The following is a 106,966-nucleotide window of genomic DNA, read 5'->3' as shown; positions in this document are numbered from 1 at the left end:
GCTAAAAAGCATGGACTGCTCCCTTAGGCTCACAAAGCAATGAAAGCAGGGAGGGAGCCTGGAATCCCTGCCTTTGCTCGCGCCTGCTTGTCGCCTGCTTGTCGCACTGGTCTCTAGAAGTGTCTAACCTATAGGGTTGCCCTCAAGACATAGAGATAAATCACTGTCTGAAACCTGCAGTCACCTGGGACTCTAGGAACAGCAAAACCTCGAGAGACAATCATCCCCCCAACGAGGACAACTGTCTGTGATGTGGGGGCTGCACCTGGGGCAGAAGTAAACTAGGCAGATCCCCAACAAGGGAGGACTTCTTCATACCACCTTACAGGACAGGACTGAGACACTAACCAACCAGCCCACCCCCTGACCAGGACTTAACCAACCAGCCCACCCCCTAACCAGGACTTTTTTTTTTTTTTTTTTTTTGGTTCTTTTTTTCGGAGCTGGGGATCGAACCCAGGGCCTTGTGCTTCCTAGGCAAGCGCTCTACCACTGAGCTAAATCCCCAACCCCCCCTAACCAGGACTTAACCAACCAGACCAAACCCTGACCAGGACTTAACCAACCAGCCCACACACTGACCAGGACTGTTTCATTGTGCAGACAGACCTCTTGCTCCTGTGGTAATTCTTCCTCTGTTTACCCCACAGTCACTGGGTCCCCTTATCCCTTCCTCTCCCCAGCTTGGCTCCACTAAGCAGGACAGGGGAAGTTGGAGTCTTGTCTGCCAGGCTGTCAGAGCTCAGGCTTTTGCCCTAAAAACTTCTGGTAGCACTAAGATGTGACCTAGTAGTTTAGACATTTCAAGAAATGGGAAATTCATCATTTTACATTTTAAAGCAGTTCCTTGAAGCTTTTTTAAAATGCGCATGGTGACTACTCCTGCCTTCCTTTAAGTGAAAAAAAGTCAGATAAAAGGACTTCAGTTTGCTTTCTTTTAACTCTTGACTCCAGGGCCTGCCTTTCGTGCTGCAGTGACGCTGACTGCTCCAGCCTCCCCTTGGGCCGGACCCCGGACCCCCGGCAGGGCTCTGAGCATCACCACCCTCTCTCTGCTCTGTGCCCTGTGCCACAGCAGCCCCTCAGCCCTACTCACTCCCTTATCCCGGGACAGCCTCCCACCCGCACTCCAAATGGTCCATTTGCATAATCCCAGTTGCTTTCCTCCGGCTGTAAACTCCTAGAGGGTACTTTTTAGTTTGATTAAGAAACAAGAGGCCTGGCTCAGAGCCACTCTCTCCCAGTCTCTCCCCTTGGCCCAATATGGGTAAATCAGTCTTTCTGATGCCGGTTTCCTTTGGCTTCTAGAAATAGAAGCTTAAAACACACCCAGGGGTTTCCAGCCCAGAGAGGGCCACAGAAACTTCTGGTTTCACTGGTTGGTGGCTTCCTGTCTGAGTCACGAAGAACCAGGCTCAGCAGTGGCTCATTAGTACCATGACACCCTTGCCATTGGTACCGTCATGGCTGCTGCTGCCCTAGGTGTAGTTGGAGCCTCCCAGACAGGCAGCAGGGACCACAGGACACAATGGGTTGACCTTGAGGACAGGAGACCAAACCAGTAGCCATGAGTTTCAGAGGAACCTCTTCTGGACAGACATTCCCCCAAGCAGCCTTGAGTCTTTGTCTGAAACACTCATACAGGCAAAAGGGCTGCGCATGCCCTAGGATGTGGATGTGATGAACTCGTTTGGGAAAATGTTCATCCTTTGGCAGACAGGAGAGGGTGGGGTGCTAAGGCACAGCCCCAAACACCACCAGGCCAGAGAGAAACAGCTACCTTCTTGCCTAGGCCCAAGCATGGCAGCAAGGTCAGTGGAGAATTCCTTTCTACCTTGCTATGAGGTTACCTTAGAGATGTCTTCTCATTCAAGATGTAGCCCTTGCAAACAGCAGGAGATGACAGCAGGGTCCCCAGAATATCCCAGGCATGAAAAAGAACACTGACAAGCCTCCTTGCAACCCCAGTGCTTCAGGGAATGGAAGACGCTTTGAGAGCATGAGTGTGTGTGTGTGTGTGTGTGTGTGTGTGTGTGTGTGTGTGTGTGTGTCTGTGGGTGTGTGTCTGTGGGTGTGTGTATTTGTGTTTGTGTGTGTGTATGTATGTATGTGTGTATGTGTGTGTGTCTGTGTCTGTGTGTGTGTTTGTGTGTGTATGTGTGTTTGTGTGTGTGTCTGTGTGTATATGTGTGTTTGTGTGTATGTGTGTTTGTATGTATGTATGTGTGTATGTGTATGTGTGTGTCTGTGTGTGTCTGTGTGTGTCTGTGTGTGTCTGTCTGTGTGTGTGTGTGTGTCTGTCTGTGTGTGTGTGTGTGTGTTGACACAGACATAGCCTGCTAAGGACTCCAAGACCAAATGGTAAAGCTGTTGTCCACAGGGACCAGGCTCAAGAGAAATGCCAACTTTTTCTTGGCTGTCTGTATCAGTTAGGGTTCTCTAGAGGGACAGAGACAATAGAAAAAGAATGTACTAGAGTAGATCCCAGGCTGTGGACCAGCTAGTCCACCAGTGGCTGCCCACCAACACACAATCCAAGAAGCCAGTAGTTGTTCAGTCCACGAGGCTGGATGCCTCAGCTGGTCTACAGTATATGCTGGAATCCCAAAGAAGTGGGCTCTAAGGCAAGTAAGCGAAGGAATGGATGTGCTAACACAAGTGAGAGTGCACAGGCAAAGAGCAAGTGCTCCCTTCTTCCCTTATATAGGCTGTCACCGTGAAGTACAGCCTTGATTTAAGGTATATCATCCTACTTCAAAAGATCTGGGTTAGCCAGACAGTGGTGCTGCACACCTTTTGTCCCAGCACTTGGGAAGCAGAGGCAGGTGAATTTCTGTGAGTTCAAGGCTAGCCTGCTCTACAAAGCTAGTTCCAGGACAGTCAAGGCTACATAGAGACACCCTAACTCAAAAAAACAAACAAAACAAAACAAAAAATGAGATTAAAGGTAAGTCTTCCCTCTTTAAATAATTCAATTAACAAAAATCCCTCACAGGTGTACCCAACTGCTTCGGTTTTAGTTAAAACCTGACTGCAACTAAAGTCGAGTTGACAACTGAAAGTAGCATTATGAATGATTGATCATATTGATCAATATGAATGAATGATATATTGATATGCTGACTGGCACCTGCAGCTTCCTCTTCTGAGAGACTAGCCGTCCCCACACTGTCCCTCCCAGGTTGTGGAGGTAGCTGGAGTGTTCGAGAACCACACCTTACTCAAGCTGCACTGTACAAGCGTGTGTCCTTTCTTCATGCCCTCAGCACCCCTAGGCAGGGCTCCAGAAGCCAAGCCCTGCAGGACGTGGTGACACATGTTCTCTAATATCCTAGTGAGTACAGCTCCTGATGCTGCACGCAGGACCCACCGGGAGTAATTGCTAGACTTTAAAGTTTAAGAATTATTCTCATGACTTGAAATGCACCACTGTGAAGAAGCTATAGTGGATTCATGTACATTCCTCAGAGAGAAACTCTGTGCCCAAAAGAAGTCTTTCCGTTCCCCCCACGAATCTATTTGCTCTTTCTGAGGATTGTTTTAAGATCCATCCATGCCGTGGCATGTCACGGTGCTTCACTCCTCTTCATGGCTGGACAGTATTCCAGTCTGCGGCTACCCTATGTTTTATCTGCCATCTGTCAATGCTCACCTGAGTTACTGTCACCTTTAGTTTCTGTCAACACTGCTATGAACAGGTTCATATTTTTGTGTAGGTGTCTGTTTTCTTGGGATCTCTTTGGTTTTTACATGCTTGGAATACGGGCGACTCTGTATAACAACGAAAGTGTTATCTGCTGTGGTAGGGCACTCATTACAGTGTGTTTGGATCAGGCCTGTTCTAGGCGAGACTTGGTGGTCGATCCCTCACCACAGAACCCTCTTCCGAGGGTACTGCAGCCCAGCATACTGAGTCATCTACATCCACATGTCCTGAGTGCTCTTCGAGGGAAGGACTGCCACTGATATGATGCACCTCCAAACCCCTACTCTGGCAGCTAGATTCCCCAGTGCAGAAATGTCAAGATGTGGGCAAACCATTAAGGGGCACAATCCTTGTGGAAGGTTGTTATGTGACTTTCCCTGATGACTCTATTTCTAGTCACCCTGGAAATGACAATGACAGACTAAAGAAATTATCCCTCCGAGTCTAGCTCGGTGAACCAATGAGTTTATAGGGATTACTCGAAACACACAGATGACTTACAGTCAGGTACCCCACCAAAGAAGAGCCTCCCTCCCTGCAGCGACACAGTTAGCTAGAGCTAGACCCTCAGCGAGGGAGAGGTCCTGTGCAGCTTGTTAACGTCATCCACCATCAGCCCTTTCCGCTTCCGTTCAGGAGTGTCAGGCCCTGTCTTACAGGGGTCTCCTGTGAGTGGTCAGAGATGTGGCAATGGCCACGCGATGGCATTCAACCTGGGAGAAACCGCCACACAAGAGGTGGGTGTGTTATTGAAGATGTCACCCTCTGAAGAGATTAATATAGTTTTTCTGGGACCTTAACTTAAGAGAAAGTAATTTTTTAAGGTGGTGAGCCCAAAACAATAAGAAATGGAGCAAAGTCAGCAAACTTAGCCAAGGCCTCCTCACACTGTGCTCACGGTTCTTCCAGGGTGTGATGGAGCCAAAAAGGCCTCCCTAGAGCCAAGCGGACGGAGGTGCGTGCTCCTGGATTTCAGCCTCTCAGTCTGAGATTTGAGCAAAACCCTTATCATTACAAAATGCCCATTTTCAAGTGTTCTGTCATAGTAACATATGAGTTAAGGGGCCCATCTATGTTTATGCTGAGCCCCTCCTTACATGTTACCACATACTTGTGTGCACCTCTCTTCTGTGCTCTCGATGTATGACTGTGTGACCACAGCACATAGATTGACATCTTCAGGGCAATAATATTCCATGAGCAAGTGAATGTTTTTCTCTGTCCAGAAAGGAAGCAAGTCAGGTTTGAATTAAACACACAGGCATATCCCATTGATCCTGTAGTTAAAAAAAAAAAATCCAAGTATGTAAAGTTCAAGGTTAATCCCAGTACCCTTTTCTCTGCCACAGGAAGGATGCTGCTTGGATTAAGAGGGGATTGGGGCTCAGGATTAGGCCTCTAGGGAGAGAGAGTCCCAAGTCCTTATCTGAGGCAAACTTGGTGAGTCTGATACAAGCTTGGAAAAGGAAGAGACACCCAGCCATCAGCACCACCTAGCATGTGTAACAAGTCTCCATGACAAGAGCGTACGTGTGTACGTTAAGTGTGAGTAAGCCTGAGTGTGTGTCTGAACTCTGGGTGCTGAGAAGGAGCACGTGTGGGGCTTACGTGGGTCCCCAACATGGAGGGTACAGATAAGCAGAAGCTACAGAAGAAATCCAGCTACTTCCTAGCATCGATTTTGCTTCAGATCTTCAGTGACCCCCAAAGACACACGTGGTGAGTGCTTGGTTCCCAGTTGATAGCCCTGTTGGGTGGTAGTGAAACTTCTGGGAGGTAGGGTCTCATAGGAAGAAGCTATGTCACTGGGGGAACGTACTCTTCAAAGTGGGACTGGTTCCTCACACACACTCTGGAATGGATGGATGGGTAAATGGGACTGGAAAAAGCAAACAAGTAAATAAAGAACATATTAAAATCTTTTTTTTTTACATATATACAAATATGCATAAACATTTATTATAAAAGCCTTTTGGGACATAAATTCCAAACTCAATCCCTTTTACTTTCTTTCATAGGATTCTCTTTTTTTTTTTTTAATTTTTTTTTTTAATTAACTTGAGTATTTCTTATATACATTTCGAGTGTTATTCCCTTTCCCGGTTTCCGGGCAAACATCCCCCTCCCCCCTCCCCTTCCTTATGGGTGTTCCCCTCCCAACCCTCCCCCCATTGCCGCCCTCCCCCCATAGACTAGTTCACTGGGGGTTCAGTCTTAGAAGGACCCAGGGCTTCCCCTTCCACTGGTGCTCTTACTAGGATATTCATTGCTACCTATGGGGTCAGAGTCCAGGGTCAGTCCATGTATAGTCTTTAGGTAGTGGCTTAGTCCCTGGAAGCTCTGGTTGCTTGGCATTGTTGTTCATATGGGGTCTCGAGCCCCTTCAAGCTCTTCCAGTTCTTTCTCTGATTCCTTCCCGACAAGCAGCTTTACCCTAGCACAGGCTCCTTGCCATGATATTCAGCCGTCCACAGGCCAACGAGACAGGGTGGTAACCTTTCTTCCCTGTAAGCCCTTTGTCTTAGGTGATTTATCACAGCCACAGGAAGCCAATGTGATCTCTCTAAAATCCTGGAGAGAGTCACTGTTGTAACAGTGCAGAAGGTGCATCAGAATGAGCTCAGCACAGAAAAGCTGCTGGGCACTCTGGTCAAACGTGCTCTTACCAGCCCCAGCCTTGGATCGCCTGTTCTTACAGTACCTGGAGAGTGGAGTTCAGCTTTGGTTAGGACAGAGAGTCCTCTAGTGTAAAAGAAAATAATCCAAGAGCCAAGAACAGGTGTGGGTCCTAAGGTTCAGAGACTTGAGAGGCTGAGGCAGGTGCCTCCCTTGAGCTCAGGAGTTCAAGACTAGCTTGGGCAACGTAATGAGATCTTATCTCTTAAAAAAAACAAGACAAGAGGCTCGAAAGGTGTCTCAGCCAGGAAAGACCTTTACCACTCAAGTATGAGGACCTGAGTTAGATCCGAGGAAGCAATGAGGGAAAGTCATAGCATGGAGGTGCTTAGCTTGTGAGCTCAGCACTGGGGAGGCAGAGGCAGGAAGACCTCTGGGACTTGATGCCAGCCAGTCTAGCTTAATCAGGGAACTCCAGGACAATGAAAGGCCAGATTCAAAAGACAAGGTGGATGGCAGCAGAGGGATACCACGAAGGTTGACCTGTGACCTCTACGCATCAATATGCAGACAGACAGAAACACACAGAAATACACACGCGCACACACACACACATACACGCACACACACACATGTACACACACGCACACACACGCACACATGAATCAAGTTGCTGCATCTTCTGTTCCCACCCCTCAGTACATTCAAGTTTATTATCTGTACGGTACTGCAGTGAGGCTGCTTCTGGGCAGAGACAAGCAGAGCAGGGCTGCAGGGCTACAGGGCCTTGGCCAGGCCTCCCTGGCCTGCAGGACAGAGGGATCTTCAGTCTCCTCCCTGTACCCTTGGCCTCCAACCCACACACCCAGCACTATTCCCTTCTCCACCGTGGAGCCACAAAGCATGTAAGATGGCAGGAATGAGAGGTATTTGAACAGATCCAATTTATGATCAAAGCAAATCACCCCCAAATCCAACACATTTACTATAACTAAGTCACGGTGAAGGTTTGCCTGCTGTCTGCCCACCTGACTGAGAAGTCACGGTCACGGCTTCCATGTGCCCTAGCCCATGCCCACACTACCACGCCCTGCTACCAAAGGGACGGCTGCCTTCCTTTTAGCCTCTTTGTGGTTCCAACTCACTTCACACAGTAGCTACCCGTGTTCCTGGAAAACTGTGCATTTGACATCTTGTCAGCCGCACCACGTTTGAAAGGCAAAAAACTGTCCAGTGAGCAAATATTGAAACGGGGGTGGGGGTGGGGGTGGGGGTGGGGGGCTGCGAGGACCATGAGCAACACGGAAAACGCTTATCACTTGGGGTGACGAGAAAGACATTCCCGTCGAGCCTCCTTGTGAATCATGATTAAAATTCTTAAACACCATGACGTACATATAATGAAATTCCAGAGTAGAATTCAATGAAATGGCAAGAGCTACACGGAGGGACGGAATGTCAGCGAGTTATTCCTCAGTTCACTTTCCACACTTCCTTACGTGAGTGGGGCAGGAGGATGGCTCAGCAGTTAGGAAAGCTACCGCTGTTGCAGAAAACCCAGGTTCAGTCTGCAGCACGAATCCAGGCAGCTCCCAACCACCCGGGACTCCAGAGAACCAAAGCCCTTCTCTGGTCTCCTCAGGCAACTGCACACACACACGGTGCACATAAATTCACGCAGGCACACTTACAGACATGATTTTATAGAAGGAAATCACAGTCTATAAATTAATATTTCAAGCTAAAATGTAAATTATAGCCCTGTGGTAAATTCTATTTTTAAAGTTGGACAATTATCAGTTTAGGTCCAGAGATAATAGTAACGTGACTACATCCAGAAAGGCACAGGCGAGAGACAGTTATTGGCGATATAATGGCTTGGAAATCTTTATATGTTCCACGAATAAAAACGTCTCAGGGTATTTATCACATAAACCGGTTGCATGTCTATTGTGTGTCCAATAAACTCTTTATTACCTACCACACCAAATCCATAAACGAAAGTCAGTTAAATAAGTTTCAATAAAATGATTCCTTAAACAAACAAAAACAAAAAAACCCTAAGGAGCCTGGTGTAGTGACGCACGTGTTTAAACTGCCATGGGGGAGCAGAAGCAGATGGCTCTCTACGAGTTCAAGGCCACACTGTCCTACAGGGCCAAAGATACAAAGAGAGCGCCTGTCTCAAACAAGCAAGAGTTAGGGAATGCTGGGGAGCTGGGTCAGCGGTTAAGAGCAGGTGTTGCTCTGTCAGAGAACCTGGTCCTTTGGGTCGGATTCCCAACACCCACATGGTGGCTCAGAACCATCCGTAACTCTAGTTTCAAGGGATATATATAGCACCCTCTTCTGACTTCCCTGGGTACCAGACATACCCATGATATACATATATACATGTAGGCAAAACACACACACACACACACACACACACACACACACACACACAGAGAGTAAAATAATTTTAAAAATTAAGGGCTGCAGAGGTAGCTCAATAATAGAGCGCTTGCTTCGCATGCCCCAGGCCTAGGTAAAATCCCGAGTCACGTCAAACATAAAAAATTTAGAAGTGGGAAGATTTTATTTCTAGGCTTAAAATAGCTTTGTCAACTGTTAACAAGCAAAACAAGATTTTAGGAGGTGATTAAAGGGCCTGGGGTCGGCACTCCAGAGGGGTCATTAAACTAAATCCCCATATTACGACAGGAAAGCCTGGGCCCACCCAGAGGCTGAGAAGGGGCCCCACACCATACCTGTTTGTGGTTCCACAGCAAAGTCAGACATACATAAATGGAGACCCTGGACTCGCATGCAGCCCCAAGTTAAAAATAGAGCAGCTATAAACATGTTCTACTCACACAGACAGAAGCACAAGTCTGTCTCTTAAAACCTGCCTTCCTGTTGTAAGCAGTCACCAGAGAGCCCAGATGCAGCCAGGCAAGACCACGCCCTCCTGGGTAAGGGCTTTCTCTTCTAATTGGGGGCCTCTGCCTCACCTGCTCTTTCTCAGATCTGGGTCTCCGAGGAACCACAAGCATCCTACTGAACCCTGCCTGTGCTCCTTGGGACTCAAGGGCCTGGCTGTCACCATTCTGACACTGCTGGTTATTGTATTGAAAATACCCAAAGCAATCAGTTTTACTGCCAATAGATGTCTGCTTTCCCTCCAGTTTGACTGAAGACTGTCAACTCGGAAAAGAAAAGCAACCTTATAAAGAAAGCCCAACAGGAGAAGCAGGAGAAGGCTTGGCAAGTGCATTGACAGCCACCTGGGCCACATCACACACACCTGACAATCTTAAGAGGCACCTGGGCAAGGACCCCCAACTCCTAGCAGACAGGTGATGTCTTGAAGGCAGACTGCTCAGCCCAAGGTTTATGAAACACAAGTGAACTTTCGACAGTTTAGAGAACAGATTTACACATGACTAATGTTTATGTCTCATTGGTTCATGGGGGAAAGTCCTTTTCTTTCTTTGTAATTATAAATGTAGCAGGCTACACTCGCACAAGCAGAAATGAAATATGCTTTGAAAGTCATCACCCCCAATACTCTTCCTTCAAGATATTAATTTTCTAGATTAATAGACTACCTACAAACTACCCAAAAGCAAAAGGATTTGTTTGGGGGAGGAAAAGGCTGTCTTATTGTATAGCCCAACCTGGAACTTTCCATGCAGCCTAGGCTCGCCTTGAACTTATCGCCTTCCTGCCTCTGCCTCCTAAATGCTGGGATTACAGGCACGCCCAGCAATTCTCCAAATGCTTTTATGTACTCAATTTTTTTCTTTTTCATAATCATATAAATACTTAGGCTTAATAGATATACATTCTTCTAATACTTCAGCTGGATTAACCAAATGTGTAACAATAACCAAGAAACAAACATTGCTTAATTGAATATAACAAGCCACTACTAAGGATCAAGGATTGAGTTTGCAGGCTTGGGGGGAACATCGCTCATGGTAATGACTGGCGAGTGGTTAACTGTCCCTGCCATAGAAGAAAAGGTGGTTTTCTGTAGTGCAGGGCAGTTTCTGTATAAATACCCCTTTGTGGCCAACGTCAACAGGGACAGCTGGCTATAGACCTGGGAAGAGAAAAACAGTCACAACACGAGAAGTTACCAGAAAGATACAGTTGTTGCAAAACAAACTCCAGGAGCAGAGGGGAAAGTAACTGCCGTAACCTCTAAGCGTAGGTGCTGGGGACTTACTCTCCTCATTTTCAATATAATGTAGTTCATGGTAATTAGCAGGTTCAATATTTAACAATGACCATGTTTAATAAACAGTTTATAAAATCAGTTCTTGTAAGACGAACCACACCACTCCCAGAGGTTGCTCTGAAGCCCATTAGTTTAACGTTTTGTTTACTTATTTGTGTATGAGAGAGACAGAGACAAAGTATGAGTCTCTCTCTCTCTCTCTCTCTCTCTCTCTCTCATTCTCTCTCTCTCATTCTCTCTCTCTCTCTCTCTCTCTCTCTCTCTCACACACACACACACACACACACACACACACACACACACGTATAAAGGTCAGAGTTCATTTGAAGTGTCTGAAAGCAGGAGCTAACACCAAGATGATGCAAGGCAGAATTTTATTTTTAAGTCAGGCTAACATTCTCCCTTGGCAGGAAATGAAGCAGCACAGACCGGAAGCACAAGGACCCTTTTGTATCAAGGGAGCAAGTGATTAAAGCACAAAACAAGATTTCAAAGCTATTTCCTTTTTTTTTCTTTTTCCTTTTTTCTTTTTTCTTTTTTTCGGAGCTGGGGACCCAACCCAGGGCCTTGCGCTTGCTAGGCCAGTGCTCTACCACTGAGCTAAATCCCCAACCCCTCAAAGCTATTTTCATGAGCACAAGAAAGGTACATGTTGTGGGTTTATGGTCAGACAGTTAACATATCATGAAACATTTTCTGGTCAGTCAATCCTCAGAAAAATGTGAACAATTTACAATGGGTAGTTCACAAGATTATTGAGGAAGTACAAAACAAAACAAACAAACAACAAAAACAAAACCAAGGTGACCTCTAGACAAGGACCTGATCAAAGTCTAACATCATTTAACTAAAAAGAGAAACGGAGTCATCTGTCCCTTAATAGGGGACAGCTCTCTCCTACCCGTAGGTTTATGGGAATCAAAGTAAAGCCATGAAGCTCTGTGGTAAGCACCTTACTGCTGAGCCATCTTACTGACCATTTTGTTGTTGTTGGTGGTGGTTTTATTTTATTTTGTTTTGTGAGACTACTCTCTGATGTAATGGATATTGGCTTTGTAGGTAGTAAAGAATTTCCTTAAGTTGGGCCTGGTAGTACTAATCTATGATCCCAGCACTTGGGAGGCGGAAGCAAGATCAGAAGTTCAAGGTCAGACTGAGCTATGTAAGACCCTGTCAAAAACAAACAAAAAATGCAATCCCCTAGCATGTCAGGAACGTGATAAACTTGAGGGTATCAGACAAACGGGGTCCTTATGGGTAACAGAGACAGAGACTCCTGAGTGTCTCTTCTGTTTCTCAGTACACGGCCCAAGGCATAAATGTACATTAAGACTAGAGAAGACTGTTGGCTCAGCCTCAGGCAGAGGCCCTGGTTTATAACAAGGACTTCTTTGTGTTCGTTTCTTCTATACAAGGTGTAAATGAAAACAGCCAGGTTAGTAAACAGGTTGTACTGGGTCAGAAAATCTCAAAGTATATGAAATCAAGTCTGCATGACAGAGGGACTGTGACTGTCACTGTACGGGAAACCACCATGGAAGGAAGGCGACTCACACCCTGCTGAGATGCAGGTCTGCCTTAGTGGGGATCAGGAGAGCATTTCACACCCAACGCCAAAAAAGAACACTTTTTTTTTCTTTAAAAAAACAAAACAAGGGGTTGGGGATTTAGCTCAGTGGTAGAGCGCTTGCCTAGCAACCGCAAGGCCCTGGGTTCGGTCCCCAGCTCCGGAAAAAAAAGAAAAGAAAAAAAAAAAAGAAAAAAACAAAACAAAACAAAACATTTGGGCTGGAGGACCGCTCAGCAGTTAAGAGCCCCAGCTGCTCTTGCAGAGGGCCCAGTGTTGATTCCAAGCGTTGACGTGGTGGTTCACAACAGGCTGTAACTCCAGTTCTGGGGGAACTGATGCCCTCTTCTGGCCTCCACAGGCACCAGACAAAACACTCATGCACATATAATACTACAGAAAAGTTGTCATTGAAAATTACCCAATGAGCATAGCAGTAAAACAGTTGGCGAGCTTGGATTAGTAAATCACTTACCTGAGCTGAGAAGCTTGCAAAGTAAGTGTGTGGGTTTTGCTTTGCTTTGCTTTTTTAATCAGCAATCCTGGCGCTGGGAAGATGCCTCCCTCCGTGGTGAGGAGCACTTGTTGCTTTTGTAGGAGACTGGCGTTCGACCCCTAGTATCCACAAGGTGGCTCACGGCTGATTGTAACTTCAGTTCTAGGTCTCTCAACACCCTCTGGGCACATAATTCACAGACTTACATGCAGGCAAACAAACATAAAATATAAACAACAAATCTTTAAAAATTAATACATAAAATTAACAATATTGGATAATTAAAAAAAACTAACACTGTTCAGGAACCTATTCAATCTTATCAAATTATTTTTAATTGTTGGGCGTGGTGGTGAGCAGTTAAGAGCACTGGCTGCTCTTCCAGAGGTCCTGAGTTCAATTCCCAGCAACCACATGGTGGCTCTCAACCATCTGTAATGGGATCTGGTGCCCTCTTCTGGTGTGTCTGAAGACAGCTACAGCATATTCACATATGTAAACTAAATAAAGTCTTTAAAAAAATAAAATACATGAGAAACTAAATAAAAAAAAAATAATGTCAAACTGAGTTCAGAGTTTTTAGGCCTGTCTCATAAATAGGCCAGTCACCATGGGTTCTTCCTAGAGACCTCCAAATGGACTGTGCCTTCAATCAGCGCAAATGGGGAGGCCTTTGCTTTACAACTTCACACAAGTATGTGCCCGCGTGTATGTGTGTGCATATGTGAGCGCCTATGTAAGTGTGAGTATGTGTATATGTGTGCATGTCTGTGTGTGCCTGTGTGTATGTGTCAGTGTGTGCTTCTGTGTGCCTGTGTGTGCCTCTATATGTGTGTGCCTATGTATATGTATGTGTATATGTGTGTATGTGTGCGTGCACGTGTGTGCCTCTGTGTGTGTGTGCCTGAGTGTGCGTGTGCTCCTGCATGCACAAGTACCCACATCTGTGCACTCAGTAGGTATACATGTGAAGACAAGAGGTTGATGTCGAGTGTCTTCCACTCTTGTTCTGCACTTTAGTTTGTATGCAGACAGGCTCGTTGAACTTGGGTTGACTGTCTCACCTGGACTGGCTGGCCCACAGGGCCCAAGGGACTGCCAGTCTCTACCCTCCCTGCTCCAGCACTGGAGTGACAGGAGCATCCCCACTGTACCTGGCTTCTCGATAGGCACCAGGGATTTGAACTTAGGTCCCAGTCCTGAGCTTCATTATTTTTGCTTGATGTTGTCTTTGCCTTTTAGACGGCTTTCAGACATTTAGCGCTGATAAACCAATTTTAGTAGGGTTTTTGTGTGTGTTTTAAAGCTGCATGTATGTGCACATGTGCCTCTTCTGTGTGACTATGGGTGTTTCTGCACCACAGCCTGCGTGTAGACGTCAGAGGCCGACCTCAGGGTCTGTTGTCACCATTCACCTTGTTTGAGGTCTTGTGTTGTTTACTGTTATAAAAAAAAAAATCTAATCTCAATCAGAGGCTTCTACCCCACCTTTGATTATTCAATTCCCAGAAAAAAGACACACCAGACCTTTAATTTATAATAAGCCTTTATCAGCACTAAAGCTGGGCAGATATCTACCGGCTACACTATTAGAACCTACTTTCCTACCGATGACCCCGTGTTATTACTTACAATGTTCTATCTGTGCTGCTCTTAACAACTGGCCAGCCCTCATGGCCATGATTTTAAGATTCTTATCCCATGGTGTCTTCTCCTCTCTTCACCTTCCTCCCTCTCCTCTTGGTTTCCTCAGATCCCAGACCCAGGAACACTCCCCGCAACCCCCACCCTACTCCTCCACCCCCCCCACCCTTTTCCACCACTCCCGCCAGTGTCTCTTCTGCCCTGCTACTGGCTGTCGGAATCTTTATTTAACCAATAGTTTTAAATTAAGGAGCAAGATCACACTGTAAGTGAGGCTTCTCTTGTTCCTGGAAGGGGAGGGCAGTATTTATCATAACAATACACATCATAACAATACATATCAAAAGATTAAACTTTAGTTTGCAGCTGTGTACACCATGCTAGCTGGTCCAAGAGCTTCTGGGGAGCCTCCTGTCTCTGCCTCCCATCTTGACTTAGGACACATGGGTTTTAGTTTTAGGGGTCTGAACTTAGGTCCGCAAGCTTAAGCAGCAAGCACTTTGCCCACTGAGATTTCATCCCTGTGTGTGACTGTGTATAAGGTGGAGTGGGGGTGGGGTGGAGGGAGAGAGAGAGAGAGAGAGAGAGAGAGAGAGAGAGAGACTCCCAATATTCCTTTTTCTGTGTGAACCTTGGAGTCATTCACTCAGTCAGTTTCTATAAGACTCCGTGGTCCAGAAAACACATCTGCCTACGAACTCCACCCAGCACCCTGACAGCGATGTGATAATCTGAAAGGCTCATTTGGTACAAATTCTCGGGTTCAGGCACAAGGATTGAGATTTGATGCCTGGACTATAAACTTTGCAAATCTCCTGAATGAACTTCTGGTTCTATCTGTTTCTGTTATAAAACAGAATTGAATCATAAAGAGCTATGATTACTAGGCATTCGATTTGGGTGTGTGCACAGGGCCTCAGAATCCAGGAAGTAGCATTTTATAAGCATGATTTTGATTCTGTCACAGCTCTTTAGTGGTTTCAGTCTCCCTGGTGCATCTGTAGCCAGCCCAGCCATGGGTGGCACTCTGCTGTCTGTCCATTGTCCGACAGCTCTGTGTCTCCAGAGTCCTCAGGCTGTGTCTCTAATCCTAACAGCCATCTGGAAGTGGGTGTTGCTCAGTTTGCAGGTAATGACACTGGATCTGAACCCAAGCAGCCACAATGACTACTCAGTGGTGGTGCCAGGATCTCTCAGCTGCTTCTCACTGTGCTGTGTAATCGCTAAGCATTACTGAGATCTAAAGGATGTGATTGATGATGATAGACAGACAGATGGATGACAGAGGATAGATAGATGATAGATAGATGACAGACATAGACAGATGATAGACAGATGACATAGATGATAGACAGATAGATGATAGACAGATAGATAATAGACATAGATAGATGATAGACATAGATAGATGGTTGATAGATACATGGTGGACAGATAGATGGTAGACATAGATGATATACAGGTAGATGATAGACAGAAGATGGATAATAGTTGACAGTTGATAAATTGATGACAGACAGATACATAGATGATAAATGATAGATGATAGATTGATGATAGATGCATAGATGGATGGTAGATGATATACAGGTAGATGGTAAATAGATAATAGATAGGTGATAAAGAGATGATACGTAGATGATAGGTGATAAATTGATAATGATAGATGATAAAGACAGATAATAGATACATGATAGACAGGTGATGGATGATAAACTGATAGATAAGGATAGGAGATAGATAGATAGATAGATAGATAGATAGATAGATAGATAGATAGATAGACAGACAGACAGACAGACAGATAAACAGATGACAGGTTTCTGTGTGTGTATCCTACAGGAACTGCAGAGAGCATAAACTTTACTGAGTGTTGTAATGAGCTCAGATCATCTCAACACTAAATAACACATACTAAAGGCTACAGGCTACAGGCTACACTTAAAGACCATACATAAAACATGAAGAGAAACTTTGAAAGCTTGTGGTGACTGCTGGAAGTCACTGGAGACTCTTACATTTTCATATTGAATGCATCTTAACATACATAATAAACTGCCTTGAAGGGATGGCAAGCCACACACGCCCAAGATGGAGAGGGTTATATGTTCCCTTCCATGTGATTCCTCTGCAGAAGAATTAGAAAAATGCGGTTTCACAAGTTCATAATTGCTGCTCGGTACAGAGGTGTGTTGTACCAGTCAGCTTTGTGCTGCTTAAATTTTTCCATAAGTAGAGTTGTAAAAGAAAGGGTGGAGGAGGAAGAAAGATGTATGGGAATCCACCTAAGATGGGAAAAGGGTGATACCTGAAAACAGAGAAGTCTGGAAGAATAATCAATCATTTCAAGGGCAGCCGACTCGGGGAGGAAAGAAAGCTCTCCCTTCCAGCAGAGTACAGAGTAGCTGGGCAGTGTAGGCCTGCAAACTCCACCATCCAGAGCCTGAGAACTGCCAGGGGAGGCCAGCCTGAGCTAGATGAGGCCAGCCTGAGCTACATAGAGGGACTCAGCCTCAAACCCAGCCTTCTCTAAAAGATTAATAAGTCCAGCAAGGCTTTTTTGTAGACATCATCAATCTTATTACAAAATTGATAGGGAAAGGTCATCTTTCCACCTAGAAAAATAACAATCTAGACTTTTAATAAATGTATAAATAACTGTGTGGGCACAGAGTAAAAACTTAAGGGCAACAAGGTTATAATATACAAGGGGTAACATTGTTTGGAGGCAGGCTGTGGTGAGGCCAGGAAAAGACTGCCTGCACTAAAAGAGCAAAAGGAGGCACCAGGGCCAGCAATCTGATACATAACATGGATACATAAAGTACTTCAAAAGGGGGCGGGAGAAAGAGGCTCTGCTCCATGCCTCCTGAATGCCCTCCGCAGAGGCTCTGACTGGGGGATGCTTTCCCGCATGCCTCTGTTGGCAGGTGATGGAAAAGGTGAGGCGTGGTGGGAGGCTTTGACATGACCGAGTATGCCCTGACAGGGGATGGGGCCTGGCCCCTTCACCTTCCTCTTTTTTATTTCTGGCCATGAGTGAGTTGGCTTTGTTCCATCACGTACCTGTACCGTGATGTGCTGTGTTGCTCAACATCAAGATCAACTGCCCCTGCCCCTGACTGGAGGCCCTAAATCTCAGGGAGGGTTTCTCCAGTTGGTTGTTCTTTTTATTTTAAAGCAAGGCCTCCCTGTGTGGTCCAGGCTGCCTTCACACTTCAGCTTGCAATTCTCCCCGTCTCTGCCTTCTAAGTGCTGGGATTAAAAGCCTGTGCCACCATTCCCGGGGGTCTGAGTTTCTGGACAGAAACTGACAAACTAATTTTAACATTTATATGATAATGCAAAGAATTTACAGAGCAGTCACAACAGCCTTGAAGAACACCACAGCCTACTTCCAGATTTATTCAAAAACTAAAGGAATCAAAAAAGTGCTTAGTGGTGGTGGGGGAAATACCCCATCAATTAATAAAATAGAATAGGGAAATGGGGTTGGGGCAAGTCTCAGTGAACTGGGCTTGCCTAGTGTGAGTGAGGTCCTGGATTCAGGCCCTCACCACCGTCCAGGAAGGCTGAAGGAGGGGCATCGGGATGGGGCAGCTGATAAAGAACCCCCCACCTGACCCGGCTTGTTTTCCCAAGAAATCACACAGTGGAAATTGAAAAAAAAAAAAAAGTCAACTCTCAGAAGTTGTCCTCTGACCTCCACATACACGTTGTGGCATATGCGTGTCCTACCTCCAATTAAAAACAAAAATTAAAAGAATAAAGCAAACCATCAAAATGCAAAACTACCATGCGTGGTAGTGCGTTCCACATCTGGGTGGCGAGGCAGAAGTTCTAGTTTAAGGCCAGCCTAGGCTACATAGCAAGAATCTGGAGAGAGAGAGAGAGAGAGAGAGAGAGAGAGAGAGAGAGAGAGAGAGAAGGTACTGCTGACATGACAGACAGGTTAGGAGAAATCTTCATGTATCAAATACTTGAGGAAGGATTTGTATGTGAAAATGGGCCAGGGATTTTCAAGAAAGTCCATTTCACCATCTCTTCAGATACTTCTGTTCATGTGGCAAGTAAGTGAAGTTAAACGGCATCACATGACCAACATAAACAGTCTTGCTACCCCCAATGTTAAGTAACACAGAGGAGGCTGCCTGCAGGCGGCCGAGCTCTAAGTAAGCTCAGAGTTAGCATGGAAAGGCCTGCGGCTGATCCCTAGTACCTCAAAAGGCAAGCGGGCAAATAAAACAGACTGTGGGGGAGCCAGGCACTCACACAGTCGGCCACTTTTGAATAACAGTTAAGAAGTTTCTTTAAAAGTTAAGCACAAGTCTGGTATGTTGGTACGACCTTTAATCCCAGCACTCAGGAAACTGAAGCAGACAGATTTCTGCGAGTTTGAGGCCAGCCAGTACCACACAGCCAGCTTCAGGCCAGAAGGACGGCATAATGAGACTTTGTCTCAAAAACAAACGAACAAATGCATTAAGCATAGGCACAATGGGTTTTCAGGGCAGCGAACTATTCTGCACGGTACTATAATGACCCGGAAAACATAACAAACACATCAGTAATATTAGATAGGCTGAGCAGGTTGCATTTGGGAATAAACACACGTATGCACACACACACACACACACACACACACACACACTCAGTCCGTAACTACAATTACAGAAAAAGAGACCATGATTTTGAAAGAGAGCAAAGTGGGGAGGGGGATATTGGAGGGTTTGGAGGGAAGAGAGGAAAGGGGAAATGATGTAATTGTAATCTCAAAACTTTAAAAAAGAAAACGTGCATTAATTCATAGTCATAGAGGGCAGCCAGCCCATTAGTTGCCAGGGGTAGGGTGATGGATTACAAGAGGCTTAAGTAAACTTTGGGGACTAGTGGTTATGAGCACTTTATTGGCTGTAGTGATATACCCCCATATACATAAGGAAAACTGTCAGATTATATACTTTAATTATTTATAGTTGGCTGCCCGTCAGTTATACCCCAATAAAGCTAATTTTAAAGGGTGGCTCCAGGATCAAGACCATATGATTCTAACTTCACCTCCTCTTGCCATCCGGGCTGTGCTAGGAAACTGAACCAAGGGCGTGGACCCACCCTGCTTCTCGGAGCTCCTCGATAGAGTTTTGCAGACTCCAAATGTGCTTTTCGAAAAGGCAGTCAGAGCAGCCTGTCTCCCCACTCTGAATCCTTACAGCCCTGCTCATCCTGTCCCCACTTTTAAACGGCTACTGAAAGTCCAGCTTCTACCCACCCCCATCCTAAGAAAGACTTCAGATCCAGTAAGTGTAAGGAAGCCAGCACACACAGATTTTACAGTGTGCACAGAGCTGGGCCACAGGGAAGTCCCCAGCAGAGACTTCAGTCATAAGTCAAGTTAGTTCTGTTCCTTTGCAAGTGTGGATGAGAACAGAAAAACACTCAGCTACGGAGTGGTCTGCCACAATCGGGTTCAGCTGCCTACGACAGGAAAAGAAATCTAGTTGTTTACATGCAAAGGTTTACTCTCTTCACTTTACTAGGACCAGGAGTAAACAGGCACTCATGTGGTTGGCTCTTTGAAGTTATCAGGGTCTCTGCCTTCTGTCTTCTCTGGCATGTGACTTCCATTTTTAAGGTCACATGACAGCTGCAGACGTTCTGTTCTGAGTGTCAGTGGGAAGCTAGGAGTAGGGTGACTAAGGGAGGTGCCTGGTCACCTAAGGAGACACAGGCCGGCTGCAAGTAAGGAGGGAGCAGAGACCTCTCCACCAGGCCTGCCGATTGGAGCTTGAGACAGGGCAGACTCAGAAACAGGTTGGATCTGAAACAGCACAGTTGCGGGATGAGGACCCCATCTTCGGATGCTAAGGCTTCTCGTTCCCCGAAGAGCTAGCTGCTGCAAAAACAGCATCTCTGCCGAGCTCTGGCCCAGCCTTTAGGACGGTGGTGAGAACTGGCCCTGGGAGCCTGGCACCAATGCTCAGCCTCAAATGCCTTCACCTACTCTGAGCATGCGCAGTGAGCAGGCTGTGCGCACACAAAGTCACTGTTTCTAGGCTATGGGCAGAAAACTAAAGAAGACTTCTTATCTATGACCATGTTCTTAAGATGTGTGTCCACACATCCATAGGTGGGACGCCCTGGAGGGTGGTGGTGGGACAGTAGGTGGGAGAATCTATCAAGAGTGAAGACTTTCTTGTTGTTGGCTCTCTGACCCCAGGACTCCCCGGAGCTCCTTTGTCCCGTTCTCTGCGATCCTCCCACTACTGTTAGTGAATGAGACCAGAGTGGATTCAGCCGTATTTCGTTCCCTTAAACACTCCAGAGGCTTCTGAGCACAAAACCTGGAGACCTGGAAGGAACAATCCTGGACTTTGGGACTGCCGGGAGTCAGCTATTGACTGTAATTACCTGCCTTTGTTTAAAATAGATGTCAGCTGGGGGTGGTGCACACTTTTAATCCCAACACTCAGGAGGCAGAGGCAGACAGTTCTCTGAATTTGAGACCAGCCTGGACTATATAGTGTCAGAATACCCAGAGTTATGGAGAGAGACTTTGTCTCAAAAAACTAAAAGTTGGGGGTGGGGCAAGAATGATGGTTCAGCAGTTAAGAGCCTTGGCTACTCTTGCAGCAGACCCAGGTGGATTCCCAGCACCCACCGTGTCGCCCACAACCACGTGTAACTCCAGTTCCAGGGGATCTCATGCTCTTTTCTGACTTCCATAGGCACTAGGTATCCATGTGGTACACGTGACTACATTCAGAGAACATGCCCACAAACATGAAATAATAAACCTAAAAGGAAAAAAAATATATATATACATATATATTTGGGGTTTTTTTGTTTTTGTTTTTGTTTTTTGTTTTTTTTTTTGGGTTTTTTTGAGACATGGATTCTCTGTGTAGCTCTGGCTGTCCTGGACTCACTTTGTAGACCAGGCTGGCCTTGAACTCAGAGATCTACCTGCCTCCACAGTGCTGGGATTAAAGGAATGTGCCACCATGCCCAGCACTAAGAGAAAATTTTCAAATACTGAAAAATAGGGTTGCGGATTTAGCTCAGTGGTAGAGCGCTTGCCTAGGAAGCGCAAGGCCCTGGGTTTGGTCCCCAGCTCCGAAAAAAAAAAAAAAAAAGAACCAAAAAAAAAAAAACCTGAAAAATAAGTAAAATACATTCTAGAGAGAAGCACATATATAAAGCAAAATAAGTCTTTCTCTGTCCCACAGCAGTGCTCCCTGGAGATCACAGAATTTCTGGTTTATCTTTCCAGAATCTTCTACAAAAGTATATTTTGTTGATTGCATTTGCAAGAGTTTTACTTATAAATAATTCATTTAGTAGCAGTAATGACTGCTAATGTATAAGGTCTATCTTATATTGAAATTTGGAAGCGAAAACTAAAACAGCTAAAAACAATAAAAATGGACAGTTCTTCTAGAGTGCAGTTTTTGAAATGGCCACCAGGTGTCAGAGCTGCCAGTCGGAATCCTGGCGTACTGGAAAGTTACAAGTTAGGGTCCGTAGACCTTGTGGATGACTCCTCCCCAGGCAGCTGCTTTGGCCCTTTGGCCCAGTGTCTCACCCGCTGGCTTAGAAGTGGTCTAGGAAAGGGATCCTCGGGAAAAACACTGGGGTGACAGACCAAGCACACACATTCAGCTAGCCTCCCTTGGGTCTCTAGAGAAGTTGTTAAAACTGTCAAATCTCCGTGAGAAGTACAAACGTGGTCAGCCCTCCTGTGACTGCAAGGCTGCTTTTTTTTTTTTTTTTTTTTTGGTTCTTTTTTTCGGAGTTGGGGATGAACCCAGGGCCTTGCGCTTCCTAGGCAAGCGCTCTGCCACTGAGCCAAATCCCCAACCCCGCAAGGCTGCTTTTTTAAGTCAAGACCTTTCCTGTTCAAAGTTGGGGAACAGGGGGGACTCAGCCATGCCATCGTGTTTCAGGAGGAACATCCAGCTCTGGGTACACAGAACTCTGTGTAAGCAGAACACCAGCTTTTGCCACTTCCTAGTTGACTCAGCACACACTTCCTGTCCAGGCCCAGGCTGCCATCTCCAGATGCTGGTAGAGAAGTGCCAACCCCTTCAGGGAGCATAGGAGCACCCTGTTCACAGCCCTCAGGCTGCTGTTCCAAGGGAGTTACACTGCTGCTCTTCCTTGCTCCTCCTGATTGGCCAGGGGTACCCGGCATTATGGAGCTGACACCTCATGAGATACAGAGGGACTCCTAGGAGCAAGCTTCTTCCTGCTCCTTCCTAGACTCCCAGCATCCAAAGAGGCCAGGACACAGAGAGGGTGCAGCGTGAGAGACCTCATCCTGGGAAGGCATAATGGGCCCTGGAGGGGAACAATAGAAATGTCTCAGAGGCAGGCAAATCATTCTGTGGTATCCCAGTGAGCATTTGTGTAGGGGGTTCCGTGGATCCTGTCCCACCTCTGGGCCAGGGATGATGGGAAGGTTCCCACAGAACTCAGACTCATTACATACTGCCGCTGGTCTTTTCTCTCCATATGCCTGTGGAAGGAGCAGGGGCTGGTGGGATGGGAGGGAGGTGTAAGAAGAGCCCTGCCCTTCTCAGGCAACGATGATCCCTGTCCGACTTGAGATGTGACTTCCATGCTTCCTGACAGGCAAGTTGAGGTGACCTTTTTATGGGAGTTGAGAGTCTGTGTCTGCTAAACTGGCATATCCTATATAGGCTGCGTGAAGCAACCGTCATTATTTTAGTCACTACACATTGTAAAAGCTATATGCATAATTTAAAGTGACACATCTGTGATGCCACACACATAGTAAAAAATGCCGGTTATTATTAAAACATAGGTTCTATTCACAGTCAAATACGATTACACAGGATGTTTGATGTCCCATTCATAATGTAGGAGCCAATGCTTCATGTAATCATAAGAAGGGGATAAAACGATGCTGCCTTTGGGATGGGTATTAACTTAATATGCAGGATAATGGCTGTTGCTTTGATGTGGCTTACAGAGGGATGGTGGCAAGGAGCCCCTCCCCCTTTATCCTATCACCTGTGACATACGAAGGTGAGAAGAAGAACCTCTTGTAATGACACCCCTACTCCAGCCCTGATGGTAGGTACTGAAAAATGTGCTCCAGGCTGAGCCAAACCAGCTGTCCCCCTTGTTGGCCACCATTTCAGCTGCTTAGTAACCCCTGGATGATACTGGGCCAGCTAGAGGCCTGGAAAACCGAACTGCACCCAGATCTCTGAAAAGCCTCGCTTCAGTCACAAGCACCACTTCACTGAACCATTCAAATGACAAGGGTTCCATGGGCCAAAAGGGACTTCCCAGATCCACCTGGACCTGAAACCTCCAGGCTTCCAGATACTTTGGAATGGGAGCAGTGAGTGCTGAGGGGAGAGGAGGGGATTCAGCCCCACCCTACTGAATCAAATACCTGCTTGCCCACCCTCTAAGTTACTCACGCTTCAGGCCTGTGAGTCATCCAAGAGGTGGGCGGTCATGTTGTTTTGTCACGTCACGTGTGGCATCGTAATGACAACAGCTCCATCCTCTGCTAATCCTTCCTTGAATGGCTCCGCCTCCAAGCCCCATGGTCAGCCAGGCAAAGGCCAGCTTTGCAACCTCCAAGGTTTCCTCTGCAGGGCCACGGGGTGTGTCCCTTCTAGCGAGTGAGTCAGGAAATTGCTGAGGTGAACATACAAACTGTACTTCCTGCATCAGACGCCAGCCTGGCACACAAGGAGGTCACGAGCATCCCTCCCACAGGAGCAGGTGGCCTTCCTCACCTACAGCCAAACAGCAGGGAGGTGGTGACACCTATTGCCATGCCTATCCCAGCAAACAGCAGAGAAGGGTGCATTCCTCAGCAGGTCTCTTGGCTTTCCTGACCTAACTGGCCAGGAGAAAAGCAAACCGACTCCACCAATGGAGACAGAGAGGGTGGCTTCCCTTGCTCCCCGCGTGGCACATTACATTTCAGTTCAGTTCCGTACAACAGAGCCTCCTGGCTTTTATAAAGAGATGTTAGTTGGAGGAGTTGAAGGACAGAGATAGAGGGGAGGAAGGGCGGGGGAGGGGGACGCTTACCCATAAAAACAGGCCCATAAACAGCAGTGCTCAGGTTTGGATGGGCGGAGCAAGGCGTCCTTTATTCCGGGAGCCGCGCTAGCAGGACGGTTCCGGTGCCCTTTGCTTCTCAGAGTACAGTGCATTCCTTCTGGCGTTTTCCTTGTGGTTTTGGCTGGATCACAATAGAACGGCTTCGGACCGTTCTCTGTAAATTCTGATGCTCTCTCTGCATCTTTTGGGTAGTCTTATCTGTCCAGGGTCTGAGTGACCTGACCTTAGGTCCTAACAGCCTGGGCTGAGAGGCCGAGGAGAAGGTCCCACTCGTTCCTCATTCTATCCCTTCCCCCGTGCTACGAAAACCGCTCTCAAAACCTGTCAAGGACCTCATGGTGAAGATAAGAACTCAGATTCTCTCTTCTGATCTTGGTGCCATGGGTTAACGACACTTGTAACCTCCAGTTCCTTCATAGCTGTACTCACGCGGGAATCCTAAATACCCTGTGTTCTTCTGGCCATCAAACACTGTGCTTTCTAAAATATCCATTTCTTCTTGAAATATAGCCCACACTTAATAGAGACACAGTGAAGAAACGGATCCTCTTTTTCTTACTCTGGCCATCGGAAATACAAAAGCTTAGCCATAAAGACCAGTTGACAGTCAATCTAAGGTCTGGGAGGCAACAGGGAGTAGTGGAGACTGAAGTAAAAAGAAGCATATATCGCCTGCTAAGGGCAGAAGCCTCTGTTTACATCAGTCATTGGCCTTGCAGAAATTTGTACTCAAGTCTTCGAAGAGAAAAACCAGAAATCCAAATTCTGTTTTTTTTTTTCCTTTTTTGACAGAAAGAGAAGGTCTCAAGTAACCCAAGTTGGCCTCAAATTTACTACACAGCCAAGAATAACCTTGAACTTTCTATCCTCCCTTATCCATCTCCCAAGTGTCGGGATTGTGAGTATGATTCCCCCCTACACACCACACACACACACACACACACACACACACACACACACACACACACACACACACACAGAGCCTGCCAAGGGTTCTTCTGCTCACTAGCTCAGTGTCTACATGTGGACTCCGGCTGTTTTCATCTGGTCTCTACTTTGCCATTTGTCTGCACAGGCTGGCAGCAGTCTGAGTGGAAACAGAAGCACCACCCTGGAAACTAAGAGCCCAAGACTGGTAGATCCAGCTCTGACACCAGCCCACGCTTCCCCTGAGCGAGGCTCATCATTGTTTTGTCCCTCACCTGCTTTGTCTGAAAAGTTTACAAGTCCAGACTTCCTTCCGATCCCTAATCACAGTTGAGTTTGACTGAACGACTCTTTTTTAGGACATCAGTTCCCATAAGTAAATCTAGGCCCATGGTAGAAGGAAAAACAAAACAACACCTGGACCATGCACCACAGCAGAGACATGGCCTGGGTGTGGCCAACACATGGTTAATAGGACCAAGGGACTAGACAAGCTTTCATCAGTCCAGATTGATGTAGGTATTAAGTACATGGCTCGGCCTGCACACAATGAATTGGACGGAGGAAGTGATACCCTATTTTACAAAGAACATAGGAAGGAAATAGAGATATTAAGATAGAAACTTCTCACTGTAGCAGATACAATAAGCAGAACAAAGGAAGGCGTTCGTTTTTCTCGTGGTTTTATTAATCACATGTCTTGGGCAAAATAAAGGCCCAAGGAATGATGGAAACTCGTGTGAATTATTATCAGGTACCTTCTTCACACGGGCCTTTCTGGCATGGTGACTTGGCTGCAAGTGACAGGAAGAAGAGGGTATGTGGAACTCTCATTCCCAAGAGCTTTTGTGCATCGGTTGGGAACAACGAGGCCTTTTTATTTTGCTATTTGTGGCTGCTAGCAAGAATGCAATGTTCTAAAGGACGATTACCTTTGGTCCTCAGACCAGCATCGGTCCACGTGTTCACTTCTCAACACCCTACGGGCATTTTCTCAGTCTGCTCTGCCCCTGCTCCAGTAACTGGGGTGCTTGTTCTAAAAGCTGGGTTCTGCCTTCTCTAAAGCCTCTATGTAGTCATCCCCACTCTGCCTGGCATGCTCTCTAACCGGATCTTGAGAGCAGCTGATGCAGACCTCAGTCAGCCTCCAGGATGCCCCTCAGGGAGGCCCCACCTAACCTTCCAACGCAAAGCATCTGCATCATGGGACCCAACTTAAGGCTTCAGCTTAGCACCACACACCATGTGATGTATTTCCTGTTTCTTTCTTCTTTATTTTGGGTCTTCCTTAGAAGACAGCATCTAAAATGAGCATTTACAGTGATATGAGCTTATAGAAATACAAGCTCCATAGGAACTAGGGGTCTGCCTTGCTCTCCACATATTTCCAGGGACTGGAATGGGGTCTTATATACGGCAAGGGCTTTAGACATTGCTTGGAGCTGGATGGAGAGTTGGGTGGACAGAAGAATCCATTTGACAAATGCCAGAAAGGTACCCTGGTGGACTGAGACTGCAGCAAGGCCTTCCTCAAAGGCAGACCTTGGTAGGGTAAGAGAACCACTTCTTCCTGGGACAATTTTGAGGACATTCTCCATGGAGATTGAGGAATTGTCATGTGAGGAAAAAGCACAAACTCTGAAGGCACAGAGCCCCAGGAGATCTGATGTAGCTGGTGTGAGGGACGGGGGCCATAAAAAGGAGGCCAACTTCTAAGTCTCTGGACATTGAGTTGTGGCTGATATGTATGGAGAGCCATCCAAATCGTTCCAAGTGACACTGTTTTGTTCCTTATCGTGATGATTTTGGTAGAGTAAAGGCAATTAGACAAAAGCACAAAGCATTTAGGAGGCTGCTGTCAAATCCAGATTAGAAAATGATGGCAGAGGAGAGCTGGACTGGGAGCTAAAGGAGGCAAGTGAACAGAGCTCAGTGATATGTGGCATGTGGGAGGGGACGAGAGGATAAGGTGAGAGAAACTTCCAGTCTCCGGTCGTGTCAGTGGGAGACCTTTGATGTCTTTGTCCAAATAAAAGGCTCTGACTCTCTCTGTCCCCTGGTGATACAGTGGGGCCGCACCCCAGGCTTCCGTGAGCGGGTGGATGCTGGCCTAAGTGGCCAACTATGTGCCTAGCACAAGCTCGATAATCTGCTTACTAAGCAAGTCTGTGCAGCAGTCCCTCTGGCGAGGCTGTGCCAGAGCTACAGTGCCGATGACTTCTCGGCTAAGGACACACATGCGGTTTCAGCTCACGGCCGTTTCTGGAGGCACACATTGGTCCATCACCACAGAAGCGTGACTGTTGCTCTAAATATAGACATGCTTGTAAGCTAGGAGAAACAAAAGACTAGAAGTCAGGACTCCAGTTAGTTCAAGGGAATCTTAAGGTGATAAAACTGATAAATCAATGGATGGTCTACTTCTCCTGTCAGTTTGATTATCCTTAGCTTAAGCTAGGATTACCTCAGCTGTGTTTCATGTCTCTTGACCTTAGTGTTACCATACAGTTGCTCTCAGACCTGTGTACAGCCTAAGCCCAATGCTAGGTGTAAGGTATTCCTGACAATCCTCATGAGACACCTCAAAACCACTAAGTTCAGAGCAAGCATAGCAGGCTGTTCGGGCAGACATACTGCAGGGGTCCCTGAATCCCCTCACTCTTCCTCCGGTGTCCATCTGCAGCCACCATGCAAGGTTGTTTGAGCAGCATGGGCTCTGGGACCTGCCACCTTGGTTTGAATACTTGTGTTGCCAGGTATGAGCTATGTGGTTTGGTCATGAGCCTTTCTAAGGTGCAGTTTCTGCCATCATTTTAAGAAGATGAAGAAGGGGGCTGGGGAGATGGCTCAGTGGTTAGGAGCACTGGCTGTTTGTCCAAAGAACCAGGGTGCAATTCCCAGCACCCACATGGCAGCTCACAACTGTCTGTAAGTCCAGCTCTAGGGATCCAACACCCTCACACAGACACGCATGCAGGCAAAACACCAATATACACAAAGTGAAAATAATTAAATGAAGAATATTGGGAGCTGGAGAGATGACTCAGTGGTTGAGAGTTCTTGCTGCTTTTGCAGAAGATCTGAGTTCAGTTCCCATGTCAGGACGCTCACAACTGCCGATAGCTTCAGCCCCAGGATAGATCCAGCACCTTATTCTGGGCACCACAAAGTATGTGGCATACTCTCACATGGATACATACACATAATTTATTTTCAAAGAACAGTGTTAACTGGCCTACCTTACGAGGGTAACTGTGATGATTAAAGTATTAATATTCATGAAGTAGATAAAAAACCACCCAGCGCATGGCACTTGATAAACATAAGCTGTTATGCTACTACCATGGTACCTGAAGGTCTCGGGATGCCTCTGGTGGGTCCTGCCACAAGGCGCCAAAGCTTTAAGACCTCATCATGAAGTTAAAGCTAACAGCTGACCTTCACCCGCACCCCCACCCCACCCCCACTCCTTCTCATGACACCCACTTCCAGAAGACCAAAGACAGAAGTCCGCATATCCCATGCTATAAGACAGACAGGGGTGACACACCACGACACATCCTCCCTTTCCTAAAGCTCTACCAGGGCCGGGTGGGTTTAACCTTAGCTCCCAGGATGCACCTGGCCCATCCCAGTCCTCCATCATCCTCCGCAGACTCCAGAGTCTCTCCTCTCAACCTCGTTACAGGGTGAGTTGAAGGCTGAGGCTTTGAGAAGAATCTCGCACCAGCTGTACGGAAGACTGGCAGTGGGAATCACACGCTGTTGAAATAGCTGAAGCCCAGGCCCGACACAGGCTTTAATGTATCCTGATGAGGACGTACCTGTCCGTAGCCTAGCACTAAGGCAGGGAAAAGAAAGTGAAAATCCAAATGGAATACCATTTAGTCAGGAAATGGGATTCCTGTATAGAAAAGCCACAAAGCACCCAGGAGAGGAGTGAGCGTGGGCTTGGTGGAATGGCTCAGCTGCTGATCTTTATTATTTTTTAAAATTTATTTATTTAATGTATGTGAGTACACTGTAGCTGTCTTCAGACACACCAGAAGAGGGCATCAGATCCCATTACAGATGCTTGTGAGCCACCATGTGGTTGCTGGGATTTGAACTCAGGACCTCTGGAAGAGCGGTCAGTGCTCTTAACAGCTGAGCCATCTCTCCAGCCCAAGCTGCTGATCTTTAAAGTCTGATGGCCTGAGTTTAATTCTTGCAACCCACAGAAAGGTGAAAGAGGAGAATCAGTACGCATACACTGTCCTCTGACCTCCACATGCACATCTTGGCATGTATATGTATGTATGTCCCTCTTCTATGCAAACAATAATAAATAAAAGAAAAAGGGAAGATTGTGTTTTAAAAAAAAAGATACAGAGCTGGACATAGGGCTACATACTTAAAATGCCGGCACCTGAGAACATGGCTGTATAGTAATATTTAGTCAAAAACTAAGACAAAAAAAATGAGGAAGACAAATAAAAGAAGGAAGAGAACAACAAAAGTAAAGAAATATTCCATATTCTTTTGGCATTGAGGTGGTGGTGATGGTGCTGGTGCTGGTGCTGGTGCTGGTGCTGGTGCTGGTGCTGGTGCTGGTGCTGGTGCTGGTGATGGTGGTGCCTGTGGTGCTGGTGGTGGTAGTGGTGGTGAGGTTTTGGAGACAGGGTTTCTCTGTGTAGTCCTGGCTGTCCTGGAACTTGCCTCATAGACCAGGCTGTCCTCAAACTCAGAGATCTGCCTGCTTCTGCCTCCTGAATGCTGGGATTAAAGGCGTGTGCCATGACACCCAGCCTTCCACATTCTTAAGTGAAGCTGCGACATTAGAAAGAAGCCTGTTTACCCCAAATTGATCTACAGATGTATTACAACTGCAATCAAATCCAAGCATATTTTTGCAATAACTAACAAATAATAATTCCTATTTTATAGGAAACATGAGGGACTAAGAAGAGCCAAGACGACCTTAAAGGAAACCAATGGAGAGACTTGCACTATTAAGTGCAAAACTTAAGGGAACTACAGTCACCGAGCTGATGGCAGGGCACAGACTTCTGCAGGGGACTGCAGAGACGCCTGAGCATACCCGGGAAATGAAGAGGTATTTAGAAGTGCGCTCAAGCATGTGCTTCAGTGACTGCCCTGAAGGGCACAGGGGCAAAGATTTTTCTAGAAGTGTGGTACGTCCAGCTGGAACTATGGGGTTCCTACTCATACCTGCTCCCTGCACCCCCCAAAACATCAGTCCATAAAGGCTGCAGACACAGATGGAGAAAACACCAAGCCTAGAGGACACTGTGGTAGGCTGACCTCATCCTTGAGGACACAGCAGTATCTTCTAAAGTGAAGCATAAAAAAGTACAAAGCGCTATAGGAACAAGAGAGTAACTGAATTTAAGAATTCATCAAGTCATTAAAAGTGAAAGCAGGGGCTGGGGATTTAGCTCAGTGGTAGAGCGCTTACCTAGGAAGCGCAAGGCCCTGGGTTCGGTCCCCAGCTCCGAAAAAAAAGAACCAAAAAAAAAAAAAAAAAAAGTGAAAGCAAGTTACAGTATGGGAAAAGAAATCTACAAAAGGACTCAAACCCAGAACACACGAAGAACCTGGAATCAGGGTTGTAGGCCATTTCTTCTAGTATGCAGTTAGCCCTGGGTTAGATCACAGCTCCACCCAAAACCAGAAATGGTGGCTCACACCTGCAATTCTAGCACTTTACTCCTAGTAAGCAAGAAGTGGACGCAGGAGGATCAGGAATTCAAAGTCATCCTCAGTCACATTGGAAGTTAAAGACCAGCACAGGCTACATGAGACCTTGCTTTAAAAAATGAAAAAGAAAGGTAGAATCGCACAAATCAGGGGGAGCATAAGCTGCCCCTCTAGCTGACCTAGGTTGGGTTCCCATTCCTGACAGGACACCTGTTCGTAACTTCAGTCCTAGGGCGTCCAGCAGCCGCTTCCACCCTTTGTGGATACCAGGCATATGCGTGGTGCCCTTGCATCCATGAAGACAGAGCGCTCATAAACATACAATAGAAATAACATATACATAATGAATAAGTAACAAATTTGCTTTTACCTTTATAAGTTAATAAATCCACAAGGTAATAGTTTTAAAAGGGCAGGAATAAGGGCTGAACGTGGTGGCACACCCCTTTAATCCTAGCACTTGGGAGGCAAGGGCAAAAGGGTCTCTCAGGTCACGGCCTACACTACATATCGAGTTCCAAGCCAGCCAGAGCTATGTAGTGAGATCCTGTCTCAAATAAATAAATAAATAATAAATAATAAAAATAAGGAAAAAAGTGGGAGTGGGGGTAGGCAGTACAAGAAGACTTCACAAGAGAGAACGAGCATGTGCTAACAGCAAAGCAAACATACGTGCTTACGTCTGTATATAGGCTCGACACGAGTCCTAAGAGAATGCCAACTGAGACTACAACTACCTACTACTCGCATCTGGGTAGTGCTCTATCTCCCAGCCCGGTGATGGTGGCATGCATATTCACTTGGAGGCAGGAAAAGCCAAGTCGTACACTTAAGGATTTATATACTCTCTCTATATATGGCACTTTAATTAAAATCATTACTAAAAAAGACAGAGAGACACTCACTACTTCAAAGAAATGTGATGTGTGGGCCTTGGTTGGATCTTGCTTCAGACAAGCCAACTGTTTAAAAGGACTATGGCTGTTGGAGGAATTCTCAACAGTAACTGCACATTCGATGATAATTAAGGGGCTGTGAACTGTTCAGGTGTCAGAAGGGGACTGTGGCAATGGTTTCCTTATTGCTTATGGCAGTAATGGGAGATGGACCCACATTTCCAGCATTCTACAAAAGCAGGCTACTCAGGAGGCTGAAGCAGAAGGATCCCAAGTTCAAGGCTTGACCAGGCTATGGAGTGAATTCAAGGCCAGCCTGCACGAACCAGAAAGACCCTGTCTTAGAATAAAAAAAACAGGGCTGGAGAGATGGCTCAGCGGTTAAGAGCACTGACTGTTCTTCCAGAGGTCCTGAGTTCAAATCCCAGCAACCACATGATGGCTCACAACCATCTGTAACAGAATCTGATGCCCTCTTCTGGTGTGTCTGAAGACAGCTACAGTGTACTTATATGCAATAAATAAATAAATCTTTAAAAAAAAAAAAACAAACCTTGCTGAAGAAGAGACTTCAGTGGTAGAATGCTTGCCTGGCATGTATAAGACCCTAGATTCAGTTCATAGTACTGAATTAAAAGAGAAATTAAAACAAAAGCCAGGGTGGTGGGGCTCTCTTTAACCTCATCACAGGGAAGGCAGAGGCAGGCACATCTCTGTGACTCCATGAGCTTGAGGCCAGCCTGATCTATTTAACAAGCTGCAGGCCAGCCAGACTTCATAGTCACATAGTGATATCTTGTCTAGAAAGAAAGAGAGAAAGAAAGAAAGAAAGAAAGAAAGAAAGAGAGAAAAAGAGAAAGAGAGAGAGAGAGAGAGAGAGAGAGAGAGAGAGAGAGAGAGGAGGAGGAGAGGGAGGGAGGGGAGGCAAGCTGGGCAGTGGTGCACGTTTTAAGCCCCTGTACTCGACAGGCAGGTCTACATGAGTTTGAGGCCAGCCTGGTCTACAGAGTGAGTTCCAAGGCAGCCGGGGAAAATCACACAGAGAAACCCTGTCTCAGAAAAACCCAAAAATAAAAAGAAAAGAAATGGTATGGAGGCTAGAGAGACTGCTCAGCAGTTAAGAGCACTAGCTGCTCTTATAAAGACCAGGATTTGGTTCCTGGAACTCACAAGGTAACTCACAACTGTCTATGTCTTCAGTCCTATGGGACCTGACACTGTCTTCTGGCCTCTGAGGGTACTGGACACACACAGTGCACATACATACATTCAGGCAGACACTCATATCCATAAACTAAACATAAACTCTCCTTCACAGGCATCCTTACCTATACCCACTTTCGAAATGTCTGAAATAGAAGAAAAGAAAACATTAAATCAAGCTGCACACTGACCTGCACAACAGGTAACACACTGCCACTTCTTAGAGAGCTCATTCAGACATGACAAAAAAAAGTTACCCTGTGCTTGTTATGGTCTGTCTGACTGTTAATGTGACACAGCTAGTCACCTAAGAACAACCTCAGTTGAGAAAATGCCCCCGTCAGACTGGACTGCAGGCAAGCCTGAGGTGCGTGCTCCTGTTGAGTGACTGATGTGGAAGGGCACAGCCTTCTGGAGACAGTGCCACCCCAGAGCACGAGGTCCTGGAGTGTATAAGAAAGTCAACTGATGCCAAGGCTTGATGCCCTGTTGTAGGGGAATGTCAGGGTGGGGCGGTGGGAAGGGGTGGGTGGGGGAACACCCTCACAGAAGCAGAGGGGTTGGGTGGAATGGGGGGTTATGAATGGGAAACTGGGAAAGGGGATAACATTTGAAATGTAAGTAAAAAAAAATTCAAGATAAAAAGAGAGAGAGAGAGAGAGAGAGAGAGAGAGAGAGAGAGAGAGAAAGCCAACTGAGCAAGCCAATAAGAAGTAGCCCTCTATAGCCTCTGCCTCATTTCCTGCCTCCGGGTTCCTGCCTCCAGGTTCCTGCCCTGCCTTCCTTTCATGGTGGACTGTGAGCTGTTAGATAAAATAGATCCTTTTTCCTCAAGTTGCTTTTGATCATGGTTTCTATTATAGTAATAGAAAGCCAAACTAAGACAGCTACCTTCTTTGGGGTGTGCACCAGTCTAGGGGCTCTGAGCAACCTAGCTGCCCTCCCCAAACAGAAGCTCCCACAGCTTCCTGAAATTGGCCTAGTCTCTGTATCACCGCTACTAACCAAGCCTATGGCCAGTAACTTCTTCTCACTTGTCTGTGACCTCCTCTGCAAGCTGACCTGGCTGAAAGTGCTAAGAGTAAGAAATCAAGTATTCATTCCCGAATGAATCTAGTCTGGCTGTTTGCAATGCCAGAATCCTCAGCCCAAACGTGGGTCTTGACAGATGCAAATGCAAGGTAAGCTTGGCAGGGCACCTTGATTCTCAGGGATTTCCTCTGGTTTCTCAGGAGGACTTCAGCCGTGAGAGCTTCCTTACAGGGAAAGAAAATTCCTTTCTGCTGCCATTTGTCGCTGTCTGGTGTCGTGCCCTGGCTGGTTAAGTCTACAGGTTACACCTGGCTTTGTGTGTAATCTCTACCAGGCGGAACATCTGCATTCCACCCAGGACTCCTTGGAGAAGTGAGCTGCATCTTCAAAAAGGCACCGCAGGCAGCCCCTGTGGCAGCTTTTGAAGGAAGGTAAACCTTTCGGTGTCCCTCAGTGGTACCCTGATTTACTATCGGTCTGGTGAAATGGGACAGGCATCAAAGGAGAAAGACCAAGGCTTCATATACACAAAAACCAACCAGGCACAAAAAACAACTTATAGGACTTTCTCTAATTGTTCTTCTAACCTTGAAGGAATTAAACAATGGCTTCCTTTCTTCCGTCTACCAACGGCTATCTCTGAAAAGTAGCATATTTTAGGTTTGTGACCTCAGATTGTCTCGGTTTCAGTTTTTCACCTGTAAAATGGGGTTAATTGTACTTCATACGGGTGCTGGGAAGAGTGAGATTAGACAATATATGCATGCCACATAGAACAATGTCTGGCGGAGTGTCAGCTCCTAGTCTTCCTTAATGATTATGGAAACTCTGTTGTGGACATTTTTCATCACAGGAAAGAAAGGGTAAAATGGAACCAGGGGCTGGCAGGATGGCTCAGGGGATAAAGGCACTTGCCACCAAGCCTGAGGACCTGTGTTCTATGCCCATTACCCACATGGTAGGAGAGGTCTGACTCTCTGAGGTCGTCTCTTACCTACACATTCCCCATCACACACAAAATAAATAAACTATAGTAATAGAAAAGAGTAGAACCCCTAGACACCAGAAAACAAGAACATTGCTCTAATTCTGGCTAAGCCTTACCAACATACCTATTTCTATGCCATAGTATTTGACAAATGACCTGGAGCTAGAAGCAGACATTGTGAGAGAAGGATCAAAGGGGTATCGGGAAATGGGCATTCTCACCTTTCAGAAATGCACAGAGAAAGTTTGTAGGCAGGCAGTGGTGGCCGTGCCTTTAATCTCAGCCCTCAGGAGGCAGAGATCTCTGAGTTTGAGCCCAGCCTGCCTTACAGAGTGAGTTCCAAGACAGCCAGGGCTACACTGGTCTTTGAAACCATGAAACCATGTCTCAAAGAGCAAAACGAAACAGGGAAAGTTTGTGTTCAGAAGAACTGTTAAATAGAACTTGCGACTCTCTGGTTTGACCTGGCCCTGGTTTTTCTCCCACTAGTCTCAGGAAGGGTCAGGCTAGGTTTTGCTCTTGTGTTGCCAATCACTGGCATTATGGCCTCTCATTATTTAAAAAAAGACACCAGCAGATTAAAATGGGACAATACCTGTAAAGCATGTAGAACAATGTCTCCTGTAGTCTAGGTGACACATGTCACCAAGCGACTGAGGACTCTGAACCTCTGATCCTGCCCCCACTCCCAAATGCTAGGATTGTAGACTTGGCTAACACAGATAGCTTGCTGGCCTCTCATTCAACAAACTTTAATTTAATTTATTTAATTTAGGCGATTTCACATTTGCCTATGTGTTTAATATTAAAGGGCACAGTTTAAAAATCTTTATTTGGTACTGGGGGTTGCTTTCAAGGCCCAACACCTGCTCTGCCCCCTGACCTACGGACCCAGCGATCACTTTGCACTTTTAATTTCCCGAGTGTGAATGATCTGCTGCGTCTGTGTGTGTCTGCTTCCCTTGGAGGTCAGATCCCCAGAACTGCAGTTACAGACGGTTGTGAGCCACAACATGGATGCTGGGAATAGAACCGGGTTCCTCTGCCAGAACAAATACTCCGAGCTGCTGCCTGTCTCCCCAGAACCTTAGCAATTCTAAAATAAAAATACTGAGCTAGAAAGTCTAGATACTTTTAAATACCTTTTTGAGATGGGTTTCACTAGGTGGCTGTGGGTGTATGTGTGTGGGCAGAATGTAGATCAGGCCGGTCTCTGACTCGAGAGAGTCCTCCTGCCTCTGCATCCTGATTGCTGAGATTAAAGGCACTCACTACCATGCCTCTCCCCGACTCGAGTTTTTAAAAACCTGCTTCAAAAATATTCAGTTTTAAATATCTCCTAGTCTAGTATCTCCATATGGACTCTATTTTTAATAACCAGAATTTACGTAAGTCATATTGTCCCATCATTATTTATGAGTTATCCTAATGCCAGAGGGATACACAGTGAATATGGAAGGAAGAGTTCATTTGAACTGTGAATAAGGAAGACTGCCCAAAGGGCCTGTTGTCTAAGAATCTGGGCAGGGACTCCCTGAGCTATTCATTATTTATCTACTTCTCAAAGTTAATAAATAGAAATGCCTTTCTGCTCCTTATTCCCCAGATGAATTTAGCCACATGCGATGTGTGTGTGTGTGTGTGGTGGGAGGTTATGACAGGGTGTGTATGTGGGAGACAGTAGCCTAAGGATATAAGGACAGCCAGGTTACAGACAGGAGATTCTTAAAGATAAATATAGAACACACACTGCTTTATCTGTCATGTTTTTATTAGGGTTAACTTCTTGTATTGATTGTTTTTGAGTGTTCTTTTACAAACACTGGTGTTTTAAAAGTGTAACATTAATACAAAGAAGCAAATTAATCTATTATCATTATAACCCAAATAAACCCTGTTGACACTTACAAAAAAATACTGACAGAAAACCTAAAGGGAGGGAAGTTTCATTCAGTCCTTCCACAGAAAGTCACTGTCCGCACTTCTGTCCTACCAGTAATGTAAGCATATGTGTGTATTTATTTCCCGAGAACCCTAGACAGTGTTCGCAACATTGCAGCGGGGTACCTGGCCTCTGTGTCCTTCCCAGCCCTGGTGAATTACTCTTCCTTTCAGACACTTTGCTTCAACGAGTGTCATTGTACCCCCACATTAGTGTCAGACCAGGTTGGCAGAGCAATTCTAAAACTAATCCAGGCAATCTCTCATAGCTGAGAAAAAAAAAACAAGTTGTTAGTGTAATCATTTCCTTCAGAAAATTCCCCCAGACATTCATACCAAGTGGGTCTCTGAGCAGCAGAGAGGACTACTAGGGAAATCTGAGCAGTGGAGAGGACTACTAGGGAAAGGCTACTTGTCTCTGAGCAGCGGAGAGGACTACTAGGGAAAGGCTACTTGTCTGGGACAAAGGCGGGTGCAGATCACTTGTGAGCTCAAAGGCCTCTGTCTTCCACGAGATGCACCTGGGGCTTCAGACACCGCCACCCTCCCTCGCCTCTTCTGATTGCCTGTGCTAGAGAGACATGCACAGGGCAGTGGTTCACTCGGCTTGGTGGCCGGACTCTCCCGCCCCTCGCAAAGGCTGATGGGAATGATTGTATATGGCTGTGTGACTATGGCTGGATGGCAGTTAGTATGGCTCTGTCGTCACCTCAACAATAAAGCTACCTGACATCACGACACACAACTGCCTTGAATCCTTAAATGATCGAGGGTTTAAATTTATTTTAAAAGATTTTAATATGTTCTTTATTTACTTGTTTGCTTTTTCCAGTCCCATTTACCCATCCATCCATCGACTCCATCAGATAGATTCATAGGGTTATTATCTACTTTAAATAACAATGCCATTGTATCTGAGCGGCAGTGAGGTCAAATGGCCTGTTCCGAGTCAGGCAACTGACCAAGCATTCTGACTCCTGGTCGCTCCCATACTCACTCCGGCTTCTCCCCAGCCTACCCAAGCCCAACAAGTTCAGCCTGCCATTTTACAACCTCAAGCAAACAAAAGGTAGGAAGAGTTGTGTTGGGGTGCATACTTGGTGTCCCTGCACTCCAAAAGGTAAGGCAAGAGGATAGGCACCAGGCCAGCCTGGGCTACATAATGAACCCCAGGCCAGCCTGGGCTCTGTATGTTAAACTTCTCTCTCCACTCCCAAATCCTAAAGTTAAACATTGACAGAAACATAACTTTTACCAGTTTAACCATCGCCTATGAAGATTCACTTTTGTGATTACAAACACCTTTCTATTCAAAACACCTCAACCTTTGAAAGTTGATCATTTTAGTTTTACGGATGAGAAACGTTGCTTTGGGACACACCAGTCACCTGTCATTTCGATTTGGGACATACCAGTCACCTGTCATTTCGATTTCTTGAGTTGCCTTTTAGTCAGTCAGGACTGAGGTAAATGATTGAGTCTGTCCTAGCCCACCCCCATTTTCTTTCCTTTTGGCTTTTTGAAACAGGGTCCTGGCTGTCCTGGAACTCACTCCGTAGATGAAGCTGAGCTGTCTATTCCAACAGCTGGGTTTAAGGGCGTGTGCCACCACACCTGCTACCTCACTGTGTTTGGTTTGGGTTTTAGCTTTTCAAGACAGGGTTTCTCTGTGCAGCCCTGGCTGCCCTGGAGCTCCTTCTGTAGACCAGGCTGGCCTGAATCTCAGAGATCTGCCTGCCTCTGCCTCCTGAGTGCTGGGATCAAAGGCATGTGCCACTACCACCCAGCTGTTCTGTAAACTCTAAAGCAATTTTTTTTTAGATTTACTTAATTTTTTTATCTGTATGCATGTTTTGTGTGTCCCTTGGATCTAGGGTTATAGACGTTCGGGTGTTGGGAATCAGACTTGAGACCTTGGCAAGAGCAACCAGTGCTCTGCTGAGCCATCTCTTCAGCCCTCAAACCCTTTTGAGAAGAAATACATTTACTTTATAAAGCCCAGACATGTATCTGTCACTAAAACAAAAGGTTCACAAAATAACCACGCCACCTTCAAGTGATATACCTGAATATTCATGCTTGTATAACTTTCTGCTTCATAAAATCCATCAATTATGGCTCAATACATCCATTTCACAAATGGGTTATGACCTACAGTTTGAAAAACACAGCCTTAAGAGGAATATGCAGGGATTGTGCCCTCCAGGCATCCGTACACTTGCTGTCAGTCTCAAATACATACATTCCCAAGAGGACCTGAGGACTGGCAGAGGCCTTAGTGCCAATTACTTCAACAATCTACCGAGTAGCAGACTGTAGCATTGCCGACAAGGTGACACAACCGAAACTTCTGCTTCTTAGCAGGAGGGAGTGTACAGCTTGGCACACAGAGGACCCTTGCTTCCCTAACACTGCAGAACACACAGGACTAGATGGCCCCTTCATTTTGCACCTACCACAGGGCTTTCATAGGATCCCATTCAGGGATTAGCAGTAGATTAATTAAGCAATTCTTTTTCCTAAGAGGCAATCTGACTTAATCCTAGACCCAGCTTAGTCTTTTGTAGGAGGACAGAAGAGATAAAGCCAGGAGACAGAAGTCTGGAAAGTTCCCCTTAGTGACCTCAGCAGTATCAGTGGATGAGATCACACACAATCTTCAGTATTGAGTCCCAACAAATCATACTTATAGCAAAGGCTAGAAGCTGGGCAGTGCTCCCCTGAGGACGTTCACAAGGATCTGAGTTTTGACAGAGAAACTCCATACAATCAGACTGGTAGAGAAGACAGGAGCTCTTCAGGAGAAACAAGCCTAGCACATATGGTGACAGTGACAAAGGTTCAAAGAGATGGCACGAGATTAAAACCTTTCCATAAAGGTACACTGTACAATCTGAAACAATTTATGAGTTAACTAAAAGTAAAACAAAAACAAAAAGCCTTTTAAAAGACAAGTAGCCAAAAAGAAAGACTGAAATAAGACCAGACCCACCAGGGAATGCAAGGCAATTATACATTCTTATATGATGAGTAACATGAGGTTACTAAAGGTTTCTCGATGTGTGGAATGGTATTTCAAAATCATTCATGGGCAAGTGGAGCTGAAACCTGTCTCTAAAAGGACCTAGATTCAGACAACAGGTTCCCAATGTTTTACTGGGGGATAAAAAGGTGTACATGTTTAAGAGCAGTCTTGGTTACCCAGAAGGAGGAGAAGCTGGCTATGCATACTGAGCTGGGATGGCGGTAAGGTCCTAATCATTGCTCCTTTCCTCCCTTTGTTAATGAGCGTGAGCCTGACCTAGACTTAACTCAAACTAAGCTCCAGACTCCATCCATCTGAAGGTTGCTAGGAACCTAGCAGATTCCCAATAAACTACTTTGCAGAAAGTAAATTTTGCCTAAACAGTAACAACCTTCATGACAATGAGATTTCTAAAGCACAGGGATCTAGGAAGGCAACATTAACTATCTATATCTAGTAATTCTGGCTGTGCTGGATGTACACTGTCTGTGCCCTGTGAACCTCGGCTGAAACGAAGGTCTGTCTCAGGTGAACACAAACACTACCGTAAGTCACCTTGCATTTACAGCTGACACCTGAAGCAAATTTAAAGCACTGATAGCAGCAAAGCTCAAGTCTTTGTGCGACTGCACTGTCTCTCTTCTCAGTCTCGGGATAAACAGAGCTCAGGTTTCTTAACACACCATAGGCTACATTTTATTACACTTCTACATTAAAAGGGGCTGTCCCCAAAGACCTCAAAATTACTGAGCTGAGTGTAGTAAACTTTAGGGACATAAGATGTATTGCTTGAGGCTGTTGAGGTTTGCCTGTTTGTTTGTTTTTTGTTGTTATTATTGTTGTTTTCCCTCCCAAAGTCACCAAGAATTTCCTAAACGTCAGGGAAAATATCTGAACACACCAGGTCCTACACGCTACCACACAACTACATGTAACTGACTAGGGTCCTGTGGACCATTCGCCATTGAATAACATACAGCTCAGCTCTCCGCAGCTGTGTTTCTCCACTCAAAAAAGCCGCTTAGGGTTGGGGATTTAGCTCAGTGGTAGAGCGCTTGCCTAGCAAGTGCAAGGCCCTGGGTTCGGTCCCCAGCTCCGGAAAAAAAAGAAAAAAGAAAAAAAAAAAAGCCGCTTAAAGCACCGGGACAGTGAAACTCAGGCCACTTGACCACTTGAAAATTTCAAACCAGGATCTGAACCGATGCCCCAGTCCCCCGTCAGAGAGGTAACAGGAACCAGGAAGAAGACATCTGAGCGAGCACTTAAAAGAAAAACAAAACAATCCCAGTAAAACTCCAAAGCAAAGCGCCTCTACACACCCTCAGTCTTTGAAACTTCTTGCCCCCACGAGTTGTTTTTCCTCCTAGAGGGAAGGCAGTTACAGACGACTTCGCCTTCCCAGGGTGGAGCACACTCTGCTCTGCTGTCATCTCCCTTGTCCTGGGGTGACACGGATACAACAACTGTGTGTGGTGCTTGGCTGTGGAAGTTCAAGTGTTTCCACCCTAAAACGAGGCAGTGGTTAAATCCTGGGTGCTGAGCCTGAAGCCAGAGGACAGGGGCCTAGCACACCCTTGTGCTCGAAGTTATAGCTTGCAAAACCAGGCCGCCGCCGGCCCCACCCCGGCCCGTGCCAGTGCGTCTACGGCCCCCTCCACGCCGGCCCGTCGCTCCTTTCTGGGTCACTCCGGGTACACAGCGTGGACACGATCTCTACCTCCCACCCGGCAGGGCCTCGGAGGGTGGCTGCGAACTTACTGCGGGCCAAGCTCGCACGCCAGGCCCAGGAGCCAGGGCGGCTCGCACGGGCGGGCCAGGTCGTGCTGGGTCGCATCTCACCCGGGGCCGGAACCCGGCGGCCCTCGCCTTCACCCCAGGGCTTTACCCAGGCGGCCGGACACACACGTGCCGGGTGACAGCCCCCTATAGGTTCCATACCTGCTGCCGGAAGTGAGCGAGGAGGGCAGTATAGGCATTTCCTGTGACGCCAGCGCCCGGACTCCATTAGGCAGCAGCTGGGGGAAGAATCAACACACCAGGGAGCGGAGCGGCGCGGACCGAGCACCGAGGCGGCCGCTGCCTCCGCCGCCGCCTCCGCCGCAGCCGTCGGGGCTCCAGCTTCGGGCCCGCGCCCCCCCCAGTGCCCGCGAGCCCCCGGGCCGCGCCGCGAGCGCCTCCGGAGGGGGGGGGAAGGGCCCGGTCCTCCTTCTCCCCCTCCTCCCGCCCCACCGACCCCCGCCGCGCCCCGCCGGCCTCCCACCACGGCCTCTCTCGGCGAGGAAACTCTGGCCTCCGCTTCCTCCTCCTCCGACTCGGACGCCGGCGGAGCCTCCCCGCCCCCGCGGAAGAAGCCCCGAGCCTCGGCGGCGGAGGGAGCAGGAGAGCCCGGGGCCTCGGCCGGCCGAGCAGGCCTCCCCCCCCCGCCCTCGCCCTCGCCGGCCGCCTCCTCCTCCGTGGTGGTGGTGGTGGGACTGCCTCCGGCCGCCCCCGCCGCCCCGCAGCGGAGCAGCGGCCACAGCCTGGTCAGCGGCGGCACCATGCAGGCCAACGGGGCGGGAGGAGGCGGCGGCGGGGGCGGCGGGGGCCAGGGCCAGACCCCGGAGCTCGCCTGCCTGTCGGCGCAGAACGGGGAGTCATCCCCCTCGGCGACGTCCGCGGGGGACCTGGCCCACGCCAACGGGCTCCTGCCTGCCGCCCCCTCCGCCGCTGGCAACAATAGCAACAGCCTGAGTGTCAATAACGGGGTTCCCGGCGGGGCCGCCGCGGCCTCCGCCACCGCCGCCGCCGCCCAGGCCACCCCGGAGCTGGGCAGCAGCCTCAAGAAGAAGAAGCGGCTCTCGCAGTCCGATGAGGATGTCATTAGGCTCATAGGACAGCACCTCAATGGCCTAGGGCTCAAGTAAGTGCCCGTCCAACAACTGGTGAGGGCCAGGCCGGGCCGAGCCACCGGGTGGGTTGCGGAGACCCGGGGGCCCAGTGCGCAGGAGGCCGCGGACAGACAGCCCTGGGAGGAGCGGAGGGGAGGTCGAAGAAAACGAATCGGCCTGATGTCTTGAGAGCAGCCGAGCCGTCTAGGCTGTGGAGGGGTAGTGGGAGCCCCGAGCGACCCCTCCCCACGCACCTCCGGAGCTGGATTGTCCGTCCGGGAAGGCAGACACCAAGGGTGTTTATGCTGGGGGAGGGGTGGATCAGAGCGGTGGAAATAATGAACCTTGGAGGATTTGTTTTTCAAGTGTGTCTCAGAGGCATCTTTGTGGGACACCTCCCCACCCCCACCCCTGACCGACAACAGCCCAGGCAAACTACCAATCAGGAAGGACAGTCGCCTACAAGTGTTTATGGGAACTAAGGGGCTGGGATAATTTGGAAAGAGGCTGTCGAGTAAATCTGATGGGAATAATGAAGTCAGATGCGGAGTGGAAGTCATGCAGAGTCTGTGTGTGTGTGCGCTAGAGGCCTACCACTAGTTAAAAAAAAAAAAAATCCCACTTCAAAACCCAGAAGGTTGCCTTTTGAGAAAGTGATGTCTGGTCTGGTGAATCATTTGTTTTCAAATACAGTTTGGGTGGCCTTTAACTTAGGGGAAAGGTAGACAGTGGGTTCAACCAAAACTCAACTGTTTTGTACATACATGAAAGAAAAGCTGAGGGACCTGAAGTGGGGTTGGTGGGAGTGTCCTGGACCTGAATGAAGGTGCAGAGCCAGGAGCTGACCGAGTAAACATGCAACAGTTTCCTAGCGTCAGAGCGAATTTTAAATTAAACTTTTAGGCGACCTGGGTTTTTGGTTTTGTTTAGTTTTGCTTTGTGTTTGAGCGTGTGTGTGTGTGTGTGTATGTACGTACGTATGTACATACATGTACGTGTACACACATTTATTGGGAAAGGAGGAGAACTTCACTTACTCAGAGTGACAGAAGTATTTTGACTCCCAAGCTGATAATTACCCTGTTGAGCTGGAAAATGAGGATCGCTAAAGAAACACCAAACTAAAGCCATGAACGGCTCCCAAAGAAAAATCCAGAAAGGTTTCACTGTAGTCCCCAAGGAAGAGGATAAGTGTGAAAATAACTTTTGTGAATGCTAACAGAATGTATTACTGAGAGAAGCACAAGCTGACAGCAGCGGGCGGAAATAGCTCGTGACTGTTTGGAGCCTACAGCATAGTAAATTGGCTATTTTTAGTATGGAGAGAAAGGAAAGGGTTTGGGATGCTGGATTTGTTTTAATTTTAAAGATTGACCTAGCAGTATTTCCATACCAGCAAAATATCTGGAAGGAAAGCTCTGTCTAATACAGGCCATCTGTCGCCCTGTATTTTATCTCTCACAGTGCTGTGCCATAGCTAACGTCTAGGCCCTAGGTTTTACTTAGCCAATGTGTTAGAGCACACTTTTAGAAATTGTATACTCCTTTAAACTTTTGAAACATTAAATGGCAAAAGTAGGAAGAACTTCCCTAATTCCAGTTTCAAGAAAGGTTTTTAATTTGAAATGTAGGTGGCATTTTAAATCATTTCCTTAATGAAGGGTTTTTAAGCTATTCTTCTTCATGAAGTTGTAGGTACTAGTTTATTAGGAAGCGTAAAGCCCTAAAAGTTGGTCAGGTCTTTTTCACACTGTATCTCTCCTGCAGCCAGACTGTTGATCTCCTCATGCAAGAGTCAGGATGTCGTTTAGAGCATCCTTCTGCTACCAAATTCCGAAATCATGTCATGGAAGGAGACTGGGATAAGGTAAAGTAGGGCGTAGAGCTGTGTGACTGCTGATGAAGCTATGTGTTTGGTGGGAATTTTGTGACATTGTTTTTCTTTTATATCAATTTTTTGCAGGCAGAAAATGACCTGAATGAACTAAAGCCTTTAGTGCATTCTCCTCATGCTATTGTGGTAAGAGGCGCACTTGAAATCTCTCAAACGTTGTTGGGAATAATTGTGGTAAATACACTTTTGTTCTTAGTTTCACATTTATGCTTATTTTAGGTTGTTGATAACTATAGGCATCTGATCTTAAGAGGCTTGAAAGTAAATTTTATATAATTTATAAATAAGAATGAGTTGTTTATGATTGTAAGCTGTGAACTTTAACTGTGTTAAGTCATACTTAGTCTTTCGAAACAATTGGTAATTTAAGCTTCATAAAAATTTAAAGATCTTCCTGCTTTTAGTGCTGTTGATAAGAACCTTATATTGTTAGGGTTAAGAGTAAAATATACTTTTATATCACTCAAAATACTCAATGTGCATGTTAAAAAGAAAATGTACTTGGGTGTGTATATACTGTACAGCCTGCAGAAGCTGGCACACTGGTTTTTTATCATTGGAATCACATAGTTAAGTCTGATTATTATTGTTGATGCCCACCACGATCTTTCATTCAAGTTCTCTGAATGACAGGTGTGAAGTTTGTATGATGTCATCACCTTGGGAGGCTTAGGTGCAGGTCCGCTATTGGGCCCTGCTTACCAACCCTTATTTTCTTGGCAAGATCAGTTTAATAGTTTATACCCTTGCTAGTCTCTGCCATAAACCTTTTTATCCTGGGATTTTTTATTCTTTAGGAAGGGTATGTTGTTTTTGTGATTGGAGAGCACAAAGAATGGGCTGCTGGCTTGTGAGCTTGCAGCTGATCCATGTCTTGTCAAAAGACGTTTCCTGTCTGCTGGGGGAGGGACAAAGGGGAGAGGAGGAAGTGAAGCAGGAGGGCAGCCACTTGTTCACTGCTAGTGTGCGACCATTAACATTTCCTTTTTTAAATTGGGTCAAACATTAACCCAGTCTATCTCTGTCTATAAAGAAGATAGAGCCATGGCTGTTTGTTTGTTTGTTTCAAACAAAACTGTTGCAAAATAGTTTGAAATTCTTTATGTAATTCTATGCAGTAATACAATCTTAGAAAGTGGGCTTCAGGCAAACTAAAGGGCTAAGGAAGTGTGACAAGCATGGAGTTAGTTAAATTCTTAGTTCAGCTCTTTTAATAAATACCCAAAGTGTTAAAAAGTTAACCAGTATCCAGTCAACTGATTTAACTTAAGGAATAAAGAATTCCATAGTGAAATTTAAAATTAAAAATGAGCTAAAGTAATTAAGCATCCATGTTTGAAGGGATTTAAATTTTTTTTCAGGAATTAGAGAGTGCCCTCAATGGATATGTCTGGGCTTTAAAAACCGAGTATGTTTTTAATTGGAAAGTTTTTCACAAATTTTGGCTCAAACCGGATGAGCTAAAACAAAGAATAAAGTGCCCAAAATCTGAGTTGGGATTTATTGGTGGCTAGAAAGAAATTATTTGTGGAGTATTTTATGTGATTTCTTGGAGTATGTTTTCATTTTTTAAGTTTATCCAAATTGTATCTGTACGCTAAAAAAATTAATAGATTCACTTCTTTTAAATGTTGACTTATTGTAGTTTGAGACTTCTACTTGGAATTAGATTATAACTCATGAGAAACTTCAGCAGAAGCAGCGTGTGAACTGAAGAAAGGTAGTTCTAGATAGTAAGGAGGAATCCTTTCTTTTTGCAGCCTGTTCAGTCTGTAGACCATTCTAGGATCTCATAAGAAAGAGATGGAGATTAAATCTCTGACTGAGCCTCACGCCATCAGACTGTTTAGGTATTTATACAAAGAAAGAGTCCGACTGTCCCCCAAGCACTGATGAGTTAGTTGATGGCTATAACAGCCTAGCTGAGCATTTTTGAAGCCATTCTTCCCCTTTCTGATATTATTTCTTCCAACCCCTTTGCTAGAAGATCACTTACTGTAAGTTGGAATTCGTAATAATGACTTAGAAGACAACTATGTGGGTTCTTAACATAATTACTTAATTATTTACCCAGACACTTAGTGACACTATAGTCTCTAACAGCATGTGATTATTATTATTATTATTATTATTATTATTATTATTATTAGTAGTAGTAGTAGTAGTAGTAGTAGTAGTAGTAGTTCTTGTGATGGGAATTGAAGCCTGAACCCCCTCTGGGTAACTCGTGCTCTGCTGCTGAGCTCCATCCCTAGCCTTTAGGCTGAACTTTGCTTTCCAAACTCAAATGTTTTTATTGATCAAGTTTACTCTAACCTCACTTTTCCTGCCCCTACACTGCACTCAGAATAGTGGGTGTTGTGGGTTTTAGCTGTTATGGTCATGAATTAATATTTTTCAGTCAGTTTGAGTTGATGTGCTCAGCCATGTCTGATAAATCTAGATAGGCATTTGAGACTAAGAACGAAAAATTGCTGTTTAGAAAATCTTTTGTTTTTTAAATGTAATAGAAATAATATAAATAAAAATGGAAAAATATCGACTTGACATAAAAAAGTGAACTCAGTCAAGTAAGAAAGAGTTTTGAGATCCATAGTTTAAATATAATTTATTTCTCCTCTGCTTGGAATCAGGATGTGATTGGCAAAATTTGCTTTGTAACGTTATTCCAGAGTTACAGCCATCACAAAGTCAGGTTCCATGTGTCTGTTGTCTGTTAATGTGGGGGGAGAACAGTGACTCAGATACTAGACCAGTGTGGGAGGGTCCGAGAAAAAATTCAGTTTCAGGATTTTAAAAGAAAGAGGTGAGGGGCTGGAGAGATGGCTGAGGTTAAGAGCACCGACTGCTCTCCAGAGGTCCCAAGTTCAATTTCCAGCCACCACATGGTGGCTCACAACCATCTGTCATGGGATCTGATGCCCTCCTCTGGTGTGTCCTAAGAGTGACAGTGTACTGACATATATTAAATAAATAAATCTTAAAAAATAAAAATAAAAAAGGAATCTTTACCCTCTGGCTTCTTTTCAGAAGTTTCTGATTTAAAAAAAGAAAGGAAAGAAGGTGCCTGTGAGCAGGCCGCAGGATGGCCTGGTAAAGACTTTGTCAGGACTGAGCATCATTGTGCACTCAGAGGTCTTTATTTTCTTGAGTGTCTTACATTTTGAGCTTTAAATTTAGGAGGGTAAAATACATTTCATTGTTATCCTGTGCCAGATACTTAAGCTGAGTAAAAGGTCCAGACGGACAAACATTTTTTCCTCAAGCTCTGGCGCTGTGTTTGTTTAGCTGCACTAGGCCGAGCTTTGATGGCTGTTTGAGGGTTTTGGTTATCTTAATGTGGATGAAATGACTCAGAAAACTGTTCTTGGACTGCTTTGAGTGGCCCCTGTACATACAGAAGTATGTTTGCTTTTTTTATCCTGCCCCATCTTTGCCTCCTAAACTACAGTGAGATGTTCTGCCAGGGTCTAGAGGAGAAAGGAAGGATAAATAGCAGTTGGGCACTGTCCCTGTACACACTGGGACATGCTGGACTGAGGGAGGAGGGAGAGTCTAGGACTTTATGATCAATAATAGTTTATCAAAGACTTGCCAGGAACTAAAAGGAAAAAGAATGTTTCCCAAATTCCCAATTGCTGAAAAAATTTAATGAGGAAATGACTAGTTGAATATGGCATTGTTTTACATTTGAATTAAAAATACACTAAATTGATGGAACTTTCAATACCATGCTAATAATGTAGAAACTTCATTTCGAAAAATTAAATATTTTTTAGACGAAGGTGAGAGTAGCCTAATTATTTGAAAGATAAGTCCCCCAATCCTTCTTTAAGATTTTAAAATTTCATTTTGGGGTTTTGTCAACTGAACTTCAAAGTATTTTATTTGACATAATAAAAATAAGCTTAAGCACATACACACACATGTGCACGCATGCACGTGTGCTTTTTAAAGCCTCTTGGTAATTAGCTGTTTCTGAATCTTTCAGATTAGTCCAACTTTATATGTAAAATTGTTAAATGCCGTTTTCCCAGTTAGTTTAGAAGGTTTTTTTTTTTGTCTTATCTTTTAAAATTTTAAGATTAAATTACCAAACAGAAGTAACATGTCTCACAGTGGATGTTTTTAAATAGTTGCCTGGTTTATATAAGAGGGTTTTTTTTTTTTTGTGTGTGTCAAGTAAGGATTTATTAAATAAACTGCTGTGTTTGAAACGTAGTAATTTATATTTCTAGAAACTACTTAATGTAGGAATTTTATAAAGCAGTTCATTATACTCTTAATTGTGTTGTTACATGGTAATTTCTGTACACCATTTTGTAACAGCTTAGGAAACTATTTTAGGGTGGACTTAGTTCTTCCACTTTTCGTGGAGCTTTTGATGACCATTTCTCTGTTGCTCTGCTTGCTAAAGCCAAGCATCGAGTGTGAGGAGTGTGGTCCTCGGTCAGGTTTAGACTTGAAAGCCCTCCTAGACAGAATGCTAATAGATGATGTTCCTATTTAGGGAAAACTTCAAGGACTGATCATCACCCTCAAGTTTAGAGTAAGATGATGATGTGACATTAAAAATACTGAAACCAAACGTTTCCCTTTGGAAAAAATGGGAAAATGTTTCATAGCTAAAAAGTGTTTTATTGTTGTGGATAGATAATAAATGACTTATCCATGCCTTGTTGCTAAACATGTTAGTGAGCAGATATTACAGATACACTGGCGGAGTAGACACTGGCTCTTCCTACAGGCCATTAAATCCAGCCTTGTGGTGTGAGTGTGTCTTTGTAACCATAGAGATCGTGAGTGAGCTTGTGTTGACCCAGTTTACTTATGGGACTCCAGACTTTTGCACACCAGCCTGTAGCATGTATCTTGAGAAAGCCACTTTGGCTTCTGAGAAGCCCAACTCTGGCGCTCCCTGTTCCAGTCTTGCCTTCCAGTTCCCTGAGCTCCTCTTCCACAGTGCATCTGTTCTGTTTGTTGGGGGATTTTAATGTTGTTGGGGTTCAAATCCAGAGCCCTTCATGCTCTGCCAGCACTGTCCACTGAGCGTGGCCCTGCTACATCATGACTTTCAGTGACCTAATGGGCATTTTTTTCATGAGGTTTTTCAAAGCTTGCTGCATAAGACCTCTATTCAGATAGTCAGAAATCTCAAAAAGCAAATTTGAAATTCTTGGAATAGTTTTAAATGTTGATACATAAAATTTAAAATTCTAAGGAAATGTAAGAACAGTATTCATTTTTTTATCTTAATGCCTCAGTCACTAATGGAGATTACTCATTCTAAGAGTTTTATTGATGTGTAGCCTTGAGCAGTCATATTTAACCTAGATGACTCTCAAACCAGGATATTTTGAGTCATCATGAAGCGTTATAAAATTATTTTCAGAAGGCATAGTAGATGGTTTCTACTGTTCTGTTTAGGCACAAACGTTTTCTGAAACTTCCAGCAACTTTTTCCCCTGACTGCTGCTTTCTGTCATGTCAGAGGATGAAGTTTCTGCTGCTGCAGCAGAAGTACCTGGAATACCTGGAGGACGGCAAGGTCCTGGAGGCACTTCAAGTTCTACGCTGCGAACTGACGCCGTTGAAATACAACACAGAGCGCATCCATGTTCTTAGTGGGTAAGGAAGTGGCGTACATCCAGACCCATGAGGGGCTATTACTTTTTCATAAAAGTTTACTGTTGGCTGAAGTTATATTTCATTAACTTTCTTAAAGATAAAAAAGTACCTGGATATTACTAAGTTCTCAGTGCTCGATAAATTTACTTCTGTGTGCACAAGCTGTTCAGCTGTTCATATTAAGATTTGATACACTTAATAGGTGTGGGGGGCCAGTCCATAGAGCCAATAGCAGTACTATTTCAAGATCTTGTCGGGGCTGGGGATTTAGCTCAGTGGTAGAGCGCTTACATAGGAAGCGCAAGGCCCTGGGTTCGGTCCCCAGCTCCGGGAAAAAAAAAAAAGAACAAAGATCTTGTCAAAGAAAAGAGGAAAAAGGCAAAAGAATAAACCTCATGATTTTGAATCAGAGCAAGCAGTAAAGGGCACACAGTGTTTTGCACGCTGAGTTATCAGTCACCTAACTAGTTCCATGGCCTTTATTTTTCTGTTGTGTTTACTGTGTATTTGAACCATGATCTCATTGCATAGCCTTGGCTAGCCTCAAACTCCCAGTGGAGACCAGAATGGCCTAAAATTCCTAAAAGATGTGCCTGCCTTTGCTGTGCTTGTGCTGGGATAAAGATGTGCCACCATGCTGGTCGACCTTACCCTTCACTGCACCGTTAGACTGGACGCCACATTGGGCCTGCCTTTGGTCTTTGTACTGTTTTGTTTTTCTGATTCAGGGTCTCACTGTGTAGCCCTGGCTGTCCTGGAACTCACTGTATGGAACAGGCTGGCCTCAAACTTAGCAGGCTGTGCTGCTGATTGTTTATGTGCCCTACCTAATCACACATTCACAGTCTCCACTCGGATTTCTAATAGGCATGATAGCCCAAATGTCCCACCTTCAGACCAGTCATCTGTTCTGGTTTTTCCTTCGTGGTGTTTTTTGCTGTGTACTATGGTCTCAGCATCTGGAGTATGTCTAATGTGATGACAGTGATATGGGCCATTTAAAGTCTGCCTGACACTTTGGTACTGTGGCTGACAGTTTATTTCTAGTCACCTTATTCATAGGTGTCTTGTTTTTACCAGCTAAATGCCTTTCACATGATGCTGTTGTTTTCTTTCCTGCTCTGGTAACAGAGCACCTGTACTCACGCACGCACTCATGCACACACACTCGTTCGCTCGCTCACTTACACTTATTTTTGATACTGCTTCTTACTGTGAAGTCCTAGCTGTCCCAATACTTTGAATGTAGATCAGGCTGGCCTTGAACTCACAGAGATCCACCCACCTCTGCTTCCCAAATGTTGGGATTAAAGGTTTTAGCTACCACTTGGGATTAGAACATAATTTAATACATAGTTTTTATTTTGAAGTGATTTTTTTTTTTTTTGGTTCTTTTTTTTTGGAGCTGGGGATCGAACCCAGGGCCTTGCGCTTCCTAGGCAAGCGCTCTACCACTGAGCTAAATCCCCAACCCCTTGAAGTGATCTTGAAAGAAAGAAGTGTCTCCTGTCAGTGCTGTGTCCTCTCTGTTCTCCGGTGTCACCTACCATAAGCGTTTATCTGAAACCCAAAGCTTAATAACGCATGTCTTTGTAAAGAGCACAAACCATGCATACTTCGTCCATCCCCACTTTTGGCAGTGAGTAAACCTAGGATTTCATGTGTTACCAGGAAGCGTCTATCACTGAGGTACATGTCCCCAGTCCCTTCCCTGCTTTTTATTTTGAGACAGTCTCCCTTAGATTCCCTGGCTACCTCAGCTTTTGAAACAGCTTAGGTTGTAGGCATGTGCTTTTTTGCAAAATTTTAAAGTAAACAATTTTCCCACTGAGCTACTGACATTAAATTCTCCCACAACATTCCCTGTCCGTCTGTCCGTCCGTTTTTTGGTTTTGTTTTGTTTTGTTTGTTTGTTTGTTTGTTTGTTTTTGCTTATTTTGTGTACATGTACATGTTGAGGTCAGAGGACAGCTTGTGTGAGTTGGTTAGAGAACCAACCAGCCTGTGGGTTTCAGGGTTCAAACTTGGATTGGAAAGCAGGGCCATGTTCAAAAAGCCTTGTCCAGCAAAGCCCTCTCACTGGCTCCCCAAAATTAGTTTAGAAACAAAATATTCACAATACCCAGTTTCTCCATGGGCATGTTAAGTATAATTACACTTTCTAAAAAGTTTTTCCATTAACCCAAATTACGCATCCACACTAAGTAGCAAGAAGACAGTGTGCTGTTCACCCTGCCTCTTGATTAACTGTGGCACCTGAGCGGCCACATGGAGTCTTAACCTGTGCAGCAGGGAGCAGAGGGAGCCCTTGCTCCCTAAGTGTCCCTCATATAGGTGGCATGGAGGTGTGTTTGACAGAGCTCGTAGGAAAGCTGCCTGCCTGATTCACATCTCAGTCTTGTTCCCGAGAAAAGCCAGGTTGGAGATAGGCGCCCTTCGGGAGGCTCTTCTCTCCCCAGAGTTGAAGATCTGAGCATTTACACCACTGCCTGCACATAGTGAGAGACAGTGCTGCGGTTTCAGGCGTACATGGCCCTGCCTGGGTTTGTGCACTTGAACTCAGGTTCTTATGCAAAGTGAATGCTATTATCCATGAGCTCACCTTCTTAGTCCCTATGTCATCTTGATCTGTATTTTTAGTACTTAGAGTAGAGAGAGAAGCTGTGGAGTTAGCTCAGTGGGGAAGAGCAAGGTCTGCAGCTGGAAGCTAAGTTCAATGCTCCCATATTGCCTACCTCCCCTCAAGACTGCTTCCGAAGCTTTCCATGTCTTGGTTTCTTCATTTATGCAACTAGAATAATAGTGTCTGCTTCGTGTGGGATAGTCACGGGCATTTAATGAAGCATGTGCTGAGAACCTGAAGGATAACCACATACAGTATATAACAATAGAAGGGAGTACTCTATTACAACCATAGCATTAGGTGTCTCGGTGCTGTCATTACCTTTTAATACATTTTTCCCTTTTAGTGATTTCATGAAGGTACCAGATTGTATTAATAAATTGAAATCACTGTAAAATTTTTCTTGATTTGTGTAAGCAAGAACTTGATTGTGAAACTGCAATCAAGGAAAGGGGTTTGAGATTTGTTTCCTACTCTGTTACAGGTATCTGATGTGTAGCCATGCAGAAGACCTGCGGGCAAAAGCTGAATGGGAAGGAAAGGGGGCAGCTTCGAGATCCAAACTGCTGGACAAGCTTCAGAGTAAGAGTCATTTCTGATGTTTAGTTCCTCTTGGGTCAGAAGTAGATACTGGAGATCAAATAGGGAGCTTGTACTTAGTCATATTACTGAATGCTTGTGGAAGAAGAGGGACCCGTTAAAGAGCCCTTTAAACCAAAGATTTTACCAGATGTAACCTGGAGTCAGTGAGGAAGCACTGTCTGGGCACTGTCCTTGTGCTTGTGGTGTTCAGCAACACTCTCAAGGCTCTCGAGCAGGACAGAGTGAGCCACAGCTTCGCATCACAGCATTGCACTGTTTGACTTTTTCTTTAGAAGAGACCAGGTTTCTTTTTCTATTTTACGTTTTGACTTTTTTGAGTCACGGTTTCCTCTTGTTAGACCTGTCTGCCTTGGACTCCCCTTGTAGACCAGGCTGTCCTTGGACTTTGAGATCCACCTGCCTCTGCCTCCTGCGTGCAGGAGGGACTAAAGGTGTGTCCCATCATGCCTGGCTGGGTTCCATATTCCTGTTTGTTTCTATTTTGTTTTTCCCAGCTATGGTACAGCACTTTCAGGTTGAGTTGGGAATTTCATTTTTACCATATCTTTATATAAAATACCTCCTTTCTATTCAAATCATGCTGTACTATCTTGTTGCAGTGAGAGCAGAAATCTCAGGAATCAGAAAATAGACACTATATATATATATATATATATATATATGCTTTGGAGAAATGCATGAGGACTGGAATAAGTCATATTGATATTAAAACCCTGTTGTATGCATCCCCACAGCACCCCAGCGTTGGTCACCACTGGAGGCAGCCAGAACTTGGCCTTCAGTGCTTTGGGCTTATTTTTGGTTAGGAATCTTTTTAACCTGGTCGTCTGCTGATGCATAGTCACCATCAAGTTTTCTGTTCCACTTCCCTTCACTTTCTTAGTATTTTTTTGTGTGTGGTGTTTCCCCTGAAACCACCTACAAGACGCAGCCAGTGCACTCCTTATGGCTGTGTCACTGTAGCTTTTGCTGAGTCCTGAAAACTTCACCTTACGCACGTCACCTCCCTAAGCTGGGTCATTGTAAAGGAAACAGTAATATTGAGGTGAGAGGAATGGCAGGAGTAAATGTCTTACATACATTTTACAGTTTACTATTGTTTTTATTTCTCTTTTTTAAAATATCTTTTATTAAAGCCTATTTACCACCATCAGTGATGCTTCCCCCACGGCGTTTACAGACTCTCCTGCGGCAGGCAGTGGAACTACAAAGGGATCGGTGCCTATATCACAATACCAAACTTGACAACAATCTAGATTCTGTGTCTCTACTCATAGATCATGTTTGTAGTAGGTAAGAGAACATTTCTTATATTTTCAAATACGCTGGCATTTTACAGATGGAATTATTAACTTTATTAGAACACGTTCTAGGGTGTCTTTGTATAACAGTTCATACCTGATTAACACTTAATGAAAACTTAATAGAAAAGAAATCATAAGAAACTAGTTTCTATTGTGTAAGCCTGTGTTTATGTTTATAACACAGTTGGGAGCAGAAGCCCAGAAGCCAGGCTTTTGTGTTCTTGTCTGTAGATTTGATCACCTGCGTTCAACAGTTTGACTGTGCAGCAGATTAATTCTCTGCATCATGGAATTTTCCTTAATGAAAATTCTGTTTTTGTAAAGGAAAGGCTCCAAGAATAACGGTTAGACTAACGGGCACTTAACTCTGTGTTCATGTTTACTAAGTCAGGCACCTAACTGAACTTGGAAGGACTCAAGTTTGTCTTTTGACATTGTATTTTTTTAGTAAAAATGTCTTTTCCGTTTTAATGATGCTCTCCAAAATTGAATTAGAACTTTACATTTTAAATACCAAGATAGAAATTATAAAAACCCTTTCAAACTCTAGAAAAGCAGGCAGCTGACATTTTTTCTGCTGACATTCATTGAAGAATTAATGAAAATAATAAATTTTAGTAATGAAAGACAGAAGTGTGTATGTGAGTCAAAAGGAACTTCCAGTAATTGTAAATACCGTGTGTGCACACACACATCTAGATACTGTTTAAAATAATGTTGAGGTGTGTTTTTTAAATTAGGTATTTTACTTTGGTTTTTGTATTTCTTTAGTGCTGGGAAATAACATAAGTACCTTCAGTGCTAGTCAAAGGCTCCAACACTGAACTACGTCCCCAGACTGTAACCTGCCTGTGTGTTCAGTGTGTACAGTCACTCACCACACTCAGAAGAAAAGAAACGGTGCTTGTCAGGAAGTGCTGGGCCGTGGTCTGTGTGAGGTACAGCTCTCTAGGAGTGATCAGTGCTCCTTCTTGGCCCCTCCACTCCTTAACACTGGTACTCCTTTGGGAGATTTTTTTTTTTTTTCTTGGTTCTTTTTTTCGGAGCTGGGGACCGAACAGGGCCTTGAGCTTGCTAGGCAAGCGCTCTACCACTGAGCTAAATCCCCAACCCCCTGCAGTGACATCTTTTTTTTGGTTCTCTTTTTCGGAGCTGGGGACCGAACCCAGGGCCTTGCGCTTCCTAGGCAAGCGCTCTACCACTGAGCTAAATCCCCAGCCCCGGGAGATTTTTGTTTAGATTTGGGGCAAAGGGAGATAATGGATCAGAATGCTCTGTAGTCAGTCCCTTGTTTAATAGCTCCTTTAGGTGGTTGGAAACTGACAAAATTAAGACACTTGTAGACCAAAGTCTCTTTGACTCATAAGTTAATTTCTGCTGAGAACACTGGAAGGTGAAGCCAGCCCTGCTGGTGCAGGGGTATTAGAGAGTGGAAGCCTTTCCTTCCTAGGTGGGTACGTTTCCCTTAGATTCCTTTACTCCTCATAGCACTGTCTGTGGAACCAGTAAACAAACACCCGTCCGTCCTTCACCGTGGGGAGGGCTGCTCCTCAGTCTGTGTGTAAAGCACTCAAATTTTACTAGGACTGAAAAGTTCTTATTTTTCTAGAGTAATTTTTCCTCCGGTCTTTATGATTTTAAAAACAAAAACATGCACACTCATGGTGCACAGACATACTTGCAGGCAAAGCACCCATACATAATAAATTAAAAAATAAGAAAATTTTTTAAAAAATTGTGCCTCCTGTTCACCTACCTTCAAAGGAAACTCCTGCCGTCATCCCCGCCGTGTGGTCCTTTTGTCCGTGTTGTCGCTCTTCTTCATCAGGTCTCTGCACGGGGTGCTGGTGAGGCCAGTCTGTTCGTCAGCAGCTGCTTTGCAATTTATTTTGTGTTCTCTATAGTATTTGAGCGCTCTTCTGTGAAATGAGTATTCCCAGTTGCAGACGGATTATCTGACCCTCCGGGGCTCCTGTCCCTTAGTGTCGTCCCTGCCCCGTGTCCAGGATCCCTTCTTTGTCACCCTCCTTCCAGGCTCTACTCCTGTGCATCCAACAGTCAGAAACAGCAGAGCTGCAGTTTGTGTCCCAAGCCTCAGACCTGAGTGTAGTTTGGATATTAGTTAAACATGGCAGATCCAAACAGATTTCTCTGCCTCTCACCCAGACCTGCTAAGGCTGTATTTTACACTTGAATTCTTTTTTATTCTTTTTTGTTTTTTCACATGATGATATATATGCTTGAGTGAATGTGTTTTTACATGTGTGGGCACTCGTGTGTGGGTACTCATGTACATGTGGGTGCATCTGTGTGGAGGCCCAAGGTTGGTGTTGGAAATCTTCCTCAGTTGTTGTTCCACTTTATTCTTTTGAGACAGGGTCTCTCGCTGAACCTGGAGCTCACCACTCCCAGCAAGTCTCTAGCCAGCTTGCTCCAGGGACCCCTGCCTCCACCTTCAGAGGCTGGAGTTGCAGGCTGGTCACCATGTCCACCTGGCATTTACATGGGGTTCAGGCATCTGAACTCCCATCCTCTTGCTTGCATGTAAGAACTTCAACTGCCAAGCCTTCTTCCCATCCCTGCACTTTCTATCTCAGGGAGAATCTACCTACCCAGTTTACCAAGCCGGAAAACCAGGAGCCATCCCCCGCTGTTCATTCTAGAGGTAGATTTTAAGGACACTAAGAGATTAACACCAGGCATTAACTCAGTAAGTTGTACACTTCGTTGCCAAACTGGAAAATAAAGCCTCAGTTTAATTCCTTAAGTTTAGCTGGAGGTCTTCAAAAGAAAAGTTGATAATTTTTAGCCATCCGGTTTATTTTCTTCTAGAAAGTAGATTTTTAGCATTGGAGCGAGAGATTCTCTGAAATTACATGTAAACATTGAAAGCGACCCATTCTTTCCTCTCTGGAGAATTGAATACGAATAGCTGAGTCATGACATTGGAAAAGCCATGTAAGCACTGGAGAGGCCTAATCAGTTAAGGTGCTCATGTTTTTGGTTAAATTTGACTAGTAAGGAATAGAGTTTTAAAAAGGGGAACTACCTTTCTGAGCTTTTTTTTTTTTTTAATACCAGTAATTAATGGAAGTATTTTTTTGTAGGCTGTTTGATAAATGTTAATTTTTTAGTACAGGTTTATTACAAATATTTGTAGACCTAATTTAAAGATTGATGTTGGTCAAAGTGCTATAGTTAACTGTGTTTTCTTTCACATGGTACTGATTTTAAATACCATCTCTAATTTTAAATTTATTGGAAAGCTATCAGTTTTGTATCTGAAAAGGGCCATTAAATCTGCATGTTACTGTAGTCTTTATTTTTAAAAAATATTTTGTGTGTATGAATGGCCTGCCTCTGTGCACTGTGTGCACGCCTGGGGCCCACAGAGCCCAGATGGGCGTTCTAGGTGTCCTGCAACTAGAGTTGGAGACAGTTATGAACTTCCTTGTGGGGACTGAGAACTGAACTTGGGTCTCCTTACAAGAGCAGCGTGTGCTCTTAACCACTGAGCAATCTCTCCAGCCCTGCCATAGTCTTAATAAAGATTAAATGGTAATATTAAAATAACTGGCAGTTGTCAATAGATGAAGTGATTTATGGCCCTAAGTTTGAGTCAGTCCTTCCTTAACATGTAATTTGCTAATGTGAGTGAATCTTTTTTACTGTGATCAACTTTAGGCATTTAAACTTTTTCTTATTGAAATTCAGTCTTTGAAAAATACTTAAAGTTGACATTTGGAAAATTAATGCAGTTAATCATAGATTCAAATTTTAGTTCAGCTATTAACAGTTTTGTCAAAATCTGCTAAGATACTTGGCTTTTTTGAGCCTTGTAAAAACGGGGTTGGTAACACTTCTCTTGTCGATTAGTTTAAGAACACTGGTTCTCCAGGGGCTCAGCACTCGGCAGCCCGGCAGTTAAGAGTGCTTGTTCTTGAGGATGGCTCAGGTTTGCTTTCCAGTACCTACATGCTTAGCAGCTGTCTGTAACTCCAGTTCCAGGGCATCCAGTGCCCTCCTCTAGCTTCTGTGGACACACTACATACAAGGGGCATACAAGCAAATGCAGACAAAACACCCGTGTACATGAGACAAAAATAAAACTTAATACCCTTGCTTAATAAAATACAAATGTGTGTTTTGTTTCAGAGAAAAATAATAATCAGTAATAAAAATATTATTGATGCAATTTTTAGTTAAGTTCTCTAGAAGTTTAAAGTTACCAAGTGTTGCCTCCTAAAGCTAATTGCAGCCTATCAGGCTGACAGTTGACAGTGCGCTCCTTCTCTCTGTGTGTACCAATACACTTCCCTTTTGAGATGGTCTTGCTGTGTTGCCCATGCTGGACTCAAACTGTTGGGCTCAGTTGGTCTTCCTGCCAGAACTTTACAGGTGCTGGGATCCCTGGCTCATGCCAGTATGTTAGCTCCTGTTATTCACTGGTAGGAAAAATAGAGAAGACTGTTGAAGTCTTTGGTGATAAACTTGAAAGTATGACCTTCAGCAAAAATCATACCTGCTTGCCCATTATTAATCCAGTACTTGGAAGACTGAGGCCAGAAAATGAAGAGTTTCAGATGAGACTGAGCTACAGTAGTAAGAACCAGTCTCAAAGTGGAGTTGAGGTCTGGAGAAACGGCCAGTGGTTAAAAGAGCACTTGCCGTTCCTGCAGAGAACACGAGTTTGGTTCCCAGTGCTCACACGTAGCTCCAAGGAACCTGATCCCCTTCCCAGGCTTCCACATGGTACATGAGTCATGCATATGATGCACATACACATATGCAGGCGAAACACTCAACATGTTCCCTGTGGGTTCTGGGAATTGAACCAGGTAGTCAGGCTTGACAGCAAGCACTTTGCTACCCATTGAGCCATCTTGCCAGCCCCTCATTAGTTTTTAATGAGTGTGCATGCATGTCAGTGCCTATGTGAAGGCAGCAGGCAGCGTTAGGAGCTGGCTTGGGATTTGGGGGTGTCAGCTGACTAGCAGCAGACACTTTACCATCTCACTGCTCCCTCTGTTTTCTTTGTCATACCAAGTCTTTTAACCATAGCTTACCTATCATGTACTTAAACACGCTTCCTTATTCCACGTAGAACAACTGTCATTCATCTACAAAGTGGGGAAACATAATCTTGAGTAATAATTACTTACATGAATTGTCTTAATCAGACCAAGTAGTCTTCAGAAGGGAGCAAAAAAGTAAACTTTAGGTTGAAGTTGGTTTTATATTAACAGATTTTCATTAGAGTTGGCTTGGGAAAAAAGTGCCTGCTATTATAGTGTTTTATTTTTTAACCATACCAAAGTAAATTTGATTCTTTAAATGCACTTATATTTATATTGAGGTTTATGATGTGATCTCCAAAAGTTCTCTCAGTTGTTAAATGTCCTTCTCATTATTGCTGAATATGCTTTGAAAGAGTAATTCTGTGTGGCTTTGTTTGTTCTAGGAGGCAGTTTCCCTGTTACACTCAGCAGATACTGACAGAGCATTGTAATGAAGTGTGGTTCTGTAAATTCTCCAATGATGGCACTAAACTCGCAACAGGCTCAAAGGACACCACAGTGATCGTATGGCAAGTTGATGCGGTATGTATTCCTGTGTGAGGGTGCCTGCGTGTGCGTGTGTCTGTGCGCACGAGGGCGTGCCTCGCTCACGTAGGCCTGAAGAGTGCATGTGATCCAAGTTCTACATGGCTAGGAGCCACCATGGACATTCCAGCAGTTGAAAGCCCGGTTCTCTGCCAGAGTAGCAGTGCGGAGCCATCTCTCCAGCCCTAAAATGGGTATTTTTGGATCTTAACTCACTGGTTACCTTTTTGTCCCTATTTTGTAGTGTAGCCCTGGCTGCCCTGGCTCTCACTCTGTAGATCAGACTGGCTTCAAACTCAGAGATGCGCCTGCCTCTGCCTCCTGAGTGCTGGGATTAAAAATGTGAGCAGTGCTGCGCGGCTGCTTACCTAATTTAATATACATATGTATAAGTAGTCTTCTGCTGGTCCATTTTTTGGGTCTTTTTTTTGTTGTTGTTTTTTTGTTTTGTTTTGTTTTGTTTTTTTGAGACCAGTTCTTACTCAGTTTTCCAGGCTTTTATAGAACTGAAGACTCCCCGTCCCAGCCTTCCTTCCTAAATGCCGGGCAGATAGAGATGTGCCTATGTCCTTTACTTTTCCTAGAGTTTTTTTCCTGCTTGTGTTTTTCTTTTATGTTTATGATTAGTATTATTCCAGTTGTACGGTATTGTACTAAGTACTAAAGATTGTGCCAAGTTGGTGTGCGCTATTAAACTGTCGGAGCGACTCGGAGGTGCTGAAGCACAGTCTCTTGAATGGCAGTGAAGAGACTGGGATGAGGTGTTGCGTGCTGATACAGTGGGATCCCACGGGCAGTCTTCCCTAGGTTTCCCCAGTGATGACGTTTGAAAATTACTGCATATAGGTTTTAAGTGCTAACTTTTCTCTACTCAGCAATTGTCTTTATTACCAGATAGCCCACGGATATAAATAAATGAGTTCATTTCTTTTAACCAGTTGAACATACATACATACATACATACATACATACATACATACATACATACTACATACACACACACACATAGACAGCCTGTCTGTTAGTCAAAACAGAATGAACTATACCTGTTCAGCTGTTCACCTAAGATCTGAGTAAATAAAACTTAGCTTAGAGCTAAAATTGGCTTCTGACTCTTGATAAATAGACTGGCCTAAAATTTATTTTAACAACAGGAGTTTTAGGAGCTAACGGGACAGATCAGTAGTAAAGGAAATCTTGGAGAGCTGTATTGTTCCCTCTACAGAAAGATGGAAAGAACTGGCTCCACAAAGTTACCCTGACTTGTAGGCCATGGCCCGTGATCCCCTCACGTGTCTGGACATACAACACACACACACACACACACACACACACACACACACACACACACACACACACACACAAATACTCACAGGCACCCTAGAAGGAAACATACACATTTGAGATAGGTGCTCGGACACTCACTTCTGACATGCTGTTGAAGGGAGCCAAGCACTCTTCACTGAAGGAGTTCTTACCTGTTTGTACTGCGATTCCTACTTAACAGTCTGACAGATGTCCGCTGTCTTAAAGTGGTGCTGTTTTAAATATACAAGCCAAAATACATAGCCTATCTATCTCTCCCTACATAGGCGCGCGTGTGTGTGTGTGTGTGTGTGTGTGTGTGTGTGCGTGTGTGTGTGTGTGCGTGCGTGCGCGCGAGTGTGCGCGCACGTGTGTGTACGCACGCACGCACACACACACACACAGTATAAATGACACACTAATTACTTAGGAAACCTAATTATATTGAAATGTGGGCTCTCAACCCACAGAAGTACAAAATATGATGCTCCTTTATTAGCACTAAATTTTAGTAGCCGATAATGACTACCAGCATTGTGAATTAGTAACGTTTGTAAGGTATCTGCTGCAATCATAATATGAAATGAGAGTGTTTGAAATTTCTCTGTTACGGGACAATACTGCATTTACCTTGTTACCTAATATACTTGCTAATACTTCTCTGTAATGTAATGTACTCTCAGTTTAAATGCATTAGTGGTAAGCTCAGTCACAAATAATTCACCAACATCCCTAAGGAAGGGAAACAGTAAGCCTGTCCTCTTAGAGCCATTTAACCAACAATGTGCCCAGGTTTGAACCCTCACCTTCTACCTCCTCTTGATGCCTTTCCCATTCCTTGTCTCTCTGTGGTACAAATCTGAATCTGCCTGTCTGTGTATTTATGTCTGTCCCCAACAAAGGGCTTATTTTTTTAAATGACTGATGGAAAAGCATCACGTGGGGAAGGAATAGGAGACACTTTTACAGAAATCTTTTTAAGAATTATGTATTTATTTTATGTATATGAGTACACTGTACACTGTTGCTGTCTTCAGACACACCAGAAGGGGGCATCAGATCCCATTATAGATGGTTGTGAGCCACCTTGTGGTTGCTGGGAATTGAACTCACGACCTCTGGAAGAATGGTCAGTGCTCTTAACCACTGAGCCATCTCTCCAGCCCTATAGAAATCTTTTAACAGACTTTGATACAAGGAATGAAGTCACTGATGCTAACTGACCCAGACAGCAAACAAATGCACCAAGTAATTTCCGTATGTTTTACCCGCTGTTTCTGGTAGATATTCATGAAGCCACATCAGCAGCTGATGATCATAGCAGGCACACATGCACACACTACGTGGGTCCAGGCATGGAAGCACACATAACTTAAAGTTCTGGCTGTAGGTTCAAGCTTAGGCTGTGAAAGTTGATCACCTGGGAAACAAAGGACAAGGCCAGTGAGGTTGTAGTTTACATAGATCTCTTTTTTTGTTGGTTTAGTTTTTGAGACAGAGTCTCTCTTTCTGTGTAGCCCTGGCTGGCCTCAGACTCAGAGGTCTACCTGCCTCTGCCTCAGGAGTGAGGGGGAATTAAAGACTTGCACTACCACACCTGGCTACATTGTTCTCTTAAAGACAAGGTCAACCAGTGGACTGAGTACCTTTAGGAACAGCCTAGGCTCATTTGGGAGAAGAGTTTTTAGAAGACCAGGAGATGAACCTAAAGAAGCAAATCTTTTGAATCTTTTGCTGAGGAGTTTAGACTTGTATGCCAGTGTTTCACAGAATGTTTTTCTTGTAATACTGACTATGCAGAATGTATTAGGTATCAGTTGTAAGGCCATATTAATTTAGGAATGCAGAATTAATACTTCGATTCCAATCTGAAATGTGAGGATAATTTTTAGATGGTTACACTATATTGAAGGTTCCCTGAGGCTGGTTAACTCTTGGTGTGATGGCACTTTTCAGATACTGTTTAGAAAAGTTGACTATGCTCTTGATAAAACCCAACAGTGGGTGTTTTGCCTGTGTGTGTGTACAACTGGTTCCTCTGAGGCCAGAGAAGGGTCGGACCCCGTGGAGCTGGAGTCAGATGTCTGTAAGCTGCTGCCAGGTGCTGGGAGTCAGATGGGGCCCGGGAGAGAGCTGCACCTGTACCGTTCAGAGTTATTTCCTATTGAGTTATTTAAGGCAATTGGTCTCTTTTCTTTGTCTTCCTCTTTTGTCTTTCTCTTCCCTTCCTTTCCTACCAGCCTCTCTTCGTTCCTCCTGTGGTCTTTTGAGATAGGATCTTATGTGTAGCCTAGCCTAGGCGGGAACTTAGGATCTTCCTATGTCTAACCTTCCAAGTACTGAGATACCATGCCTGAATAAAACAGTTGGTTTTCTAGATAAATATTTGTAAAGAAATTTATTGTCAACTTAGAAGCAAATCTTTGTATACATCTGGAGTACTGTTTTGTCCAGATTTTGCGTTTGGCAATGTTGAGCTAGTCAAAAAAGATTTAAAATTATGTAAGCCAATATGACCTGCCCTTGATCTGATTTTAAACTGTTGTATTATTAGATATTTTGATTTCTGAAGATGATGGATTGGACTGTACTGTCATGTAAGATGAGCGTAGGACCTACAAATCAACAGTCCACTTCCCAGTTCTTACTACAAATCAACAGTCCACTTCCCAGTTCTTACTACAAATCAACAGTCCACTTCCCAGTTCTTACAGTCTGGGGCCGGGGACTTCAGTTTATTACACTGTCTTCAGACCCGTTTTACTTTCTTAGACGTCATCACTAATAGATCCTCCCACTCCAGGCTTAAATTTCGTTCAAGGGGCTGGAGACATGGCTCAGTGATCAAGCATTTCCTGTTCTTCCAGAGGACCCCAGTTTAGTTCCTAACATCAATATCAGGCCATTGGGACCACCAGAACTGCGTGTAACTTTAGTCTTAGGCCACAGGTGAAACCTCTTCTGGCCTCTGCACCCCACTTCCCACCCTAACAAGTACACAAATAGACGTAGTTTATTTTTAAGTTGGGCTCAGTAAATCTCTAGTCCATATTACTAGGTCACATTTCCTCTATTTTCTTTTTACCTTCCTTAAACCAGAAATTTGGAGTTTGTTTTCTACCCCACCCTGAGTGCTGGGATTGGACCTCAGGCATCGTACGTACTGCTAGGATCTATTGCCTTGTCCCTCTACAGTGCTCTCTTCCAGTCTTTGGTTCTGACAGGTCGGGCCTTTTGTTATGCTCTGTGTGCACATCCTCATCTTGTATGCGCGCATGTTTGAGACTGCTGGGTTAGCTTGTTTGGGTCTTTTCCTTCTTCATCCTCAGCATCGGTGCTCCCACCCACTCCCTAGCCCTTAATGTCTTAAGTCCTTGTCCCTAGACTGGCTTTTTAAAAAAAAAAAAAAAAAAAAGATTTACTTATTATATATGAGTACACTGTCGCTGTCTTCAGACACACCAGAAGAGGGCATTAGAACCCATTACATCATGTGGTTGCTGGGAATTTAACTCAGGACCTCTGTAAGAGCAGTCAGTGTTCTTGACCACTGAGCTATCTCTCCAGCCCTAGACTGGCATTTTTTAGTGGTTTAACCCACCATGTCAAATCCAGCTGTTACTGTGAGGTGAACATGCCAACTTTGCCAGCCATGCCACTTAGCCATTTGCTCTGTGTGTAGCTCAGCGTGCACAGCATAGGCCTGAAGGAGGCAGCCTATGCACATTCTCTTCACTGGCAAAGACAGATTTCTTTTATTATTCACTTTATATTCCATTCATTGTCCCCTTCCCAGTCACTGTTTCCCATAATTCCCCCAGCTTCCCTTCCCTTCTCCAAGTGGGTTGGGGCCCCCTGATATCTCTTCATCCTGGCACTTCAAGTCTCTGCAGGCGAGGCACTTCCTCTCCCACTGAGGCCAGACAAGGCAGCCCAGCTAGAAGAACATGTCCCACAGACAGGTAACAGCTTTGGGGATAGCCCCCACTCCAGTTGTTCAGGACCTCCATGAAGACCAAGCTGCACATCTGCTACATGTATGCAGGAAGGCGTAGGTCCAGCCCATGTATGTTCTTTGGCTGGTGGTTCAGGCTGTGTGAGTCCCCAAGGGTCCAGGTTTGTTGGTCTTCCTGTGGAGTTCCTACCCCCCTCAGGGGCCACAATCCTCCTTCCTGTTCTTCCATAAGAGTCTCCAAGCTCCATCCTCTGTTTGACTGTGGGTACCTGTATCTGAGTCAGCTGCTAGGGAGAGCCTCTCAGAGGACCACATGCTCCTGTCTGTAAGCATAACAGAGTGTCCTTAGTAGTGTGAGGGATTGGTGTTGCCCATGGGTGGGTCTCAGTTGGACCGGGTATCGGTCGGTCATTCCCTCAGTCTGTCCTCCATGCCCTGCCCTGCATTCCCTCTGGACAAGGTAGATTTGGGGTTGAATGTGTTTTGGGTGGGTTTGTGTCTGTCATTCTACCAGGGTTCCTGCCTGGCTACAGCAGGTGGCCATTTCGGGTTCCGTGTCCCCAGTGTAGTGAGTCACTTCTAAGGTCATCCCCATTGATTCTGAGGTGCCTTCCTTATCCAGGCAGGCAGATTGCTTAATCTTCCTAAAACTTCATCTGAGCCCTGGAGTATGTCGTTATTAGCAGAATAATGTCGGGATCACACTGTTAGTGGTAAAAGACATGTCCACAGAAAAGTCCTATACAGTTTTAGCTATTTCACTCTTAATATTAAAAATTGTAGACACCAAACAGACAAAATGTGTGTGTAAAGTGGAGTATCACTAAAATCAGATGCCCTACGGTGTGAATGAACCACAGACATGGAAGTGAAAGGAGCCAACTAGTAGAGACCCAGAGTAGACAAATCAGTAAAAACAAAGCAATGGTTCTGGAAACTGCAGGAGAGAAATGAGCACTACCAGATACAGGATTTCTTTTGGGGGGGGGGGGAGGGATGGTAAGAACGTTATTAGATAGTGATAGTTGAAACTGTTGAAATTTATTACCCTCAGAGGAGTATGTATTTTATGCATTTATGTGTCAGTTAAGTTTTCCAAATCGTTAAGAAGAGCTGACTTGGTATACACATCTACTTCCAGTCTTAAGTTTTCTCAGGGCAAATACATATTTGTATGTACACAACCTCTTGTTTATAGTCGGTGATTAATCGGTCGGTGTGAGTGAATGTCTGTGAAGCAAGTGGCCGAGCTTACGCGGGATTGGTGTAGAAACACGAAGAATAAATGAGAACATCAATGTACTTAAGTTCTTGTGCTAGAAAATGGTAGCTTTTAGGGTAGGAGTTTAACCCCGTTGTTTTATTTTATTTTTTAGGATACACACCTGTTAAAACTGCTTAAAACGTTAGAAGGACATGCGTATGGTGTCTCTTACATAGCATGGAGTCCAGATGACAGCTACCTTGTTGCTTGTGGTCCAGACGACTGCTCTGAGCTTTGGCTTTGGAATGTACAAGTGAGCAAGTTCTATCCTTAGTTCTTGTCCAACATACTCTAAATACATATGTTTATTAAAACTTTTATCCTTATCCGCACTCAGGAGGCAGAGATGGGTAGATCTCGGAGTTTGAGGCCAGCCTGGTCTACAGAAGGAGTTCCAAGTCAGCCAGGGCTACACTAAGACTCTGTCTCTAAGGGGAAAAAAACAAAACAAACAAACACTATTCTTAGTTTATGCAACAAAACTGTTTAACCCAAACTACTCTAACTCATCTCCTGTAAGTTGTGGTGCTTCAAGTGTGGAGAGCCCAGGTGTCTGGATTTATAAATCTAAATCTATTTAAACTACTGTAACTTGTCTCCTGTAAGTTGTGGTGCTTCAGGTATAAATTTAAATCTATTTAAGGCATCAGAGCTTAGATGCCCAGTAAGCATTTCCAACATGTGTACTTTGCTCAGTGGAACTTATACTATTGAATCAGAAAAGATTTTTATATTTTCATCATTGTGTATAAAACGTAACCTTTCAAGTGTTAAATATAATTTCATATTTTGGGTTTTTTTAAAAATTATTTTATGTATATGAGTACACTGTTGCTGTCTTCAGACACACCAGGAGGGGCACCAGATTCCATTACAGATGGGTATGACCCATCATGTGGTTGCTGGGAATTGAACTCAGGACCTTTGCAAGAGTAATCAGTGCACTTAATCACTGAGCCATCTCTCCAGCCCATAATTTCATATGTTGATGGCAAGCACAGCATCTCTTAGCCTACATTTAGTAGTCTGAGCTTGTTTAGTACAACTAAAGAATGTTCTAAGAACATACTTTTATATTACTTTTTCTAATTTAAAATATAATTTATGACATTATTTTAGAAAAACTTGGCATTAGATTGATTCCATTTTACATGTTTTTGAAATCCCGTATTCAAAATTTAAACTTGAGTAAAAAATGATAATCTATGGTTTGAGTGTAAAAGTCAAACTCGATGGGATGGGCCTTTGAATCCAGTAACTTAATACAAGACTGAAATAATACTGCAGGCAGGCTGTGGTGCTATGCACCTTGACTCCAGCACTTGGAAGGTGGAGGTAGGGGCAGCCAAGTTCAAGGCACCCTGGTCTACATAGCAAGCTCCAGGACAGAATAAGGATACCTCACAGAGTTGAGTCAAGAAGCATGGGAGGCCTGGGCAAGAGAGTGGACACTGAGCAGAGGTGCAGTCCTGATGCTGTCTGAGGAGGGCTTCCCTACTGCTTCTTCAGGTCCTCGTGGCAGGAAGTCACCATGTGGTGGCAAAAACCGAACCTGGTTCTCTGGAAGAGCAACAAATGCTTTTAATAATGGCTAAGCCATCTCTAGCACCTGTTACTTTCTAACACCTAACCATATCTCATTTTGTTCCAGAAATGTCTTTTGTGCTATTTGTATCAAGTTAGCAATTAACCATTGTTAAGTTTGGGTTTAGGGGGTTGGGGATTTAGCTCAGTGGTAGAGCACTTGCCTAGGAAGCGCAAGGCCCTGGGTTCGGTCCCCAGCTCCGAAAAAAAAGAACCAAAAAAAAAAAAAAAAGTTTGGGTTTAGGGAGATGGCAAAACGATGACTAAAAATTGGAATAAAACAGAGAATCTGATCTAAATGACCTTTTTTTCCCCCATTAAAGCTTTTTTGCCCTCCTAAGTAGGCATGTATAGTATTACTGAGGATACAGTGACTGGCACTTGTGTGGTCAGGGTTTAGTATCTGGGTCAAGGTTATTATGATATATATAACTGTTCCTAGGTAGTCTTAAGTTAGGGCTTTTCCTAGACGGATAGTCCTTAAGAAGTCTGAAGGTGCTGGTACTGGTCATGGTGATGGCAGCACATGCCTTTACTCCCTGTGGAGTAAAGCACTGTGGAGGCAGAAGCAGTCAGATTTCTTGAGTTCTAGCCAGCCAGGACTATACAGAGAAACCCTGTCTTGAAAATCCACATAAATAAAGACTTAATACCAAAACAACAAGAAAAGCCCACAGACTGCTTGTATTTACATAGTTTCTAATGGAATGACTTCATGTCTGTGCAGAGTAGAAGGAAAACTTCTGCCCTAGAGCTTACTGTTCTTTTTATTGACAATTATTTACTATATATATAAGTATACTGTAGTACACTGCAGCTGTCCTCAGACACCAGCAGAGGGCATCAGATCCCATTACAGATAGCTGTGAGCCACCATGTGGTTACTGGGAATTGAACTCAGGACCTCTGGAAGAGGTCAGCGCTCTTAACCACTGAGCTGTCTCTCCAGCCCCAAGCTGTTTTAATGTATTTGTTAAAAGTAAACACTCAAGGGGCTGGTGAGGTGCTCAGCGGTTAAGAGCACTGACTGCTCTTCCAGAGGTCCTGAGTTCAATTCCCAGCAACCACATGGTGGCTCACAACCATGAGCCTGATGCCCTCTTCTGGTGTCTGAAGACAGTGACAGTGTACTCATAGAATAAATAAATAACTTTTTTTTAAAAAGAATTGCTAGTTGCATTAATACAGTTTTAGGATAAAATCCATAAAGAATTTTGGAGTTAGCTGGAAGATCAGAAGGGTTTAGGGTATAACTTCGGGATTTTCATTGTCTTGATTGTGAAAAATTGTTAGTTTATGAATGTAATTCTTTTAAGATAAAAATTTTATTAGAATTTATTAAAGGTTATCTCATATCTGAACTTGTTAGTTTTTGTTAAGTGCTATAGTCTTGTTTCTGGTGAGGCCACAAAATGTGTTTTTCTGACCAGGAAAATCTCTCCGTTCTCCTCTTCCTTCACAGTCTTTTACTCTCTATCCCCCTAGAGATAAATCTCAAACATCTTATCCACAGTTCTATTTCCTTATAGACGGGAGAATTAAGAACAAAAATGAGCCAATCTCATGAAGATAGTCTGACCAGTGTAGCCTGGAATCCAGATGGGAAACGCTTTGTGACGGGAGGTCAGCGCGGCCAGTTCTACCAGTGCGTAAGTACCGAGTGCCTCCTCACCACTGTCTTGACTACTTAAACGGAAATCGTTTTTTATTTTTTAAATGATCCTTTAAATTTCTACTTACTGGGAATGGTGGCACATGCTTTAAATCACAGCACTTGAAAGGTGGGGCTAGACAGATCTCCCTGAGTTACAGGCTAGCCAAGGCTATGTATACAGTGAGAGCCTTCTCAAAAAAGGAAAACATAAAATAAAAGCAGATTCACTTGACACGCTGCATGAAAACCTGGTTCACCTTGCTCCTAAGTGAGTATTTGATAGAATATTCCTTACTGTTCTTTTTTCCTATTTTTAAAACTCTTTCAGGTATTCATGAAAAATGTAGAATTAGCTATACTCCAGTATTTGGGAGGCAGAGGGTGGTGGATCATTGAGGTCTAATTCAGCCAGGACTACCAAAACAAAGGTCTCAAAAACAAAGGTACTAAATTTTTTTTTTTTTTTTTTTTTTTTGGTTCTTTTTTTCGGAGCTGGGGACCGAACCCAGGGCCTTGCGCTTAGGCAAGCGCTCTACCACTGAGCTAAATCCCCAACCCCGGTACTAATTTATAGGACTGGAAATCTCAGCAATTTCTTTTGAGTGGGTTTAGACCTTCGTAAGTAAAACATTACTAGCTGGGCATGGTAGCCATGCCTATAATCCCTGCCCTTGGAAGACTGAATGGGGAAAATTGCATAGTTACAGGATAGCCTGGGCTATAGTGAATTAGATACTAACCTGGACTATAAAGTGAGAGACCCCATCTCAAGAAATCAAAAAGCAATAAAGCATATTTGTAGGCTGTAGCTCAGATTGTACAATGTCTGGCTAACATATACAGAGCTCTGAGTTTGTTCCCCAGGACCCAGTAAAACTGGGCAGGGTAGTACACACTGCAGTTCTAGCACTTGGGAGACAAGACGATTCTGCATGGTCAGCCTGGGATTTATGAGACCTTGTGTGGAACTACAACCACCCACAAGAATGCTGGTGTTGATGAGCAGACGGGATAGAAACATCTGCAGAGTAAAGTAACCGATGCGCAGCTGAAAGGGCGGCACAGAGGTTGAACACGCAGTACTTTTCCACAGGACCCAGGCTGGGTCCCAGTACCTGTGCTGCGTGGCTCACAGCTGCCTCTGCCTCTGCCTTCAGGGGGTCCAGTGTCCCATTCCAGCTTCAGGAGTGACTGCTCATGTGTACACACCTCACAGAGACACATGATTTTCTACAAACCCTTTAAGAAGTGCCAACCGCTGAAGAATTTTCTAGAATTTCAGGGATCTTATGGTCACCAGCTCCTATGTGGATTGCACTTGTGTTCTTCTTTTTGGGGCAGGCTCTCTGTACCCCTGACTGTCCTGACATTCCCTCTGTGGACCAGACCTCACACACTCAGAGGTCTTCCTACATCTGCCTACAGAATGCTGGGGTTGGAGGCACGCATCACCATGCCAGGCAGTTGTAGTTTAGTTAATTAAGTTAAGGTAGTTACCCTGGGAGCTGTGATGAATGAAGTGTCCTTGTGCTGTGCAGGTTCCGTCTGTCCTGTCCCTGTCTCACATGGCTGACGGGTTGGTTCTTAGATTATTTTTCCCTCACTGCATCATATTAGTTAGGTGTTTACAGAAACTCATTCATAGTTGGTCTTTGTGGCATCAAACAGATTCTAACAGGCTGTGTAACCGCCTGCTTTTCTCCTGGGTAGGTTGTTTACTATACTCCAGGGTCAGCTCACCCTAGCAGTTAGTTCCTTGTCACATTGTTCTCAGAAAGCAGTGCCAAGCGTTTCTGAGAGGTTTGTTTCGGTTTCTTGTTTTTCTGCTTAGGACCTGGATGGAAATCTTCTGGACTCCTGGGAGGGAGTGCGAGTGCAATGCCTGTGGTGCTTGAGTGACGGGAAGACTGTGCTGGCTTCTGACACACACCAGAGAATCCGGGGCTACAACTTCGAGGACCTGACAGATAGAAACATGTAACTATTTTGTTTCCATTAGAAAAGGTCTCATTTAGCTGGTGTGGTGGTGGCCCGTCCCTTTAATCCTATGACTCAGGAGGCAGAGGCAGGCAGATCTCTGAGTTCCAGAGCAGCCAGGACTGCACAGAGAAACTCCGCTTTAGAAGAACGGGGGGAGGGGGTTGGGAAGGAAGGAAGGAAAAAGAAAGAAATGCTCTAATATACCAAAATGTGTGTTTAGTTGGGCTTTTTCAGAAAAGCAATTTTTGTTTGTTTGCTTTTTTATTTTGATTGGTAATCTGAGCTGGCATTTAGGTAGTATTTGCTCGCTCATTCTGATTGACCTATGTATGGCAAAATATCATTTAAACTATAATATTTTATAGTCTCTCCTATTTTGAAATACTTGGCTCCTCATTTGCTGTTCCTGACCAATCATTTCTGATTACAGAGTACAAGAGGATCATCCTATTATGTCATTTACTATTTCAAAAAACGGCCGACTAGCTTTGTTAAATGTAGCAACTCAGGTATGGTTTTTTTAAAACATTTAAAAATTTTTGTTTTAGTGAAAATTTGCTTTTGTTGTTTTAGTATAAGTGTAAAATACCTGAGTTTAGTGTTTAAATGTGTAAGGATCAAGAATAAGTTAGTTGAAATAACTGACATTTTTGACAATAGAAGCTGAAAGTGCTCCTTACGCAAAGGACTATTCACAGTGACTGTTAAACTCTATTAGACTGGGTCGGAGAGACCACACCTTCTGTCCCAGCACTTGCCCAAGTGTTAGGAATTTACCTAACACTCCTGGTGTGCATGGCAGCTCCAAGCCAGCTGGGCTAGGTCAGTGCTTCTCAGCTCAGCCTGTGGGTCACAACCCCTCTCTGGGTGGAGTGACCTTTTCATGGGGGTTACCTATCAGATATTTACAGTAAGATTCATAACAGCAGCAAAATTACAGTTATGAGTAGCAACAAAATAATTTTATGGTTGGGGGGTCAGCACGCCATTAGGAGCAGCCTTGAAAGATCCCAGCATTAGGAAGATTTAGAACCATTGAGCAGCCCATGAAGATAGTCTCTTAAAAAGTAAAACAAACCAGTGATTTGTATGCGCTTCTGCTATGAGGGCTGGGTGCAGTGCTGCACACCATTAATCCCAGTTAGGGGCAGTAGAGGCCGGTGGGTCTGAGTTTGAGACCAGCCTGGTCTGCAGAGTGAGTGAGTTCCAGGGCTACACAGAGAAATCCTCTTGTATTTTTTTTTTTTTTTTTAAAGAAAAGTGTGGTGGGCAGGAGGATGTCAGAAGCTTGGTCAGTTCCATGGGAGCTGGGGGCATACAATGAGGTTAACTTTAAAAATAAAAAGCCCCCCCCCCCCCACACACACACCGGCAAAACCTGCAGGGCTCAGAGTGAGACCCTGTCTCAGAAAACAGCAGCAACAAGGATTTTTTTTTTCCCTACAGGGAGTTCATTTATGGGACTTGCAAGACAGAGTTTTAGTAAGGAAATATCAAGGTGTTACACAAGGGTTTTATACAATTCATTCGTGCTTTGGAGGCCATAATGAAGACTTCATCGCTAGTGGCAGTGAAGGTAAAGTATTCCTGCCCCACTGGTGCAGTTCTCTCCCTGCCTTTCAGGGGAGCATATTTCTTGGCAAGCATAAGATCTGATCTTACATTTTTTTAGTCTGTCATCCAGTACCCTTATGTTACCTTTCGGGAAATGGCTTGAGTCCTTAATTTTGTTGTTAATTTTGTTATTAGGTTTTGTTTGTTTTCCTTTGTGGTGGTGGTGGTGGTAGGACCCAGGGCCTCAAGCTGCTCTCATTCCCTGGCTAAGCCGTCCTTACTGTTACGGATTAGTAGTGCCTCTGATGGCCATGGTTTGGAAGTGTGTGAGATTTTGAATCAAGTTAATCCTTACACTTGTTTGTTCATGGGATTGGGCATTTTCGAAGGTTGGTAACAGTCAGCCTTGCTGGTCATAGTGGCACATGCCTTGAATCTCTAAAGGTGGACGCAGAGCTAGGCAGGTCTCTGAGTTTAGGACAGCCAGGGCTACACAGAGAACATAGGCCCACACCCGTGTGGCTATGGCTTAGTTGGTGTATGTGCTTAAAGCTCTGGGTTCAGTCCCTCACACGTTCATGCATAGTGCTCACACCTATAATCGCAGCACTAGGAGTACAGGCAAGAGGGTCATAAGTTCAGGGTCATCCTCTGCAACATGGTGAGTGTGAGACTGCCTGGGCTACATGAGCCTGTCTCCCAGGAGAAAAAGAAACAAAGAACAACTGTCTTACACAGGAATAGATTAGAACATAGTCATCATAAGCCATGCCTAGTTCTGACCTTGATGGCTTCAGATCCTACTTTGTTTACTGCCTTGTCAGCACATACTTCCCGTGAACATGTCTTCACATGAACCACAACTCACAGAAATCTGCCCATCTCCCAGGTTGTGGAATCAAAGGTGTGTATCTATCGTCACACTTTTCAAGCCTGTGCACTTTCACTGAACTACAACAAACCACCAGGTATGGCAGTGCGTGCCCTGAATCCTAGCTCCTGAAACGTAGAACAGGCCACTCACTCACTCACTCATTCACAGATTTCCACACTGACCCTTTGGTTCACCAATAGATGTCTTAATAAACTTGGTTTATCCTTGAGTTCTGCTTTCAGACTTAGAACCGTGGTCATGTAATTAGCTTATCACTAAGGTGCAATGGATTTAATTTTTCCTATGGTCACTTCATGAGATTAGCCTCTTCTAGAAGCTACATATAAGATGCAGATAGAAGTAAGGTGGTTGTCTGTAGTAATCCCTAAGCAGGGCCGTTACAATTAAGAGGCTAACTGCATTTGGATAAGAGGTGGCTTAACTTGGTTACTGTCTTTACATTATGGGGGAAGCATAGTACCCACTTCATAGCATGGCGATAGTTTAATTACACAAAGTATTCTGAATTGTTGCTGGTTTTCAGTTTGGATACCTTGTTTTTTTTGTCACCTGAGATCTCCACACAGTGTACTAATCATCTCTGTTCTGTACTTCCCTATGTTCATACACCCTCATTGTAATTGGAGTTTTTCTGTTAAAAAATGCTGTTAGGTGTTTAAGTATGTATGTGCACACATGAATGTGAGTGCGGATGCCTGCAGAAGGAGCCAACACATAGGTGCGTGGGAACTGACTGAACTCTGGCCATCTAAGGGGCAGTAAGCACTCGTAACTGCTGAGCCATCTTGCCCCAGGTTGCAAGTTTATCAGTCATATGTGAACAAACTCTTACAAATGTTTTTGTGATTTTTAGAGCTCAAACAGAAAAAGGTAACATGGCTTTCACAAAATTAATTTATTAAATTATCTGTATTTTTTTCTCCCTGTAAATTGTAATCATAATAAATAGTAATTTTTACTCAGTAATTTTGTCAATTATAGCTTCCTAACATTTCTCTGAATTGCTGTACATTTAGATCACAAGGTTTACATCTGGCACAAACGTAGCGAACTGCCCATTGCGGAGCTCACAGGGCACACGCGCACAGTAAATTGTGTTAGCTGGAACCCACAGATCCCATCCATGATGGCCAGCGCCTCAGACGATGGCACTGTTAGAATATGGGGACCAGCGCCTTTCATAGACCACCAGAATATTGAAGGTAAGGTCATACCGTTCTGTTCCCGAGATGAAGCATTGCCAAGTTGACAGTACTTTATATAGTGGTTGAAACATGCAATATGGCTTTTTTTCTTCTTCTTTTCACCTATCTCATTTTATGGAAAGAGTTTAAGAAATCTAGGATTAGGTTTTATTACTTTTAGAGAGGCAATGAAGAAGTAAGCTAGAATATGCTGCCTCATTTGCATCAGATTAGCTGTAGTATTAATTAAAGATCTTTGGATTCGCAGGCGGGTCAGTGGTAAGTGCTTGCCACATAGGCATGAGGACTTGAGTTTGGATTCCAGAACCCCCATGTTGGTGTACAGCAATGTGAATCTAAAATCAATCCCTTTGCTTCTATGGGATGTGGGAGGGGGCAGCAGAACTGTCAGGCATGTGCAGCGAATGAGAGACTTCCTCTTGAACTGGAAGAAGGGCGATGCTCAAGATTGTCCTCTGACCACCATATATCTTACCACCTTGCTTGCATGCACATACAAATCTATTAAAATGTTTTGTCATGTAAATGTGATATTACATGAAACATTTTTTATACATATGAGAACAAACATGTATAAAACTTGAGAAACATTAATTTTAATGATGATTATTTTGGGATTTTCCTAATATCTTAGCACTGTATAGAATGTGCTATACTGACATGAGCTATGTCTGACAGTGAGGGAAAGGAGAGACTAAAATTTCCCGGGCTGCCTATGTGCCAAGTAGCATGCTCAAGAGGATTTGCTCTCTCATGTGTGTATGGTCTTATAGGAGATACATTTTCATTTTATAGGGAAGGAACCTCACATATGTTCATGACCTTGTGGGCGACACAGTTTCATTTTCATTTTATAGGAAGGAACCAAAACATGACAGAGCTCAGTAACGTGTTGAATGCTGCCGTTTCGGCTGCAAGGTTTTCCCCACCACCTTGATACTTGAAGATGAAGAAAGTCATAAAGCTAACAGATGAGGACAAATTCTTGATTAAATATAATAGTACTAGAGAGAAGTAATAATTTTATGTAAATATCTTTATTTTCCTCAAAGAGAAGAAGTAAAAATGTCTTGTTTGGAAGGAAATGACTTACAGATTGTTTTGTTCAGTGTGTTGCACCTATGTTGGTGTTTTTGTTTTGTTTTTCTTGTGTGTGCCTGTGTGCCCATGCTACCTGATATGATCCTGGGACCCACATGCCAGTCCTCTGCAAGAGTAACAAAGACTCTTAACTTCTAAAGCCACCTATGTCTCCAGCCTCTCAGTAATTTAGTAAAAAAAAAAAAAATCCAACAATTTAACTAATGATTTCCATTGGAGGGAAGTTAGCTTTTTGTTTTGTTTTTGTTTTTTGTTTTTTTAAATATATAAATAGATGAGGCTGGGTAGTGGTGGCACACACCTTTAAGGCAGAGGTGGGAGAATCTCTGGGTTGGAGGGTAGGCTGGTCTACACAGAGAAATCTGTCTTAAAAACCAAAAAAAAAAAAAAAAAAAAAATCCACACAGAGTTGAGAATGAAAAAGTGTGAGACTTGGAGTGAGGTTGCTGGGACTTGGAGATTTTACTGTTGCTTCTCCTGCGTGGGTCCTAGTTTCTGCCAAGGCCCTCTCTTTTTTTTTTTTTTTTTTTTTTTTGTTGTTGTTGTTGTTGTTGTTGTTGTTTTTTCCGGAGCTGAGGACCGAACCCAGGGCCTTGCTAGGCAATCGCTCTACCACTGAGCTGAATCCCCAACCCTAAGGCCCACTCTCTTACATCCAATAGTTCTTTATTTTGTTAGGCATTCAGAATGTGATTGGAAGAAGTAGGAAAGTACTGGTCATGTGGCAGCAGCTCATGAGAGCTGTTTTACCCAGCATGGGATAAGAGTTTAGACACACCAGAAGAGGGCATCAGATCCCCTTACAGATGGCTGTGAGCCACCATGTGGTTGCTGGGAATTGAACTCAGGACCTCTGGAAGAGCAGTCAGTGCTCTTAACTGCTGAGTCATCTCTCCAGCCCCCATGAACTTCTTTAAATGAATTTATTTTTATGTTATGGGTGTTTTCCCAGAAGCCAGAAGAGGCCATCTGCTTCTCTGGGACAGGAGTTAGAGGCTTTACAAACCCACCGTGTGCATTCTAGGTATCAAACCATGGTCCCCTTCAAGGACAGCCATTGTTTTTTTTTGTTTTTTTTTTTTTTTTGGTTCTTTTTCGGAGCTGGGGACCGAACCCAGGGCCTTGCGCTTCCTAGGTAAGCCCTCTACCACTGAGCTAAATCCCCAGCCCCAACAGCCATTGTTTTTAGCTGCTTGTCTATCATCATAGCTCCTAGCCCCAAAACTTTTTTAAGGAGAAGTTGCTGATTTTTTTTGTGTTAAGTTGCAGAATTGGTTACTTTCTGATTTTTGATTGTGTGTTTGGGGGCGGTATAAAATAAAATGAATAAGTGGAATGTTTACACATGCTATCAGCGTAAGGTGCATGAACCTAGAAATCAGTAGGCTGAATGAAACATACTAGAAACAAAAATATACCAGACATAGCATGTGCTGTAATTACATTTTATATTAAAGTGATATAAAAATAGGCCAATCCACAGGCCAGAGGAACGGTTTTGTTTTTATCAGAATGCATGATTGCTGTAAGATTGAGAAGGTGGTCTAACATTGTATACTGATAATACAAACTGAGTTTACTAAAACTTAGACACTCTAAATGAACGTATTTTGGTGTATGTGAACTTAAATGTCACATCCTTTTCCCAAACAGAGCTGGATAATGAGGTGGACTGGGACCAGTTGGAGGAGCTGAGCAGACAGAATGTTCCGCTCCACCTCATACCACCAGAGTTCCCTTTCCATCTTTTTTGTTGTAAACTAGCAAAAATTTTCTTATTTAATTATCTATTTCAAGCTTTATTTTAAAAATAGGAAATCTGACAGGCATGGTTGTTTACGCCTTTAATCCTAGCACTCGGGAGGCAGAGGCAGGTAGATCTCTTCAAGTTCAAGACGATCCTGGTCTACCTAGTGAGTGCCAGGCCAGCCAAAGTGACCCAGTGAGACTTTGTCTCAACCCTACCCTTTCCTTCAAGAGTAACATAGAAATGGGAAATTCTAACATAATTACTCATTCCCTCTTCTCCATTATTCAAAATAATCACAAGGTTATAATTTAATGTATCACCTAAAAACTGAGAGAGGCCGGCCTGTTGTTCAATGATTATGAAAGTATTAATAATTTGTTTATTGTTACTCTGTTATTTCTTGATGCAGATGTTGAAAGTTTCTAACTGGTCTCTTTTCTCTCTTCCCTTTTCTCTGCACATTTCATCTGGTCTTCATTCAGAGGAATGCAGTAGCATGGATAGTTGATGGCGAATTTGGAGCAGACGACTTCTGTTTAACTTAAAATTAGTCGTATTTTAATGGCTTGGGATTTGGTGCAAACAAACATGATTGATAGCTGGACAGACATGCTCGTCGTGAAAAAAGAACCATTTTGAAGCCCGATTGGGGCCAAACATTTACACCTTGCTTCATAGTAACCAGTGATGAAGCACGTCTTTAGAACGTTGTTGGACACCATGTTGAATTATCCCCATCGGTTGTGAAGAACTGTGCTACATTCAGGCTTACCCATTGAACTCAGTATATATATTTTCCCTCCTGCCTTTTGTCTGGTGGGATACCATTCTTGTTGCTCTTCTGTGTAATGAAGTTCAAATGCTTGTTTGGAAACTTTATTTAACAGTTTAGAAGGCTTGATAGGAAGAGTTCATTAGTCTGAAGAGTATACATTGGACAGGAAAGAATTTCCTTTTGTTTCTCCAAATCTTTCCGCCTTATTTAGCTTGAGATCTTTGCAGCTTGGTTCATGGATTCTAGCCTTGCCCGTTGCGCAGTATATACTGATCAGATGATAAACCAGTGAACTATGTCTAAAGCACTCTCAATATTACATTTGACAAAAAGTTTTGTACTTTTCACATAGCTTGTTGCCCCGTAAAAGGGTTAACAGCACAATTTTTTAAAAATAAATTAAGAAGTATTTATAGGATTAAAGTGACTTCATTTGTATACATTTGAAATCTAAACCAGCTTAAAAACAGTGTCCTCTGTGACTGAGATACGCAGTGTAACCGATGCTGTTCTGAGTGCCACGTGAGACATGGCATGGTCAGAAAGTGTTCACAAGGACATGGCACAGGAAAGCCAGAAAGATACTCTGAAGGTTCCCCCTTTTTATTTTCTTCCCGAAGGAACATCAGTACACAATACTGAAGAAATTCAAGATTCAAAAAGGAAAATTTTATAAATAAACATGGGAGATCAGCATCAGTCTAGGTTTTCAAGACAGCTTGTACCAAGTTCTTCTGAACTTGCAGGAATCATTTTGGTGTGATCTAGCAAAAGTAGACATCAGGAGATAGACCCACTTCGGGGATTGGTAGTGTAGTTGAATTTTGAATCGTAGAGGAATTCAGCAGGCTCCGAACATGAAACTGGAATTAAAGCCTGAATCGTTTCTCCTAATGGCCCTTAATGTCCAACATATGTAGGGACACTCATTTAAGAAGATTCCTTCTCAGCTTCTCAGATGTTGCCATAATGAACCTCATTCAAACTGGTGCTGTGGACAGTCTTTCCCTCTCCTCCCCTTTAGTTCACGGGAATGTTTCCTTTATGGAAGAAAAGACTACTCATTTTGAAAACCTTCTAGCTAACATAAGCCCAACTGATGTTCATGATGCGCTTTAAACCTCATAACTGTTGGGTCTAACAGTTTCCCTCGAAATCCATGTTTTCCAATCGGGGATAACCAGGGTGACCACAGCTATTGGAAAGTGGAATTACTCCCAATGTATTCTGGTGAACAAAAAAAAGAAAATCTTGTACAACTTGCCCTTGAGGCCAAGCCAAGTCCATAGCATTTGCCATGATCACACCCTTCAGGACCCTGAGAAGAGCCAGGCCTGTACTGAGGAGTCTTCCCACTGTGGGGGTCATAGGAAGGGAAAAGCTAGGAAGTGGGAGAAGAAAACACATTTGGCCTTAAGATAGTGTTCATTCTCCCAAAGCCACAGTAAGGAGATGACAGATCATAGTCAGCAGATTATTAATTCGAATGGGTATGTAAGAGAATCCTTTAAGCATCATTTTTCAAAGACCACCACTTTAGAAAATCAAAGAAATCCTGTTTTGATACTTCTTAGTTAAAATAATATGTTACCGTTTATCTGGTACTTCATTTTCTTGACTAAAATTACTTTTCACTTTAAGCTTGAATAAAAATTTTCATTCATAACTGTATATAATTAAGTGGCAACTCCTCTTTACCTCAGTGCAGTTAAAACCATCTTTTGATTGATATACCCTGAAGCCATTAACCCACATACCCCAGTCTCTACAGTAACAATCACTAACAACGTGTGGGTGTAGAACTCCACAGCTCTTTACAGATGTGGTTACATTGTACTATGTGGCACATACATAGTGTTCCCTGAGGTTTGTACCCAGCAGGGCAGTTGGCCCTTATGTTCTGCTAGCACACCCGGCTGCACCTAGATCTGAGTTTTCACAGTGCTTCTGAAGTACATTTAAAACACCAAAGGTGAGGGACATCAGCAGAACATAACCCTGTTAGAGGGGAGTTAGAGCTATGCAGAGCTGTTCATAGAAGCTAGGTGAGTTTGGGTTCCAGGTCTGTCATAGCTGGCAGCTTCCTCTAGAGACTGCTACTTGACCGTGCCAATGTGCTGTAAGCGTCTGTTTCGTACACTTGCCATGAATTGAGTGTGGTAGAGAGGTGGTGAAGAGACCTAGGGTTTGTGGTGGAAGAGCCTGGTGGCAGGAGTTAAGTGAGGGTCTCTGACAATGTGCTAACTCTAGGAAGGCTTGAGAGAATCCTGTCAGGCCTGCCACAAGGCGCTAGCCAATGTCTGAGCTGAAAAGTACCAAGACTTTTTGCACATAGATCAAAGTAGTGGAGAATTTTGCCTCCAAAAATCAGGTTAGTAGGCTCAACTCCATGTGCTTGAAATGCTTTTGTTGTTAATGCATCGATTAAGGGCTAGAGTAAGAATGAAATTAAATGTCTCTTTCCTCTAAATAACTGGTTCTTAGTGGTAAAGTGTTGGATTCGGGGATCACTGAGGTTGGTTTGTGGGTGGTGATGGAAAGAATCGGAGAGGGAGTGAGTTAGGGGAGATTTGGGTTTTGATTCTAACTAGTATTCATGCCAGCTGTATGGCGCTGCTCTTCCTGGCCAGATAAATGTTCTGGTAACCCAGGTAAGTGGTCATAACAGGACATTTTATTTGCAAATGTCCCCATAAATTGACTCATTTTATTGGGTGGGAGAACAAAAAATGGAATTCTCTGAATTATAAGTAATTAAATTAACCTGCTAGGGAAACCGAAACAGTAATTCTGCAAGATTAGTCAATTAGGAGTGCACTGCCTCAACTGGCGTTCTGTGGCATTAATAGAAAATTCTTTCCCCACCCCTCCCCGTCTTGAAATTTTCTTTTTTAGGATGTTGGTTCCTGCAAACAAGAACTGACCCCTGCCTCCCAGTGGGTGCATGTCTTGCACACCTCTCATCGCTTACTTTACAGCAGAAGGATGGGAGGAAAGAAGATAAATTGTCTTAAGATCCGTTGTTCCCATTTCTAAAAACACATTTTTACTTAGTAATTTTACTTTAATGTCTCATTTAGACTTCACCAACTCTCCCTTTGTGTTGCTGGCCAAAGCATTACCACCATTTCCAAAACCATACCTGATTTCACATAAACTGCTAACTTAAAAGAGGTGAATTTGCAGTTACACTTAGACACTTTCTAAAAACAGGGTGAGACCAACCTGAACTTTGCAGTGTTGAGTTACTGTCATAGCAGCTGCCCTAGAGTTGCAAAAACCCATCCCTATCTACTTAATCCAGATTGCCTGGATTTAATGAAGTTAATCGTATAAAAGTGTGTGTGTGTGTGTGTGTGTGTGTGTGTGTGTGTGTGTGTGTGTGTGTGTAAGTGTGTAAGAAAGAACGATTCATAAAATATACTAGGAACAATTTTTAGGTTGTCATTTTTACTGAACGTCTTGTGCACATGTAAAGTACTCTCAAGTTTAAGGCTTGGTTAATACTTGTCTATTTTTATAAGAATGAAATTGTGTCCCATCTTTAACTTAGACATTTACATTATCAGGATCAACATGCTAGAATTAAATCAACATTTATAGGCTCGATGGTAATGTTATTGGCCCCTAGAGAGGGTGGGGGGAGAGAAAGAGGGGAGAGAGAGCGTGTGTGTGTGTGTGTGTGTGTGTGTGTGTGTGTGTGTGTGTGTGTGTGTGTGTAGGGAGATAGATCACAAAGGCATGTATATGCTTATAAACCAAGCTGTAGAGATCATGTAAAGAACCTGGGTGCTGCTCCAGAGATCTCTGAGCTGTGGAAAGTGCTAAGGCATTGTGGTGTGTGTAGCTAACAGAGCTGTTGGTATGGAGTTAACCATGGACTGATAAGATGTTGCCAGAGGATTGTGTTCTTAAACTTTGGGGTTTGCTTTTTAACTGCCTCTCAGATTATATTTAGTAGTTTAAATTTCTTTGTTTTATTATTTCATTAAAGTATAAAAACTTCAGGTCTTATATTTATTTTCACTTGTTCTACTAATTATTTACAAGACACCTTTTGGTTGACATTTATTTTATAAATGTGTGGTATATTAAATGTCTTTAATTTTTTTGTTTTACTGAAATTACAGTAACTTTGATTTGCTTTCCTGGGATTTTGAAATTTCGTTTGAATTCCACCTTTTCCATGTCAGTGCCCAGCACTTGCCCAGTCTTTGTATTCCCTCTGTCGATTCAATAAACAGAATGAGTAATGAAGTAATTCTTGTGGCATCACATCTCAACAGACTGCTGAGCCTGTGGCCATAGCCAGACCTAGGTTCATGGATGATGGAGTCTAAGAGAACAGTTTTTAGTGTACTTGAAGGCCACCGTGTATCCAGTCACAGAGAAGGTAGATCCCAAAACTCTACTTAAGTAGAAGTGCATGGGAGACTCACCTCAGAGTGGTGCTGGGTTAAGACTTCAATCTTCTAATCACTCATTAGAGGGAAAAACGTTGAGTTAGCTCAGTGGGCCAAGCCTGATGACCCAAGCTTGGTTACCAGTACCTGTATGAAGAGAACTGACGTCTGCAACAACGTGCCCCCCGACCCCCACCACGAAAGAATCTTTAAGGAAATTAAAGGAGAATCTTTTTTTGTGTAAGCACATGTACATGTGCTCCCACTCTGAAACCAGAGAAGGAGTGAAATCCCTGGAGTTTTAGCAGTGTGCAGCGTTGGGCATGTTTGCTGGGACTGTGTCTCTCTGGCCCCAGAATCAAGTGTTCTAAGTCCACAAAATTGTCCAGAAATCCGTATGCCCTCCCTAGCTGGAGGTGGGGGTGGGGTCTATACATATGCTATGGAGGAATTACTTGCTTTGCCCTGTGGAGATCTCATCAGCAATAATAGCAGTTAATATGTTGTCTTCAGTTAAGTGAGGTTCAACGATCTAGTGTGTGGAATAAGCAGGCCCTGGGCAGGTCTAGAAGGAAACTATCCACAACTGGGTCTGTGTTCTCTTCCTTTGGGAATGAGTAAAACTACTTTGTTCCGGTGCCAGTAGATAGGTTAGGAGTTAGTGGATGTACGATGAGGTCCTGTTCCCTATGCTGACATCACAGGCCCTGGGCAGTGAGGTGTGGGGAAGAGCTGTCAGGAGAGCCATGGAATAGGAACCATCTTTTTATACCAGGGTTGGGGTGTAGAGCTCACTGGTAGAGTAGTTACCTAATATATGCAAGGCTCTGGGTTCATTCCTTAGCACTGCAAAAACAAAACCTTAACCACGACCTTCCAGTATGGACATACAGAGGTTCTCTGAGAAAGCAGAAACTTGATTTACTGGGGGCTTTTCTGTTTTCAGTTTTGAGACATGCCTGGCAGTGTAGCACACTTGGGAGCAGTGCTGCTTCGGCCATTACAGGAGTCCTCCACTGGCTTTACGCCAGCCACACTTGACTGGGTCGTAATGGCATGGAAGAGACCCAGAACTGCAGTTGAGCAAAGGTAGCAGAGCAGACTGACAAGAGGAAGCTGCACCAAAGCTCCCAGCTTCTTCCAGTAGACTGACAACACGCCTAGCCTCACGGGAGCAACTGAAATGATACCTTTCTTACCTGAAAAGACCTAAGAGTAACTTGAGTGCAGTTAGTGCTGTGGCTTACTGTGCTAGCTGCAGTTGAGGCTTTGACCCTGGCTAGCCTTCTGCCTTTAAAAATATTTGAGAAAAGTGGCCTTAATCCTCTAAGTTGAAGTGGCTTCACTGAAAATCCTGAGTACAGCCATTTTTTGAACAGCTTTGCTAACCAGCGTTACATTTCAATCTATTAAGTACATGGTAAAATCGCATGTTTGGGATACAGTTTGGTTGGTACTGAGTTCCAGACCGGTCTTTAAAAACAAACAGGTGAAGGAGAGAAGACTGTTCTAAAAAACCACTTAGCCAAAATCATTTGTACGTCTACTTCCAGGGGATCTGATGCCCTCTCCTGGTTTCCACAGGCACTGCACACTTGTGCACAGACATGCAAGCAGGCAGAACAAACACACACACTCACACGCACGCTTTAAAAAAGACAAAACCTCAGGTTGCTGACCCTGGATGACAAAAAGTTTCAGATTCCCCCCTTCTATGGAGCTGGGGTTGGACCTATTATTGCCTTGCTCATGCCAGAAAGTTACACTAACACTGAGCCACTCCCTGGCTTATTCTATTTCGGCATTATTAAGTCAAATTTTTCTAAAAGAGAATAACACCTAGTACATGATAATTCATAACTTCTGATAAAATGTTACTTGTAAGCAAAATCAATTTTAGCAGTCAGAAGTAAACTCAATAAAAGTTTCTTTTATACATCCAGAAGGTTTTACAGTTCTTCTAATGTTCACTGTGCTATTGGGCTGGTGAAGTGGTTCAGAGGTTAAGAGCACTGGCTGTTCTTTCACAGAACCTGGGTTCAATTCCCAGCACCAATGAGACCTTAAAACTGTAACTCCAGTTGCATGGATCTGACACCCTCACACAGACTTACATGCAGCTAAAACACCAAGACTATATAAAAATAAACCATTTAAGAGAATACTACTCAAGCTCACTACCTTGAAGAAAAAGAAATGTATTGGTGAATTGTGATTATGTTGTTCCATAATCTCTGAACTAAAGGACGCTAAGTCAGACTAAAGCAACAGAACAGTCAGATTAACTTGTTATTCAACAGCCATTTATTGTTTCTGTGTGCAAGGCACTGTTTTAGGCGCCAGAAGGGAAAGGTAGACAACACAAGTGATCAGAGTAGACTCTGCTCTCGAGGAGCGCACAATCTAGTTTGCACACAAGAGATGCCACATGGAAAATGGTGAATACTTCCCAGAGGAAACAGCACAGAGGTTTAAAGTCAGACCAGGTCAGAAGGAAGCCGCTGGGCTCTTGCTACACTGTCTTCTTGGGCAGCAGGCACAAAAGGGGACCTGCTAGATGTGAGGAGTGGGACTGCGTCTTGGGCTTTACTTCCAGCTCTAGACACACAGCATCTGCTATGCTTAAAAAGCCTGGGAAAGGGGTGACATGACAGGTGTGGCTGCACTGGCCAGGCTCTCCGTGTTAGAGCTTTACAGAGGGCTGGGAAGAGGGTGTGAGAGGACACTGAGCTGAACCCCCATGGTCATACCTTTGAGACCACTGGCAACCTCTAGGCCTCTGCTCTCTCTTTCTGAGATGAAAATGCCGGAGCACATGATCTCAAAGGTCTTCACTACACTACTCAAAGGTGATCACTACACAGTGGCACCACAGGTATCAGAGCCACAGCCACTTAGGGCCAGCACTCATGTTCTCTTTCTCAGCATTTATAAAAGCATCCTCCTCCCTCCAACCCTCTCCCCCACAATAACAGTCTTTCCCGGCTTTGATACACACAAGTGTTATGAGGAATGAAGGGCATTCGTTTGTAACTAGTGGTTCAGAGTTAAGTTGGGTCTTTATAGACAAGGCAGCTTTCTCATTCACTCCTCCAGCTTCTGCCCAACAAGACAAGTAACCAACAGCCCAAGGTACTTAGCTACTTGGCTTTCAGTTTGGGTTAAACGCAAACATTTTAGACAAAAGCCCTCCATTGTGTGTCTCAGTCCTACGAAGCCCCCAGCAGGTGTGTTTGAAAAGCTTGAATAGCAAACACTGAGGACACAGGAAGGTAGGGTGGAGCTGTAAGCAGAAGGTGCCCCAGAGGGAAAGGTATGAGAACATATAACAACTCCTTTGTTGTGGCTGCTTAGCCCTTTTCTAAGCAGAAACAGAAGATTATTACAGGGAGAGTTTCCCTGCTTTCACGAGGCCAGGGAACCAAGTTTCCTTTGTATGCCATCCCAATCCTTCCTTCCTCTGCGGTCAGAGCACAGGTCCCATTCTAACAGGGAAGCCAGCATCCTGGCCCTTCTACCACCTCAGTAAGACAGGCAACATTTAAACATTTGATCTTTTGGAGAACCACACACTTTGTTCTGCCACCAGGGGTTCATTATGGCAGAGTGTGCAGTCATGCTTCCTTACGTGTCAGTGCTTATGATACCAAAGTACAACTAGGAAGGAGGGTGGATTGCCAGATTCACACCACCCTATGAGATATGATAAGCAGACTAGGCTAACCGCCTGCTCTGACCCAGAGCAAGGGCTTTCTCCCAGAGGAGCTAGGTACTGCCATGTGCACACAGTGGCTCCGCTGGGTTCCCAGTCCACAACGTGGTCAGTGCCAGAGAAAAGGAGCTGCAGTGAATTCGGCACAAGTGAACAACTCGCAGGCTGTTCTTGTTTCATTGTTTAACAATGACTGACCGGTTTCCTCATTCTGACGTGGGGTGACTCTATCAAATCACTTCTCCAAATCCATTAAAATATATTATTAAAGAAATCAAATATAAATGGAACAGTTACAGTGCAAAAATAAGGTCTGGCAAGAGCTGAGGTGATTAGACAGAGGTGGGGGTGATTATGGAGGTACAAGCTTTAAAATGAAAGCCCTTAATAGAATCTTGATTTTAAATTTACTTTCCCTTTCTGTAAGCAGGACTTACATTGTACTTGGGCACATGGCTCATAAGGTTTCAAATACTGCAAATAAATATATTTTAAAACGTCATTTTCTATTGAAAGACAGCTGAAATGTCTTCAGATCCTTGGGCGACATTAACGTGACTTTCTTCATTTGTCCATATTAGCTGTATTGCTTTCTGCTCTGGCTTTTCAGACAGTCGGCCATCTACTAAGGTGGTGGTTCTAACCTTCTAATGCTGTGCCACAGTTCCTCATGTTGTAACCCCCCAGCCATAAAATCATTTCTGTTGTTACTTCATAACTAATTTTGCTACGGTTAGGAATCACAATGTAAATATGTTTTCAGTGGTCTTAGGTGACCCCTGTGAGTCATTTGACCCCTAAAGGGGTGGTGCGACCCCCAGGTTGAGAACCACTGGGTTAAGGACTCTTAGGTATGCCTTTTATCTCTTTGGCATGCAAAGCTGGCATATATTCCTACTTCTACCAAACAGCCACAGAGGAGACAAAACACCTTCATGTGTTGGGGTTGAGAAATCAGAAATCTACAAAAACTCAATTTATTTTTTTTAAATACTTTATGTCGTAAAAATACAGCAAAAATAGTTCTTTTGTTCAAAGACCAAAATATATACTGCTCTGGTCACGGTCCTAAGGGTGGTTTTAGTCTCTGGTTCCTCGATTGTGCAGTGTGTAGTGTAGGCTGGCTTCAACCCGGCTACTCCAGCTTCAGTCATTTATCAACGCTAGAATCATACTGTGGAAAGAAGACACTGGAATTACTAGTGTTTCCTTAGGGCTCCCCTGGAATCCAATACATTCAGACCTGTGTGCACAGGTCCATTAAGAAACACTCAGTTCAGGGCTGGGGATTTAGCTCAGTGGTAGAGCGCTTACCTAGGAAGCGCAAGGCCCTGGGTTTGGTCCCCAGCTCCGAAAAAAAGAACCAAAAAACAAACAAACAAAAAAAAAAAAACAAAAACAAAAAACAAAAAAAAACCCCACTCAGTTCATCACTTAATACCTAATAGGACAAATGTTCTGGAGAGCCTCTAACATTATCACTAAAACAATGAACAGATGGAGATGAGGGGGAGAGTAAACCTAAAACCACTTTGGTGCTGTCATTACAAATCGGGGATGGAGAGCTGGCTTAGCAGTTAAGAGCACTTATTGCTTCCAGAGGACCCATGTCAGGTGGTTCACAAAAGCTACCTGTCACCCCAGGGGATTCGATGCCTCTGGCCTCCATGGGCACCTGCACTCACATGCACATATCCGAATATGTGATCTGCATGTGTGCACTAACACACACACACACACACACACACACACACACACACACACACACACCACTCACCCCCCCCTTTAAAAATAAAATATGGTGGCCAGGCATATGCCCTTTATCTCAGCACTGAGGAGGCAGAGGCTTGTAGATCTCTGAGTGTGAGGCCATCCTGGTCTATACAGAGAGACTCTGTGTAAATAATAGTAATAAATAAATTTAAAATAAATAAATGAAAGCTATGCCCAGGCCAAAACAAGCCACATTAATTCCCTATCCAGATCTCTGCCTCATGCAGAATCCTAGCACTCTGCTATGAGCCCAGTGACTGGCCTCTGATGCACTTTCCTCTCGAAGCTGACCTTAGCTCAGTGCAGTTGTGAGGCCTCCTCCTCAGCCCATCATGCTCCTATATAGTCTGGCTTACAAGCTGGTGTCCGCCTGGGAGCTGTGAGGACAGCAAGACCCAGGCATCTCCTTCAGTCTGTGCTATCACGGACTGCAGCTGCCAAGCTGAACACTCTCACTGTCGGAATTGATACTGTTTCTTCTTGTCACTTGAGGTGACAGGACAGGAAATACTCAAGAAAATCACCTCAGTTAAAAAAATGAAATAAAGGACCTAGAAAGATGGCTCAGTGGTTAAGACCACCTGCTGCTTTTTCAGAGGACTCAGGTTCAATTCCCAGCACCCACATGGTAGCTCACAACTGTCTCTAACTCCAGTTCCAGGGGATTCAACACCCTTGCACAGATACACACACACACACACACAGGCAAAATACCAATGCACATAAAAAATAAAAATAAACAATTAAAAAACTGAGATATAGCCAGACATATTGGTGCACACCTTTAATCCCAGCACCTGGGAGGCCAGCCTGATCTATAGAGTGAGTTCCAGGACAGCCAGGGCTACACAGAGAAACCCTGTCTTGAAAACAATGAGATAAAACAGAGCAATATAATCCTTTCCCCTGATGTGCAGGGGTCAACCTTGACTAACAGACTAAAACTGCTGCAGCACAGGGACAAACCCTCAGTGTTACTGGGCTACCAAAGGTCAGGCCCAGTAAACACTCAATGCACAGTGCAGGGTAAAGGCAGTCGCTGATATTTTGAAGATTCTGAGTTTATTATAGATGATAAACTCAAGCACTTCATAGCACTTAGCTCATGCTACAATCCCATGAGGTAAGTTTTAGTAAGAGCCCATGTTCAGATGAAAACCCGAGGTATGCAGAAGCTTATTAGCACGTCCCAGGGGCTGGAGAGATGGCTCAGTGGTTAAGAGCACTGACTGCCCTTCCAGAGGTCCTGAGTTCAATTCCCAGCAACCACATGGCGGCTCACAACCATCCGTAATGAGATCTGATGCCCTCTTCTGCTGTGTCTGAAGATAAATAAATCTTTAAAACAAGCCAAACACTTCTTGCTCTTGTGGAGGACCTAGGTTCAGTTCCCAGCACTTATACAGTGGCTCATAACTGTAACTCAAGTTCTAGGGTTTTCGGTATGTCTATCTGTCCATCTGTCCGTCTGTCTCTGGGTATGTATGTGTGTGCATACATATGTATGCATGGACATATTTTTCCTTCTGGTTTTCTGAAACAGAACAGTGAAAGCTCTCAGATTCTAAGAGTAAAGAATAGCAATGGCAGTTTTAAGTGTATTAATTGCTTCAGCAGTTAAGACATAGGTGGTATAGAAAACTCTTCTATAGGTTAGATAGAACACTAATTTAATTAAAAATGTACACAGCTACAATAAACTTACATAATTCCCGAAAGTGTTACAATGTTAATACCTCATGAACCAAAAGCAGGCATGGCATTCGGTACGCTGTGAAGACTATTCTACACTTACCTGTAGAGATACATGAAGAAACAGAGTAGGTAGAAACCAAGCTTGATCATGGCTTCTTTCATGTGTGACTTTAACTGTCCCCGGTTGTGTATTTCTGTTGGATCAAATACTCCCATGTTACCACTTGGCACCATAATGAACCTGACAAAGGACACACACATAAAAGGAAATCAGATCTCGGCATTAATACTAAAAAACAATTTCAAAATAGTAGTGTGATGGTTTGCATATGCTTGGTCCAGGGAGTGGCACTATTAGAAGGTGTGGCCTTGTTGGAGGAAGTGTGTCACTGTGGGGTGGGCTTGGAGACCCTCCTCCTAGCTGCCTGAGGATGCTGTCTGTTCCTGGCTTCCTTCAGATGAAGATGTAGAACTCAGCTCCTCCTGCACCATGCCTGCCTGGATGCTGCCATGCTCCCACCTTGGTGATAATGGACGGAACCTCTTAATGCTGCAGCTGGACTTGGTAATGTGTAAGAGTCACCCAGGTGATACTGGTTTTGAAGGCATGTAGGGGTCATGAAGAGCAGCTCAGGCTGGGCACTGGGAGAGGCCATGGAAGGCCATTGGTGAAAGTGCAGCCTCAGTTGTAATTGATGGCCCAGGACTGAAGGAGTCATGCAAAGGAGCTGAGGCTTGGCACCATGAAGAGAGCCTGTGAGAGGCTACTGGTGAAGCCTAGTTGCAATGGAAGACCCCAGTGTATTGGAGATGCCAGTACCGTGGGATGATCCCCAAGAACAGCTGAGGCAATGGAGTGGATCAACCTGAGTGTTACGGAGGGCAGAGCTGGAGAAGTGAAGCCTGCCTTTTGGAGGATCATGTGTGGATCTAAGACACTGAAACAAGCTTCCTTGGAGACCCAAAGATGTTAAAGATGCCAGAGCCACAGGCTATCTGCTGAGGAAAGCTGCTAACAGGGAGTGGAAGCAGCTCAGGAGAAAGAAGCTTGTTACCGTCAACAAGGATAAAATGGAGTTGGAGATCTGAAGACCGCTTTGACATCAGCCATGGAGATGGCAGTTTAGTGTGTACCCAGCAGTTGCCTGTCTTAATTAGGGATTACAGTTAGGTGATTGGATGGATCTCAGAAGAGACTTTGAACTTTTAACATTGCTGATAATGCTATAGCCCATGGAGACTTTGGAAGTTGGACTAGTGTACTTTTTTATTATACTATGTTTAGGTATGGCTTCCATAGACTCATGTGTTTAACAAGCCTCAAATTCAGACAAAATAAAGTTGTTTGATGAAGTCTACCATCTGACTTTCCTTTGGAAGCTACTCTTGACTTTTCATTTACTTTTCTTCCCACTAAAACAAACATAGTAGTAATACCTAATAAATACTGAGAAACTTTAATACATCTGTCTTTCTTTAGCTCATTCTCATTGGATACAAGTTAAAGGAGATTCCAAAGCCAAATTAATGTCATAAAGTTCTCAGAAACTTCTAAGGATCTTTTTGTGTGTTCGTGTGTGTGGTGTACATGTATCTATGTTTGCTTATGTGTGTGTGGAGGGCAAAGGACAACATCAAGTATATTTTTCAATTGCTCTTCATCTTACATATTGAAGCAGGGTTTCTTGCTCAAACCAGTAACTCCCTAATCCAGCTTGTTGAGATAGTAAGCTTGCTCCAGGGATAGCCTGCCTCCAACTGAGAGATTACAGAAGGTCCAGGTGGACATGCCCATCTGGAGTTCACGCTGGGGCTGGGGTCTGAACTCCAGTTGTTGTTGTGCTTGCACTTGGCCCACTGACCCATTTCCGTAGCCCCTTTCTTGAGACAGGGTCCAGCCCTGTGGCTCAAACTGTCTTCTAATTCACTATACAGCCCAGTCTAGCTTTGACCCTGAGGATATCCTTTCCCAGTTTCCTGAGTGCTGAGATTCCAGGCATGCGTCACATCTGGCTTTCAGAAGCTTGTTTCTATGAATTAAGAAGGAAAACTATGATCACCATCCAGACTGCGCCATACGTGTGATGTACATGTCTGGGCCTGGATCTGTAAATGACCTCCTCTGCTGTGCCATGTGTGATGTCTGGGCCTGGATCTGTAAATGACCTCCTCTGCTGTGCCATGTGTGATGTCTGGGCCTGGATCTGTAAATGACCTCCTCTGCTGTGCCATGTGTGATGTCTGGGCCTGGATCTGTAAATGACCTCCCACTGCTGTGCCATGTGTGATGTCTGGGCCTGGATCTGTAAATGACCTCCTCCTGCTTGCATGTCAGATTTCTTGACTTCCTCACTCTTGCCACACATAGTTTCTCAATGTCACTTCTGTGAAACATGAAAGCCTCTTTGAGCTTCGCACATCTCAAACTGTCCCCTAAATCCTACTAGCCTATCTGTACCTGAACAGAAGGTGCTTTTACTTGAATATCAAGTAATACCTCCAAGTAGTCTCAAAAAGTCTTCCAGCTCAGAACCTGGTATTTAAGCCCCGTGGTGATCCTTAAAACTTTCTTCCTGGGGTTGGGGATTTGGCTCAGAGGTGCCTAGCAACCGCAAGGCCCTGGGTTCGGTCCCCAGCTCCGAAAAAAAAAAAAAAAAAAAAACAAAACTTTCTTCCTATGTAATTCTTGTCTCTCTCACCTCTCACAGCCCACTGAACTCCTGCTGCTAATTGGCTCTTTCTCCTGCCCTTTTATCGGCTGTCTCTGTTTCACTCCCACTAATAGAACCCTGTACCAACAATATAATCTTTTCTCCATTCTCTGAACTGAATTTGTAATGTCCTGGCTCTTCTCTATTTAGTATTAGTGAATACTTCTCTATTCAACACATACTACTTATGAAAAAAATCTCCTCAAAGCACTTATGTCATCTTGCTGCTTAAAAACATAAAACGTGGGCTCGAGATATGACTCAGTGGAACAGCCTTTCCCAAGCTGGAGCTCAGCCATCTGTGGTGGGCACACCTCTAATCCCAAATTCATTAAGTGATGAAATAAACTGCAAATCAACCTTGACGTTCTAAGTGGCCAGTCAAAAAGGACCATGCACTCGGCCTTGCTGCAGGCTATTGGACCACACAGTGAATCCCGAGATTGTTTACCTACTAGAAAAGCCTGTTTGTAGTTGTGGTGTGGATCAGCCCTTAACATGCACCTTTAAGACCTCTGGCTGGAATATAGACACATCCTTAGTATACACCTTTAATCACAAATGATAAAGATAAATTTAGTTTGTAGAAGGAAATACCATGTTTGGAAGTGATGTCTAATTAGGTGGCAGACCAAATGACCAATCAGAGAAAGATATGACAGAATAGGATTCGCTCAACTCTCATGAGAAGAGAGAGGATCTGCTGAAGAGCAGTGCAGAGAGAGAGAAGTAGGCGGCTTTACTGGGACAGTTGTACAGAGAGGTTGCAGAGAGAGAAAATATAAGCTACAGGTGAAGACAGAACCAAGCCAGAGAGGGAGAAGGAGCCAGAAGATCAGAAAAGACTGCTAGTCTGAGGCCAGGCTGAGTCAGTCAGCTTGGAGAGGAGTTTGAGCCGGAACAAGAGTTGAACCAGCCAGAGTTCAGCAAAGCTAGAAAGGGTGAGCTTATTCAGCAGTATGTCTCAGAGGCTGAGAACATTCTAGGCCTGGATTAGATTACATGGAGGCTAGAAGAATAAACATTACATTTTACACATCTTTATATATGTCTTTCTAGAATCTGTACATGTTGCTCAAGTAGCTAGGGCCGTGGATGGAATCTGCTAGTAAAGTGCTTGCCTAGCATGCACATGGCACTGGGTGTGGCCCTGGCATTAACTAAAGTGAACGTGCAAGTGTGTGCCTGCTTTCTCAGGACTTAGAAGGGAGAAGTCAGAGACTCAGGAACATCCCTATCCACTGTCCTGGCTAGTTTTTACATCAGCTTGACTCTCTGAGTTAGGATTACTATTTTGATGATGAAAAGCAACTTGGTCAGGAAAGAGTTCGTTTGACGTACACTTCTGTATCACAGTTCATCAAAAATGGAAGTCAGGGAAGGAACTCAAGCAGGGCAGAAACCTTTCCTCATGGCTTGCTCAGCCTGTTTACTTATGGAACCCTAGACCACTACCAGCCCAGGGGTATAACTACCCAAAACAGGCTGGGTCCTCTCCCCATCAATCATTAAGAAAATGGCCTTATAGGCTTGCCTGGTTTTTTTTTTTTTTTTTTTTTAAGTTTATTCCATATATATGAGTACAATGTAGCTGTCAGACACACCAGAAGAGGGTATTGGATCCCATTACAGATGGTTGCGAGCCACCATGTGGTTGCTGGGAATTGAACTCAGGCCCTCTGGAAGAGCAGTCGGTGCTCTTAACCGCTGAGCCATCTCTCCAGCCCTGGCTTGCCTGTTTATAGCCTCATTTTATGGAGGTATTTTCTCAACTGAGGTTCCATCCTCCTAGATGACTCTAGCTTATGTCAAATCGCCATAAGACTGGATGGCACACTGATACAAGATGGAATCACTTAGGAAGGAGCCCCAATTAAGAAGTGAATGTACTTGACTGGCCTATGGGTAAGCCTGTGGTGCATTGTATTTACCAATGATTGACTGATGTGAGATGGTGGTCCAGGGAGAGCAGGCCAGTAAACAGCACTCCTCCATGGCCTGTTACCAGTCCCTGCCTCCGCTGTGGAAGTTGCTGTCTAGCTACCTCTTTTCTACAGCACAGCATACACCAGGGGTAGAATTTGAACTTTCTTATTGTTTTCTCATGACAGGCCAACATCCTAATCTGAGCCTCATCCTGGGAATATAGGTTCCTCACAGTCTGGTTAGGACCAGTCCTAGGAAGTCTTGGTTTGTTTGGTGAGACAGGATCTTGCTGTGTACCTTAGGTTGGCCTCAGGCAGGAGGGGATGGAAGGGAGGGCACATGCTTCTGTCCCTGGAGTGCAGGGATCGAAGCGAGACTATCAAGCTTGGCGGTCAACACCTCTACCCACTGAGCATCCCACTACCACTCCTTCCTGTACGTTTTGCTGTTTGAGAGGAGGGGTCTCACTGTCTCCCTCTGGCTGTCCTAGAACTCTCTATGTACACCAGGCTGGCTTCCTCAGCATCCCAGGTACTGGGATTAACGGTGTTTGTCACCACATATGACTCATTTTTATCCTAACAGTATTTTATAACATCATACTTAACTGTCAGTCAATGAGTGGGTTTTGCCCTTATAAAGGACTAAATATAAACAAAATAAAAGCTGAGAGAGAGAGAGAGAGAGAGAGAGAGAGAGAGAGAGAGAGAGAGAGAGAGAGAGAGAGAGGCAATCTATTAACATAAAAAATAATTCTAGGGCAGGAGAAATGGCTCAGTGGTAAAGGCTCATTGCCTGCTCTTACATAAAACCCAGGTTTGGGTCCCAATACCACATGGCAGCTCAAAACAACCTGTAACTCCAGTTCCAGGGGATCCAATACTTTCTCCTGGCCTCCATGGGCACCTACACGCATGACATATATATATATATACACACTAATATGTGTGTGTGTGTGTGTGTGTGTGTATGTTAAGTATTATTCTACAATTCTTCACTAGATAACAAACTATAATAGCCTGACTATGGGTGACTTCTATTTCTAAACAAATTTCCTGGTTGGGGTGTGTGTGTGTGTGTGTGTGTGTGTGTGTGTGTGTGTGTGTGTGTGTTATGATGATAATATTTTGGTTTTTTAAAGTACAGGGTTTCTTTTTAGTCCTGGATATCCTGGAACTTGCTCTGTAGATTAGGCTAGCCTTGAACTCAGAGCTCAGTCTGGCCCACTGGGTGCTGAGATGAAAGGCTCTCTCCACCACACCTGCCCAGCTAGGGATCACTAATCTTGACTGTTAACAAAGAAGATAAAGAGAGGCCAGATTAGTACAGCACACCTCTGAGTGTGGCTGAGAAGTTTCCAGAAGCAATTAGATCGTGAGAACTAGGACTCTACCAACGGATCAGTCCCTCAGTGTACTCATAATGGGAAGTCATCATTGGAAGTGTAAGGCAGCAGGTGGGGACTGCACAGACATGTGTCACTGAGGACTGTGCTGGGGTTGTACCTCGCCCTAGTCCCTTCCATTTTCCCTTTTCTCTGCTTTGAGCTGAGATGGAGTGAAGAAGCACCTCCTGGCCAAGGGCTTGGGGTCCAAGCAACCATGAACTGAAAACTGACATGGTGAGCTAAAGATAATTCTTCTTTAAACTGTTTCTATAAGGCATTTTGGTTACAGCCATGAGAAAATTGGCTAACACACTTCCTAATTTTTTTAAATTAATTTCTTTTCTTTTCCTTCCTTCCCTTCCCTCCTTCCTCCCTCCCTCCCCCACCTCTCTCTCTCTTTCTTTCTTTCTTTGTGTGTGTTTGCCTGTGTAGGAATGCAGGATGCTGGGCTTCTGAGTGCTAGATCTAAACTCCTAAACTCATTATTGTGCAGTAAGTCCTCCTAACCACTAACTACCTAGCTCCCTACTTCCTAAATTTTTTTTAAAATCAAAATTGTAGTGTTAATCTTCACTGCAAAAACAAAGATTTCCAAATAAACAAACAAACATCCCAAACCCAAGTCACCTGCTGCAGGCACTAACGCAGCCCTGTCTGGTAGACTCCCAGATTACAGATTTAAATGCAGCCCTGTCTGGTGTGCTCCCAGATTACAGATTTAAATGCAGCCCTGTCTGGTGGACTCCCAGATAACAGATTTAAATGCAGCCCTGTCTGGTGGACTCCCAGATTACAGATTTAAGTAAGGCCCGACTGTCTCAAGCCTTTGACCACTCTAGAGGAAAATGATACTCATGGCATGCAAACATCGCACAAGTCTGTAGGCTCCATGACTAAACACTAGATTACTCTTTTTTTTTTTTTTCTTTTCTTTTTTTCGGAGCTGGGGACCAAACCCAGGGCCTTGCGCTTGCTAGGCAAGCGCTCTACCACTGAGCTAAATTCCCAACCCTAGATTACTCTTATGCATTTGAGTTTTGTGCTTTAGCACGAGATCGAGCCATGCAAACTTATCTGCCCAATATACCAGAGTGAACAATAATTTATTCTGATTTCATATGTTGTTGTTCTTTATTTAATCACTGGGATGTTTCTGCGGGGAGAACCTGTTAATTATTTTCTTTTCTCTACAGTTTTATGTAGCCTAGGATGACTTCCAATTCACTAAATGGGCAAAGCTAGATTTAAACTTCTGCTCCTTCTAACTCAACCTCCCAAAGGCTGGGAGGACAGACATGCACCATCGCGTTGGGCTATTAACGCTTTTTTAAGGACTACTGTCAGAAAACAGTAAACAGACTATACTTACCTATATATATTCCATGTGGCAACAGGTAAGTTGAGAAGGAAGATGACCCAGTGCAAGGAAACAAGCATCAGCACAGTGACAAAGGTGTGGCCAACCAACTCTGGTATCACCCACTACAATCCAAGAACAGAGCATTACATCACTGACCTGTTTCCTGGCTGAACACGACATTCAAGCCAAGTGGATGAATAAACAGAGAGTTTTTACTTTAGACCCAAAACCCCACACAGAGATATAGCTTCTTAACTTAGGCAAATAAATCAGGTAACAGCTCAAACCTAAAGCAATTAAATTTCAGTATTATTTCACCCTAAGCAAAGGCTTAGACTCTTTCACTGAGCAGCTCATAATAACTAAGGAAAAAGCAGAGTATTAGTTACTTTCTGTTCCAGCATCTGTGCTGATATGCTAAAGCCTCCTGCTCTAGATTAGCACAGCACATATCCATACGCGGCACATAACCACACACGGCACATATCCACACATGCCTTTCCAATCAGAATGCCCATCTTAAAGTAACAGCCCCCGAACCCTGCGAAAATTTTCCCATGTCCAAAATCCCAAGGAAGCAAATGCCATGCAGAAAGATAAAATTTTAAAAGTGTCCAGGTGGAGTAGTAAGTGCCAGCAATCCCAGCACTAGGTAAGCAGAGGGAATCATGGCAAGTTCAAGGCCAGCAAGGTGAGACTCAGCCTCAAAACAACAACAAAATAAGAATAGAACATTTTTAAAAAGCAGGCTGAGGAGATGGTTTAGTGGTTAAGAGCACTTGTTACTCGTTTCCCAGCACCGTAAGGGGTGGCCCCCAACTGCCTGTCCTGGGGAAAAACTGATACATCCTTTTCATCTTTTCCTAATTCATTTGTGGGAGAAACAGTGAAAGGGGTGTTACTTGGAAGCCCAGGCAGGCCTCTTCCCTCAGCTTCCTAAATACTGGGATTACAGGCAGTCATTATTATGTCCAGCACTTTACCTTGTAAAAAATAGTATTGAAGTACCCTCCCTTTCTGCCTCTTTTTCTTTCTTGTTTGTTTTTGAGACAGGGTTTCTCTGTGTAGCCCTGGTTGTCCTGAACTCACTTTGTAGTCCAGGCTGGCCTCAAACTCAGAGATCTGCCTGCCTCTGCTAACCCAGTGCTTGGAAAGTGTGCGCCATCTCTGCCTGGCTGAAATGTGACAATTAACACAAGGAGAGTAAAGATTTGGGAGTGGAGGAAGGAGGAAACTCAAGGGAAATACTATCACTGTCTCCTGAGGCGCAGCAACAAGGATGGATTTTCCAGAGTAGAACAGAGCACAAGGACACAAATGCTGGACCAACTTACTCCAAAAAGACAAAAAGAAACTAGCACAAGCCGGGTACAGCAGTGAGGAAGTGGTGTTTTCAGTGAGGGAACACCTAACAACCAACTCTTCTTTGAACCTCCTGCTGTTGTTTTTTCCAGTAGACTGAAGATGTGATGTCACATGGGAGTTGTTTTTCTTTTTCTTTTCTTTTTTTAAAGATTTATTTATTTTATTTATGACGAGTATACTGTTCCTATCTTCAGTCACACCAGAAGAGGGCATCACATCCTATTACAGATGGTTGTGAGCCACCATGTAGTTGCTGGGAATTGAACTCAGGACCTCTGGAAGAGCAGTCAGTGCTCTTAACTGCTGAGCCATCTCTCCATTCCCTGGGAACTGTTTTTCAAGTCAAGCAATAGGGCCCTTCAGTATAGTTTTACACAGACTTTCATCTAGAAAGCTTCTTTGTCTGCTCATTTCATAAAAAGAGTCAGGGACAAATGTTTTCCCTGTATCTATGTTAAACTCCTCGACTTAGAGGGTTTATGCCAATATAAAGTTCTTATTATATTAAATATAAAATGACCCTAAGACAAATCAAGTCCACAAACCACACAAGGAAGGGCTTCTTTCACTCAACAAAAGACAGACTGAACATTTCTTCCATGAGTGGGAGGTGGCAGTATGGCACAGAAAACAAGAGCCAGCCTCCTGCATACAAGACAACCAGGAACTTCCAGAGTAAAGAAACAAATCTAAAGTCAGATCTAGTGTAACTTATGATCTAAAATGCTGTAAAACATAGCAGTTCTATCTAGGACATTACAATGAATACAAAAAATGCTAAAATAAAAAATGCAAATATTTATAGTAATAAAACTTAATATAAAAAGAATTGGCACTAACCAAAAAATGAGCAGAGAAATGTCTTACCTTGTTTAATTTTGAGCAACATGATCTAGCGTTAATGTAATCACATTCTAAATCAGACAGTGTAATGATCTGGTAACTGAGATAAGGAGTTATATATACATAATGCTGGTGTTCGTAAGGTATGTGCACATGTATGCAGCAGAGGTTGATAATGGCCTTTTTTTTTTCTATTTCTTTCCACCTTACTTCTTGAGACATCGCCTCTGACTAAAACTGAAACTTGCTGTTTGACTAGACTGGCTGGCTGACAGGCCCCCGGGACCTTTCTGTTTTCCTCTTTCTCCGTTGCTGGGGCTCAGAACTAAGTCTTCGCACTTGCACAGCACCCGATTTACCTTCTGAGTCATCTGTCAAGCCTCAGGAATTACAATTTCTGATTATTTATGTTTCAGAAAGCAATTTTAGCACTCAGGAGATGAGTGGATCAGAAGTTCAAGCCTGCCCTCAGCTACAGAGGAATTTGAATTGCAAGGTTATGATGGGATACACTAAACACTGTCTCAAAAAAAAAAAAAGTAAATTTAGTTTAAAAGTAAAATATTCTCAAACAAGTATCTCCTACTCACCACTTTCCCCACAAATTCATAATCAGTCAATGCTAATACAATTAACACTATAATTCAAATTCAGAATATTCTCATCTCAACTGGTTTATCTTCTAATATTTCGTATATTTAATCTACTCTGCAGATTCATCTTTTTAATAACCTACTGTATTTTGAGCATTTAAAGTAACAGAATTATATGTTTTATCATATATAACATATTTGAAATAATATGTATATTGTAGAATGATAAAACTTAGCCAATCAAGATTCATGGCTTCACATGGTAACTTTGTTGTAAAAACGGCTATTTTTTGTCTTGGCACCTTTTACAAATGGGATACATTGTTAACTGTAGTCACCAGATGAATCTATTTCCCCTACTCCAAGTCCAACATCTTATCCATTCTGTGGAGGCACTCTACCACTGAGCCACGCCCCTACATCAGCAAAAATCTCTTGAACTGATTTCTATGCTGTGCATCCTTGACCTAAAGCCACTTTGCTTATGTCAAAAGTTTTCGGGGGGGGGGGGGTTGGGGATTTAGCTCAGTGGTAGAGCGCTTGCCTAGCGAGCGCAAGGCCCTGGGTTCGGTCCCCAGCTCCGGAAAAAAAAAAAAAAAAAAGTTTTCAGGGACTCACTACTGCTTGCAGGATAAAAAAGCACCCCCCCATCTGATCTAATTCTTCCTTCCCAACCTGACCTCTTGCTACAACCAAAAGCAAGCATGTCCTGATGATCTCTCCCCACCACCCCAAAGTGAGCATACCCGCCCTGTACCTTGCTCTTGCCAGTGACTGCAAATACCTGCCCCCCTTTCCTGTGGATTTCTTCATTATTCAAATTCCACACACCCCTATAGTCTACCTGAAACCTATTCTGACCTTTTCTACCAAGTCCCTATAAAGCTATTACCGCAACAATCCTACAACACTGTAAAACGCCAAATTCTCACCAAAATGCGCCCTGTATAACCACTGTTAAACATTCCAGTTAACATGTACATATATACATGACCTGGTATACACCAAGACTGTTTTAATGGTCAAGTTTTCCAAACTGTAAAAAAAAAATAATAAAAAAAAAAACTGTTGTTGCACTTCTGTCAAGCAGTTCTGGCCCCTTACATAACAAGCTAAACACTGGCCATCAGAACTTAGGTAGGAGAGCCTGCCCTTTTAATCGGTTCCTCAAAGCTAATAAAACGCAGGGCTCTTTACATCAGAACTCATCAAAGTAAGAGCTGATGCTAGACAATTGCAATAGGGCAGCCACTGGGTGTTTAATGAAAATTCTCACTGCGTATATTTAGGAAATAAATAAATACAATTCTAAAGAAAATCAAAGCAGGTAAGATACAGTACTGGGCAAGATTCGTAGTCCTAAATTTTGCTCCTTATTATTAAAAAAAACAAAGCTGTCATTTCACCATAAAGTGGGAAATATACTCTGTGCAGCCATTCCAAAGTTGCACAGTGCCAAATAAAAAGTTAAATTCGATCAGAAAAAGAGGACGTGATTTCACAAGAAAGGGGGCAACAGCCAAAGGTCCTAAAGCACTTTTCTAGTCATATGTAATTACTTAAAACTGGTCTGTGCGTTACAGTACTGCATTACAACACTGCTATAACAAAGAATGCCAACCCCTCAAGGACTGGGGGAACTGTTGCCACACAACTACTACAGTGCTAGGTTGATGAACACCATTTATTGGTCTGGAAAATAATGTCTGAAGCCTGTAACAGAGACAACTACAGAAAAATATTGAATTTTAACACGTACAATGTAATTTTTTTAAGTTTAAAAATTGGGGACTAAGTCACATGTAGCTGTTGAGTTTACAGATCTTCCACTGCTGAAGGCAACCAGAAACACTTTGCCGATGCTTCTGCCCTAACTCCTTTCAAAAACTCTCTAAAGAACTGCACGTGAAGGAAGCGCATCGCGGGTTCTTGGAATGAGTCATCTCCTGGGTGTGGGGAGAGCCCAGAAGCGCAGACACCCACGAGGACAAAGGGGCAAGGGTGCTGCCGGGGACCAGAGAAGGCAGCAAAGCCTTCCGCCCGCCAGCTACGCTCGGAATGGTTTCGTTCTCTCGGGGTCCCGGCGGCTAGTGCAGGGAGAGAGGAGGCGAGGGAGGCGGCTCAGGCCCGCCAGAGACTCAGCGCGGCTCCTCTGCTTGAGACCCGGGCCCGCGCCGCCGCCCCCTCACCCCACACCTGCCAGCGCCCGCCTGGCCCACCCTCCGCCCACATTCCCGGCGGTAGCCCTGGGAAGGAGCAGGGACCTCGGCCCGCTTCAACCAAGGATACGAAGTAGACAGAGAGGAAGATGAGCGAACAACAGTCGAGGAGCGAGAAGAGGAACACCACCGCCTCCATCCTCTGCCGCCGCTCCGCCCGTCAAACCAGCTCCGGGCCGCGCCGCCCGGACAGGCGGCATGCCGGGAGTTGTGGCCCAGAAAAGCATGGAAATGCATGATGGGAAATGCAGTTCACTAGTACCCCGGGCGCGTAGGAGGCGGGCCTCACCCTCAAGAGTATCCACTGTAAGAAAGTTTTACTCACTTTGTATGAAATTTTCTCTTTTACTTTCTATCCATCCTTCCTTGCCTACCATTGTTGGATTCTGTGGAATGCGCTTTGTATGTGTGTGGTAAGATCTTGCTTTGTGGGCTGGAGAGATAGCTCAGCGGTTAAGCGCACTGACTGTTCTTCCAGAGGTCATGAGTTCAAATCCCAACCACTACAGATGGCTCACAACCATCTTTAGTGAGATCTAAGGTGTTCAGCCTACCAACGGTGTGTGGGAGGAGCGGCGGAGCCTTTATGGAAGGAGCTCTGGTTAAGAGACAGGGATTCTCTCTTTGGGCTTTCTTGAACAACAGAGAAGCGCTTAGCTGGCAGGACACAGGACAGACAGAATTCCAGCAAGGAGCCTTCTTGCATTTGGAGGAGCCGGAGAGAAATTTAGACTAGCTCAGTAGAATGATGCAGTTAGAGATTGGTAGTTTAGTTGTAGGATCAGGTTTGTAAATAGATTTTTTTACATAGTAAAGAAAATAAAGTGACTTTGCTGAGCCAGGTTTTTTACCTCAGTTTATGCCTCCCCTGTCAAGACTTATTATAAGTATAAACACTAGATTCAACACTGGTTGCAAGGTGGCACATGCCTTTAATCCTGGCACTCAGGAAGAAGAAGCAGGTGGTTTTCTGAATTCAAAACCATCCTGGTATCCTGGTCTACAGAGTGAATTCTAGGCCAGGCAGGACTATATAGCTAGATACTGTCTCAAAGGAGTTGTACTGATACACACACAAAAAATAATACACCTAATAATTTTTTTTTAGAAGAAAACCAGCTGAGGCCAGATGTGGTGACACAGGCCTTTAATCCTAGCACTCAAAGTTAGAGGTCGGGGCTGGAGAGATGGCTCAGCGGTTAAGAGTTCCGACTGCTCTGCCAGAGGTCCTGAGTTCAATTCCCAGCAACCACATGGTGGCTCACAACCATCTGTAATGAGGTCTGGTGTGTCTGAAGACAGCTACAGTGTACTCCTATACATTAAATAAATAAATAAATCTTTAAAAAAAAAAAGTTAGAGGTAGGTGGATCTCTGTGAGTTCTGACCCTGTCTAACAAAACAAAAAAAGAAAGAAAGGAAGAAAGAAAGACAAGAAAAGCACATGGGGCTTAACTAAGTAAGACACAAAACAAATGGAAGAAGTTGCTATACGATGTTAAAACGTCCGTTACTCTACAACCAAAGAGGAAACGAGAAATGACAGAAGAAATGAGTGGTGAACATCTCTAAGTAATCTCAACAATGAACCCAAATGAAAATGCAATTATATATATATAATATATAATATAATATAAAAATATAGGCAACAGGGCCAAGTAGCACATTGTCTCAAAACAATAACAGAAAGAAAAAAAAGAAAGAGAAAGAGAAGAAATAAAGAGAGGCACTGGGCATCATGACCTTTAATGTCAGCTCAAGTCAGGGGCTGGTGGATCTCAGTGAGGACAGCTTGGTCTACATGGGAGTTCCAGGACAGCCAGAGATATATAATAGAGAGAACCTGTCTCAAAAAAACAACAACAAAATCGCTTCAAGAAAGCAAAAGACTACCCCTAGAATTAAACAAAATATTTATGATTTGAATATCTCATCAGAGATTAGTAATCTCAAACATACAAGAATTCCTGAAATGCAACACAGCCATCATATCTAGCAAGATGAACTAAGAGGTGTCAATGGAAGACAGACATGGTGTGCACTCCTAATTTAGTCTCAGCACCTGGGAGGCAGAGGCAGGCAGATCTCTGTGTGTTCAAGGTCACCCCGGTCTACAAAGCAAGTCCCAGGATAACCAGGGCTGTAATACAGAGAAAGAGGAGGAGGGGGAGGGAAGGGGACAGGGAGAAGGATGAGGAAGAAAGAAAGAAAGAAAGAAAGAAAGAAAGAAAGAAAGAAAGAAAGAAAGAGGGAAAGAACTCAAGGGACAATTCCCCAAGATTATACAAATAGGCAATAAGCACAAGAAAAGACTTTTAGTATTACTAATCACTAGGGAAATGTAAGTCAAATTTACAATGAGATGATGCATTTATTAGAATGGCTACTATGGAAAGAGCAGACGATACGCGTAAAGATATGAAATACTTGTTATTCATTGTTGTTGAGGCAGGGTCTCACACAGTAGCCAAGAATGGCCTGGGACTCATTAAGTAGCGAAGGCTAGCCTCAAACTTGCAGCAATCCTGTTGCCTCAGCCTCCTGAATGCCGGAATTACAAAATGAGCCAAGGTGTTGAGCTTGAACAGTTGGAATTCTTATGCTTGTTGGTGGCAATGTAAAATTATATACCTGCTATTGAGAGCGGTGTTGTGTGCACCGATGCGAATAACTCTGCTGAGAGTCCATCTCACTCCAGTCAGAAGGGCAATCATTAAAAAATAAATAATTAATAACAAATGCTGGCAAGGGTTTGGAAAGAAGGGAACCTTTATATACTATGTGTGGGGCTATAAACGGATACTATGAAAGACAGTAGGAAGATTCCTAAAACTAGAGCTATTGTATGATCTAGGTTACACACACACACACACACACACACACACACACACACACACACATATACAAATGGATGGTTGTCAGTACACAAGAGAGGCCTACAATACCCATATTTTATCACAACGCTACTCCCACAACAGACAAGTTACAGAACCAACCCCAGACACCCACCAAGATATGGATTAAAATATATACATATACAATGGAATATCATTCTGGCATTAAGAAGAATGAAGCTAGGAATATAATTCACTAGATGTAGCTCACTGGTGGAGTGATTGCCTATCATGTATGAGACTTTGGGGTTTGATATCCAGAACTGAAAACTTAAGACTGCCAGGCATGGTTACTGTGTTGTTTGAATAGATGCTGCTCACAGACTTGGGCATTTGAACCCTTGCTTCCAGTTGTGACTATTTGGGGAGGACCAGGTGTGGCCCTACTAGAGCAAGTATGTCATTGAGAACAGGCTTTGAGGTTTCAAAAGACTCCTATCCACTTGAATTAGCTCAAGGCTTTCT

General features: G+C 44.1%; 2 protein-coding genes across 6 annotated transcripts; one reads left to right on the top strand and one right to left on the bottom strand.

Moving 5' to 3' along the window:
- Window positions 1–42,071: 42,071 nt before the first annotated feature.
- On the top strand, window positions 42,072–83,881 carry Wdr26 (WD repeat domain 26). 5 transcript variants are annotated; one of them, XR_005492275.2, is made up of 15 exons: window positions 42,072–42,975; window positions 44,711–44,810; window positions 44,907–45,011; window positions 50,329–50,465; window positions 53,573–53,670; window positions 54,828–54,984; window positions 60,457–60,595; window positions 67,235–67,375; window positions 70,236–70,355; window positions 72,192–72,337; window positions 72,771–72,849; window positions 73,787–73,916; window positions 75,806–75,991; window positions 76,852–77,021; window positions 79,328–83,881. XR_005492275.2 is itself a non-coding variant. In XM_063272548.1 (14 exons), the coding sequence occupies exons 1-14, from the start codon at window positions 42,614–42,616 to the stop codon at window positions 76,929–76,931; spliced, it is 1,980 nt and encodes a 659-aa protein (XP_063128618.1). In that variant the 5' UTR covers window positions 42,106–42,613; the 3' UTR covers window positions 76,932–78,913. The 5 variants fall into 5 exon arrangements, 3 of the variants coding, with proteins under 3 accessions (XP_063128618.1, NP_001388373.1, NP_001102551.2); XR_005492274.2 differs by having other exon boundaries at window positions 42,106–42,975; window positions 44,907–44,963; XM_063272548.1 differs by lacking the exon at window positions 79,328–83,881 and having other exon boundaries at window positions 42,106–42,975; window positions 76,852–78,913.
- A 3,853-nt stretch (window positions 83,882–87,734) lies between these two features.
- Cnih4 (cornichon family AMPA receptor auxiliary protein 4) lies at window positions 87,735–103,844 on the bottom strand. Its single transcript, NM_001105981.1, has 5 exons — window positions 103,678–103,844; window positions 100,820–100,888; window positions 98,597–98,709; window positions 91,304–91,444; window positions 87,735–88,909 (listed from the first exon to the last, which is right to left on the bottom strand). The coding sequence occupies exons 1-5, from the start codon at window positions 103,744–103,746 to the stop codon at window positions 88,882–88,884; spliced, it is 420 nt and encodes a 139-aa protein (NP_001099451.1). The 5' UTR covers window positions 103,747–103,844; the 3' UTR covers window positions 87,735–88,881.
- Between the last annotated feature and the right edge of the window lie 3,122 nt (window positions 103,845–106,966).

Source organism: Rattus norvegicus, chromosome 13, assembly GCF_036323735.1.
Source record: "Rattus norvegicus strain BN/NHsdMcwi chromosome 13, GRCr8, whole genome shotgun sequence".
Taxonomy (NCBI): domain Eukaryota; kingdom Metazoa; phylum Chordata; class Mammalia; order Rodentia; family Muridae; genus Rattus; species Rattus norvegicus.
This window is presented reverse-complemented; position numbering and strand designations above follow the sequence as displayed.

What these genes read in the sequence shown, in the direction of transcription:
- Wdr26 (XM_063272548.1), top strand. Translation starts at nt 42,614, where the DNA reads ATGCAGGCCAACGGGGCGGGAGGAGGCGGCGGCGGGGGCGGCGGGGGC. An exon ending in CGTTGTTGGGAATAATTGTG is followed by an intron (nt 45,012 to 50,328) that starts GTAAATACACTT and finishes CTGTCATGTCAG; the next exon opens with AGGATGAAGTTTCTGCTGCT. An exon ending in CGCATCCATGTTCTTAGTGG is followed by an intron (nt 50,466 to 53,572) that starts GTAAGGAAGTGG and finishes ACTCTGTTACAG; the next exon opens with GTATCTGATGTGTAGCCATG.
- Cnih4 (NM_001105981.1), bottom strand. Translation starts at nt 103,746, where the DNA reads ATGGAGGCGGTGGTGTTCCTCTTCTCGCTCCTCGACTGTTGTTCGCTC. An exon ending in GCCACATGGAATATATATAG is followed by an intron (nt 91,445 to 98,596) that starts GTAAGTATAGTC and finishes GTCCTTTGTCAG; the next exon opens with GTTCATTATGGTGCCAAGTG. An exon ending in TTCTTCATGTATCTCTACAG is followed by an intron (nt 88,910 to 91,303) that starts GTAAGTGTAGAA and finishes TTCTTTCCACAG; the next exon opens with TATGATTCTAGCGTTGATAA.